This window comes from Manis pentadactyla, chromosome 4 (genome assembly GCF_030020395.1).
Source record: "Manis pentadactyla isolate mManPen7 chromosome 4, mManPen7.hap1, whole genome shotgun sequence".
NCBI classification, from domain to species: domain Eukaryota; kingdom Metazoa; phylum Chordata; class Mammalia; order Pholidota; family Manidae; genus Manis; species Manis pentadactyla.
Window position 1 is genome coordinate 111,597,413 of NC_080022.1, and position 144,179 is coordinate 111,741,591.

General features: G+C 37.9%; 2 protein-coding genes across 7 annotated transcripts; both read right to left on the bottom strand.

The window, feature by feature from the left end:
• Positions 1–33,173: 33,173 nt before the first annotated feature.
• Positions 33,174–100,299, bottom strand: GOLPH3L (golgi phosphoprotein 3 like). The gene is made up of 5 exons (XM_057500708.1): positions 100,139–100,299; positions 98,508–98,702; positions 64,609–64,740; positions 55,405–55,519; positions 33,174–35,307 (listed from the first exon to the last, which is right to left on the bottom strand). Exons 2-5 carry the CDS (start codon positions 98,688–98,690, stop codon positions 34,880–34,882), a joined length of 858 nt encoding a protein of 285 aa, XP_057356691.1. The 5' UTR covers positions 98,691–98,702; positions 100,139–100,299; the 3' UTR covers positions 33,174–34,879.
• Positions 100,300–101,239: 940 nt separating this feature from the next.
• On the bottom strand, positions 101,240–117,030 carry HORMAD1 (HORMA domain containing 1). Of its 6 annotated transcripts, XM_036905066.2 has the most exons (15): positions 116,943–117,017; positions 116,149–116,212; positions 115,294–115,438; positions 113,609–113,672; positions 113,109–113,145; positions 111,305–111,325; positions 111,034–111,060; positions 109,463–109,530; positions 108,806–108,957; positions 107,155–107,414; positions 105,740–105,806; positions 105,575–105,651; positions 104,761–104,844; positions 103,190–103,261; positions 101,240–101,851 (listed from the first exon to the last, which is right to left on the bottom strand). In XM_036905066.2, exons 2-15 carry the CDS (start codon positions 116,179–116,181, stop codon positions 101,771–101,773), a joined length of 1,188 nt encoding a protein of 395 aa, XP_036760961.2. In that variant the 5' UTR covers positions 116,182–116,212; positions 116,943–117,017; the 3' UTR covers positions 101,240–101,770. The 6 variants fall into 6 exon arrangements, with proteins under 6 accessions (XP_036760961.2, XP_057356686.1, XP_057356687.1 ...); XM_057500703.1 differs by lacking the exon at positions 115,294–115,438 and having other exon boundaries at positions 116,943–117,030; XM_057500704.1 differs by lacking the exon at positions 103,190–103,261 and having other exon boundaries at positions 116,943–117,019.
• Between the last annotated feature and the right edge of the window lie 27,149 nt (positions 117,031–144,179).

Here is a 144,179-nt window from a genome sequence, read left to right on the forward strand (position 1 = left end):
GTTCCCTGGCAGGCGTTGCCGAGTTTCAAACGGGAGTTAAAGGATGTACGCATTTTATTTCAAGGTGGAGAGGATTAAGCCTTGGGCATTGTTAGCAGAAAATGGTCGATCTTAAATAATTTGGAAGTGAGAATGGACTTTAAAGTGATACTCAACGACATTCCAATGTGTCATTTGGTTTGCGGAAAGGAGAGACTTGAGTCCTCAATCCGAGTCATTTCGCAGAACACAAATAGCATACGTTCTATGATTTAACTTAATCTTAAAGACACTGTTATACTTACTTGTTAGGGGTCATACCATGAAGACAAAGCTCCTTGAAACAGCACAGTTCTAAGTATATGGTAAACATTTAGTAAATTGTTAACACTAGTTAACCAATCTGGAGTCACAGTACAATATTTCCATAAGGGTCTGTTTGTAGATGGTACTGTATTAATTTTACAGGGGATATTTGGATAGTAAGGCAGTCTCTGCCTTTCGGAAGCTTATTAGTGGGCGTTGGAGCTGAGGTTGGAGGGGGTCATTCATAGTGTGCCAGGAGTACCCCGAATCCCCAAAATTAAATCGACACATTGTCCTGGAGTGGTAGCCATGGCATTTTTCATATTTAAAAAGTCTACTAGTAATAACAGTGCAAAATTCATATTAAATTTTAATTTTCCAGGCAATGTGTTGTAACAAATAACCTTGGGGCTATCTGTTCTTTTTTCTGTGTAATTAGAAATTTTCTGTATAATCCTTTTCTAATAGAGAAATTTGACAAACACTGGGATACACAGATTATTATCATAAAAGGAAAAATCTGATTAGCATTGAAATAAAAGTGTTAATAAAGGGCTACACGGGTTCAAATGAAGGCTCATATTCAGTATGGGGTCCAAAAGAAGACTTTGTGTCAGAGGTGGTTGTAAGTCCGCAGAGAGGAAATCCTGGGGCAAAATACCTCTGAAAATGGAAATCAGTCAAAGGGAGAAATAAAGTTTAAAATTCAATTATTGTTTACAAACTGCAGTCTGGGCCCCTCTCTCTTTCCTGCTCCAGAAGAAGTACCCTCTCAGGTACAGATAAGCCCTCCATGCCCAGGTAATTACCCATTGATATGGAGATGAACTTCTCTCCACCCCTGAGGAATGATGCAAATGTACTAAAGCCATACTTCTTTCCACATCTGAATGCCTATTGATATGCAGATGTACTAAAGCCAGGCGAGATATTCTGGAAACACTACAATTTTACCCACAGGCCACCCCTCTAGAAATCTCGCCTTATAATTTACTCATTCTCCCTCTTCCAACCAATCTAATAACATATAATAGCAACAGCAATAAAATCATAATAATCCTCAAGCCAGAGGATTCAGCCTATGCAGATTAAGTAAATGTACTTTACAGCACAATCTTTCACTAAGCACAAAATGTTTCTACACTTGTTCATTCATTCCTAACAACTATGCTAGATTACTCACAAACTTTTGCCAGACATTAGACAAAGTCAAGCCTCTCTTTAAGCACTTTTTTCTTGACAAGAGCAACACAATCATGATAACTCTCAAACCAGAGGATTCAGCTAGGTTCAAAGTCCCATGCAGATTAAGTCCAAAGCTCATCCATTCCAGCTGTCACATGTCAGCTGCAGCCAGGGGGCACATCCAGGACACAAGGACTGTAGAAGAAAATAACTCTGATTGTAGGGGGTCACTTTGCTGTTCTTCTAGGAATACACAGGAGGCCAGCTTCCAGGCCTTTTACCCAAGGTGCCAGGAGGGCCAGCCATCGCTGGCCAATGTGTTGAAATATCCAGGGCCATGTCCATTTTATTCCTAATTGCTGCACACATCCTTGCAATGCATGTCCAATAAAGTGGGTGCCTTGATCACTCTCAATCACTGGCGACCGGCCATAGGCTGCAAAGAGATGCACTAAGCCCCTCGCGGTGGTTTGCTGATCTGCACAATGTGCAGTGCACTCCTTCTGGGCTCGGCTGACTTCTTCAAAGGTCAATGGCAAGCCCCACTGACAGGCTACAGTTCCCATTGCCTTTTGCCCAGCATGCAACAAACGCTGATGTAGCCATTGGGACACATCAGAGGCAGGCTTTCCTTCTAGCCAGCACACCTAGGACAATGTGTCTGCTTCATCATTCCCTGGAGGTGCCAAAGGCAAATGGCCGGTCACATGATATATGGTAGGTGTCTGTGCTACACCACTCTGTGGCCTTTGGGTCCAGTCTCGCACCCACCTTGCGATGGGATAGGTGGTTATTACTTTGGTCAGAGCTGTTCTGGCGGTGGGCTCCATAGCCAGTGTTAGAAAAAGCATAAAACCTAAATGTGATTTATTCCCACCAGGAGGTTTAAACATTTTAACAGGAAGGTATTAACAAAGGGCCATGTGGTGGAAAATATGCCAGGAAGCTGCTCAGGCTGAGAGTCGGGGTGTGAGGGGGGAATTGGTAAAGGCCTGGCTATACCTGTTTGAGTTTTTTTAAACCTACCAGTGAAATTAAGACAAATGTGAGAGAAGGCCCAATGTGGATATAATTGGCTTAGGCGACATCCAGGAAAGAATGTGAACCCTGTAGTTCTCAGCCAATGAGGAACCAAGGGAGGGACTTGCGTACTAGGGAATAAATTACTTGGTGCCAGCGGCCTCAGGTGTGCCTGACCACCAGACACCCGATCTTGCAAGATCGTCATTAAAGCCTCACTCCGCTGTTCTCTTTGTCTCCATGTGCACTTATTGAGTTTGGACCAGTGAGTGTGTTTCTCACAGTCAGCAAGGCATGGTACACAGCAGCCAGTTGCTTCTCTATCAAGGTGACCTGGACCTCTGCTCCTTTCCATAGTTGTGGCCAGGCTCCAGCTGGCAGCAGGAGCAGCAGCAGTGGCAGAAGCAGTAGCCTTAGGCTCAGGACACAGGCTGGGGTCGGCGTGGCCAACGGTGGTGGTGGCACCTCCACGACCACACGAGTGTAGACAGATGTCCCTTGGCTCGAGCGCCACTTCTCCCCATCATTTCTTAGGGCAGCCCTCCCAAAGGTTGCACTCATTATGACAGATTTCGGATTCAGAGGAATCCTGTTGACTACTGCCAGAAGTAATTCTGGGGAAAGGAAATACCAGGGCAAAATACCTCTAAAAACCTAAATCAGTCAAAGGTAGAAATAAAGTTTAAAATCCATTTATTGCTTACAAACCGCGGTCTAGGCTCTTCTCTCTTTCCTGCTCCAGCAGAAGCAAAACCGGCCCTCCCCTTACCTCTTGGGTACAGATAAGCCCTCCAAGCCCAGGTAATTACCTATTGATATTTAGATGAACTTCTCTCCACCCCTGAGGAATGATGAAAATGCACTAAAGCCATACTTCTTTCCACCTCTGAACGCCTATTGATATGCAGATATACTAAAGCCAGGCGAGATATTCTGAAAATACTACAATTTTACTCATAGTGGTGTTTGAAATAAGCTTTAAAGAATTTAGAAGTTTCCCAGGTAAAGAAGTAAGGAAGGGTATTCCAGGCAATGGGCATAGCATGAAGGGTAGAGGAAAAGAATTGAATCCAGAACATGGAGGGCTTTGAATGCTGGAATAAGGAATTTGTGAATACTTGAGTAATCCATGAGAAAGATTTAAAGTTTTTAGTCTAGAGAGTGGAAGATTAGAAATATTCGCCAGGAAGATTAATCTAGTGGTAATGAATAAAAATAATTCCGAATTCCAAGCCAAGAGATACTAGAGGTGGGCAGTTTGGCTAGGAGTCTACAGCAATAATCTAGGTGGGAGATAATTTGGATTTAAACTACAAATGTGTTTAAATGTAGTTTAGCATAGAAACAGTGAACCAAATTGAGTCTTTGGCAATAGAATCCATTAGCAGATGATTGAATACAGAGAAAGAAGACTCCAGGTACCTCAGGGTGAGTGTATAAACAATACATTTAAGAAGAGGAGTCCATTTAGGAATGGAACTGGAAGCATACAGAAAATGACATGTTCAGTTTTGAGTAACTCACTTTAAAAGCCAACGAGCTATTTTGTGGGGATATCCAGACAATTAAGACTTAGGATATATCATTTCTGTGATCTCAATATCTGAAATTTTAGATTTCTAGGAAACACAGATCTGGAGTTTGGAAGAAAAGTAGAAGCTTGTGGGTAAAATTGTAATATTTCTGGAATTTCTCACCTGGCTTTAGTACATCTGCATATCAATAGGCGTTCAGAGGTGGAAAGAAGTATGGCTTTAGTGCATTTTCATCATTCCTCAGGGGTAGAGAGAAGTTGATCTCCATATCACTGGGTAATTACCTGGGCATGGAGGACTTATCTGTACCTGAGAGGTGAGGGAGGTGCTGGTTTTGCTTCTGCTGGAGCAGAGGAGATGGCTTGGGACTGCAGTTTGTAAGCAATAAATGGGTTTTAAGCTTTATTTCTCCCTTTGATTGATTTCGGTTTTAGAGGTATTTTGCCCAGGGATTTCCTTTCCCCAGACTTATATCTGGTGCAGTTGACAGGGTCTCTGAATTCAAAATCTGTCATAATGGGTGTGACTTTTGGGAGGGCCACCCCTAGAAATGATGGGGAGAAGTGGTGCTCATGCTGAGGGATGTGTGCCTGCATTCATGTGGTCATGGAGGCACCACCACCGGTGCTGGTTGTGCTGACCCCGGCCTGTGGCCTGAGCCTAAGGCTGCTGCTGCTGTCACTGCTGCTGTTCCTGCTGCCACCTGGAGCCTGGTCACAACTATGGAAAGGAGCAGAGGTCACCTTGATAGCGAAGCAACTGGCTGCTGTGTACCATGCCTTGCTGGCTATGGAGTCAGTTGCCAGAACAGCTCTGACCAAGGTAATAACCACCTATCCAATTGCGGGGTGGGTGTAAGACTGGACTCAAAGGCCACGGAGTGGCATGGCACAGACACCTACTGTATATTATGTGACTGGCCCTTTGCCTTTGGCATCCCCAGGGAAAGATGAAACAGACACATTGGCCCAGGTGCACTGGCAAGAAGGAAAGCCTGCCTCTGATGTGGCCCAATGGCTACATCAGCATTTGTTGCATGTGGGGCAAAAGACAATGTAGGCTGTAGCCCATCAGTGGGGCTTGCCATTGACCTTTGAAGAAGTCAACCGAGCCCAGAAGGAGTGCACTGGCAGATCAGCAAACCACCAAGAGAGGCCTAGAGCATCTCTTTTCAGTGTATGACTGGCCACAGGTGATTAAGAGTGATTGAAGCATCCACTTTATTGGACATGCATTGCAAGGATGTGTGCAGCAATTAGGAATAAAATGGACATGGCCCTGGACATTTCAACACATGGACCCGTGATGTCTGTCCCTCCTGGCACCATTGGTAAAAGGCCTGGAAGCTGGCCTCCTGTGTATTCCTGGAGGAACAGCAGGGTGGCCCCCAAAGATCACGGTTATTTGTTTCTACAGTCCTTGTGTCCTGGATGCGCCCCCTGGCTGCAGCTGCCATGTTATGGTTGAAATGGATGAGGTTTGGACTTAATCTGCATGGGACTTTGAACCTAGCTGAACCCTCTGGCTTGAGAATTATCATGATTGTGTTGCTGTTGTCAAGAAAAAATGCTTAAAGAGAGGCTTGACTTTGTCTAATGTTCGGTAAAAGTTTTTTTGAGTAATCTAGCATGGTTTTAGGAATGAGTAAACAAGTGTAGCAAGTAATAATAATATTGTGTTAGTGTATTAAACATTTTATGCTCAGTGAGAGATTGTGCTGTAAAGTACATTTACTTAATCTGCATAGGCTGAATCCTCTGGCTTGAGGATTATTATGATTTTATTGCTGTTGCTATTGTATGTCATTAGTTTGGTCGGAAGAGGGGGAAAGAGTAAATTATAAGGCAAGAGCTCTGGAGGGGTGGCCTGTGGGTAAAATTGTAGTATTTCCAGAATATTTCCTGGCTTTAGTACATTTGCATATCAATAGGCATTCAGAGGTGGAGAGAAGTATGGCTTTAGTGCATTTGCATCATTTCTCAGGGCTGGAGAGAAGTTCATCTCCATATCAATGGGTAATTACCTGGCCAAGGAGGGCTTATCTGTACCTGACAGGTGAGGGGGCTTGCTGGTTTTGCTTCTGCTGGAGCAGGAGATATGGCTCAGGACTGCAGTTTGTAATCAATAAATGGGTTTTAAACTTTATTTCTCCCTTTGACTAATTCCATTTTTAGAGGTATTTTGCCCCAGGATTTCCTCTCCCTGGATTTACAAAGCTAAATATGAATAAAATTTGTACTTCTTCACAGAAATATGAGTTGTGGAAGTAGATGGGGTCACCAAAGGATAAAGTAGAAAAAAGAGTCCCCAAGCAGAAACCTGGTGAAAAGTTGGCAAGGGACACAGAAAAAATGACCAGAGTGGTAAGAGGAAGAACCAGGATAGAAGTGACAGAGAAGTTGAAAATAGAGGGGATGAAAGCTAGTTGCAAGTGGTTAAAGAGTGAAGAGGTGGTAGCAATATTAACAGGAAAGCAGAGAAAAGAATTAGGGCAATGAATTAAGAAGCAGCAGAGGATTTTCTTTTTTGGAAGGTAAGCAAGACTATCTAGCATGTTTTCATGGAAGGGGAAGGGACTAATTGAGAAAGAAAAACCAAAAATGTAATTGCTTTAAAGAGGAGATAAGGAAATAATTAGATCATAAGATCATTAGATCAAAATGTGGAGAGGCAGACAGGTTATCTCTGTCAGCTGTAAAGGAGAGTGGGAATGGAAATTTGCAGAGAGATTTTGAGGTGGCTAAACATTTAGGGAAATAATGGCCTTGCTTTTCTGAGGTCAGTCTTTTGAGAATAAAAAAATGATTGGTGGGTTAGAAGATCTTGGTAAAATGAGGGTAGAAATAGCACTACAGAAGATAGCAATGATTCAAAACAGCATGAAAGACCTAGCTGAGATTAGATAAGTATGAATTTGGAGTAGTCCCAACCAGCAGGGCTTTGTAACTGATCAGTTAATTATTGGTTACCTTGGGGTGGAGAAAGTAGCCTGAGTTAACCAGAACAAAGTACTAGTAAAGAAGGAACAATGGAGGGAGGACAATGAGGAAGTCTGGACTGGTTTGCTTGATTGTTAAAATAGATGACTACGGCAGTAGGCTCTTTGGAAATACAATGAAATTCATGAACTGGTAGAAGAACTTGTGAGACAAATGATGTTCAGATTTGGTGGGAATGACTGAGAGAGGCAGAAGAGTAGAAGGCTGCATTGAAAGGGAAATTTCAGTTTGTATCTAGGAAGGTGGGAAATTATAGTTTATGATGTGCTGTAGTTGATAGTTGGTGGCAGATATGTCATAGCTATAAAAAGTCATTGACGTTGCTGTGATAGAGTAAATGTGAAGTCACAAATGTTGAAGTCCAAGAGCATAATGATAGGGAAGGAGGTTAGGAGAGAGGGTGACTGTGACCTATATACTGGGAATGAACTCTAGGTCTCCAACATATATGTATTTAAGTATGTAAGGCACCATATTGTATGACTTACATTGTGTAGAAACAACTGCAATATTAAATAATGTATAACACTTACCAAATAAGTTGTATTTATAAGTGTTTAAAAGATCATTTCTGGCTGAGCTGAGTAGGGAATGTTTCAGATGAGGTAGAATCTAAGCTGGGAGGACAATGAGGATGAATAGGAAAGTTGGAGATTGGTAAAGGGAGAGAGGAAAGGAAGACAATTCAGAGGACTATTCTGTCTTATAAAAGCTTAGAGGGTGACTGATCCCTGACTGAGAGTGTGGAAAAAGCAGATAGAAACTATGTCAAGAGTAACAACTTCTTAGAGGGAGTAAGATCCTACTAGCCCACTAAGACTCCTTTTTCATCCAACAAATTTATCAAGCACTCATTATGTACTTGGTATATACTGTGCTAGGCACCATGAATGCAAAGATAAAGGAAAGTCTCTTCAAGACGTTTACAGATGAATGAGGAGATAAGAGAGAAAGACAATTTACACTGGAGAAGAGTATCCAAGGCAGCTTCCTGGAGGAGATGACATTTGAAGGAAGTATAGGAATACTCAAAGGAAAAAGGTGAGGATGGAGAAATCCTTTTCAGGCAGAATCATAAAAAGACAAAGAATCATAAAAAATTCCATGTACTAATTGTCAATCTTAGTTGATAAGTTCCCAGGGAACTCCATAAAACACAAATTTTGTTAGTCCTCTTTCACCCTTAATGAATCAGCATCTCTGGGCTAGAGCTGGAAAATCTGTGTTTTTGAAAAGCTCCCTAAGGACAGTGTGCAAATAAGGCTGATCTGGAAACCTGTATGAAGCAGGAAGACATGAAACTGTCTCTTGGATCCCAAGGAGACTTGTAAGTCATGCTAACATGTTGGGGTTTTGTGAAGACAAAGGGGTGCCTCTGATTTCAAGTGGGGGTAGTGGTATTGTTAGATTTGGGATTTTGAAAGATTTAACTGTGGTAGCCATTGGGAGATTGGTCTGGAGGGGAGGAGACCACCTAGATCTCTGATTGTGGTAATCCACAAGATTTAAGTGTTCTGATAAAAGGCAGAGGCCATGTGAATTGGGAGAACCTGCAGAGACAAATGATAGTGGATGTGGGGAATAAAGAAGAGGAGAGAACCAAGAATGAGTTCCAAATTCCTGAGTGAAGGGTGGTACCATTTACAGAAAAGCAAATACAGAGAGAATAGCAGATTGGAGGGGGGAAAGTAAGAAGAGAAGAGATCCAAACTTCTTACCTTTTGGTCCTTTTTCTTGCTTATGTCTGAATTTTTCAGGGCAGCACCTTGAATCTTTTCAGAGTACAAAGGGGGATATCTGGGAATAACTGTAAAATTTGTCAGTGCTTAAGTAACTTTCTACAGAAGAATGGCCATGAAGACTGCAAAATATCTGGGTTTAATGCCAGTAGCACCCTCTGATGGGCCAGATTGGGAATACCAGGAAGTTAACCAAGCTTCAGCCTGGCCTTGCCTCCTTTACACATTTGTATACTCTTAGGGCTGGTCTTAAGTGTAGCCTGAAGAAAGTAGCTGTCTAAGTGATCAGAATAATACAGTGTTAAAGTAATTTTAAAAAATGTAAAATCATAACTCACACAAATGAGGGAATTAGTAAGATGTTAAAGTGGTTCAAAGAGAATCTGAAAGATACAGGCAATTAAGAATGCTGAAATGAATTTGCTAATAGATATAAAATTGGTCAATAGCTACAGGGCATAAAATATAATGTTTAGAATTATCTTTTTCATAGGATGTAAATCAGTTGTGATTTGTCTCTTTACGTTTAAGAACCATTTGTATTTCCATCAGCTTTCTCATGTTACAAACTGTAGAACAGTTCAAAGAGGCATGGATCAGATAACTCTGAAGACTCTTCTAGACAATATACAATACTGTTTTTGCCCATTTCAAAGTCTTTTATAATTTTTCTCCTGAGAACAGAAAAGCCTCTCTTCTCATAAACCTCTCACCTATGGCTTCCATTGCATTGAAGTTCCTGGTTAAAGTGCAAATATGTTACCCAGAAGATACCAAATCAACATTGTCAGTTGCCATTTCAAATATGGATGAAGTAGTCAGATCAACTTTAATTAACAGCCATACTGTGAAATATTGGCCCAGAGACGGCCTTAGAGAAAATCACTGAAAGAGAAAGGAAGAAAAGTCACAAATCACTTACTGCAAATCAGCCACTGATAGCAGCTTACTCTTTGTTGTGGTATTTATCTTAAAAAGTATTCAGTCAAAAGGGGACAGTTTTAACCCAGAAGAATGGATCACTAATGAAATTGAATTGCTATCTGAAGATGGGAGGAAGAGTTGGAGCAGAGGGCAACTTTAAAAATCTTAAAATCATGTCAGTGGGGGTGGGAGTGGGCGTGGGGGTAGAGGGCGAGTGGGAGGCTGGCATAGGAGGAAAGGAGAAGGCAAGTTTAAGAAGAGTATAGATCCAAGTTGGGTTTCTTGGTTGGGTAAAATTGTAACATTTCCAGAGTATCTCGCCTGGCTTTAGTGCATTTGCATATCCTCAGGGGTGGAGAGAAGTTCATCTCCAAGTCAATGGGTAATTACCTGGGCAACTGAGGGCATGTCTGAACCTGAGAGTTTGAGGAGAGGGGCTGGCTGGCTTGCTTGCTTGGTTACTGACAGAGCAGGGAGAGAGATGGTGAAGGACTGCAGTTTGTAAGCAATAATCGGGTTTAAAACTTTATTTCTCCCTTTGACTGATTTTGGGTTTTAGAGGTTGTAAGATAAATTTAAGCCAAAATTAGCAGGCGAAGAGAGGCAACAAAGGGCCAGGTAGTTTATTTGAGTGCAACTCCTGGGTGATGTTCCACGGTCTGGGTATTACAGGCCGGGGAAGTCACACCCAGTCAGGGAGGTGAGGGCTTATAAGGGATTAGGAGGGGGAGGAGTGGGCAAGCTATCCTAGGGGGCATGGAGAGGTATTATTGGCTAAAGGTGACATAATAGACAACTAGAAACCTTTTTTCCTTCCAAGAGGGAGGAGGCTGACATCCAGGTCTTAGTTGGCACATCAGAAGGATGGATTTCATGAGGAGCTGTCCCCTTTCCATATAAGGCATGGACCTTGGGGTCTGGTCTGTTCTCCCCCTATGGCATCTCTCTGCTCTGTTTGCATGTCCTTGTTTTTCCTTCCTCCAGCCTAACAGATGTATTCTGCCCCAGGATTTCCTCTTCCTAGATTACACCTGGCAGAAATCAGCAGGGTTCCTCTTAACCCAAAATCTGTCCTAATGGGTGAGACCTTTGGGAGGGCTGCTCCTGTGGATGGTGGGGAGACCCCAGTGGATGCAGCGGCAGAGGGTGCCGCTTCACCTGTTATTATCCCCCCAGCTGTGGGGCTTCCAACTTGGGAACGCCTAGTGGGGAATTGGTCTAGGGTAAAGTACTTCCTAGAGGGGTGGGGCCTTCCCAACTAGGGAAGGGTAGAAACACCAGAAGCTGCAGAATTAGCCCTCTGTGAGTTGGAAGACTGCTTGGAGACCTTAGGGGGCTGTGTAGCGGCTGGCATTGTAGGGTCTCTTTTCATCCAGATAGTGGAAAATGTTATACAGGAGAAAGAGAAGATTATCGAGAGGTTTATCAGGGAGAGAGAGGGACTTAGGCAGGAAAGAGATACACTTCAGCATCACTTGGAGGAGCTGGCTGATAACCTATGGGATGCTGTTAAAGAAGAGAGACAGTTATTGAAAAGGCAGGTCACGCTTCTAGAAGATTCCTTAGCAGCAAGAGGGGAGGCAGCAGGAAAAGGTGCATTGCAGGAGGCCATGGGGGAGGGGCAAAAAGAGTAGTGCCTTTAGCCCTGGAAATGGTGGAGGAGGAGCCGTTGGTGGAGAAGCCTGAGGGAGAAGAGAAGGAGGCGGGGTCACTGGCAGATCTGCTACCCAGGCCACCAGCGGAGGTACCATCTTCTCCTGTTTTAAAGGCCTGCACAGCTGTAATTAAGAAAATAAAAATGAAACAACCGCAGGTTCTTCCGGAGGAGGAGCAGCCCCCTCCCCAGGTTGTGGAGCACTCCATGCTCCTCCCTTATACCCAAGATTAGCCAGTGGACATGAGTGTCTGGTATAGGCAGAGGCCATCAGAATCTCTGCCTACATGGCTTTTATGTTTCTGGGATATAGGAGTGGAAAACATTGTTATGTCAGGTACTGAAATGAGTAGAATGGCTTCCCTGACAACTCACCCTTCTCTCCAACAGCGGTTGCAAAATGCCTGTCATCCCTCAGGGAATCAGACACTCCTGGAATGGCTGACAGCTGCCATCAGGGTAGTTTGGCCTAATCAGGGTGATTTACCATATTTTCCCAGTAGTTGGAAAACATATGCAGAGCTCCAACAGGTACTGCGGGAATTGGGTATGAAAAATATAATCTCTAATATGTACCCCCAGGGCCCTGATGAGGAGGTATTCACTACAGGAATGAGAAACCTGGTGCTTTCTCATTCCTGTCTTCGGGTCCCTAGTGAATACTCTTGCCCCCAACCGAGGGCAACCCATAAGTGAGGCTACTCATACTTTAGCAGATCTAGGGGAGGTTGAAACAATAAGGGTACTGAGGGAAGTATGTGCCATGACTGAAAGGAGAGGTGCAAAAGGCCCTGTGAAAGTAGACCTTGCTAATGCTTTCTTCTCTATTGACATAGCACAGGAAAGCCAGGAACAGTTTGCCTTCACATGGGAAGGCCAGCAGTGGACATTCACTGTCCTTCCACAGGGATATCTCCACAGTCCCACCATCTGTCATGGACTCGTAGTCCAGGACTTGGCCACATGGAAGAAACCTCAAACAGTGCAGATGTATCACTACATTGATGATATTATGCTCACATCTGATTCTCTTTCAGATTTAGAAGGGGCAGTTCCTAGACTGCTGCAACATCTACAGGAAAAAGAAAGGGCTGTGAACAGAACCAAGGTTCAGAGACCTGGTTTGTCTGTGAAATTTTTGGGGGTTGTCTGGTAGAATTAAAGTTATTCCTGAAGCAGTTATAGACAAGGTCCAGGCTTTCCCCACCCCTACCACTGTGGCAGTATTACAAGAGTTTTTGGATCTTTTGGGCTACTGGGGGGTGTTTATCCCGCACTTCACACAAATTCTGAAGCCTTATACTGGTTGGTATGAAAGGGCATCAGGTGGGACTGGAATGAGACATGTGCAGATGCTTTTAGTGCTGCCAAGCGGGCAGTCAAGGCCATATAGGTCTTGAATGTAGTGGACTCATCGAGGCCCTGTGAACTAGATGTTCATGTAACCAAAGATGGTTATGGATGGAATCTTTGGCAGCGGCTTGAATGGACACACCAACCTATTGGATTCTAGTTACAACTATGGAAAGGAGCAGAGGTCCAGTACACCTTGATATAGAGAAGCAACTGGCTGCTGTGTACCATGCCTGCTGGCTATGGAGCCTGCTGCTGGAACAGCTCCGTCCAAGGTAATAACCACCTGTCTCATCGCAGGGTGGGTGCAAGACTGGACCCAAAGGCCATGGAGTGGCATGGCACAGATGCCTACGCTGGCCAAATGGGGTGCATATTTACAGCAGCACAGTGCCCTCTCTACTAGCCTCTTAAGTGGAGAACCCCAAGGCTTATTGGGGCCAGTGACCTATACCAGTGGAAAGCAGGAAGAACTTGCTTTTCAGCTCTTGATAGCTGAGATTCCTTATCAGGAGGGAAAAGTCCCTATACCCGAAGATGCTTGGTACACAGATGGTTCCAGTCATGGGCAGTCCTCGAAGTGGAGGCTGTGGCTTTCCATCCTAAGACTGAGACAATATGAATGGAGGATGGAAAGGGGAAGAGCAGTCAATGGGCTGAGTTGTGGGCAGTATGGCCCGTAATCACCCAGGAGCCTTCCCCCATAGTTGTCTGCACTGACAACTGGGCTGTCTATTGGGGCTTGACCCTGTCACTACTGACATGGTACCATGCCAACTGGATGGTTGATCACTGGCCCCTTTGGGGGCAAGAGTTGTGGCAAGACCTATGGGCCTCTGGTCAGATTAAGACTGTTACCGTATATCATGTGACTGGCCATTTGCCTTTAGCATCCCCAGGGAATGATGAAGCAGACACATTGGCCCAGGTGTGCTGGCTAGAAGGAAAGCCTGCCTCTGATGTGGCCCAAAGGATGCACCAGAATTTGTTGCACGTGGGGCAAAAGACAATGTGGATGATAACTCATCAGTGGGGCTTGCCATTGACCTTTGAAGAAGTCAGCAAAGTCTGGAAGGAGTGCCTTGTGTGCTCTCAGAGGGACTTACACCAAGTCCCATAGCAACATGGGACAATAGTAAGGGCCCTTGTCAGGTGGCAAATAGACTATATTGGGCCTCTGCCCATATCAGAAGGATATCAGTATGCTATTACTTGTGTGGACACAGCTTCTGCACTATTGGTTGCTTTTCCTGTACATCGTGCAGATCAGCAAACCACCAAGAGGAGCCTGAAGCATCTTTTTGCAGCCTATGGCCAGCCGCAGGTGATTGAGAGCGATCCAGGCACCCACTTTACTGGTCATGCATTACAAGAATGGGTGTAGCAATTAGGAATAAAGTGGAAATTTCATGTACCATATAATCCTACCATGGTAGGCATGATAGAGAGGTACAATGGCTTGTTGAAATCTGGTCTGAAGTCAGACACCAATAGTCTATGAGGTTGGTCAGCTTGCCTATGGACGTTGCTGCAGTGTTTGAATGCGAAGCCATGTAAAGGAGCTTTGAGCCCTGTGGATATGCACACACACCTTGCTGCCTTTCCTATACAATTGTATGACTGAACCAAAGAAGAGTTATTGAAGCCAGGATATGGCCAGTTGAGCAATATCCTGCAGCCAGCCCCTACTGCATTAGGCCCTGGAAACACTGTTGAATGGACCTGGCCCTGAACATTTTGACACATGGACCAGTGATGGCTGGCCCTTCTTGCACCTTGGGGGAAAGGCCTGGAAGCTGGCCTCCTGTGTATTCCTGGAATAACAGTGGAATGGCCCCCAAAGGTCACAGTAGTGTACCCAAAACGTCCAGGAGGTAAGAGCATCTTGCAGGGAAGTCTTGTTTTATCTTTATGGCCAGTGCATGTATCTCCCATAGCCCTATATATTGACCCATCTGTAACTCCCATAGGGAGAAGGGTGAAAGTCTGGTATACTAGACCAGGATGAGATCCCATTCCTGCCACTGTTTTAGCACAAGACCAATCTCTTGCATGCATCCTACCTGATGGACAGGATTTGCTTATGCTGGTGTCATTAAAACATGTATCTTATTGCCCTTAAGGTTATTTTCTCCTACAGTCCTTGTGGCCTGAATGCACCCCCTGGCTGCAGCTGCCGCATGATGATGACTGCTCTGAACCCTCAGATATTGCCTGCCTATGGAATGGAGGAGCTATGGCCTTAATCTGCATGGGACTTTGAACCTCGCTGAATCCTCCAGCTTGAGAACTGTCATGATTTTATTGCTGTTGCTATTGTTATGTCATTAGTCTGGTCACAATGCTCCAGTTTTCTTGCCCAGGGACCATTGTGGAAGAAAGGGAATGAGTAGATTGTAAGGTGAGATTTCTGGAGGGGTGGCCTGTGAGTAAAATTGTAACATTTCCAGAGTATCTCGCTTGGCTTTAGTGCATTAGCATAGCCTCAGGGGTGGAGAGAAGTTCATCTCCTCATCAATGGGCAACCGAGGGTGTGTCTGAACCTGTGAATTTAAGGGGAGGGGCTTGCTTGCTTGCTTCTTCAGGAGCAGAGGAGAGAGATGGTACTGGACTGCCGTTTGTAAGCAATAAATGGATTTTCAACTTTATTTCTCCCTTTGACTGAATTAGGGTTTTAGAGTTATTTTGCTATGGGATTTCCTCTCCCCAGACTTACACTTGGGCAGCCATCCAGGTAGCATGATTCTCTCTCCTCAAACTTAAAATTTCTCTTCCTCTCCTCATTCCCTCTCCCTTCCTCTTTTCCTCCTCACTTCTCACTTCTCTTCCTTTTTCTTATTTTTAAATTGTCTAGACCTCTCCTTCCCAACTTCTTTTCCTTTCATTTCAGGCCCATAAGATGTGCTTTTCCTCAAATATTCCCCCATCTAAGCCTTTTCCATTTATCTGGAAAACCCTGTTAATGTAAAACTGATCAATGTTGTTAGAAATCAGGAGATGTAGTGCCTAGAATGGAGGGCGAGGCAAGTCTCTGAAGTCTCGCAATGTTCGTTTCCTAATCTTGGTGCTGGTTACATGGGTGTTTTCAGTCTGTGAGAACAACACTTAATTTTCTACTTACGTGCACTTTTTAAAATGTAACATTTGAATAAAATGCTTAAGCTAAAACAAACAAAAATACAACCCTCTCCCCATTGTTTAAATTTCACCAGTTTCAGGGAGGTGAGTGGATAATAAAATGGGATATAAAGGAGTGTATGAAACAATCTTCATATTTTTGCCCAGAACCATCAATCATTGCTAATTTTCCAAAGTCTAATGACTCCAGTTTTGGCTTAACAAGGGGCAGTGGCAGTTGGAATGGAAGGGCACAGAAGAATGAGACACATTAAGAAGTTAGACTGAATATACTTGGTGACCAGTTGAATATATGGCTCAACCTGATACAGAAACAGTATAAAAGAAGGCAGGTTAAATTTAAGCTAGGTAGTGTGGGGAAAGAAAATGGAAACTATTGGTTGAATCAGGTTTGGTCAGTTATGGTGAAAATATATTATGAATGTGTTGAAGAGATTAGTTTAAATATCTAAAAGATGAATAATTTAAATATCTAAAAGATGAAAACACTTTCTAATACAAGCTAAGATATATCTAATTCCAAGCTCTGCTTACAAGTAGTGTATAAAAACTATGATTGTTCAGGGAATAATTAAATTACACATTTACCTTTGAAAGGGCTAACTTGCTGAACATTAGGAAGGGTGGAACTTAAAATGAGAGTAAAGCAAAAAAGAGTGGGGTTTCACTAAAACTAGTACAATGGGGTATAAGATGTGTTCGGTCATTATTCTACTTGTGACTTGGTGGGAGGAAGTAATACTTTAGATCAAGTGATTAAGGAGGATCTGAGATATTTAAGCAGAGATCTGAATGTGGTGGGGAATGGGCTAAGCAGCTCTCTGGAGGAACACTAGTCCAGGCAGAGGGAATAGCAAATGCGAAGCTCATAAAGCAGGGACATGTTTTTAGTGTATTAGAAAGAGCAAGAAGGTCGATGAAGCTAGATGAGATATAGGCTTAGACCACTTTTGGCTTTTTGGGCCATGGTAAAGACTTGGGATTTTATTTTTTGTGTGATCCGCAGCCACTACTTGGTGTTGAGCAGGGGATTAACAGTTGATTTAAACATTAAACCAACACTAGCTGCTCTGTGGAGGCCAAGAGTAGAAGCAGAAGCAGGAAACCAGTTAGACTTTTATAACAGTTCAGGGGAGAGAAGACAGTGGTTTGGACTAGGGGGTAGTAGCTACAGAGAAGGTTGAAAATGGTTGGATATGGCATCTATTTTGAAGGTACAAACAACAGAATTTGCTGTTGTGAGAATCATGGATAACTTCAAAATTTCTGGCCTGAAATGACTGATGGCACCATTTACCAATATGGGGACATCTGAAGTAGGTTTTAGGAGAGAACATATAGAGTTTGTTTTGGGCACATTATATTCTTTACAGACATCATTTAAATTAATTACCAAGACCATCAACTGGTGGATAAATAAAACATGGTATATCCATCAGTGGACTATTATTTGGCAATAAAAATATCAATCATTGATGCATACTACAACATGGATGAACCTTGAAAACATTATGCCACGTGAAAAAAGCAGTCACAAAGGACATGTGTATGATTCCACTTATAGGAAATGTCCAGAAAAGGCAAATCCATAGAGACAGAAAGTATGTTACTGTTTGCTTAGGTCTGGAGAATGTGGGGAATGTCTACTAATGGGTATGGGTTTTTTTACTCAGGATGACAAAATGTTCTAAAATTGATTGTGGTGATAGCACAATGTTGTGAATATACTAAAACCATTGAATTACTGACTTAAAATAGATATCCAGTATGTGAATTATTCTCAATAAAGCTTTTATACAAATATGTAGTTCTCAAAACACTATCAAGCTATTTTAATAAAGGATTTTAGCTTACTTAAAAACAAAACAAAAAAGAAGTCAACGGTGCTAGTCCTTCTCTGTTAACCACAGGAAACCTGGTTATCAGACTGTCTATGTCAATACACCACTACAAACCTAAGGCAGTGTTTGCTAATAGCAACTGAAATTTTCCATCCTGATTGCTGGACTCCCATAAAGCAGTCATTCTTGACTTTCAGGTGTGTGTCAAGGATTGGATTATGTTTAGTTTTAGTATTTATTGCCACCAATTTTCTGAAGTATGGAAATATGATCTTTTTGAGAATCTGATGCAAGCTATGCTTCTTCTCTCCCCAAAATGTATGTATGCACACATGCAAAAATATAGTACATATTTTCAGAGACCTTTAGAAGCCCACTCAAGAAGTCCAGTTTCTATAAATTAAAGCACTTATCACAGCAATTAGTAATGGCCTTCATTTATTCAGATTTATGCTCATCACAATCACATGCCCATAAATTTATGACTTGACAAGATCTAGAGTATGGCTGGTGAGAGTGTAAGTTGATACAACCATACTTTGGAAAACTGGTGACACTGTGTGCTAAAGCTGACTATAATCCAAACCCCATGACCCAGCAATCCCACTCTTAGGTATATATACCCAACTGAAATACATTCTTATGTTCGCCATAATACATATTTATAGCAGCTCCATTTATAATTGCCCCAAACTATAATAACCCAAATGTTCAAAGTAAAATAATCAATAACCACAAAAATGCATATTGTATTATTTTATTTATGTAATATTCAAAGGCAAAACAAAACTATTACATTAAAAGTCAGGATTGTGGTAACTTTTAAGGAGGGAGATAGTGACTGAGAGAGGACACGAAGGGGACTTTTGGGCAGCTGGTAACGTTCTGTTTCTTGACCTGGGTGCTGGTTGCATGGGAATATTTATTATTCATTATGGAATTGTACATTTTAATTATTTTATGAACTTTTCTCTAGTCATGTATATTTCCAAAAAATTTTAAAAAGAAAAGATATCTAATGTAAAGAGTAACATGGGGCAGAGAAGTGAAAGACTGCGGTGAAAGAAGTCATCTGATTTTTAAAACATGTGTATTACCTGGAACACTTTCAAGTAAGTTTTGTTCATTCGGTCTTTTAAATGTTCATAATGTTCTTCAGAATTATTTTAAAAACAGCTGTTCTGTTACCTTCTCAAGTCCTCCCCTCTTTGATCATAACCATCTCTTCCTCTCTGCTCCAAAGAAACCTGATTTAGTTTTAATATAACTCAATTTACCTAAATTTTCTAAGAACTTTTTGCCTCTACTTGAGAGTTCAAGGAAAGCTGAGGTGACAGCACTGGGGGAAAGAACTTTTATTTTTATTATTAAGGCTAACTCACAAGTTTTTTCAGGTATTATGGCTTTAAATGATCAGATGTCTTTGAAGAAGTCATCTTTAGATTGGGGGTGGGGAGGGGGAGAATTTTAACTGAAATGCAAGAAAGATGTTGGCTTTGAAATTTTTCCCCAAAATTCAGGAAAATGAAGAATATCTATTGGACTTACTTTTGTGGCAGAAACATGTCGATTTGGTTAAGAAGCCGTCCTGAAAGGGCAGAAGGTCTTAGACTCCTAGCTGAGTTTCTAAAATAAGATTCAGATAAAATATGCTGTTATATTTAGGGAAGTTTAATTTGGTTGAGAAAAATAAAGTGATGGACAGATCAATATTCAGGGGGAAAATTTGCATAAAAGTTCTTGAAAAGCTCTTAGGGAGTATTTTTATCACCACATCCCCCAGTTGAATCTAGTTTTTTACAATCTGGAATGTAAAGTAAAACTAACAGCAGCTAGTTGGGCTGCTAGAAGATTTCTGCCAGGAAGTGACCCTAACTTTCATTTTGGTTGTGTGAGAATCTTACTGCTTTTTTTGAAGAGATGGCTCCATTTTTCACTTATCAGTAAGAGATCATGTCTGGTCTATCTTATTCTATATTATTTAGAACCTGGAAGTCACTGAGGAGAAAAGGAAGACAGACTAAGGCCTTGAAAAGAACTGGAGACACAGGAACAAAGATTCATGCACACGTTTATTAGATGACAGGAAAAATTTTAAATAACTTTTACCTAACTTATTTCAGCACTAAAACAATTATTTTTATTCTTTAGGGAATAAAACACAGTTTTAGAAAGCATATGAATATATATCTGTGGACATTTTAGCTGTGTAGAAAAGGGGAAGAACAAGCTTTTTATCTTTTAACTAGAATCCTCTATCGTTTTGTTAAAATTTGATATCAGAAAATATGCATGCAAGAAGAGAGTAGAGTGAAATATTTAAAGTGTTGTAAAAATAACCCATCAACCTAGAATTATATATCCAGTGAAATTATCTATCCTTCAAAGGGAAGAAAGTACTTTTTCAGACAAAAACTGAGGGAATTTATGTCTAGCAGATTTGCCCTGTAAGAAATGTTGTTATTAAGGGGAAAGGAAAACGATATTAGAAACAGGTTTGAATAAAGAAAACCATCAGAGAAGCAATAAAATAGGTAAACAAAAATAATTCCCGGTTTCAAAACCTTACTTTAGTCTACAACTTGAATATATACTTTTAGAACGTTATCTTTTGGAAACATGGAGATAGGTGAAAAGCACACACACATTAAAGAAATTCTAGCACACAATAAGTTATTTTGTACATATTGTTTCCCCAGCCTGGAGTAGCTGGGCTCTTCCTTCTCAACCTGAAAAGATTCTTCAAAACTGAGTTAAAATGGAGTCAGGAGAAAGTAGTGGTCCAAAGCGTATGTTTGAACTTGAGCTCTGTACTATGTCCCTACACAACCTTCACTACTTGAGTTTTCTTTAAAATAACCCCGTAGGACTTTTAAGTGCTGTGAGGAATAAGTGAGATAATATATTAGGTAGTTAGGATAGTACATCAGAGAGAACCTGCTCAATGCATGAAAGTTACTATAAATAAATGTAACTCCTCTAAGTCTTTCCTAATGTTCCCAGGAAGAATGTTACTTACTTCTTCCTTTATGCTCCCAAATACTAAGTTTACACTTCCATTTGAGCATTTATCACAAAGTATATTATTTGTCCACTTAAATGTGAGTTCTTGGGATTTGAAATTGTATACTATATGACTTCATCTTTAAATTAAGGTACAATTGATATAAAATCAAGTGAGCAACACTGTGGTTACTAGATTCCTCCCATTATCAAGTCTCCACCACATACCCCATTACAGTCACTATCCATCCATATAGTAAGATGCTATAGAGTCACTACTTGTCTTTTCTGTACTATACTGCGTTCTCCATCCCCACAACTCCCTCATTATGTGTGCTAATTTTAATGCAGCTTTTTACCCCTTATCCTTCCCTTCCCACCCATCATCCCCAGTCCCTTTGGTAACTGTTAGTCCATTCTTGGGTTCTGTGATTCTGCTGCTGTTTTGTTCCTTCAGTTTTCCTTTGTTCTTATACTCCACAGATGAGTGAAATCATTTGGTACTTGTCTTTCTCCGCCTGGCTTATTTCACTGAGCATAATACCCTCTAGCTCCATCCATGTTGTTGCAAATGGTAGGATCTGGTTTTTTCTTATGGCTGAGTAATATTCCATTGTGTTTATGTACCACATATTCTTTATCCATTCATCTACTGATGGACATTTAGGTTGCTTCCATATCTTGGCTATTGTAAATAGTGCAGCGATAAACATAGGGGTGCATCTGTCTTTTTCAAACGGGAGTGCTGCATTCTTAGGATAAATTCCTAGAAGTGGAATTCCTGGGTCAAATGGTATTTCTATTTTGAGCATTCTGAGGAACCTGCATACTGCTTTCCACAGTGGTTGAACTAATTTACATTCCCACCAGCAGTGTAGGAGGGTTCCCCTTTCTCCACAACCTTGCCAACATTTGTTGTTGTTTGTCTTTTCAATGATGGTGATCCTTACTGGTGTGAGGTGATATCTCATTGTGGTTCTAATTTGCATTTCTCTGATGACAAGAGATGTGGAGCATCTTTTTATGTGTCTGTTGGCCATCTGAATTTCTTCTTTAGAGAACTGTCTATTCAGCTCATCTGCCCATTTTCTAATTGGATTATTTGCTTTTTGTTTGTTGAGGTGTGTGAGCTCTTCATATATTTTGGATGTCAACCCTTTATCGGATCTGTCATTCATGAATATATTCTCCCATACTGTAGGATACCTTTTTGTTCTATTGATGGTGTCCTTTGCTGTACAGAAGCTTTTCAGCTTGATATAATCCCACCTGCTCATTTTTGCTTCTGTTTCCCTTGCCCGGGGAGATATGTTCATGAAGAAGACACTCATGTTTATGTCTAAGAGATTTTTGCCTATGTTTTTTTCTAAGAGTTTTATGGGTTCATGACTTACATTCAGGTCTTTGATCATTTCGAATTTACTTTTGTGTATGGGGTTAGACAGTGATCCAATTTCATTCTCTTACATATAGCTGTCCAGTTTTGCCAGCACCAAGTGTTGAAGAGGCTGTCATTTCCCCATTGTATGTCCATGGCTCCTTTATCGTATATTAATTGACCATATATGTTTGGGTTAATGTTTGGAGTCTCTATTCTGTTCCACTGGTCTGTGGCTCTGTTCTTGTGCCAGTACCAAACTGTCTTGATTACAGTGGCTTTGTAGTAGAGCTTGAAGTTGGGGAGTGAGATCTCCCCCACTTTATTCTTCCTTCTCAGGATTGCTTTGGCTCTTTGGGGTCTTTTGTGGTTCCATATGAATTTTTGAAGTATTTGTTCCAGTTCATTGAAGAATGCTGTTGGTAATTTGATAGGGATTGCATCGAATCTGTATATTGCTTTGGGCAGGATAGCCATTTTGACGATATTAATTCTTCCTAGCCAGGAGCATGGGGTGAGTTTCCATTTGTTAGTGTCCTCTTTAATTTCCCTTAAGAGTGTCTTGTAGTTTTCAGGGCATAGGTCTTTCACTTCCTTGGTTAGGTTTATTTCTAGGTATTTTATTCTTTTTGATGCTATTGTGAATGGAATTATTTTCCTGATTGCTCTATCAGTTCATTGTTAGTGTATAGGAAAGCCACAGATTTCTGTGTGTTAATTTTGTATCCTGCAACTTTGCTGAATTCCGATGTTAGTTCTAGTAGTTTTGGAGTGGAGTCTTCAGGGTTTTTTTATGTACAATATTATGTCATCTGCAAATAGTGACAGTTTGACTTGTTCTTTACCAATCTGGATTCCTTGTGTTTCTTTGTTTTGCCTAATTGCTGTGGCTAGGACCTCCAGAACTATGTTGAATAACAGTGGGGAGAGTGGGCATTGTTCCCGATCTCAGAGGTAAAGCTTTCAGCCTCTCGCTGTTCAGTATGACGTTAGCTGTGGGTTTATCATATGGCCTTTATTATGTTGAGGTACTTGCCCTCTATGCCCATTTTCTTGAGAGTTTTTATCACGAATGGATGTTAAATTTTGTTGAATGCTTTTTCAGCATCTATGGAGATGATCATGTGGTTTTGGTCCTTTTTGTTGATGTGGTGGATGATGTTGATGGATTTTCTAATGTTGTACCATCCTTACATCTCTGGGATGAATCTCACTTGGTCATGGTGTACGATCCTTTTGATGTATTTTTGAATTCAGTTTGCTAATATTTTGTTGAGTATTTTTGCATCTATGTTCATCAGGGATATTGGTCTGTAGTTTTCTTTTTTGGTGGGGTCTTTGCCCGGTTTTGGTAGTAGGGTGATGTTGGCTTCATAGAATGAGTTTGGGAGTATTCCCTCCTCTTCTATTTTTTGGAAAACTTTAAGGAGAATGGGTATTGTTTTCTCTGTATGTCTGATAAAATTCCAAGGTAAATCCATCTCTCCCGGGGGTTTTGTTCTTGGGTAGTTTTTTGATTACTGCTTCAATTTTGTTGCTGGTAATTGGTCTGTTTAGATTTTCTGTTTCTTTTTGGGGCAGTCTTGGAATGTTGTATTTTTCTAGGAAGTTGTTCATTTCTCCTGGGTTTTCCAGGTTGTTAGCATATAGGTTTTCATAGTATTCTCTAATAATTCTTTGTATTTCTGTGGGGTCTGTCATGATTTTTCCTTTCTCATTTCTGATTCTGTTGATGTGTGTTGATTCTCTTTTTCTCTTAATAAGTCTGGCTAGAGGCTTATCTATTTTGTTTATTCTCTCGAAGAACCAGCTCTTGGTTTCACTGATTTTTTTCTATTGTTTTATTCTTCTCAATTTTATTTATTTCTTCTCTGATCTTTATTATGTCTGTCCATCTGCTTACCTTAGGCCTCATTTGTTCTTCTTTTTCCAATTTCGATAATTGTGACATTAGACTATTCACTTGGGATTGTTCTTCTTTCTTTAAGTATGCCTGAATTGCTGTATACTTTCCTCTTAAGATTGCTTTCACTGCGTCCCACAGAAGTTGGGGCTTTGTGTTGTTGTTGTCATTTGTTTCCATATATTGTTGGATCTCTATATTGTTTTGGTCATTGATCCATTGATTATTTAGGAGCATGTTGTTAAGCCTCCATGTGTTTGTGAGCCTTTTTGCTTTCTTTGTACAATTTATTTCTAGTTTTATACCTTTGTGGTCTGAAAAGTTGGTTGTTAGGATTTCAATCTTTTGGAATTTACTTAGGCTCTTTTTGTGGTCTAGTATGTGGTCTGTTCTAGAGAATGTCCCATGTGCACTTGAGAAGAATGTGTATCCTGTTGCTTTTGGATGTAAAGTTCTATAGATGTCTATTAGGTCCATCTGTTCTAATGTGTTGTGCATGAACTATCTTTTTACATCTCTTTCAGTCTGCGTATGTCTTTAGGTTTGAAGTGAGTCTCTTGTATGCAGCATATAGATGGGTCTTGTTTTCTTTTTTCCATTCAGCGACTCTATGTCTTTTGATTGGTGCATTCAGACCATTTACTTTTAGGGTGATTATCAATAGGTATGTACTTATTGCCATTGCAGGCTTTGGATTCGTGGTTACCAAAGGTTGAAGGGTAATTCCTTTACTATCTAACAGTCTAATTTAACTCACTTCATATGCTTTTACAAATACAACCTAAGGGTTTTGTTTTTTTCCTCCTTTTTCTTTTTCTTCCTCCTCCATTCTTTGTATGTTATGAATTATATTCTGTTCTCTTTGTCCCTTGGGTGCCATCTATTTAACCTTATGAATACTTACATCTATAGGCATCCCTCCAAAATGCACGTAGAGGTGGTTTGTAGGAGGTAAATTCTCTCAGCTTCTGTTTCTCTGAAAATTGTTTAATCCCTCCTTCAAATTTAAATGATAACCTTGCTGGGTAGAATATTCTTGGTTCACTGCCCTTCTGCTTTTTTGCATTAAATACATCATGCCACTCCCTTCTGGCCTCTAAGGTTTCTGTTGAATCTGATGATAGCCTGATGGGTTTTCCTTTGTATGTGATCTTTTTTCTCTCTCTAGCTGCTTTTAAAATCTGTCTTTATCCTTGTTCTTTGACATTTTAATTGTAAGTCTTGATGTTGTCTTCCTTGGATACCTTGTTGGCAGATCTGTGCACCTCCATGGCTTGTGAGACTATCTCCTTCCCCAGATTGGGTAAGTTTTCAGCAATTACCTCCTCAATGACACTTTCTATCCCTTTTTCTCTCTCTTCTTCTTCTGGTACCCCCATAATGAGAAAAATATTCCGTTTCCATTGGTCACACAGTTCTCTCAATATTCTTTCATCTTAGAAATTCTTTTTTCTCTCTGTGCCTCAGCTTCTTTGTATTAATTTTCTCTAATTTCTATTCCACTTACTGTCTCTTCTACCACATCTAATCTGCTTTTAAATGCCTCCACTGTATGTTTCATTTCAGATATGGAATTTCTTCATGATTGAATCTTTGACTTAAATACGTTCCTGAGTTCTTAAATATTTTTGTGTTCCTCCATAAGCATGTTTGTAATTTTTATTTTGCACCCTCTTTCAGGATGATTGGTGAGTTCAGTTTCATTTGGCCCTTTTTCTGGGGGTTGTGAGATTTCGGTCTGAACCATTGTCTTTTGACATTTCATATTTCTGTGTGGTGCCCACTAGTGCACAGAAGCTCCAGTCTGTGGAGCTGCTCAGCCCACAGAGTGAGGTTGGTGTTTGTAGGGGAGTGGAGCTGGTGCCTGGGGCGAGGGAAGATCTGTTTCCTGATTTCCATCTGCAGTGCCTGTCTCCAGTGTCAGAGCCAGTGGGCCGAGCACACAGGAGTAAGCCTCTGTGCTCAGTGTCGCCAGCTGTAGTAGGCATGGCCTTCCTCTGGCTGGCCTGATGCCAGTGCAGTGACCTCTGGTTTGCAATCCGATGTTGTCAGGCCAGGAGGAAGGCTCTTCAGGCTGCGTGTCACAGTGGGGGGCCTGGGAGCTGATCAGCCAGCCGGGGCAATGGAGTGCCTGTAGTTCCCCAACGTTCGGAACCAGGTGTGCAGAGCGGGCTCAAACAACCTTGTCCAGCTCTCTGTTCTCCCATGTAGCAAGTTCTGTGCAAACCCTGCCCCTTCAAGCAGCCCTCTCAGTGATAGGAAGACTCGCAGACTGCCTGCCTTCCCTCTGACACAGAGCGGCAGGATGTGGATCCCCTCCTCCACAAACGTCTGGAATCTCAGTCTCTCAAGCACTGCACCTGTCTGAGCTCTGCAACGTTCAGAGCACCACACACTGTAGGTTTCTGCTCACAAAGTGAATCTCCCGGCCTGGGTGTTCAGCAGTCCCAGGCTTCCACCCCCTCCCCGCTCCGTTTCTCTTCCTCCCGCTGGTGAGCTGGGGTGGGGGAAGGGCCTGGCTCATGCCGGATTAAGGCTTTGTACGTTATTACCCTGTTTCGTGAGGTCTTCTCTGTTTGTGAGGTCTGTGTGGTTTAGCCTTCTTTCCTGTTGTTTTAGGGTTAGTTGTATTAACTATATTTCTGTACTATTTGTGGTTTTGGGAGGAGTTCTCTGTCTCACCTCTCACACTGCCACCTTGAATCTCCCTCTTGGGTAGTTTTTTGATTACCATTTCAATTTTGTTGTTGGTATTTGGTCTGTTTAGATTTTTTGTTTCTTCCTGGGTCAGTGTTGGAAGGTTGTTTTTTCCTAGAACGTTGTCCATTCCTTCTTCATTATTCAGTTTGTCAGCATATAGATTTTTATAGTATTCTCTAATAATTCTTTGTATTTCTATGGGGTCTGTTGTGATTTTTCCTTTCTCATTTCTGATTCTGTTTATGTGTGTAGATTCTTTTTTTCTTAATAATTCTGACTAGGGGTTTATCTATTTTGTTTATTTTCTCAAAGAACCACCTCTTGGTTTCATTCATTTTTTCTGTTGTAGTCTTCTCAATTTTATTTATTTACTTCTCTTATCTTTATTATGTCCCTCCTTCCTCTGACTTTAGGCCTCATTTGTTCTTCTTTTTCCAGTTTCAATAATTGCAAATTTAGACTATTCATTTGGGATTGTTCTTCCTTCTTTAAATAGGTCTGGATTGGTATATATTTCCCTCTTAGAACTGCCTTCGTTGCATCCCACAGAAGGTGGTGTGTTGTCCTGTTGTTTTCATTTGTCTCCATATATTGTTTGACCTCTGTTTTAATTTGGTCATTGATCCATTGATTATTTAGGAGCATGTTGTTAAGCCTCCATGTGTTTGTGAGCATTGTTGTTTTTTCTTTGTACAATTTGTTTCTAGTTTTATACTTTTGTGATCTGAGAAGTTGGTTGGTACAATTTCAATGTTTTTGAATTTACTGAGGTTCTTTTTGTGGCACAGTACTGGTCTGTTCTGGAAAATGTTCCATGTGCACTTGAGAAGAATGTGTATCCTGCTGCTTTTGGGTGTAGAGTTCTGTAGATGTCTGTTAGGTCTACCCGTTCTAATATGTTGTTTAGTGCTTCTGTGTCCTTATTTTTCTGCCTGGTTGATCTGTCCTTTGGAGTGAGTGGTGTGTTGAAGTCTCCTGAAATGAATGCATTGCATTCTATTTCCTCTTTTAATTCTGTTAGTATTTGTTTCACATATGTAGGTACTCCTATGCTAGGTGCATACATATTTATAATGGTTATATCCTCTTGTTGGACTGACCCCTTTATCATTATGTAATGTCCTTCTTTATCTCGTTACTTTGTTTTGAAATCTATTTTGTGTGATACAAGTACTACTACACCTGATTTTATCTCCCTATTGTTTGCATGAAATATCTTTTTCCATCTCTTCACTTTTAGTCTGTGTATGTCTTTGAGTTTGAGATGAGTCTCTTGTAAACAGCATATAGATGGGTCTTGATTTTTTATCCATTCTATTACTGTGTCTTTTGGTTGGTGCATTCAGTCCATTTACTTTTAGGGTGATTATCAATAGATATGTACTTATTGCCACTGCAGGCTTTGGATTCGTGGTTTCCAAAGGTTCAAGGGTAGCTTCTTTACTATCTAACCATCTAACTTTACCTCAGTTATTATGTTGTCATAAACACAGTCTCTTGATAGTTTATTTCTCTCTCTTCTTTTTCTTTCTTCTCCACTCTTTATATGTTAGGTATTTTATTCTGTACTCTTTTGTGTTTCCTTTGACTGTTTTTTTTAATAGCTCATTTTATTTTGTCTTTAGTTAGTATTTGGCTGGTCTGCTTTCTTTGCTGTGATTTTATTTTCTCTGGTGATATCTATTTAGCCTTAGGAGTACTTCCATGTAGAGAAGTCCCTTTGAAATGCACTGTAGCATTGGATTGTGGGAGGTAAATTCCGTCAACCTTTGCTCATCTGGGAATTGTTTAATCCCCCCTTCAAATTTAAATGATAATCATGCTGGATGCAGTATTCTTGGTTCAAGGCCCTTCTGTTTTCATTGCATTAAATATATCATGCCATTCTCTTCTGGCCTGTAAGGTTTCTGTTGAGAAGTCTGATGATAGCCTGATGGGTTTTCCTTTGTAGGTTATCTTTTTTCTCTCTGTAGCTGATTTTAATACCCTGTCCTTGTATTTGATCTTTGCCATTTTAATTATTATATGTCTTGGTGTTGTCCTCCTTGGGTCCCTTGTGTTGGGAGATCTGTGGACTTCCATGTTCTGAGAGACTATTTACTTCCTCACATTGGGGAAGTTTTCAGGAATTATTTCTTCAAAGCCACTTTCTACCCCTTTTTCTGTCTCGTCGTCTTCTGCTACCTGTATAATGCGAATACAGTTCTCTTAATATTCTTTTATTCCTAGAGATCCTTTTATATCTCTCTGCCTAATCTTCTCTGCATTTCTGTTCTCTGATTTCTATTTCATTAACACTCTCTTCCACTTCATCCAGTCTGCTCTTAAATCCTTCCATTGTTTCTTTCATTTCTGTTATCTCCCTCTGGAATTCATCCCTTACCTCTTGTATATTTCTCTGCAGGTCCATCAGCTTGGTTATGACTTTTATTTTGAATTCTTTTTCAGGAAGATTGGTTATTTCAGTCTCATCATGCTCTCTCTCTGGTGTTTGAGTGATTTTGGACTGAACCAGTTTATTCTGCCTTTGCATGGCGATAGAAGTGATCACCGGCGAGTGGCTCATTCGTCAACTGGGAGAACAAAGTCCGTTCCTGCTTGCTGGTTGCCTTGCCCTTCTATGCTGCCTGTGCTGGTTAACTGCACACAGGGTGTAGTCTCTGGGTTAATCCCCTGAGCTGCCATGGGCAGGGCTGCCGTCGGGATGGCCTAGAGCACTGGTGGGAGTCACAGGCAAGTGGCATGTATTCTTCTGTGAGAACAGTGCCCCTTTGTGCCTTCCAGAGTTTGCGTCGGCTTCTTCTGCCTGTGCTGGTCAACTGGGTGCAGGGAGCAGCCTCTGGGTTGATCCTCTGAGCTGCCATTGGTGGGTTGGCTCTCAGGATGGCCATGGGCCATAGCTGGAGTTGCTGGCATGCAGCGTGTGCTCGCCGCAAGAATAAAGCCCCTTTGTGCCTTCTGGGCTCTACACCATCTCTCCACTGTCTGTGCTGGGCAGCTGCACACAGGGGGCAGCCTCTGGGTCTGGCATTGTTTGCTGGGCATTGGGAGAAGACTCTGGTTGCTGTTGGCAGGACTGCTCCCCAACTGGTCCGCAGCAATGGTGGGTCAGCTGGTTTGCTTACAGTGCCTGAGGGAGGGAATAAACAACAGGCTGCTTATCACCATGAGGGGCTTCAGAGCTGTGTTGCCACCCAGAGGGTTAGGGCACCTGAAATTTCTTAAAGTTCCCAGCCTGCTCGGTTGAGTATGCCAGAATGATTTTGTCAACCTTTTAAACCCTTGTCCCTTTTAGACTTTCAAAGTGCCCACTTTTCTTTTGTCCCAGGGCTGCCAGCTGTGGGGAGCTGTTCACAGTCTTAGTCTTGGATTTTACTTTTCTGTTTCTCTAATATCCAGTACACCATGCAGTATATGTCTGTGTTCCTGGTGCAGATTACTAGGGCTGGTTATTTAGCAGTCCTGTGCTTCCACTCCCTCCCCACTCTGATTCTTTTCCTCCTGCAGGTAAGCTGGGGTAGGGGGAATGCTTGGGTCCCACTGGGTCACAGCTTTGTATTTTACCCTTTTCATGAGTTGCTGAGTTCTCAGAGATGTAGATGTAGCCTGGTTGTTGTACTGCATATTTTGGTCTCCTTCTTAGGAATAGTTGTATTTGCTGTATTTTCAAAATATATATTGTTTTGGGAGGAGGTTTCCGCCACCCTACTCATGCTGCCATCTTAAGAATCTCCCAGATACTGTGTTTTTGTTTCTCTTTTTTGAAGTCCTCCCTGAGGTCTTGAATATTTTTCTGTAGCTCCACAAGCATGTTTATGATTTTAATTTGAAGTCTTTATCATGAATATTGGTGATTTTAATTTCACTTAGCCCTCTCTTTGGTGTTTGAGGGATTTTTATTTGTACAAGGTTCTTTTGCCATTTCATATTTCTAATGATTCCTATGGAATAGTAACTTTGTGTAGGCGGTGCCCTCCAGTGCCCAGAAGCTCTGCTCTCTGGGGCTGCTCAGTACTGGGAATGATGGTGGGCGTTTGCAGGCACATAGCGCCAGTGCGTGCTGGGAGAAAAGACCTCCTTCCTGCTTCCTAGCCACAGTGCCTACCTCCATGCCAGGGCCAGTGGACCGAGCATGCAGGGAGAAGTCTCAAGGAAGTTATTAATCACTCATTTAATTACTTCTGATCAGGAAGATTTGGTATCAGGGCTGGGTCATCTTTATTAGACTTCTGACAGCCTCTTTCTCTGTAATGGTCCAGAGGCAAGATCCATTAAAATTATCAGCATAATAAATGCTTGAAATTAGCACAATGTGGTGCCTGTCCTCTTTATATTTCCAAATACTGGACTTTGTATCATCATGCTTTTGACACTAAATTGCCCCTCTAAATAGGATTTTTCTTTCTAGTTGAACAATTCAGGGCTGCCAGAGGAGGGGCTGCCCTCTGGTTTGCCTGGAGTGATGGCAGGGGCAGCAGGTTTGCAAACTGGTGCTTGCTGGGAAGGAATGGTAGGCTGTGTATTGCAGTGGGGGGGGGGGGGCTTGGCATTGCATTGCCAGCCAGGGGGATAAAGTGTAAGAAGCTCCTCCAAGTTCCCACCCTGTTGGGCTGAGTTTGCTGGAAAATTTTTGTCCACCTGTCCTGTCTACTGAGCAGCAAGCTCTGTGTAATCCTTGCCCCTTTAGCAGCCCACTCACTGTTGGGAAGTATTTCAAAGTGCCCATCTTTCTTTTGTCCTGGAGCAGCTGGTTGTGGGCCTGTTCTCTGTAAGCGGCTGGAATCTCAGAATATTCTGCCTCTGTTTGATTTCCAACCCCTCTAATCTCCAGAGCACCACGTAATGTGGGTTTATACTCCTGAAGCAGATCTCCAGGGGTGGGTATTTTTCAGTCCTGGGCTTCTACTCCCTCCCTGCTCCATTTCTCTTCCTTCTGCTGGTGAGCTGGGGTGGCAGGAGGGCTCGGGTTTTCCTGGATTGTGGGTTTTCTACTTTCTCCTTTTCTGTGAGGTCTTCTCTTTTCCCCAGATATAGGCCATCTGTTGCAGTCTTCTCTCTGGTCACTCTTTCAGGATTGGTAGTATTTGCTGTATTTTCATGTTATATGTAGTTTTATTAGGAGCTTTCTGCCTGACTTCTCATGCTGCCATCTTGTTTAATCCCCTATAACTTTTTATTGTCAGCACCCAGAAAGTGGCAATTAACTGGTAAATGCTCAGTATTTTTTGGATGAATTATAGGCAGTAAAATATAAATCAGGCTTCTCAAATTCCAAAGTGCAAGCTTTTAGAGACTAGTTTTTTTTTTTGTTTTTTTTTTGTGTGTGTGTGTGTTACTTACTTTATTAAAGGGTTTTCAATTTTACAAAGGAAAAGGGGTTAGTGATTACCCATAAGCCAAGCAGTATTGGCAGTCACCTCTGACTCTAACCACGATTCACATGCTGTGGACCCATGCACCTCCTGGGTACTCCCATTCCAAAGATACCTCCAGCCATGGATGGGTAACAGCATATTTGAAATGCATCTTTCAGGTAGAAAGCAAACTCAGACCACAAAAGAAAGAGGAAAAAAGGTAGCAAAGTAATTAAACACTCCAAGAGATACAAGTCATTTCCTCTAATCCACAGCAAGTGGGGAAAAAAAATGTTTACAAAGTAGTAGCCAGAAGTCTGAATATTATGTGGAAGATCATGTTTGTTACCTAATCTATGAAACAGTAGAGACTGTTTTTAAAATGCAGCTTCCTAAGCCCCCAACCCCAGAAACTGATTTACTAGGAACCTATATTTTAGCAAGGTACCTCTCCTCCTCAGGTTATTTTGGTACAGTAGTCTTTCGACCACATTTTGAGAAAGATTGTATAAAGCATGACTTATGGGAACAATGCTTTGTCTGAAAGAAAAATAATAGGGAAGTATGAACAATCCTAGTAACCACCTTTCTTATTGACCCTTGTGTTGTAGACATTATAAAGAAGGGAAGAATAAGCTAATCACAAGCACAATGATCTTTTCACATGTTATTAACTCTCTTAGAGTCAGTTATGTTACCTATGTTTGGAACTTAAGACTTTCATCTGAGATAAATTTAGATTTCACCTGCACGTAGATATTAATAGGACAGGTCATACTTATTCTATTCATGGTAATAATGGCAAAATTGGGTAACTTATTTTGATTGAGATGGAGAGGCTATTCAGACTTTATAATATTAGCTGATGTTCAGAGTAGCCTTGATGTGCCCTGCCCCACCGCCTATATATGTTACAGTTATATTTGTGTATCCCTAATTTTCTATACAGGATGAAATCCGAGGCTGGTATCCTAGTGAAAACGGGTACTGTTACTGGCCTTGTATGGAAAAAAGTTATTATTTCCAGTTAAAATACATAGCTGAAGTTGTAAAACTTCACAAAGAGACCAGAGAGCCAACAACTGATCTTTAGTATACAGAAATGTAAAGGCCATATGCATTAAATAAGAAAGTATTTTATGGTGAACATGATGTGGACCCCTGAAGACATCCTCATTTTATTGAGATATAATATGAAAATAAACACTGACCAAGAATTGCAAGAAAGAACTCAACCAAACCCCCAACCTAGCTGCAACTTTCCATGGGAAAACCTGGTTTCAATTCATGCTGAATTGTTCAACTGGAAAGGAAAATTAATTCACGTAGAGACAACACATGGACTGGTTTTTGTACTTTTAGAAAGCCAGACTGAAGTTCTACTGAGCCTCACATTCAGAACTTAATTCATGTTAAAATTTATATCTCTTGTCACCTAAGTGATACCTGTAATCAATAATGAAAAAAAAAAGAGTAGGGGAATTTTGTAAGGCTAGACCTAAGGTTTGAGGGAAGAGGTGAAAGTTATTAATCACTCATTTAATTACTTCTGATCAGGAAGATTTGGTATCAGGGCTGGGTCATCTTTATTAAACTTCTGACAGCCTCTTTCTCTGTAATGGTCCAGAGGCAAGATCCATTAAAAATATCAGCATAATAAATGCTTGAAATTAGCACAACTTGGTGCCTGTCCTTTTTATATTTCCAAATACTGGACTTTGTATCATCATGCTTTTGACACTAAATTGCCCCTCTAAATAGGATTTTTCTTAACAAGCTTCTTTTTACACTCACTACTGAACTGAAAAACATTTTAGAGATTCGGCTAGAAAGGCATAGTTATGTTGAAACAAGACCAATGATAGGAGAGTATCTGTGGTTTCAATATGGACAAAACTACTTCTAGAACCCTTAAACATAGAATGTACCAATTTTATATAGGAAGCCAAAAACAGGGAACAAGAAGATCTGGAATTTACATACACTGTCTGGACTCGGCTGCTATTCAGCAATTGAAATCTCTAACTCCCTCAATTCAATCACAGCAGAGACATACAATCTGGAGGAACCAGACAGTTATGTGCTAAGGGGCGGAAATTCTCATGCCACTTCTTTCCCTTTATAAATTGCAATGCTGATTGTAAGAAGGATGTAGTTGAGAGAGATTTCTTTAAAACTTAGACTTTTGTCCTAATGAATGAAGGAACAGGATAATGCTGAGAGAAACTATAGAATATGTTTTTGGTTCTAGGAGTCTAAGAACCAGGTTGATTATATCTGGAATATTTTTATCAGGTTAGAAAAGGAAAGATGAGAAAATCATTAGCAGGACATTAAAATTCCAGAACCATCTGCTCAAAAAATTAATTTTGTTTCTCTTGCTCCTTTTTCAAAGAAACAATTATTTCAATAAGCTACACTACTTAGCAGAGCCTGACAAAGATTGTGAAAACATGTACTTAAGATAGAAAAACAAACTATGAAGAAAGTAATAAATGTTTTGTTGTGTATCTCATTCGTATCCAATAGCTGGAGAACTCCAAATTCCACTTAACTATTCCTAATTATCCATAAGCACATGAGATGGAAGTAAACCAAGAAATGAGAGAAAGTGTTTATAGGGTGTGTGTGAGTTCACCCAGTTTATTCACCTCTGGAGCGTAAGTATAGGGAGAAACAAAGTCTGCTTATTACGGTCAAGGTCTATGGAGAAGCCCTGAAGTTGCTCTCCCCAGATCACAAGTCTGATTCAAGAGAAGGAAAAAAAATAAAGAAGGAAAAAAATCTCTCATCACAAAAATCTCAGTGATGGTATCTTTCACAGTTATCAAGCCAGCAAGGGAACAAGGAGGAATCCACTTGCTGACTTTAGGATTTATTGAAGGCTGCCAGCACAGCCCAGATCATCTCTGTGGCAATGTGCTTTGTCCCCTCTACTTCAGGGTCCAGTTCTATGAGGTCCTTGGCTCGATTCATTGCCATATCATACTTATCATCTGTCAGAGAGGAGAAGACATTCTCTAGCACATCTGAGGAGTGCGCTAACACCAGGAGTGCTAATATTCGCTTGTCCATACGCTGAGGGTCATTTACCCACCTCTCTAGGACACTATCTTGAAGTTTTTTCACTAGTCGCTGTTTTTCTGTTGTATTGGTCACTGGATGCGTAGTCATGTCAAATAGGAGGAAATTCTGCTTCTCAGTGGTTAGAATACCCTTCTCTACTAGGTTCTTTGCAATTCGCTCTCTTACATTTCTCAGCTGGTACTGTAATTTGAAGGGGTTCCAGGTCTCACCTGGGGAAAAGAAACAGAAGACTTGAACAACGCTATAAATCAACTAGACTTAACAAAACATCTATAGAACATTTTACCCTGTAACAGCAGAATACATGTTGTTCTCAAGTGCACACATGGAACATTCTCCAGGATAGACCATCAGCTAGGTCATAAAACAAACCTTAATAAAGACTTGAAAATATACAAAGTGTGTGTGTTATCCAACCACAGTGGAATTAAATCCAACTCTCAGAAGAAAATACAGGAATAAGTTTTTATTATGGTGGGTTAGCCCATAGTTTCTTGGATATTACACCAAAAACACAAGCAAAAAAAGAGAGAAAATTGGAATGTATCAAAATGGAAAACTTGCATACTTCAAGGGACACCATCAAAAGTGAAAAAACTCACAGAATGGAAGAAAATTTTGTAAATAATGTATCTGATGAGAAGTTTATATTTAGAATATATAAAAAACTGTAATTCAATAAAGGTACATTTAAAAATGGGTAAAGGTGTGTATAGGCAATTCTTTAAAGATATACAAATAAGCACATAAAAAGAAGATAAGTTCTACATCATTAGTCATTAGGGAAATGCAAATAAAAATCACAATGAGATACTATTATATAGTAACATTACTAAAGTAAAATTGAAAAGAGAGAATCAAGCGTTTATAAGGAACTGAAACTCTTACACACTGGTGGTGGGAATGTAAAATGGTATAGCTACTTTGAACAACAGTCCCTTATCCCTGTTTTCAAGAAGTTTAAAATTTAGCATGGGGTAATAGTGGGAAGACAAAAATAACATTTGAGTGAGCCCCAATGACAAACTAGATATAGATGACAAATTTCTTTAAAATGTTAATTCTTGATGTATGACATCAGGGGTCATGGCTGAATAGGAAGCACCAGAAATCCATCTCTCCATCTAGACAACAACTGTATTAGCAGACTTTATCTTTTTATTCATTTATTTATTTTTTGCTGTGGCTATTAAAAAAATTTTTTTTATTAAGGTATGATTGATATACACTCTTATGAAGGTTTCATATGAAAAAACAATGTCGTTACCACATTTACCCATATTATCAAGTCCCCACCCATACCCCAGTGCAGTCACTGTCCATCAGTGCTGCAAGATGCCACAGATCCACTATGTGCCTTCTCTATGCTACACTGTTCTCCCCGTGATCCCCCACACCATGTGTACTAATCATAATCCCCTTCAATCCCCTTCTCCCTCTCTCCCCACCTGCCCTCCCACACCCTTCCCCTTTGGTAACCACTAGTCCCTTCTTGGAGTCTCTGAGTCTGCTGCTATTTTGTTCCTTCAGTTTTGCTTCATTGTTATACTCCACAAATGAGGGAAATCATTTGATATTTGTCTTTCTCTGCCTGGCTTATTTCACTGAGCATAATGTCCTCCAGCGCCATCCATGTTGTTGCAAATGGTAGGATTTGTTTCTTTCCTCTGGCTGAATAGTATTCCATTGTGTATATGTACCACATCTTCTTTATCCATTCATCACTGATGGACACTTAGGGAGCTTCTGTATCTTGGCTACTAGCAGACTTTATCTTACTAACTATTTTTGGGACTTGAGTCCATTTGAATGCTTGTGGATTCCAGGGCAAGTCTTGACTGGCAAACTGATTAATATTGGTCAATTTCAGAATTCAATGTAGTAGTTCCTTGTCAGCCAGCCCCCAACTCCACAGGCAGCTGTGAGGATAGCATCCTGTGATTTTGGTGTGGCTTGCTGGAGTTAGGCTGGGCAACAGAGACTTTGTCCTTGAAATATTGGGATCTATGTTTTGATTATGAGTTGCAGATTCTGATGGCTGACATTTAGGGAGAGGGTGGCAACTGAAGAAGCTTACAGGAGATTTAAAGTATAAGTGTTGTGTGTGTGTTCGTTTTGTCATTCAAAAGCCACCATATATATATTGTATATTAGAAAGCCAGGAAAAATGTAACTTCAGGAAAGACCTGGGTGTGAAGCTTTCACCTCAGTCTGAGCCATGGCACAGACACTCTACAAAAAACAAAAAAAAGAGCAAACCCTGGGAACTAGGGAGAATGTGATTTCCAGAGTTACCACATTGTAAGTTTCAAATGTCCTGTTTTCAATAGCAACAAAAAATATCACAAATTGCACAAATAGGACAGAATGGTCTAGTCAAAGGAACAGAAGAAATGGACATATGGGCAAAGCAGAGATGTCAGACTTCTAGGCAAAAACTTGAAAACAACTGTCTTAAAGATGCTTGAAGAGCTAAAAGATGACATGGGCAAAGACAGTAAAATGATGTGTGAACCAAATAAAATTAATAGAGTTGAAAATATGAGAAGCCAAAAAGAAAGTCTGGAGCTTAAATACAATAAATGAAATGAAAAAATACACTATACAGGTTCATAAGCAGATTTAAGAGGGCAGAAGAATGAATTAGCAACAATGAAGATAGGACAATTAGAATTATATAGTCTGGGGAACAGAAAGAAAACAAATGGGGAAAAAAGTGAATAGAGCCCATGGGACCCCAGGGATACCTTCAAACAAGCCAGTATTTGTATTGTGGGAATCCCAGGAGGAGAGAAAGGGGAAGAAGAGTATCTGCAGAAATAATGGCTGAAAACTTTCCATATCTGATGAAGGAATAAACCTGCAAATCCAAGTTTAACAAATTCAATGTTGAATAAAGCACCCATACTGAGACACATTATAATCAAACTATCAAAAGCCAAAGATAAGAATCTTGAAAAAAGGAAGAAAGAAGTGAGTTGTCACATACAAGGTATCTTCAATAAGATTATCCTCAGATTTCTCATAAAAACTTTGGAGGCCAGAAGGCAGTGGGCTGATATATTCAAAGAGATGAAAGGACAAAAACTTGTCAACTGAGAATTCTATATCCAGAAAAACTGTCCAAAAATGAAGGATAAATTAAGACTTTCCCAGATAAACAAAAACTGAGGAAGCTTGTTACCGCTAAATTTGCATAACCAGGAATGCTAAAGAGGAGTCCTGCAGGTTGAAAATGAAGAGAATGTAGACAGTAACTTGAAGCAGTATGAAGAAGTTTGGATATCCAACAAAACTAACATAAGGACAAGTATAAAAGCCAGTATTTTTAGGTTTTATTTTCTGTGTGTTTTAAAGGATAAGTACATTTAAAACAATTATTAATCTATGTATTGGGCACACAATATATAAAGATATAATCTGTGACATCAAAACAGAAAGAGTGGATCAGAGTTCCATAAGGGCAGAATTTTTGTATGTTATTGAGGTTAAGCTGGTATAAATTCAAATCAGGTTGTTATAACCTTAGGATGTTAAATATCTATGGAATATACACAAAATATATCTATGGAATATATACAAAAGAAAATGAAAATCGAAATGTTTCACTCCAAAAAAATCACCTGAACATAAAAGACAAAGTAAGGCAGAAAAAGAGGGACCAAAAAGCTACAGGACATTTAGAAAGCAAAGAACAAAATGGCAGAAATATGTGTCTCCTTATCAGTAATCACTTTAAATTTAAGTGGTTCAAAAGATACAAACTTACAGTTATAATGAACACATGGAACTACATGAAGCTACAAACCTTCTGTACAGCAAAGGACACCATCAGCAGAACAAAAAGGCATCCTACAGTATGGGAGAATATAGTTGTAAATGACATATCCAACAAGGAGTTAACATCTAAAATATATAAAGAACTCATATGCCTCAACACCTAAAAAGCAAATAACCCTATTAAAAAATGGGCAGAGGATCTGAACAGACACTTCTCCAAAGAAGAAATTCAGATGGCCAACAGGCACATGAAAAGATGCTCCACATCACTAATTATCAGGGAAATGCAAATTAAAACCACAATGAGATATCACCTCACACCAGTTAGGATTGCCACCACCCAAAAGACTGAGAACAACAAATGCTGGTGAGGATGCGGAGAAGGGGGAATCCTCCTACACTGGTGGTGGGAATGTAAACTACTTCAACCATGTGGAAAGCAATATGGAGGTTTCTCAAAAACTAAAAATCTAAATACCATTTGACCCAGGAATTCCACTCCTAGGAATTTGCCCAAAGAATAGAAGTTCTCAGATTCAAAAAGACATATGCAATGCTATGTTTATAGCAGCACTATTTATAATAGCCAAGATATGGAAGCAACCTAAGTATCCGTTAGTAGATGAATGGATAAAGAAGAAGTGGTACATATACACAATGGAATACTATTCAGCCATAAGAAACAAACAAATCCTACCATTTGCAACAACATTGATGGAGCTGGAGGGTATTATGCTCAGTGAAATAAGCCAGGCAGAGAAAGAAAAGTACCAAATGATTTCACTCATTTGTGGAGTATAACAACGAAGCAAAAATGAAGGAACAAAACAGCAGCAGACTCACAGACTCCAAGAAGGGACTAGTGGTTACCAAAGGGGAGGGGTTGTGGAGGGCAGGTGGGGGTTGTGGAGAAGGGGATTGAGGAGTATTATGATTAGTACACATGGTGTATGTGGGGGTGGTCATGGGGAAGACAGGGTAGCACAGAGAAGACAAGTAGTGACTCTGTGACATATTACTACACTGGTGGACAGTGACTACAATGGGGTATGGGGGGACTCGATAATATGGGTGATTGTAGTAACCATGTTGTTTTTCATGTGAAATCTTCATAAGAGTGTATATCAATAATATCTTAATTAAAGAATTATATATATATATAAAAGAAATTCAATGTGTATGTTTCCTCACTAGCTCAGGTCAGTTGGGATAAGATACATAAAAAATAAATAAATAAAAAGATACAAACTTACAGTTATAAAATAAGTGGGTTAAGCTATTCAATCCCAAGACAAAGGCTGGAATAATGGGTTAAAAAACATGATCCAACTATATGCTGTCTACAAGAGACTCATTTTAGATCAAATTATAGACTGATAACCTTTATGACTATAGATGCAAAAATTCTTAATAAAATATTAGCAAACTGAATCCAATAGCATATTGAATTGAAACTTATCCTAGGAATGTAACTTAAGAAAATCAAACAGGCAAAGGATCTGAATAGACGTTTTTCCAAAGACATACAGAGGGCCAAAAAGGTACATGAAAAACTGCTCAAATGCACTAATAATGAGGGAAATGCAAATGAAAAACCACAATGAGATTTCATCTCACACCTGTGAGAATGGTTATTATAAAAAAGACAAGAAATAACAAGTGCTGGAGAGGATGTGGAGAAAAGGAAACCCTTGTGATTTGTTGGTAGGTATGTAAACTGGTGCAGACACTATGAAAAACAGTATGGAGATTCCTCAAAAAATTAAAAATAGGAGGAGCCAAGATTGTGGCATGAGTAGGGCGTTGGAAATCTCCCAAAACCATATATAGTTTTGAAAATACAACAAATACAACTATTCCTAAAAGAGACCAGAAGATACAGTACAACAGCCAGGCTACATCTACATCTGCGAGAACTCAGCACCTCACGAAGAGGAAAAGGTACAAGCCTCAGCCCAGCGAGACCCAAGCGCTCCCCACCCCAGCTCACCAGTGGGAGGAGAGGAATCAGAGCGGGGAGGGAGTGGGAGCCCAGGACTGCTAAATACCCAGCCCTAGTCATCCACACCAGGAGGGCAGACACACAGTGTGTGTGGTGCTGGATATTAGGGAAACAGAACAGTTAAATCTGCGAGCAGGTTCACGCAGCCGGTACCCCAGGGACAAAAGAAAAGTGAGTGCTTTTTGAAAGTCTTAAAGGGACAGGGGCCTCACAGCTGGACGGCAGCATCCCAGCACACTCAGCTCAGCAGCTGGGAATCCCAGGGAACTCTGGGTGCCCTAATTCTCTGGGAGGCAGTGCAGCTCTGAGGTGCCTCATGGCAATAAACAGCCTCCCATCCATTCCCTCTCTGGCATGGCCCCGCCATAGCATAGGAGTAGCCTGAGAGTAGCCGTGCCCACAGCAGCTGCCTGGGCCAGACTCAGAGGCCCTGTTGGCACAGAGCTGCCCAGCACAAGCCGCTAGGGGTCGCTGTTCTCGCAGGAGAGGAAGGTGAGCAGCAAGCGGGAAGGGACTTTGTTCTGCCAGCTGACACATGCGCCAACTGCCTACAACTACCTCTATCGCCATGAAAAGGCAGAAAAATTTGATCCAGACCAAAATCAGACAACCCCCAAGAAGAGCCTGGGAAGATAGATTTAACCAATCTTCCTGAAAAAGAATTCAAAATAAAGGTCATAACCATGCTGACGGAGCTGCAGAGAAATATGCAAGAGCTAACAGACAAAGTTGGGAGAATACAGAAATAAAACAATCTCTGAAAGGACTTAAGAGCAGACTGGATGAGGTGCAAGAGGCCATTAATGGAATAGAAATCAGAGAACTGGAATACAGGGAAGTTGAGGCAGAGAGAGATGAAAGGATCTCCAGGAATGAAAGAATATTAACAGAGCTGTATGAACAATCCAAAAGGAGCAATATCTGCATTATATGGGTACCAGAAGAAGAAGAAGAGAGAAAAAAGGATAGAAAGTGTATTTGAAGAAATAATTGCTGAAAACTTCCCCAACTGGGGGAGTAAATACTCTCTCAGACCATGTAAGCCTACAGAACTCCCAACATAAGGGACCCAAGGAGGACAACAGCAAGACATACAATAATTACAATGGCAAAGATCAAGGACAAGGACAGAGTATTAAAGGCAGCCAGAGAGAGAAAAAAGGTCACCTACAAAGGAAAACCGATCAGGCTATCATCAGACTTCTCAACAGAAACCTTACAGGCCAGAAAAGAATGGCATCATATATTTAATGCAATGCAACAGAAGGGCTTTGAACCAAGAATACTGTATCCAGCATGATTATCATTTAAATATGAAGGAGGGATTAAACAATTACCAGACAAGCAAAAGTTGAGGGAATTTGCCTCCCACAAACCACCTCTACAGGGTATTTTAGAGGGACTGCTCTAGATGGAAGCAGTCCTAAGGCTAAATAGATGCCACCAGAGAAAATAAAATCACAACAAAGAGAGCAGACCAACTAAATACTAACTAAAGGCAAAAAATAAAATCAACTACTCACAAAAGCACTCAAAGGAAACACAAAAGAGCACAGAATAAAACACCTAACATGTAAAGAATGGAGGAGGAGGAATAAGGGAGAGAAATAAAGAATCATCAGACTGTGCTTATAATAGCTTAATAAGTGAGTTAAGTTAGACAGTTAGATAGTAAAGAAGCTAACCTTCAACATTTGGTAACCACGAATCTAAAGCCTGCAATGGCAATAAGTACATATCTTTCAATAATCACCCTAATTGTAATGGACTGAATGCACCAATCAAAAGACACAGAGTAACAGAATGGATAAAAAAGCAAGACCCATCTATATGCTGCTTACAAGAGACCAACCTCAAACCCAAAGACATACACAGACTAAAAGTCAAGGGATAGAAAACGATATTTCATGCAAACAAGAGGGAGAAAAAAGCAGGAGTTGCAGTACTAGTATCAGACAAAATAGACTTCAAAATAAAGAAAGTAACAAGAGATAAAGAAGGACATTACATAATGATAAAGGGGTCAGTCCAACAAGAGGATATAACCATTATAAATATCTATGCACCCAATACAGGAGCACCAACATATGTGAAACAAATACTAACAGAATTAAAGGAGGAAATAGAATGCAATGCATTCATTTTAGGAGACTTCAACACACCACTCACTCCAAAGTACAGATCCACCTGACAGAAAATAAAGACAAAGAGGCACTGAACAACACACTAGAACAGATGGACCTAACAGACATCTACAGAACTCTACACTCAAAAGCAGCAGGATACACATTCTTCTCAAGTGCAACTGGAACATTTTCCAGAATAGACCACATACTATGCCACAAAAAGAGCCTCAGTAAATTAAAAAAGAGTGAAATTCTACCAACCAACTTCTCGGACCACAAAGGGATAAAACTAGAAATAAATTGTATAAAGTAAGCAAAAAGGCTCACAAACACATGGAGGCTTAACAACATGCTCCTAAATAATCAATGGATCAATGACCAAATTAAAATAGAGATCAGGCAATATATGCAGACAAATGATAACAACAACAGAAAGCCCCACTTTCTGTGGGATGCAGTGAAGGCAGTTCTAAGAGGAAAGTATATAGCAATTCAGGCATATTTAAAGAAGGAAGAACAATCCCAAATGAATAGTCTAAAGTCACAATTATCAAAATTGGGAAAAGAAGAACAAATGAGGCCAAAAGTCAGCAGGAGGAGGGACATAATAAAGATCAGAGAAGAAATAAATAAAATTGAGAAGAATAAAACAATACAAAAAAATCAATGAAACCAAGAACTGGTTCTTTGAGAAAATAAACAAAATAGATAAGCCCCTAGCCAGACTTATTAAGAGAAAAAGAGAATCAACACACATCAACAGAATCAGAAATGAGAAAGGAAAAATCACGACCGACCCCACAGAAATACAAAGAACTATTAGAGACTACCATGAAAACCTATATGCTAACTGTTAGGCTGGAGGAAGGAAAAACAAGGACATGCAAACAGAACAGAGAGATGCCATAGGGCGAGAACAGACCAGACCCCAAGGTCCGTGCCTTATATGGAAAGGGGACAGCTCTTCCTGAATTCCATCCTTCTGATGTGCCAACTAAGACCCGGATGTCAGCCTCCTCCCTCTTGGAAGGAAAAAAGTTTCTAGTTGTCTATTATGTCACCTTTAGCCAATCGTTCTTCTCCATGCTCCTTAAGATAGCTTGCCTACTCCTCCCCCTCCTAATCCCTAATAAGCCCCCACCTCCCTGACTGGGTGTGACTTCCCTGGCCTGTGATAGCCAGACCATGGAACATCACCCAGGAATTTGCGTTCAAATAAACTACCTGGTCCTTTGTTGCCTCTCTTCGCCTGCTTATTTCGGCTAGAATTTATCTTACATTTGGTGCCAAAACCCAGGAAGGAGCATGAGCATGGGGCCCTGACCGGCCACCAGTGGCCCCGCCCCCTCCTTTCCCGACCCGGGACCTCAGCTTGCTCTCCGCTGCATGGACTATTTTCCGGTGAGTCCCTCAGTTTCCCTGGTCTGCTTCCCTTCCTAACTCCATTTCGCCTGGTCCATTAGAAATCGTACGTACGTCCAGATGGGGTCATCTGGCCCCTTGGGCATCCAGCCCACCCTCTGCAGGCATCCAGCCTGCCCCTGGCCCTGTGGTATGGGAGATGTCCCTACCCCAGGCCCAAGGACGTCTGCGGACATCTGGCCTGCCCCTGGCCCTGAGGTGTGGGAGATGTCCCTCACCCAGGCTCCCAGGACGTCTCCCCTGACTTGGCAGGCTTAGGATGCTGGGTGCTCCCCTCAGCGGGATTAGTTGGGATGTGGCGTAGACATGGGGAACGAGCCCTCAAAAGTGGAAGCTCAGACCCCACTGCAGTGTCTCATTTCTAATTTGGCTACTCTATGTTTGTCCCAGGAAGTTCGCAAACGGAAGCTAGTCTTTCTTTGCTCTGAGGCCGGGCCTCAGTATCCCTTGGACAATCAATCTCGCTGGCCCCCTGAGGGAACTTTCAATTTTGGCCTCCTCACCAACTTGATTAATTATTGCTACTGGAACGGAGAGTAGAGTGAAATCCCATATGTGCAGGCTTTTTGGACTTCACACTCCCACCCAGACCTTTATGTTAAGTGTTCAATCACTCAGGTTCTCCTGGCCTGATCTCCAGTTAAAGATTGTCAGCCTCTTACTCTGCCCAGTCCTTCTTCCTTTTCATATCCGCCAGAAGACCACAGTTGCCCGCCTCCCTCAGCTCGCAATCCCCTCCCCCTCTCTACCACCATCTTTAAGTACTTTGTCTTCACACGTGTCGCCGCCATCTTAAAGTCCTACATTCTCAACCATGTCACTGTCCTGCTCTCCTCTTACAGTGGCTGCACCACCCCACTCCCCCTCTCCTTCCGCCTTCACCGCCCTCTTCCCCAACCAGAACACGCTCCTCCCGCCCTCTGGTTCCAGAAGCCACAGACAGAAAGCTGAAGAGAGGGAAGGCAATTGGATAACAGTGACTCAAGTCTTTATATCGGTTTGTCTGTCTGTGTATATGTTTTTGTGTAGAGAGTGTTGCTGACTGTAGTCATTGTGTCTCAGTTTGTATGTTTGTGTGTCTAGGTGTGTAAATGAAAAATATTTTCCTACCTCTGGATGGTATTAATAAAAACTGATTTAAAAACAAGTGCTTGTGAAAATTGGGCATTCTAAAACTTCCAGAAAATCTGATAAAAAGTGTTAAGCATTAATGCTAATTTGAGTTTGGCTGAGGCGGGCATGCCCTTGTAGTTATCAGCTGCCTAAGTTTACCTAAAGTCATTTAAGTTGATGTTATCTGCTAAATCTTTAAAGAATAAAATGCTTAAAGGCTTAGCTTTGTCTAATATTCCGTAAAGGTCTTGTAAGTAATTTAGCATAGTTGTTATGAATGAGTGAACTAAATAAGTGTGGCAAGTGAACACTTTTTCAGTTGTGTGTTACAGTGTGTATACCTATCTACAGCCTAGAAATCTTTGTGGTAACCTGAAACCTTAAAATATTGCTAAGTTAAAGGATATACTTTGTGCTTAGTGAGAGATTGTGTTGTAAAGCTCATAGTTAACAGAAATTATAAAATGTTCTTAAATTTGTCAATCCAAACAATGCTAGTGTAACAGTTTACAATAGCCTGCCTCTCAGTGTTCACTAAAAGTTAAGGTACCTAATAGTTTTAAGTTCTAATCAAAACTACTTAAAGTAATAAGGAAAACATTTCTGCATACTAAAGAATGTGTCTTGATAAAAGAAAGTAACTTTGTTGTAAAGTACAGCTGTTTATTTAGAGAGAGAATTCTAAGTATAAAAAGAAAGTTATAGGAAGTCTGTAGAAGAATTTAATATGGTCATGCTATATAAAATTAAAGCAAATGAGTCTTGGTATCAAGTACACAGCAAAATTAGAATTTTGTTTTCAGTTAAAAAAGATAAAGTTTTCTTACCTGTTAGTCTGCTCTTAATATTGAAAGACTGCAATGAGTTCTCTAATTGTTTAATCAAAGCAGTTTCTCATGCTTAAAGTCTCAGTGAGTTGTCAGAGTATTTAAGAAAATGAGATCTTAATATTAAAAAGACTAAAAGCTAAACTTTGCTAACAATTGTGTAAACTTCTTTATTTGCCTTTGAAGTACTTTGTTGTCATTCTAGTTAAATGGATAAGTATTGCTTCATAGTAACCTATAATCCTTTTTAAGCAAGTGCCAAAGAAACTTTCTTCTGATAACTTCCCAAAATCAAATTCAAAAAGGTACTTTTACCTCTAGTTAACTCTGATATTTTCCAGAGGGCCCCTGGAACATGTCAGAGGAACTTTTTCTCAGTAGAGAAAATATTTAGCTAATTTGGCTTATTTAGCTGACATATATTTACCTAAAAAGCACTGTCAAAAAAAAAATGATGCTAAACTTTGTTACTGAATGTTTTGTTACAGAAATACCCAAATTTCCTTATGACAACTGTCTTACAGTAAGCTCTCATCAGATCTTTAACCATTGTCATTTGTAAGTCTTTTGTCATTTACAGCCACTGTTTTATTAATACTATGCTAGTAAAGAACCAGATTTTGGCAGAACAGGTATTGGTTACATAAGATTAAGTAAACTAAGGAAGATGATTTTGTAGCTTTTTGTTTCAAATGTTGCTGATAAAGTGTTTTAAGCTTTTTATCTTAAGCTGATGAGTTTATTAAATGACTAATCTTTATAAGCAGAATTGAAACTTTATCTTTCTCTCTACCTGATCCCTCCAGAATTTAAAAACTTTCAGTGACTATTTTTATATTTCATGGCAGTATGTTTATTTGCATAAGTTCAATAAGAAATTGCTTTCCTTGTAAGAGGACCAATTAAAAACACAGGTTATACTACCAAGGCTTTAAGTGGAATGTCATACCTGAGAGACACGTGCATAAATTCAGATATGAACAGCTTTAAGGAACTAAGGCTGACTTTATGAAGCCAACAAAGCCCCTTAGAAGAACTGGCCTGGTACCTGGCTTACAGGGTTCCTAGCAGCCTTACCAAGTGAGTAAAGAAGGTCACTTCCTGGCAGGTGCAGGAACCTCAGGATGTCTTGGGGACCTAGAGAAGAGAGGAATTCACCCAAATCTACAGGTACTGCAGGCAAAATCTGATGGCAAGTCTGGCTTGGCTATCTGGCCTCAAGAGGACTTTAAAAGTTCAATCTGAAATTCCTTACGAAAAGTTCCAGCAAAGCACATTTAAAAGAGCTTATGTAATAAAGTGCTCTTCTTGCTGAACTTACGCAAATAATAGAGCCAAGTGTTAATTATTTTCTTCATCTGGCTACTTCTTATAAAAATGAAGGTGATTTTAGAGAAAAGTATTGTTTCAATAATGCAGTCTTATCTATACTAAATCCTAATACTAGTCATTGAGATGTAAACTTGATCCAGAATTCCAGTCCCCCCATAATAGCCTAGCGAATGCCCCTACTGAGCCCCTTAACAACAGTTTGTAATATACTCTTAGTTGCCCCCTATGTCCTCAAGTTCCTCCAACAGCAGCTAATCCAAATGACCTGGGTTGCCACCAACCAGATGTTACTTCACTGTTACGCACCTCTTCCCACTGAACCCCCTCCTTCAGCCTAATACCAGCCTCAAATCCCCACGACGCCCCTTGTCAGCTGGAAGTAGCCAGATCGAGTCGTCGCCCATTATGACAAAAAGGCTGGAGGAAGGAAAAACAAGGACATGCAAACACAACAGAGAGATGCCATAGGGGGAGAACAGACCAGACCCCAAGGTCCGTGCCTTATATGGAAAGGGGACAGCTCTTCCTGAATTCCATCCTTCTGATGTGCCAACTAAGACCCGGATGTCAGCCTCCTCCCTCTTGGAAGGAAAAAAGTTTCTAGTTGTCTTTTATGTCACCTTTAGCCAATCGTTCTTCTCCATGCTCCTTAAGATAGCTTGCTTACTCCTCCCCCTCCTAATCCCTAATAAGCCCCCACCTCCCTGACTGGGTGTGACTTCCCTGGCCTGTGATAGCCAGACCGTGGAACATCACCCAGGAATTTGCGTTCAAATAAACTACCTGGTCCTTTGTTGCCTCTCTTCGCCTGCTTATTTCGGCTAGAATTTATCTTACACTAACAAGCTGGAAAACCTCGAAGAAATGGACAACTTCCTAGAAAAATACAACCTTCCAAGACTGACCAAGGAAGAAACAGAAAATCTAAACAGACAAATTACCAGCAACAAAATTGAAGCAGTAATCAAAAATCTACCCAAGAGCAAAACCCCCAGGCCAAACAGATTTACCTCGGAATTTTGTCAGACATACAGAGAAGTCATAATACCCATTCTCCTTAACGTTTTCCAAAAAATAGAAGAGGAGGGAATACTCCCAAACTCATTCTATGAAGCCAGGATCACCCTAACACCAAAACCAGGCAAAGACCCCACCAAAAAAGAAAATTACAGACCAATATCCCTGATGAACATAGATGCAAAAATATTCAACAAAATATTAGCAAACTGAATTCAAAAATACATCAAGAGAATCATACACCATAATCAAGTAGGATTCATCCCAGGGATGCAAGGATGGTACAACATTCGAAAATCCATCAACATCATCCATCACATCAACAAAAAGGACAAAAACCACATAATCATCTCCATAGCGCTGAAAAAGCATTTGACAAAATTCAACATCCATTCATGACAAAAACTCTAAACAAAATGGGTACAGAGGGAAAGTACCTCAACACAATAAAGGCCATATATTATAAACCCACAGCCAACATCATACTGAACAGCAAGAAGCTGAAAGCTTTTCCTCTGAGATAGGGAACAAGACAGGGATGCCCACTCTCCCCACTGTTATTCAACATAGTACTGGAGGTCCTAGCCACATCAATTAGACAAAACAAAGAAATACAAGGAATCCAGATAGGTAAAGAAGAAGTCAGACTGTCACTATTTGCAGATGACATGATATTGTACATAAAAAACCCTAAAGACTCCACTCCAAAACTACTAGAAGTAATATCTGAATTCAGCAAAGTTGCAGGATACAAAATTAATAGACAGAAATCTGTTGCTTTACTATACACTAACAATGAACTAGCAGAAAGAGAAATCAGGAAAACAATTCCATTCACAATGGCATCAAAAAGAATAAAATACCTAGGAATAAACTTAACCAAGGAAGTGAAAGACCTATATCCTGAAAACTACAAGACACTCTTAAGAGAAATTAAAGAGGACACTAGCAAATGGAAACTCATCCCATGCTCTTGGCTAGGAAGAATTAATATTGTCAAAATAGCCATCCTGCCTGAGACAATCTACATATTCAATTCAATCCCTATCAAATTACCAATAGCATTCTTCAGTGAACTGGAAAAAATAGTTTAAAAATTCATATGGAACCACCAAAGACACCAAATAGCCAAAGCAATTCTGAGAAGGAAGAATAAAGTAGGGGGGATCTCACTCCCCAACTTCAAGCTCTACTACAAGCCACAGTAATCAAGACCATTTGGTACTGGCATAAGAACAGACCCACAGACCAGTGGAACAGAATAGAGACTCCAGACATTAACCCAAACATATATGGTCAATTTATATATGATAATGAAGCCATGGACATACAATAGGGAAATGACAGCCTCTTCAACAGCTGGTATTGGCAAAACTGGACAGCTACATGTAAGAGAATGAACCTGGATCATTGTCTAACCCCATACACAAAAGTAAATTCAAAATGGATCAAAGACCTGAATGTAAGTCATGAAACCATAAAACTCTTAAAAAAAAACATAGGCAAAAATCTCTTGGACATAAACATGAGCTATTTCTTCATGAACATTTCTCCCCAGGCAAGGGAAACAAAAGCAAAAATGAATAAGTGGGACTATATCAAGTCAAAAAGCTTCTGTACAGCAAAGGACAGCATCAATAGAACAAAAAGGCATCCTACAGTATGGGAGAATATATTCATAAATGACAGATCCGATACAGGGTTGACATCCAAAATATATAAAGAGCTCACGCACCTCAACAAACAAAAAGCAAATAATCCAATTAATAAACGGACAGAGGAGCTGAACAGACAGTTCTCCAAAGAAGAAATTCAAATGGCCAACAGACACATGAAAAGATGCTCCACATTGCTAGTCATCAGAGAAATCCAAATTAAAACCACAATGAGATATCACCTCACACCAGTAAGGATCACCACCATCCAAAAGACAAACAACAACAAATGTTGGCGAGGTTGTGGAGAAAGGGGAACCCTCCTACACTGCTGGTGGGAATGTAAATTAGTTCAACCATTGTGGAAAGCAGTATGGAGGTTCCTCAAAAAGCTCAAAATAGAAATACCATTTGACCCAGGAATTCCACTTCTAGGAATTTACCCTAAGATTACAGCAGCCCAGTTTGAAAAAGACAGATGCACCCTTTCGTTTATCGCATAGCCAAGAAATGAAAGCAACCTAAGTGTCCATCAGTAGATGAATGGATAAAGAAGATGTGGTAAATATACACAATGGAGTATTATTCAGCCATAAGAAGAAAACAAATCCTACCATTTGCACTAACATGGATGGAGCTAGAGGGTATTATGCTCAGTAAAATAAGCCAGGCAGAGAACAACAAGTACGAAATGATTTCACTTATATGTGGAGTATAAGAACAAAGAAAAAGTGAAGGAACGAAACAGCAGCAGAATCACAGAACCCAAGAGTGGACTAACAGTTACCAAAGGGAAAGGGACTGGGGAGGATGGGTGGGAAGGGTGGGATAAGGGGGGAGTGGGTAAGAAAGGGGCCATTAAGATTAGTATGTATAATGTGGAGGGAGGCAAAGGGGAGGGCTGTGCAACTCAGAGAAGACAAGTAGTGACTCTATATCATCTTACTACGCTGATAGACAGTGACTGTAATGGGGTTTGTGGAGGGGACTTGGTGAAGGGGGGTGTCTAGTAAACACAATGTTCCTCAGGTAATTGTAGATTAATGATACCAAAAAACAAAATTGAAAATGGAACTATCATATGATCGAGCAATTCCAACTTCTGGGTATTTATTTAAAGGAAATGAAAATATTAACTTGAAAAGGTACATGCATCCTGATGTTCACTGTAGCATTATTTACAATTCCATCTAAGATATGGCAGTAAACTGTCTACTGATGGAGGAGTGGATAAAGATAATGTGGCATATATACATAATGGAATATTATTCAGTCATTAAAAGAAGGAAATCTTTCCATTTGAGACAATATGGAGGACCATGAGGCTAAGTCAAATAAGTCAGACAAAGACACATACCATATAATCTCACTTATATATTGACTCTGAAGAAAAAAAACAAAAAAACCCCAAAATCACAGATACAGAGAAAGATTGGTGGTTGTCAGAGATGGGGTGGTCAAAAGATACTAACTTACAAAAGATACTAATTGGTGGTTATAATAAGTAAGTCCTGATGTAATATAGAACAGAGTTAATATAGTTGATTGTACTGTATTGTATACTTGAAAGTTGCTGAGAGTAGATCTTAATAAATTCTCATCACAAGATAATAAAATAGTAAGTATGTATAGTGATGAATGTTGACTAACTGTGGTGATCATTTCACAATATATGCAAATACCAAATCAATACATTGTATACCTGAAACTAGTGTTAATGCATGTCAATTATATCTCAATTTAAAAAAAGTCTAACAATGTAATACATCACATTCATAGAAGGAAGGAGGAAAACAAATTATTATCTCACTTGACTCAGAAAACACATTTGACAAAAATGAACACCCTTTCATGAAAAAAACTCTCCGAAAACAAGGAATAAAGAGAAAATTCTTCAACATCATAAAGGGTATTTTTGAAAAATCCACAGCTAATATTGTACTCAATGGTAAAAGACTGAAAGCTTTCCCTCAAAGAAAAAACATAAGAATGCCTTCTTTCCTCATTGCTACTCAATAATGTACTGGAAGTTCTAGGCAGAACTTTTAGAGAAGAAAAGGCAAAAATTAAAGACATCCAAATTGGAAAGGAAAAGCTAAAACTATCATATTTGCAGATGACATGATCCTATAAATAGGAAATCTCAAAGAAGACACAAAAAAGCTACCAGAGCTAATAAACAAAGTCAGCTAAGTTGCAGGTACAATATCAACATTGTAGAATCAGTTATTTCTACACCAGTAATGAACAGTCTGAAAAGGAAATTATAAAAGTAATTCCACTTAAATAGCATCTAAAAGAATTAAATACTTAGGACTAAGTCTAACAAAGTGCATGAAAGATTTATATGCTGAAAAAACATAAAACACTGCTGAAAGAAATTAAAGGTGACCAAAATAATGGAAAGACATCCCAAGTTAATGGACAGGAGGACTTAATATATTGTTAAGATGTCAATACCACTCAAAGAGATCTACAGTTTCAACACAATTTCTATCAAAATCCAATAGCCTTTTCCACAGAAATGGAAAAGCTGATCTTCAAATTCATATGGAATTCCAAGGGACCCAAAACAGCTAAAACAATCTTAAGAAGAAATAGAGTTACAGGACTCACACTTCTCAACTTCAAACTAACTACAAAGCTATAGTAGGTTAGACAGTATGGTACTGACCTAAGGAGATACACATAAATCAATGCAACAGAATAGAGAGCCTTATAAAGAAATAAATCCTCACATATATGGTCAACTGATTTTCAACAAGGCCACCAGAACCATTCAATAGGGAAAGGTCAATCTTTTTCATGGATGTAACATAAAAAATGCAGGCAACAAAAGTAAAAATAGATAAATTGGATTCCATCAAAATTAAGAACTTTTATGCATCAAGGGTTACCATCAAGAAAGTGAAAAGACAACCTACAGAACAGGAGAAAATATCTGCAAATCATATATAATACATTAATATCTAGAATATAAAAAAATTTCTAAAAATCAACAACAGAATATAATTCAGAAAGAGGCAAGGGACTTGAATGAAGAAATACAAGTGCCAATAAACCTGTGAAAGATGTTCAGCATCATTAGTCATTAGGTAAATACAAATCAAAACCACAATGAGATCTTACTTCACAACTACCAGGATGGCTATAATTAAACACAAAACACAAGAAAATACAGAAAATAACAAGTGTTGATGAGGATGTGAAATGCTTATGCATGGCTGGTGAGAATGTAAAAGGGTGCAGTGTCTGTGGAGAACAGTTTGGTAGTTTCTTAAAACACAGAACTATAGTATGACCCAGCTATTCTATTCCTAGGTAAGAGAACAGAAAGCAGAAACTTGAACAGATATTTGTATATCAATGTTCATAGCAGTATTATCCACAGCAGCCAAAAGGTGGTAACAACCCAAAAATGAATCAATAGATGAAAGGAACAAAATGTGGCATATACATACAATGGAATATTATTCAGCCATAAAAAGGAATGGAATGAAATCTTGATATATGCTATATCATGAATGGACCTTGAAAACATTTTGCTTAGTGAAATGAGTCAGATACAGAAGGACAAATATTGTATGATTCCACTTACATGAGTTACTTGATGTAGGCAAATTCACAGTGATACAGAGTAGAAGAAAGGTTGAGGGAATGAGGGGAGAAGAGGGATGTTTAGGATGAGGAGGAAGCATTGGTTATAGAAGAGCTGATAGTCTACAACACTGTAAATGTATTTGTGTCCTGAATTATACACTTTTGAATAGTTAAAATAATAAATATTAAGTTAGGCATATTTTACCACAATAAAAAAGTCAACTATTAAGCAAAAGAAATTAAAACATACCCACACAAAAACTTGTCCATGAACGTTCACAGCAGCATTACTCATCATATCCAAAAAGTGAAATAACCCCAATGTCCATCAACTGATGAATGGATAAATGAATGTGGTAAATCCATACAATGACATATTATTTGGCAATAAAAAGGAGTCAAGTTAAAACTGGGGAAATTCTAATAAGATTGGCAGATTGTATCACTGACAGTATCCCGGTTATCACATTCTACTATAGTTTTGTAAAATGTTACCAGTGGAGGATAATGGGCAAAGCATAGAAGTGGATCTCTGTATTATTTCTTATAATTGCATGGGAAATCTAAAATATCACAATAAAAATTTCAATTAAAAAAATTGTTCTAGAAGGTGACACTGGCTGTGACCTCAAAGTGTCCTGTGTAAGATTCTTCTAAAATTTTATGTCATATATCTAGTTACTCATATTAAAGTTTTTGAACTTGTTCTTAAAAAAGAAGAAAGGAAAGAAGTACTGATACATGCTAAAACATGAATGAACCTTGAAAATATTAATCTTAAGCCACCAGTCACAAAAAATCATAAGTTGTATGATTCCATTGATATGAAACATCCAGAATAAGCAAATCTATAGAGATAGAACATGGATTAGTGGTTGCCTTGAGCTGGACAGGAGGGTTGGGGATAATGTGGTAAAAACCACTAATGAGTATGGGGTTTATTTTTGGGGTGATGAAAATGCTCTAAACGTATATTGTGACGATGGTTGTGCAATTGTGTGAATATACTAAAATCCATTTAATTGTACATTTTAAATGGGCTAATTTTATGGTGTGTGAATTATGTATCAGTAAAGACGTTAAAAATTTTTCTTGTGAAGAGTACTGTTAAAGAGCTTATGGGGTGGGCAGAGAGTAAGGTGAAGCTTTGGAAACCTTTATGTATTGATTAACATTGCCCTTTCTGGCCCTTGTAAGTATGGTTAAACAGTGAGCCATATATATCTTACCCAGCACCTTGAATTTCTGGACTTCCTCTGAACTTAAAAGTGGGATAAGGGGCTCTCTTGTCCCCTCCTGGCGTGAGCCAGAAGCTCTGTCCTCTCACTTTATCTCTACATAAAAGCCTCTGCCTTGATCTCCTAAAAAAAAAAAAAAGTGGGATAAAGATGACCAATAGTGGGATTTAAAAAATCATTTTGAGGCACTTTACCAGTGAGTAGTTCGATCCACGTCTGTACGGTTTCTGTGGGTTCAGTTGCTTTGATGTGTCTGAGAGTTTCATCCAGCAAAGCATCACCTGTCGGGCCATCTGACTTGAGCAGCACCTTTCAGGAAAGGAAAAACAAGGGGCCCTGTTCCATTGATTTTATTCAAATTAAAAAATGTCAATATACCACATATGCATTACTGGGTAAGTGCTGTAGGAAATGCAAAGCAGCATAATATACTGTTCCCTGTCCTAGTATTTGGTGATAGTGAGGAGACAAAAATAACATTTGAAGGGGACCCTCATGACGAACTAGATATAAATGATAATGCAAAAAAGATTCAATAATAAATTTTTTGGTTTGGAAAATCAACTTGTGAAACAACTTGTAAAGGTAGTCAGGAAAGTAAAATTAGGAAAGGAAGCCAGTTTGGGGGAAAAGTTGGTAAGTTTGGTTTTAATGATATGGGACAGCCAGGTTTAAATGTCTAGCTAGTAGTTAAATATGTTCCTGGGGTGGGAAAAGAAGACAGGCCTGGGATTTGGGAGCTAATATCATGATGGTGATAGATGAAACTGTTAAGGTAAATGATTATCTTCAAAAGGATAGAAAGCTATGCACAAGGATACCAACTGAAACTTAGATGTTAAGAAATGGAGAAGTAAAGGAAATAGGGTACATACAGAGAAGCAAGAGAATATGTTAGAACAAAGGCCAAGAATGAAGGTTTCAAGTAGGAGGTAGTCAGAAGTGTCAAACACCACATACAAGTTAAAACAGAAAAATAGACTGAAGATTGAAGAAGCTAATGGTACCTAAGAATGTAGTTTCAGTAGAGTGCTGAGTATGACAGGGAAGTTGTGAGTGGAAAAAATAAATAATAAGAAAATGGAGAGAGGCATATAGCTCATATGCTGGAGAAGACTTGTAACAAATGGAAGGAGAGAAACTGTTGACCTGAGGATAACCAGTTAAGCAAAGTATGCACCTGACCCATGTGTTCACCTCCTTCTGTATAAAACTCTATTTCATAATGTTATAGTGATACAGAGGCAGAAATAATCAAAAGCATCCTAAATGTGCCTTTTCTGTATAAAAAGGAAGACTAAGAGGCGGAGCCAACATGGCAGCGTGAGTAGGACAGTGGGAATCTCCTCCCAAAAACATATATACTTTTGAAAATACAACAAACACAACTAGCCCTAAAAGAGAGACCAGAAGACGCAGGACAGTGGCCAGACTGCAGCTACACCAGCGAGAACCCAGCGACTGGTGAAAGGGGTAAGATACAAGCCCCGGCCCGGCGGGACCCGAGCGCCCCTCCCCCCAGCTCCCGGCGGGAGAAGAATAGGCAGAGCGGGAGGGAGACGGAGCCCAGGACTGCCGAACACCCAGCCCCAGCCATCCGGGCCAGAGCGCAGACACAGTATATTCCCAGGGGGCCCTGGATACTGGGGGAACAGGGAGTAAGAACTCTGAGCGGGTGCTGAAGCTGATGCCCCTGTGACAAAGAAAAGCGGGGGCTTTTTGAAAGTCTTAAAGGGACAGGGACTTAACAGCTTGACGGAAACAACCCAGGTCACAGTACAGCAGCTGGAAATTACAGGGAAAACCGGGTGCACTAACCCCCTGGGCAACAGCTCTGAGACCCCTCACGGAGGCAAACAGTCAAGCAGCCCCCCCATCCATCACCCCACCGGGCGCTGCGAAAGCAGAGAAGCAGCCTGAGACAAATTCCGCCCACAGAAAGGGAAATTTCTCCCTTCGGGCCAGGCAAGACACAAAGACCCACTCTACACGCAATTACCCAACACAAGCCACTAGGGGTCGCAGTTGCCCCAGTAAAGAAAGGCCAGTAGCAAGTGAAAATTTTGGCTCTCCCAGCTGACAGTCAATAGCACCTGCCAACATGAAAAGGCAAAAAAATATGATCCAGACAAGACTAACCCAGACAGCTTCAGCATCTGCTACATCTTCCCCTGAGAAGGAATCTGGGGAGATAGATTTAGCCAGTCTACCTGAAAAAGAATTCAAAACAAAAGTCATAACCATGCTGATGGACTTGCAGAGAAATATGCAAGAACTAAGGAAGGAGAATTCAGAAATAAAACAAGCTCTGGAAGGACTTCAAAACAGAATGGACGAGATGCAAGAGACCATTAATGGACTAGAAAACAGAGAACAGGAACGCAGAGAAGCTGATGCAGAGAGAGATAAAAGGATCTCCAGGAATGAAAGAATTTTAAGAGAGCTGAGTGATCAATCTAAAAGGAATAATATAAGAATCATAGGCATTCCAGAAGAAGTAGAGAGAGAAAAGGGGATAGAAAATGTCTTTGAAGAAATAATTGCTGAAAATTTCCCCAAACTAGGGGAAGAAATGGCCTCTCAGACCACAGAGGTACACAGAACTCTCATGACAAGGGATCCAAGGAGGGCAAAACCAAGACACATAATAATTAAAATGGCAAAGATCAAAGACAAGGACAAAGTATTACAAGCAGCCAGAGAGAAAAAAAAGGTTACCTACAAAGGAAAACCCATCAGGCTATCATCAGACTTCTCAACAGAAACCCTACAGGCCAGAAGAGAATGGCATGATATACTTAATGCAATGAAACAGAAGGGCCTCGAACCAAGACTACTGTATCCAGCACGAATATCATTTAAATATGAAGGAGGGATTAAACATTTCCCAGACAAGCAAAAGTTGAGGGAATTTGCCTCCCACAAACCACCTCTACAGGGCATCCTACAGGGACTGCTCTAGATGGGAGCACTCCTAAAAAGAGCACACAACAAAACACCCAACATATGAAGAAGGGAGGAGGAGGAATAAGAAGGGAGAGAAATAAAGAATCATCAGATTGTGTTTATAATAGCTCAACAAGCGAGTTAAGTTAGACAGTAAGACAGTAAAGAAGCTAACCCTAAACCTTTGGTAACTACAAACTTAAAGCCTGCAATGGCAATAAATTCATACCTTTCAATAATCACCCTAAATGTAAATGGACTGAATGCACCAATCAAAAGACACAGAGTAATAGAATGGATAAAAAAGCAAGATCCATCCATATGCTGCTTACAAGAGACTCACCTCAAACCCAAAGACGCGCACAGACTTAAAGTCAAGGGATGGAAAAAGATATTTCAAGCAAACAACAGAGAGAAGAAAGCAGGTGTTGCAATTCTGGTATAAGACAAAACAGACTTCAAAATAAAGAAAGTAACAAAAGACAAAGAAGGACATTACATAATGATAAAGGGCTCAGTCCATCAAGAGGATATAACCATTATAAATATATATGCACCCAATACAGGAGCACCAACATACCTGAAACAAATATTAACAGAACTAAAGGAGGAAATAGAATGCAATGCATTCATTCTAGGAGACTTCAACACACCACTCACTCCAAAGGACAGATCCACCACACAGAAAATAAGTAAGGACACAGAGGCACTGAACAACACACTAGAACAGATGGACCTAATAGACATCTACAGAACTCTACATCCAAAAGCAACAGGATACACGTTCTTCTCAAGTGCACATGGAACATTCTCCAGAATAGACCACATACTAGGACACAAAAAGAGTCTCAGTAAATTCCAAAAGACTGAAATCCTACCAACCAACTTTTCAGACCACAAAGGCATTAAACTAGAAATAAACTGTTCAAAAAAAGCAAAAAGGCTCACAAACACATGGAGGCTAAACAACACGCTCCTAAATAATCAATGGATCAATGACCAAATCAAAATGGAGATCCAGCAATATATGGAAACAAATGACAACAACAACACTAAGCCCCAACTTCTGTGGGACGCAGCAAAAGCAGTCTTAAGAGGAAAGTATATAGCACTCCAAGCATATTTAAAAAAGGAAGAGCAATCCCAAATGAACAGTCTAATGTCACAACTATCAAAATTGGAAAAAGAAGAACAAATGAGGCCTAAGGTCAGCAGAAGGAGGGACATAATAAAGATCAGAGAAGAAATAAATAAAATTGAGAAGAATAAAACAATAGCAAAAATCAATGAAACCAAGAGCTGGTTCTTCGAGAAAATAAAATAGATAAGCCTCTAGCCAGACTTATTAAGAGGAAAAGAGAGTCAACACAAATCAACAGTATCAGAAATGAGAAAGGAAAAATCACAACAGATCCCGCAGAAATACAAAGAATTATTAGAGACTACTATGAAAACCTATATGTTAACAAGCTGGGAAACCTAGGAGAAATGGACAACTTCCTAGAAAAATACAACCTTCCAAGACTGACCCAAAAAGAAACAGAAAATCTAAACAGACCAATTACCAGCAACGAAATTGAAGCGGTAATCAAAAAACTACCAAAGAACAAAACCCCCGGGCCAGATGGATTTACCTCGGAATTTTATCAGACATACAGGGAAGACATAATACCCATTCTCCTTAAAGTTTTCCAAGAAATAGAAGAGGAGGGGATACTCCCAAACTCATTCTATGAAGCTAACGTCACCCTAATACCAAAACCAGGCAAAGACACCACCAAAAAAGAAAACTACAGACCAATATCCCTGATGAACGTAGACGCAAAAATACTCAACAAAATTTTAGCAAACCGAATTCAAAAATACATCAAAACCATCGTACACCATGACCAAGTGGGATTCATCCCAGGGATGCAAGGATGGCACAACATTCGAAAGTCCATCAATATCATCCACCACATCAACAAAAAGAAAGACAAAAACCACATGATCATCTCCATAGATGCTGAAAAAGCATTTGACACAGTTCAACATCCATTCATGATAAAAACTCTCAGCAAAATGGGAATAGAGGGCAAGTACCTCAACATAATAAAGGCCATCTATGAAAAACCCACAGCCAACATTATATTGAATAGCGAGAAGCTGAAAGCATTTCCGCTGAGATCGGGAACTAGACAGGGATGCCCACTCTCCCCACTGTTATTTAACATAGTACTGGAGGTCCTAGCCACGGCAATCAGACAAAACAAAAAAATACAAGGAATCCAGATTGGCAAAGAAGAAGTCAAACTGTCACTATTTGCAGATGACATGATACTGTACATAAAAAACCCTAAAGACTCCACCCCAAAACTACTAGAACTGATATCGGAATACAGCAAAGTTGCAGGATACAAAATCAACACACAGAAATCTGTGGCTTTCCTATATACCAACAATGAACCAACAGAAAGAGAAATCAGGAAAACAACTCCATTCACAATTGCATCAAAAAAAATAAAATACCTAGGAATAAACCTAACCAAAGAAGTGAAAGACTTATATTCTGAAAACTACAAGTCACTCTTAAAAGAAATTAAAGGGGACACTAACAGATGGAAACGCATCCCATGCTCATGGCTAGGAAGAATTAATATCGTCAAAATGGCCATCCTGCCCAAAGCAATATACAGATTTGATGCAATCCCTATGAAACTACCAGCAACATTCTTCAATGAACTGGAACAAATAATTCAAAAATTCATATGGAAACACCAAAGACCCCGAATAACCAAAGCAATCCTGAGAAAGAAGAATAAAGTAGGGGGGATCTCACTCCCCAACTTTAAGCTCTATTATAAAGCCATAGTAATCAAGACAATTTGGTACTGGCACAAGAACAGAGCCACAGACCAATGGAACAGACTAGACAATCCAGACATTAACTCAGACATATATGGTCAATTAATATTTGATAAAGGAGCCATGGACATACAATGGCGAAATGACAGTCTCTTCAACAGATGGTGCTGGCAAAACTGGACAGCTACATGTAGGAGAATGAAACTGGACCATCGTCTAACCCCATATACAAAAGTAAACTCAAAATGGATCAAAGACCTGAATGTAAGTCATGAAACCATTAAACTTTTGGAAGAAAACATAGGCACAAACCTCTTAGACATAAACATGAGTGACCTCTTCTTGAACATATCTCCCCGGGCAAGGAAAACAACAGCAAAAATGAACAAGTGGGACTATATTAAGCTGAAAAGCTTCTGTACAGCAAAAGACACCATCAATAGAACAAAAAGGAACCCTACAGTATGGGAGAATATCTTTGAAAATGACACATCCGATAAAGGCTTGACGTCCAGAATATATAAAGAGCTCACACGCCTCAACAAACAAAAAACAAATAACCCAATTAAAAAATGGGCAAAGGAACTGAACAGACGGTTCTCCAAAAAAGAAATACAGATGGCCAACAGACACATGAAAAGATGCTCCACATCGCTAATTATCAGAGAAATGCAAATTAAAACTACAATGAGGTATCACCTCACACCAGTAAGGATGGCTGCCATCCAAAAGATAAACAACAACAAATGTTGGCGAGGCTGTGGAGAAAGGGGAACCCTCCTACACTGCTGGTGGGAATGTAAACTTGTTCAACCATTGTGGAAAGCAGTATGGAGGTACATCAAAATGCTCAAAACAGACTTACCATTTGACCCAGGAATTGCACTCCTAGGAATTTACCCTAAGAATGCAGCAATCAAGTATGAGAAAGATCAGTGCACCCCTATGTTTATAGCAGCACTATTTACAATAGCCAAGAATTGGAAGCAACCTAAATGTCCATCGATAGATGAATGGATAAAGAAGATGTGGTACATATACACAATGGAATACTACTCAGCCATAAGAAAAGGGCAAATCCAACCATTTGCAGCAACATGGATGGAGCTGGAGGGTATTTTGCTCAGTGAAACAAGCCAAGCAGAGAAAGAGAAATACCAAATGATTACACTCATCTGTGGAATATAAGAACAAAGGAAAAACTGAAGGAACAAAACAGCAGCAGAATCACAGAACTCAAGAATGGACTAACAGGTACCAAAGGGAAAGGGACTGGGGAGGATGGGTGGGTAGGGAGGGATAAGGGGGGGAGAAGTAGGGGGGTATTAAGATTAGCATCCATAGCGGGGTGGGAGAAAGGGGAGGGCTGTACAACACAGAGAAGACAAGTAGTGATTCTACAACAGGTTGCTACGCTGATGGACAGTGACTGTAAAGGAGTATATAGGGGGGACCTGGTATAGGGGAGAGCCTAGTAAACAAAGTATTCGTCATGTAAGTGTAGATTAATGATTAAAAAAAAAAATGCAGTTCCTATGTGGTGACCTCTAATGAGTTCTACACAATGATATAAAGGACATATAAAAGTGTAGGCAAAGGGTCTGTTTGTGTTTATACAGAGGATCAAAGCCTAATTTGGCTACCCCGAAAATGAACTAAGATACGATATGAAAAAGAACTTCCAACATCAGCACTCTCGGGAAGACTCATGACAGAAGATGATCAGAAAAAAAAAAAAAAAAAAACTTCAACAAAGATCCACACACTGTCACAGGTGTAGATGCACTCATCCCACCAGTTCCTGGACTTGCCATGGGAAAGATGAAGGAGATATCTAAGCTGGCCTGTGCATGCAGTAAAACAAAAATTGGACTGGATCTATACTGTTGGAACTCAACCAAGAATTAGGAGAAGTGCAAATTGTAGCACTCCAAAATCTTACAACCACAGACTATTTATCGTTAAAAGAACATATGGGATATGAACAGTCCCCAGGAATGGGGTGTTCTAGTTTATCTGAATTCTCTCAGACTGTTTAAGTTCAGTCGCACAATATCCACCATATCATAGATAAGTTTTCACAAATGCCTAAGGTGCCTAACTGGTTTTCTTGGTTTCACTGGAGATGGCTGGTAATTACAGGTATGCTTTGGTTAGGTAACTATATTCCTATTATGTTAATGTGTGTGCACAATTTAATTAGTCGTTTAAAACCTATCCATGCTGAAGTTACTCTACAAGAAGATATGTCAAAGAAATAATCAATCTTCCCAGGTTTTCTTCTGCCTGCTACTTCTGTAGCTTTTCTTCTTCCTACCTAATCACAACCTTTAAATAGAACTCGTGCCACATGTCGAATTTACCGAGTATCATAATTCTTCCAAGTGGTAAAGACACCTCAAGACAAATGCTGGGCATAGAAGCCACAGGGCATAAATATGCAAAGAAGTAAAAAGCTAACCTTTTCAAACGATAAGGCTTCTCTCTCACTTACCAACTTAACATTTCCCTGTATGGCCCCGGAAGATGACTGGTTAGCCAGAGACGGGTAAGATTCCTCAAGGGAGGAACAACCTAAGACAGGCACAGTCGCAGGGGGCCATCTGGTGAGAAAATGGGGAGCAGCAGAGGTGAGGCTTAGAACCTCCCCCCTCATGTTCTGAGAGAAATCTTCTGCATACATGGATGTTTATTGCCCTCGTCTAGCGCGGATTAATGCATAGTCTACAGGCACACACCTGATCATCTACATTTGCTCTCTTACAACACTAAACTCTGTTTCCTACCTTTATCTCGTATCTACCTACCACTTCAGCATTTTATTAAAAATAATAATAGAGAAATGTGGTATCCACATATAAATCAGGTTTAAAAATCAAATGAGTATTCATATTTGAACTGACTGTTTATAGTTCATAATGCATTAACAAAACCGAAAGCTTCTGTGATGACTGCCCTTGCACTGTTCACCATGTAACTTATTCACTATGTAAGAATTTGTATTCCATGTAAGAATTTGTTCGTTATGCATCAGAAGATTGGAGACTGACGAAAATTGGGCTTGGGGTGGATTAATGATTGTGCATTGAGTATTGACCCCCCTATACAGAGATTTGTTGTGGTTAACAACTATTTGATCAATAAATATGAGAGATGCCCTCACAATATATATATATATATAAACACACTTCCAATTGTAAAATAAATAAGTAACCGGGATGTAATGTATAGCATAAGGAATATAGTCAAAATATTGTAACAACTTGGTATGGTGATACCTGGTACCTAGAAATATCATGTATATAAATGTTGAGTCGCTGTGTTGTACACCTGAAACTAATGTAAGGCAATGCTGTTGTCAACTACCCTTCAATAAAAAAAAAAAAAAAAAAAAAAAAGGAAGACTAAACCATGAACTTCTTATAGTTCTTTAGCCTATGGATACTTAGATTATTCTGTGTTACTGAATAATTAAACGTCTCAGATAATGGGACAGCTTAGTCAGTGATACTTATATTGTCTCACCACTCAAAGCTTCCTATCCCTCTGAAAGTACTGCTGGCATCTGCCTTTTCATAAACTGAGAGGATGTTCAGAGGATGCTATACCTTTCTGTCTAGTAGTCGCTTCTTACGCATGGTGGGGGGTTCCAGATAAATTCGACCCCGCATGGCCAGCTCTATCAGGATGCCCCCTCGCAGGCCAGATGATATACAGTCATTCCAGAAAGATGTGTAACCCTAGAAAATGGAAAAAGAAAGAATTTTCTGAAAGGGATACAGACTTGCGGCAAGCAGGCTAAGAATGTCCTACTTTGTTGTGATTTATTTCATGTCACATTACATGAACTCAAAGCATAAAGTAACAGAATAGAACCTCTTTAATTCCCTTAACCTAAACCCCCAAATTATGATTTTTATGTCTCACTTCAAGTTCTTCATGAATTTCTGTGGTTTAGCTGTTAGTTAATAATCAGCATGTCAAATTTTAATTTTGAGAAAGAATTTTTGGCTTCCTTGAAATCTGTTTCCTTTACACTCTAAATTTCAGACTGGGATACAAGTAAGTAGAAAAATGTATAAACCTGGGTAGAGAAAGGCAAACATGGTATGATTTCACTTATATGTGGAAGTTTAAAACAAAACAAAATGAACAAAACAGCAATAGACTCACGGACACTGAGAAGTGACTGGTGGTTATCATGGGGGAGGGGTTGGAGTGGGTGGGTGGAGTGGATAAAGGGGTATAAAAATCTCAGTCATGATATAAGTTGGCCACGGGGATGGAATGTAATATGGAGAATATAATCAATGGTTCTGTAACATCTATGTTGACAGATAGTAACTGCACTATTGAGGTGAGGATTTAATAATGTATGTAACTGTCAAATCACTGTGTCCTATACTTGAAACCAACGTAATATTGTCTATTAACTATGCTTCAATTTAAAAAATGTATAAAACACATGAGCCTTTTACTCCTCCAAGATATGTATTATTTGCAAGCTATTTAAATGCACAGTGTAGTAGAAACCCAGCTCTGCCACGGACTAAAGTGCCTTGGATATGTTACTTAACCTTTCTCAAGTGCAATGTCCTTATCTGTAAAATGGATATAGATAATATCTTTATATGTTTTCTATGAGGAACAAATGAGATGTTATATACATATAAGAAAACATTTACCATATAGTAAGCACTTACATGCTAGTTTCCCTGAGGAGCTACAGGGGATACAAAGACATGTAAGAAATACCTACTGTGCTCAGGGAGCTAGAAATCTAGCTGGAAAGATCATACAAACTTAAGGAAAGTTCTGTGATAATTTAAAATTTAAATAAAAGCTCAATTGAAAAAGCAGAAGAGATAGGCATAAATGACTACTGGAAGTTTGGGTTAGATGATAATTTTTCAAATTATAAATCACTTTTGGACTAGTCAGGAACTCATGGGATTTGAAGAGTAGTTTGAATTTAGCAGAGAGGAAGGGTTTTCGAGATGTAGGAGGAAACCCAATTTTACCTACTCTTCACAAGGATATTCTAAGCAAAAGTGTCAAGGAAGATTTCAAATATGCTTAGAGATCTAACTCCAGGATTTACAGAAATCATAATATCAAGTTGGTTGGGGCCAGGCTGTGGAAAGCTTTGATGCTTTGAACTTTTTACTGAAAGGCAATATTGAATCCTGAAGGTTCTGAGCAAGGACTTAGGATTTACACAGGAAAGACCCATCAGAACTGTTTAACACTCTTTAGCTATCTTTAGGGGTAGCATATTCCCTCTCACTGGAATGAAGCTAGGTGAGAGCTTGGCATGGAAGTTTTAGCATGGCTTTAAAGCATTACCAAAACTAAATCACTATTAATAGCTGTAATGTCTAACATTTATTGAATACTCATTGTGTTGCACATGCATTATCTGATCACATCTTCACAACAACCCTATAAGGGAGGTATTACTATTATTCACATTCTAAAGGTAAGGAAACTAAAGGCTTATGAAGGTTATGTAATATGACGGAGGTCACAAAGTTAAATTGTGGCAAATAATTTTTCATTAAAATTTAAATTCCATTTTTTATTGGTTTTGTAAGTCACATATCTGATGTTTTAAATGAATCAATATTTTAGCTATTCTCCCAGTTGACCAATATTTTATCTTTTCTTAACCTCAAAAATCAGACATTATTGAGGAGAGGGGCGGAAGATGGCGGCGTGAGTAGAGCAGCGGAAATCTCCTCCCAAAACAACATATATCTATGAAAATATAACAAAGACAACCCTTCCTAGAATAAAGACCAGAGGACACAGGACAATATCCAGACATCTGCACCTGAGAGAACCCAGCGCCTCACGAAGGGGGTAAGATACAAGCCCCGGCCCGGCGGGAGCCGAGCGTCCCTCCCCCCAGCTCCCAGCCGGAGAAGAATAGGCAGGCAGAGCAGGAGGGAGACGGAGCACAGGGCTGCAGAACACCCAGCCCCTGCCATCCGGGCCAGAGTGCAGGACCCTCGATACTAGGAAAACAGGGCACCAAGAACAGTGAGCGGGCACTGGAGGCCAGGTGCCGGAGGACATAAGAAAAGCGCGTGACCATTTTTTTTTTTTTTTTTGCTTTTTTGCTGTTTTGTTTTGGCGAGCGCTTTTTGGAAGTCTTAAAGGGATTAGGGAGCCCAATACTAGGGAAACAGGGCAGCAAGACCGGTGAGCAAAGGCCTGAGGCTGGCGCCGGAGAATAAAGAAAAACGAGCGGCCACTTTTTTCTTTTTTTGATTTAAATTTTTTTCTTTTTTTTTGTGGTAGTTGTTTTGTTTTGGTGGGTGCTTTTTGTAAGTCTTAAAGGGGCAGGGTGGGACACATTATCCAGAGGTAGGGAAACCGGGGATCTCTGGGCACCCTAACCCCTGGGCTGCAGGGAGCATGGAGGCCCCTTATGGAGATAAATAGCCTCCAAGCCACTCCTGCTCCAACGCGACTCCACCACTTTGGAGTAGCTGCCCGAGCCAGGCCACGCCCACATCAACAGCAGAGATTAACTCCATAGCAGCCGGGCAGGAAGCAGAAACCCTGTCTGCACACAGCTGCGCAGCACAAGCCACTAGAGGTCGCTGTTCTCCCAGGAGAGGAGGGCCACAAACCAACAAGAAAGGAAGTCCTTCCAGCCGTCACTCGTCCCAGTTCTGCAGACTATTCCTATCACCATGAAAAGGCAAAGCTACAGGCAGACAAAGATCACAGAGACAACACCAGAGAAGGAGACAGACCTAACCAGTCTTCCTGAAAAAGAATTCAAAATAAGAATCATAAACATGCTGACAGAGATGCAGAGAAATACGCAAGAGAAATGGGATGAAGTCTGGAGGGAGATCACAGATGCCAGAAAGGAGATCGCAGAAATGAAACAAACTCTGGAAGGGTTTATAAGCAGAATGGATAGAATGCAAGAGGCCATTGATGGAATTGAAATCAGAGAACAGGAACGCATAGAAGCTGACATAGAGAGAGACAAAAGGATCTCCAGGAATGAAACAATATTAAGAGAACTGTGTGACCAATCCAAAAGGAACAATATCCGTATTATAGGGGTCCCAGAAGAAGAAGAGAGAGGAAAAGAGATGGAAAGTATCTTAGAAGAAATAATTGCTGAAAACTTCCCCAAACTGGGGGAGGAAATAATCGAACAGACCACGGAAATACACAGAACCCCCAACAGAAAGGATCCAAGGAGGACAACACCAAGACACATAATAATTAAAATGGCAAAGATCAAGGACAAGGAAAGAGTGTTAAAGGCAATTAGAGAGAAAAAGGTCACCTATAAAGGGAAACCCATCAGGCTAACATCAGATTTCTCAACAGAAACCCTACAGGCCAGAAGAGAATGGCATGATATATTTAATACAATGAAACAGAAGGGCCTTGAACCAAGGATACTGTATCCAGCACGACTATCATTCAAATATGACGGTGGGATTAAACAATTCCCAGACAAACAAAAGCTGAGGGAATTTGCTTTCCACAAACCACCTCTACAGAACATCTTACAGGGACTGCTCTAGATGGGAGCACTCCTAGAAAGAGCACAGCACAAAACACCCAACATATGAAGAATCGAGGAGGAGGAATAAGAAGGGAGAGAAGAAAAGAATCTCCAGACAGTGTATATGACAGCTCAATGAGCAAGCTAAGTTGGGCAGTGAGATGCTGAAGAGGCTAACCTTGAACCTTTGGTAACCACGAATTTAAAGCCTGCAATGGCAATAAGTACATATCTTTCAATAGTCACCCTAAATGTTAATGGGTTGAATGCACCAATCAAAAGACACAGAGGAACAGAATGGATAAAAAAGCAAGACCCATCTATATGCTGCTTACAAGAAACTCACCTCAAACCCAAAGACATGTACAGACTAAAAGTCAAGGGATGGAAAAACATATTTCAAGCAAACAACAGTGAGAAGAAAGCAGGGGTTGCAGTACTAATATCAGACAAAATAGACTTCAAAACAAAGAAAGTAACAAGAGATAAAGAAGGACACTACATAATTATAAAGGGCTCAGTCAAACAGGATATAACCATTCTAAATATATATGCACCCAAAACAGGAGCACCAGCATATGTGAAACAAATACTAACAGAACTAAAGGGGGATATAGACTGCAATGCATTCATTCTAGGAGACTTCAACACACCACTCACCCCAAAGGATACATCCACTGGGCAGAAAATAAGTAAGGACATGGAAGCACTGAACAACACAGTAGAGCAGATGGACCTAATAGACATCTATAGAACTCTACATCCAAAAGCAACAGGATATACATTCTTCTCAAGTGCACATGGAACATTCTCCAGAATAGACCACATACTAGGCCACAAAAAGAGCCTCAGAAAATTCTAAAAGATTGAAATCCTACCAACAAACTTTTCAGACCACAAAGGCATAAAACTAGAAATAAACTGTACAAAGAAAGCAAAGAGGCTCACAAACACATGGAGGCTTAACAATAGGCTCCTAAATAATCAATGGATCAATGACCAAATCAAAATGGAGATACAGCAATATATGGTAACAAATGACAACAACAACACTAAGCCCCAACTTCTGTGGGACACAGCAAAAGCAGTCTTAAGAGGAAAGTATATAGCAATCAAAGCATATTTAAAAAAGGAAGAGCAATCCCAAATGAATGGTCTAATGTCACAATTATCGAAATTGGAAAAAGAAGAACAGATGAGGCCTAAGGTCAGCAGAAGGAGGGACATAATAAAGATCAGAGAAGAAATAAATAAAATTGAGAAGAATAAAACAATAGCAAAAATCAATGAAACCAAGAGCTGGTTCTTCAACAAAATAAACAAAATATATAAGCCTCTAGCCAGACTTATTAAGAAGAAAAGAGAGTCAACACAAATCAACAGTATCAGAAACGAGAAAGGAAAGATCACGACGGACCCCACGGAAATGCAAAGAATTATTGGAGAATACTACGAAAACCTATATGCTAACAAGCTGGGAAACCTAGGAGAAATGGACAACTTCCTAGAAAAATAGAACCTTCCAAGATTGACCCAGGAAGAAACAGAAAATCTAAACAGACCAATTACCAGCAACGAAATTGAAGCGTTAATCAAAAAACTACCAAAGAACAAAACCCCCGGGCCAGATGGATTTACCTCAGAATTTTATCAGACATACAGGGAAGACATAATACCCATTCGCCTTAGAGTTTTCCAAAAAATAGAGGAGGAGGGGATACTCCCAAACTCATTCTATGAAGCTAACATCACCCTAATACCAAAAACAGGCAAAGACCCGACCAAAAAAGAAAACTACAGACCAATATCCCTGATGAACGTAGATGCAAAAATACTCAACAAAATATTAGCAAACCGAATTCAAAAATACATCAAAACCATCGTACACCATGACCAAGTGGGATTCATCCCAGGGATGCAAGCATGGTACAACATTCGAAAGTCCATCAACATCATCCACCACATCAACAAAAAGAAGGACAAAAACCACATGATCATCTCCATAGATGCTGAAAAAGCATTTGACAAAGTTCAACATCCATTCATGATAAAAACTCTCAGCAAAATGGGAATAGAGGGCAAGTACCTCAACATAATAAAGGCCATCTATGATAAACCCACAGCCAACATTATATTGAACAGCGAGAAGCTGAAAGCATTTCCTCTGAGATCGGGAACTAGACAGGGATGCCCACTCTCCCCACTGTTATTTAACATAGTACTGGAGGTCCTAGCCACGGCAATCAGACAAAACAAAGAAATACAAGGAATCCAGATTGGTAAAGAAGAAGTTAAACAGTCACTATTTGCAGATGACATGATACTGTACATAAAAAACCCTAAAGACTCCACCCCAAAACTACTAGAACTGATATCAGAATACAGCAAAGTTGCAGGATACAAAATGAACACACAGAAATCTGTGGCTTTCCTATACACTAACAATGAACCAACAGAAAGAGAAATCAGTAAAACAACTCCATTCACAATTGCATCAAAAAAAATAAAATACCTAGGAATAAACCTAACCAAAGAAGTGAAAGACTTATACTCTGAAAACTACAAGTCACTCTTAAGAGAAATTAAAGGGGACACTAACAGATGGAAACTCATCCCATGCTCGTGGTTAGGAAGAATTTATATCGTCAAAATGGCCATCCTGCCCAAAGCAATATACAGATTTGATGCAATCCCTATGAAACTACCAGCAACATTCTTCAATGAACTGGAACAAATAATTCAAAAATTCATATGGAAACACCAAAGACCCCGAATAGCCAAAGCAATCCTGAGAAAGAAGAATAAAGTAGGGGGGATCTCACTCCTCAACTTCAAGCTCTACTATAAAGCCATAGTAATCAAGACAATTTGGTACTGGCACAAGAGCAGAGCCACAGACCAATGGAACAGACTAGAGAATCCAGACATTAACCCAGACATATATGGTCAATTAATATTTGATAAAGGAGCCATGGACATACAATGGGGAAATGACAGTCTCTTCAACAGGTGGTGCTGGCAAAACTGGACAGCTACATGTAGGAGAATGAAACTGGACCATTGCCTAACCCCATATACAAAAGTAAACTCAAAGTGGATCAAAGACCTGAATGTAAATCATGAAACCATTAAACTCTTGGAAGAAAACATAGGCAAAAACCTCTTAGACATAAACATGAGTGACCTCTTCTTGAACATATCTCCCCGGGCAAGGAAAACAACAGCAAAAATGAGTAAGTGGGACTATATTAAGCTGAAAAGCTTCTGTACAGCAAAAGACACCATCAATAGAACAAAAAGGATCCCTACAGTATGGGAGAATATATTTGAAAATGACACATCCGATAAAGGCTTGACGTCCAGAATATATAAAGAGCTCACACGCCTCAACAAACAAAAAACAAATAACCCAATTAAAAAATGGGCAGAGGAACTGAACAGACAGTTCTCCAAAAAAGAAATACAGATGGCCAACAGACACATGAAAAGATGCTCCACATCGCTAATTATCAGAGAAATGCAAATTAAAGTTACAATGAGGTACCACCTCACACCAGTAAGGATGGCTGCCATCCAAAAGATAAACAACAACAAATGTTGGCGAGGCTGTGGAGAAAGGGGAACCCTCCTACACTGCTGGAGGGAATGTAAGTTAGTTCAACCATTGTGGAAAGCAGTATGGAGGTACATCAAAATGCTCAAAACAGACTTACCATTTGACCCAGGAATTGCACTCCTAGGAATTTACCCTAAGAATGCAGCAATCAAGTATGAGAAAGATCAGTGCACCCCTATGTTTATAGCCGCACTATTTACAATATCCAAGAATTGGAAGTAACCTAAATGTCCATCGATAGATGAATGGATAAAGAAGATGTGGTACATATACACAATGGAATACTACTCAGCCATAAGAAAAGGGCAAATCCTACCATTTGCAGCAACATGGAGGAGCTGGAGGGTATTATGCTCAGTGAAACAAGCCAAACAGAGAAAGAGAAATACTAAATGATTTCACTCATCTGTGGAATATAAGAACAAAGGAAAAACGGAAGGAACAAAACAGCAGCAGAATCACAGAACTCAAGAATGGACTAACAGGTACCAAAGGGAAAGGGACTCGGGAGGATGGGTGGGTAGGGAGGGATAAGGGGGGGAGAAGTAGCGGGGTATTAAGATTAACATGCATAGGGGGGTAGGAGAAAAGGGAGGGCTTACAACACAGAGAAGGCAAGTAGTGATTCTACAGCATTTTGCTATGCTGATGGACAGTGACTGTAAAGGGGTTGATAGGGGAGACCTGGTATAGGGGAGAGCCTAGTAAACATAATATTCGTCATGTAAGTGTAGATTAGTGATACCAAAAACAAAACAAAACAAAACAAAACAAAACAAAACAAAACAAAAAGGGCAGTTCCTGTGTGGTAACCTCCAATGAGTTCTACACAAGGGTATAAAGGGCACTTAAAAGTGTAGGCAAAGGGTCTGTTTGCGTTTATACAGAAGATCAAAGCCTAATTGGGCTACCCTGAAAATGAACTAAGATACGATATGAAAGAGAACTTCCAACATCAGCACTCTCTGGAAGACTCATGCCAGAAGATGATCATCAAAAAACCCCAACAAAGATCCATGCACTGCTGCAGCTGTAGATGCACTCATCCCACCAGCTCCTGGACTTGCCGTGGGAATGAAGAAGGAGATATCTAAGCTGGCCTGTGCATACAGTAAAACAACAAATTTGACTGGATCTATACTGTTGGAACTCAACCAAGAATTAGGAGAAGTGCAAATTGTAGCGCTCCAAAATCTTACAACTACAGACTATTTACTGTTAAAAGAACATAAGGGATGTGAACATTCCCCAGGAATGGGTTGTTTTAATTTGTCTGATTTCTCTCAGACTGTTCAAGTTCAGTTGGACAATATCCACCATATCATAGATAAGTTTTCACAAATGCCTAAGGTGCCTAACTGGTTTTCTTGGTTTCACTGGAGATGGCTGGTAATTACAGATATGCTTTGGTTATGTAACTATACTCCTATTATGTTAATGTGTGTGCGCAATTTAAGTAGTAGCTTAAAACCTATACATGCTGAAGTTACTCTACAAGAAGATATGTCAAAGAAATAATCAATCTTCCCATGTTTTCTTCCGCCTGCTACTTCTATAGCTTTTCTTCTTCCTTCCTAATTACAACCCTTAAATAGAATTCGTGCCTCATATCAAATTTACCGAGTATCATAATTCTTCCAAGTGGTAAAGATACCTCAAGACAAATGCTGGGCATAGAAGCTACAGGGCATAAATATGCAAGGAAATAAAAAGCTAACCATTTCAAACAATAAAGCTTCTCTCTCACTTACCAACTTCACATTTCCCTGTATGGCCCCGGAAGATGACTGGTTAGCCAGAGACGGGTAAGATTCCTCAAGGGAGGAACAACCTAAGACAGGCACAGTCGCAGGGGGGTCATCAGGTGAGAAATTGGGGATCAACAGATTTGAAGCTTAGAACCTCACCCCCCCTGTTCTGAGAGAAATCTTCTGCATACGTGGATGTTTTATTGCCCTTGTCTAGCTTAGATTAACACATAGTCTACAGGCACACACCTGATCATCTACATTTGCTCTCTTACAACACTAAACTATGTTTTCTACCTTTATCTTGTATCTACCTACCACTTCAGCATTTTATTAAAAATAATAATAATAAAGAGAGAAATGTGGTATCCACATATAAATCAAGTATAAAAACCAAATGAGTATTCATATTTGAACTGTTTATAGTTCATAATGAGCAAAACCAAAAGTTTCTGTGATGACTGCCCTTGTACTGTTCACTATGTAACTTATTCATTATGTAAGAATTTGTTCTCCATGTTAAGAACTTGTTTGTTATGCCTCAGAAGATTGGAGACTGACGAAAATTAGGCTTGGGGTGGATTAATGATTGTGCATTGAGCATTGACTCCCCTATACAGAATTTTATTGTCGTTAACAACCATTTGATCAATAAATATGAGACATGCCCTCACAAAAAAAAAAAAAAAAAAAAAAAGGACAGACTTCCAATGGTAAAATAAATAAGTAACCGGGATGCAATGTATAGCATAAGGAATATAGTCAAGATATTGTAACAGCTTGGTAGGGTGATAGCTGGAACCTAGAATTATGTATATAAATGTTTTATCACTGTGTTGTACACTTGAAACTAATGTAATGTAATACTGTGCGTCAACTACCCTTCAATAAAAAAAATAATTATCTTAAAAAAAATCAGACATTATTATTAGCACTATTTTATATAAGCAGCATTTTTTTAGGTTTACTTAGATGCTTGCCAATTTCTTTACTCACCATTCCATCTTGCATTTCAGACCTCCTTTCTGGTACCATTTTCCTTCTTCCTAAAGTAGAATTTCCTTAAGTGAAAGTCTGTTGGGAGGCAAAATTTATTCTGTTTGCTGGAAATGTCTTTATCATCATTCTTGAGATTCTCTGGACATAAAATCCTAGGTTGATGGTTTTCTCTTATCACATTGAAGATATAATAACTTCCTCTTCTAGTTTCCATTGTTGCAGTGAGAAATCTATCATTGTTCTTGACTGTGGTTTCTTTGCAGGTGTTTTTTTCCCTTTTGGTCCTTTATGGTCTTCTCTCTGGTGTTTGCAGTTTGACTACAACACGACTGTGTGCTAATTTACTTACCCTGTTTGGTATTTGCTTCCTGTATTGGTAGGTTCATTTCTTAGTTCTCAAAAATTCTGTTCTTTTAAGAATTTTGGCTTTCCTCCATTTTCTTTATTCTTTCCTTCTGGGAATCTTCAAACTTTCTTATTCTAATCCCCATGTCTGTTAACTTCTCTTTTATATTTTCCATTTCCTTTGTCTCTAAATTGCTTTCTTAACAGTTACTTCATATGTGGCTTCAATTTACTTCCTCCATCTGTGTATAATATGTTAAACTAACCCTGAGATTTTGATTTCAACTCTATTTCATTTTAAAACTTGTATATAGTCATTTTTCACATTTTCTTGGTCATTTGTGATTTTTTTGTTAATTTTGTGATTATTTTAAAATGTCATATTTTATATTGTCATAGGTATTTTATATTGTCTGATCATTTTAATATCTGAGGTCTTCGAATGACCTATTTGTTATTTCTGAATGATTTTTTTCTCATAGGTGTGTCTTTATATGTTTGATGGTATTTGATTAAGAGATTCTTTTTCAATTTATTTTTCATTCAATTTTTTTTGTGTAAATCTAAGATTCTGGAGGCCTAATTTAAAGATGTCTTCCTCCAGACAGGAAGATCTACATTTGCTTCTGCTGAGAATCAGACATTATGTGTGTGTGGGGGTGTTGGGGAGCAGCGGGAGGACTGCCACAGAACTGGGATCACATTTAAACCTAGCTTCCCCTTTTTATTTCAACCCCAATGTTTATTCCTGACCACCCACTACCTGCATCTCAGAACTGATTTGGTAATGTGCCCCAGGGAAATTGGTTTTCATGTTTGTTTATTGGTCACCTTAGGATTTTAATTTTGGCATTTGTTTGGGGATCCTGAAGATTTCTTTTAATTTTCCAAAGGATCAACAATACATTAAAAATTAAGTGTACTCAAGACTTATTATTATACTGCCAGAGGTGGAGGGCTTCCCGTTCCTTTTTTCACATTATAGCCAGGATTGTCTTTAAGCTCAAATTTAATTATATAACTCCCTTACCCTCTGCTTAAAAATCTTTCAAATGTTCCCAGTCAAATCCAAATTCCTTAGAATAATACTCAGACTGGGAGGGTACTTACTAATCTATCTCTGGCTTCTTTCTCCTACAGCACTATGTTCCAGCTTTCCAGAACTATTTAAGTACTTTAACGCATTATTTTGCCTATTGGCCTTTGCATACACTGATCTCTCTGTATAGTATAACTAATATTCTTCTTTCCCCAGACTCCTCCTTGTTCTTAAGGATTAACTAGAAGGGTCTCATCTTCCATATAACCTCTAATACAGTCTTTCTCTCCATTCCACCCTTTAAGTGAGGTTTCTTACCTGGGTGTGCCTATACATACTTCCTCCCTTATCATTTATTATATCACATTGCAATCAACTGTTTGTCCTCAGTAGACTATAAATTCCTTAAGGCCAAAGAATCTGACGGATACATAGTATTTCTCAAATGTTTCTTGAAGGCATAAATTTATGACTGAAAGTGAATATGGTAACCTGGCAAAAGCTCACCTTGAGCTATAAACATCCCTAGACATACCCAAATTTCCTGAGGGCCTCATCTTAGACCCAAAGCAGAGATTAGTTACCTCTACTGCCTGTTTTATGGCTACTTCAAAAGGCATACTTGTAACTCGTATTTAAGAAGCGAACAGGCTGTTTTTTAAAAGAGTAATCTTGGTTTTATATAACTAAGCAGCCTAATTCAGGTTAAATTTACTTCAGAATACATTATTTAGGGCAAAGTTTTCCTATTTATTCCTGGCCATATAACTTTTTTCAGTGACAGTGATACCAGACTGTCAAACAGAACTACAAATTAGAAACACTGTAAATAAACAATGGATACCACAGTGTAGAAACTGTTATGATTTTGAATATCACCCTTTATCATCAGAGTATATTATAATATATAAAACTCTTCAAATGAGTTTTTTAAACTTTTTTATTGAGTCATATGCCATAATAGAAAAAAAGTGTAAAATTAAACACGTAAAGTTTTAAAATATAAAATGTTACAAGGTACATTTTCTCCTCTAAATATACCTGGCTGCTTTGGTGAATTATCAAACCATCTGTAATAAAGATTCTGTGTTAAAGAGCCAATGCTTTAGTATACAGAGTGATCTAGTACATACATACTAAATCAATCATTCAATTCATTGACCATTCAGTCATTAAATTTAATAACCAAAGGCTATATACATGAAGAGAAAGAGAAAAGTTTTAGTATCTACTAAAACCGATGGAATTATTCTCATGACCTCATGACCAACAGAGAATCTTAGAGGATTGGCAGAATGAGCTCTTTGGAAAATGGATTTTGTTTTGTCTTAATTATAAAAGTAATATATGATCATAAAGAAAAAAGAGAAGAAAAAAGATCACATTATGAAATGTATAATTAGAAAGTGAAAGTATCTGGCAGGGACAATTTAATGGGTATTTTTCTAGATTATATTTTATTACATATTTATTAGTATTATTACAGAAATGAGATCATATTGAGTGGCAACTTTATCATTTTCCCATTATTTTGGATACCTTTTACATCACTAAATATAGATCTACCTCATTTATTGTAATGGTTGCACAATACTGCATTTTAGATGCACTGTAATTTATCCATCCAAGCCCTTACTGGTATATGTTTGGGTTGCTTAGTTTTTTGTCAGTACCAAAAAATGCTATGAAGAAATATTTGTTTGTGTGTATATTTCTGTTGAAAAAATTCCTACAAGAAATTTTGGGGTCAAAAATTACACATATTTAAATTCTTAACGATGTTATTTTGTTCTTGTAAAAGGTGGGGGCAATTTAAGTTCAATAAATTCAGACAGTCAGCACTTTATGCTGAATTTCCACCCAACCAAGTATTTTTATTCAAACTTCCTTGAAGACACACCTTAAAACAACTCCAAAGGTTAAAGATTTTAAAGTTGCCTACTTGGAATAAAAAGAGGAAAGAAAATAAAGAAACTTAGAGTAACATTAAAAACTATCCTTGTAAGAAGCTTTTAAAAACATTAGAAAACCCTTATAAAATTGAATGAAAAATAGTCAAAAATATAATTGTATATCCAAGATTATCAGTTATGTAAAATACTCTCTACTTCAAAAAGTGGTTTTCTAATTTTTTCCAAATTATCTACACTAAGAAAATACAATTTCATTAGGAAAAATATCAGAAAAAAATAATCCTTTGCTCCTTGCAAATCTGAAGATTCAACACTAAAATTGCTTCACCGTCCATGAGAGAAGGAATCTTATTGTGTGTTCTTGAAGCCTTTCCTATATGCCCAATTCTAAAGCCCAAGTCTGTATAATGATCTCCAAGAGTTATCAAAAATTACACAAGAAGCAAAACGAATTTTGTTTTTTTTTCCTCTAAAAAATTATTTAAGAAGAGTTAATGTACCATTTTGCTTTAAAGTCCTGTATTATTGAAAGAGTGGCTTCCAGGATTTGACCTAAATTCCTTTTATAAATTACTATGATTCATTCTAACTCCATTTAATATTTCTATGTCCACACAGCCAATAGAGACATTTCATAAAAAACATTAAGCATCAAAAGCTCACTCTGCTTAATCATAATGGGGAATGAGGAACAGTGGCCTGGATGTTATTCTGGCTAAAAGATGATTTCAGCATGACTGGGAAAGATGGCTTACAAACCTAGATAAATGGACAAAATTTCTCAATAAACTACATGAATCCTTTCAATCTTATTCAGGAAGCTGGGTGGAAAGATGCAAAGCTAGTTAAAATGGTCAGTTTATTAGTTTTCTCAGGGCCTCCATTTGAGTTTTTTTCCCTTAAAATAAAGCCATTATCAAAAGTTCAGAAAATAACAACAACATAGTAGTGTCTTGTCAGGGAAAAAGAAATCCAGTATAAAGGAAAGTGAATGTTAATCTTTGAATATTCCTACTTAAGCTTTAAATCTCATTTTGGCCAGTAAACATAACCTAAGTTTTTTACTCTAATTTTTTTTTAATGATTGTAGCACAAAAACAGTAACTTACATGTCTTTCTTTTCCCACAATCTGACTTATAAGAAACAGGAATCTTCAATGCTATACACTCTCCAAAGAGAACAGAAAAAAAAGAGGTAGTTGAGAAAGGGGAGTAAAATTTGAAAACAGGACTAAATCTATTCACCCACAACTCTCAAAAGACTTAAAATATATTTACATACACTTAAAAGCAGTTATAGTATGTTTAAACCTCAGAAAAGCAAAACTAGGTAGATGCAGATACATCTTTTATTTTCAAATAGCTTTTTTTCTCGCCGATGAAAAAGTAGTATACATATACTTTAGAAAAATTTGGAAAGAAAAAAGAATAAAAAATAAAAATTACTCATAAATGCTATCATCCTATTATCAGCTGGGTGTATGTAAAGTCAGATTTTTCTTTACACATACAATACACATATCTTCTACCCACCAATTTTCCCGTATTTTTCTTCCCAGTCTCTATTTTGGGGCTTTCTTTCATGTGAATAATGGCAGAATGTTTATGTTATAAACTTCCATAAAATATTGGGGAAGAGAGGTAGAAGAAACTCTGAGAGTGGTAATTTCACTATCTTTCATAATGGAGTCAATAGGATATGTCTAAAATGGCATCATGTGGTTAAGAAAACATGACCCCAACACCTCTTTTTTTTTTTTAAACATTTTTGGTTTAACATTTCCAAATACAAAGCAGAGAGATTATGAGCCTCTATGTATCTATCATCTAGCTTCAACACCTACCAATCTTTTTTCCTCTATATCTCTCACCATCCCCAGATTATTTCAGCACAAATCCCACTCATAATAACATATCACCCATGAAATAAAATACTACAATGCTCTTCCCAAGAGATGAAGTTTTTAAAAACCTGCAAGACTAATACCACACCTAAAAAATTAACAAGAATTCCTCAGTATTATCAAATATTCAGTATGCCTTCAAACTTCATCAGTTGTCTAATACATATTTTTTTACAGTTGGTTTGTTTGAATTAGGAGCCAAACAAGGTCCACACATAGCCTTGTTTTCCATAAGCTCTTTTTTTAACCTCAGTGGGGCCTTTTGTTAAATAGTACACATATGGTTATTACTTCTTTAAAATTCAGATTTAATTGACATGCAACTTTAGTTTTAGGTGTACTACGTGATTCAATATTTGTGTATATTGTGAAATCACAGTAAGTCTAGTTAACATCCACCACTGCACATAGTTACAAATATTTTTTCTTGTGATGAGAAATGTTAAGATCTACTCTCTCAGCAACTTTCAAATATTCAACATAGTATTAACTATAGTCACCATACTGAACATTACATAGAAAAAAAGTCTATAAGGATATATATCAGAATTTTTATAGTAGTTATTTTTTGGTGGTGAGATTATGGGTGATTTTAATTTTCTTCTTTAAACATTTTTTGAAAAAACTGAGGTATAATTTATATAGAGTGAAATGCACAGATTATTAAGTTCGATTAGTTCTGACAAATGCATATACCCATGTATCTCACACCTTTATCAAGACAGATATTTCTGTCACCCCAGTAAGTTTTTTCATGTACATGTTTTTCTGAATTTCTTAGTATAAACATATTTTACTTTAAAAATAATAAAAAGTAATAAAACTATGTTTATATCTTAGACAAATTTTAAAAAAAGTAATACCAAGAAAAAGGGGTGAGCACAATCTACAAATGAACACATCGAAACCCCAAAACCCTTGATTCAGTACTTTTTTCTATTTGCCATTCCCACCTTAAAACTTCTGGACAACTGCTAATAGATGAGGGCAAAGAAGGTAAGTAAAGAAACCTCTAAGGAATTTCCTCTTTTCCCATGTTCTTATAGCACTTTTTGTACCTTTGTCGTGGCACTTACATATTGTGTCTAGTAGTATGGCTACTGGATAACATCTTTTCTCCCATATCAGATTCATTATGCTTCTTGAGGGAAGATAAACAAATCTTAATTACCTCTGTATTTACCTTATTTTTCTCAGTGCCTTACACAGAGCAGGTGCTCAATAAATGTTGGCTGACTTGAACTGAAGGAAAAATCATATCATTATACAATTTTTTTTTCATTATACAATTTTAATGGCACTTCCTTAAGTTGAACTGCACTCCAGGTGGACATAAGTAAATTATTGCATAATTATCTCCAAAACTTTATATTTCTCCTAAAATCTTTCTAAGTCATTGTTATGGGCTGAATTTTATCTTCCCATCCAAATTCGTACGTTGAGCTCTAACCCCAGAACCTCAGAATATGACTATATTTGGAGATAGTGCCTTTAAAGAGGTGATTGAGTTAAATTAAGGTGAGCTCTAATCCAATCTGACTGGTGTCTTTAAGAAATCTGGACATAAACAGAGATACCAAGGATGCATGCACACAGAGGAAAAAACATACAAGGACACAGTGAGAAGATGGCCATCTGCAAACCAAGGAGAGAAGCCTCAGAAGAAACCAAGTCTTGGACATGAAGCCTCCAGAACTATGGGAAAATAAATTTCTATTGTTTAAGCCACCCAGTCTATGGCATCCCTTGCAAACATCATACAATCATACTCCTACAGAAAAATCTAGAAGAGACCTGTCTATTCATTTGGTCTTAAGCTTTACAATTCAAGGAAAAAGAATACTACCTACCTATAGAATACTACCCCTTTTTAAGTATTTAGTCTCCTTCTCCTTCCATATAGAAGATATGTGGATATGTGACATGGGATCTAATCTATGGATAGCAGAGTGAACTGAGGAGAAAAATATGCCTATTTATTTATATACCAGATTCTTTGAAGATATGCTTCTAATAAATTAAATATTATTTACTGCCGTTTAAAATAGTTTTCATTTTGCAAATTGGGCTATTGGACTTACATGACCAATACATCTTATCTGAGGGAAGAAAGAGAGGAGAAAAAAAAATGTACAAAACTTTCACATTTCCTCCTTAAAACTTGAGGTAATGGGTTGAAAAATAAAACTAGTAAAATTACATCATTCAGAATTGCTTATAGTGGCACTTTCCCTTATTCTGAACATAATTGATGTCAGTTAAATATTTTTATGGGATCCCAAAATCTTTTTTTTTTTTTTTAAATAATTATTTTTTATTGAAGGGTAGTTGACGCACAGTATTACATTACATTAGTTTCAAGTGTACAACACAGTGGTAGAACATTTATATACATAATTCTAGGTTCCAGCTATCACCCTACCAAGCTGTTACAATATCTTGACTATATTCCGTATGCTATACATTACATCCCGGTTACTTATTTATTTTACCATTGGAAGTCTGTCCTTTTTTTTTTTTTTTTTTTTTTTGTGAGGGCATCTCTCATATTTATTGATCAAATGGTTGTTAACGACAATAAAATTCTGTATAGGGGAGTCAATGCTCAATGCACAATCATTAATCCACCCCAAGCCTAATTTTCGTCAGTCTCCAATCTTCTGAGGCATAACAAACAAGTTCTTACATGGAGAACAAACTCTTACATAATGAATAAGTTACATAGTGAACAGTACAAGGGCAGTCAGCACAGAAACTTTCGGTTTTTTTCATGCATTATGAACTATAAACAGTCAGTTCAAATATGAATACTCATTTGGTTTTTATACTTGATTTATATGTGGATACCACATTTCTCTCTTTATTATTATTATTTTTAATAAAATGCTGAAGTGGTAGGTAGATACAAGATAAAGGTAGAAAACATAGTTTAGTGTTGTAAGAGAGCAAATGTAGATGATCAGGTGTGTGCCTGTAGACTATGTGTTAATCTAAGCTAGACAAGGGCAATAAAACATCCACGTATGCAGAAGATTTCTCTCAGAACAGGGGGGGTGAGGTTCTAAGCTTCAAATCTGTTGATCCCCAATTTCTCACCTGATGGCCCCCCTGCGACTGTGCCTGTCTTAGGTTGTTCCTCCCTTGAGGAATCTTACCCGTCTCTGGCTAACCAGTCATCTTCCGGGGCCATACAGGGAAATGTGAAGTTGGTAAGTGAGAGGGAAGCCTTATTGTTTGAAAAGGTTAGCTTTTTACTTCTTTGCATATTTATGCCCTGTGGCTTCTATGCCCAGCATTTGTCTTGAGGTATCTTTACCACTTGGAAGAATTATGATACTCGGTAAATTTGATATGAGGCACGAATTCTATTTAAGGGTTGTAATTAGGAAGGAAGAAGAAAAGCTATAGAAGTAGCAGGCGGAAGAAAACATGGGAAGATTGATTATTTCTTTGACATATCTTCTTGTGGAGTAACTTCAGCATATATAGGTTTTAAGCTACTACTTAAATTGCGCACACACATTAACATAATAGGAGTATAGTTACATAACCAAAGCATATCTGTAATTACCAGCCATCTCCAGTGAAACCAAGAAAACCAGTTAGGCACCTTAGGCATTTGTGAAAACTTATCTATGATATGGTGGATATTGTCCAACTGAACTTGAACAGTCTGAGAGAAATCAGACAAATTAAAACAACCCATTCCTGGGGACTGTTCAGATGCCATATGTTCTTTTAACAGTAAATAGTCTGTAGTTGTAAGACTTTGGAGCGCTACAATTTGCACTTCTCCAAATTCTTGGTTGAGTTCCAACAGTATAGATCCAGTCAAATTTGTTGTTTTACTGTATGCACAGGCCAGCTTAGATATCTCCTTCCTCATTCCCATGGCAAGTCCAGGAACTGGTGGGATGAGTGCATCTACAGCTGCAGCAGTGCATGGATCTTTGTTGGGGTTTTTGGATCATCATCTTCTGGCATGAGTCTTCCAGAGAGTGCTGATGTTGGAAGTTCTTTTTCATATCGTATCTTAGTTCATTTTCGGGGTAGCCAAATTAGGCTTTGATCCTCTGTATAAACACAAACAGACCCTTTGCCTACACTTTTATATGCCCTTTATACCCTTGTGTAGAACTCGTTGGAGGTTACCACACAGGAACTACCCTTTTTTTTTTTTTTTGCTTTGTTTTTGGTATCACTAATCTACACTTACATGACGAATATTATGTTTACTAGGCTCTCCCCTATACCAGGTCTCCCCTATAAACCCCTTTACAGTCACTGTCCATCAGCATAGCAAAATGTTGTAGAATCACTACTTGCCTTCTCTGTGTTGTACAGCCCTCCCTTTTCTCCTACCCCCCCATGCATGTTAATCTTAATACCCCCTTACTTCTCCCCCCCTTATCCCTCCCTACCCACCCATCCTCCCCAGTCCCTTTCCCTTTGGTACCTGTTAGTCCATTCTTGAGTTCTGTGATTCTGCTGCTGTTTTGTTCCTTCAGTTTTTCCTTTGTTCTTATATTCCACAGATGAGTGAAATCATTTGGTATTTCTCTTTCTCCGCTTGGCTTGTTTCACTGAGCATAATACCCTCCAGATCCATCCATGTTGCTGCAAATGATTGGCTTTGCCCTTTTCTTATGGCTGAGTAGTATTCCATTGTGTATATGTACCACATCTTCTTTATCCATTCATCTATCGATGGACATTTAGGTTGCTTCCAATTCTTGGCTATTGTAAATAGTGCTGCAATAAACATAGGGGTGCATCTGTCTTTCTCAAACTTGATTGCTGCGTTCTTAGGGTAAATTCCTAGGAGTGGAATTCCTGGGTCAAATGGTAAGTCTGTTTTGAGCATTTTGATGTACCTCCATACTGCTTTCCACAATGGTTGAACTAACTTACATTCCCACCAGCAGTGTAGGAGGGTTCCCCTTTCTCCACAGCCTCGCCAACATTTGTTGTTGTTTGTCTTTTGGATGGCAGCCATCCTTACTGGTGTGAGGTGATACCTCATTGTAGTTTTAATTTGCATTTCTCTGATAATTAGCGATGTGGAGCATCTTTTCATGTGTCTGTTGGCCATCTGTATTTCTTTTTTGGAGAACTGTCTGTTCAGTTCCTCTGCCCATTTTTTAATTGGGTTATTTGTTTTTTGTTTGTTGAGGCGTGTGAGCTCCTTATATATTCTGGACGTCAAGCCTTTATCGGATGTGTCATTTTCAAATATATTCTCCCATACTGTAGGGATCCTTCTTGTTCTATTGATGGTGTCTTTTGCTGTACAGAAGCTTTTCAGCTTAATATAGTCCCACTTACTCATTTTTGCTGTTGTTTTCCTTGCCCGGGGAGATCTGTTCAAGAAGAGGTCACTCATGTTTATGTCTAAGAGGTTTTTGCCTATGTTTTCTTCCAAGAGTTTAATGGTTTCATGGCTTACATTCAGGTCTTTGATCCATTTTGAGTTTACTTTTGTATATGGGGTTAGACAATGGTCCAGTTTCATTCTCCTACATGTAGCTGTCCAGTTTTGCCAGCACCACCTGTTGAAGAGACTGTCATTTCCCCATTGTATGACCATGGCTCCTTTATCAAATATTAATTGACCATATATGTCTGGGTTAATGTCTGGATTCTCTAGTCTGTTCCATTGGTCTGTGGCTCTGCTCTTGTGCCAGTACCAGATTGTCTTGATTACTATGGCTTTATAGTAGAGCTTGAAGTTGGGGAGTGAGATCCCCCCTACTTTATTCTTCTTTCTCAGGATTGCTTTGGCTATTCGGGGTCTTTGGTGTTTCCATATGAATTTTTGAATTATTTGTTCCAGTTCATTGAAGAATGTTGCTGGTAGTTTCATAGGGATTGCATCAAATCTGTATATTGCTTTGGGCAGGATGGCCATTTTGACGATATAAATTCTTCCTAGCCACGAGCATGGGATGAGTTTCCATCTGTTAGTGTCCCCTTTAATTTCTCTTAAGAGTGACTTGTAGTTTTCAGAGTATAAGTCTTTCACTTCTTTGGTTAGGTTTATTCCTAGGTATTTTATTTTTTTTGATGCAATTGTGAATGGAGTTGTTTTCCTGATTTCTCTTTCTGTTGGTTCATTGTTAGTATATAGGAAAGCCACAGATTTCTGTGTGTTCATTTTGTATCCTGCAACTTTGCTGTATTCCGATATCAGTTCTAGTAGTTTTGGGGTGGAGTCTTTAGGGTTTTTTATGTACAGTATCATGTCATCTGCAAATAGTGACAGTTTAACTTCTTCTTTACCAATCTGGATTCCTTGTATTTCTTTATTTTGTCTGATTGCCGTGGCTAGGACCTCCAGTACTATGTTAAATAACAGTGGAGAGAGTGGGCATCCCTGTCTAGTTCCCGATCTCAGCGGAAATGCTTTCAGCTTCTCGCTGTTCAATATAATGTTGGCTGTGGGTTTATCATAGATGGCCTTTATTATGTTGTGGTACTTGCCCTCTATTCCCATTTTCCTGAGAGTTTTTAACATGAATGGATGTTGAACTTTGTCAAATGCTTTTTCAGCATCTATGGAGATGATCATGTGGTTTTTGTCCTTCTTTTTGTTGATGTGGTGGATGATGTTGATGGACTTTCGAATGTTGTACCATGCTTGCATCCCTGGGATGAATCCCACTTGGTCATGGTGTACGATGGTTTTGATGTATTTTTGAATTCGGTTTGCTAATATTTTGTTAAGTATTTTTGCATCTACGTTCATCAGGGATATTGGTCTGTAGTTTTCTTTTTTGGTGGGGTCTTTGCCTGGTTTTGGTATTAGGGTGATGTTAGCTTCATAGAATGAGTTTGGGAGTATCCCCTCCTCCTCTATTTTTTGGAAAACTTTAAGGAGAATGGGTATTATGTCTTCCCTGTATGTCTGATAAAATTCCGAGGTAAATCCATCTGGCCCGGGGGTTTTGTTCTTTGGTAGTTTTTTGATTAACGCTTCAATTTCGTTGCTGGTAATTGGTCTGTTTAGATTTTCTGTTTCTTCCTGGGTCAATCTTGGAAGGTTGTATTTTTCTAGGAAGTTGTCCATTTCTCCTAGGTTTCCCAGCTTGTTAGCATATAGGTTTTCATAGTATTCTCCAATAATTCTTTGCATTTCCGTGGGGTCCGTCGTGATCTTTCCTTTCTCGTTTCTGATACTGTTGATTTGTGTTGACTCTCTTTTCTTCTTAATTAGTCTGGCTAGAGGCTTATCGATTTTGTTTATTTTCTCGAAGAACCAGCTCTTGGTTTCATTGATTTTTGCTATTGTTTTATTCTTCTCAATTTTATTTATTTCTTCTCTGATCTTTATTATGTCCCTCCTTCTGCTGACCTTAGGCCTCATCTGTTCTTCTTTTTCCAATTTCGATAATTGTGACATTAGACCATTCATTTGGGATTGCTCTTCCTTTTTTAAATATGCTTGGATTGCTATATACTTTCCTCTTAAGACTGCTTTTGCTGTGTCCCACAGAAGTTGGGGCTTAGTGTTGTTGTTGTCATTTGTTTCCATATATTGCTGGATCTCCATTTTGATTTGGTCATTGATCCATTGATTATTTAGGAGTGTGTTGTTAAGCCTCCATGTGTTTGTGAGCCTCTTTGCTTTCTTTGTACAGTTTATTTCTAGTTTTATGCCTTTGTGGTCTGAAAAGTTTGTTTGTAGGATTTAAATCTTTTGGAATTTTCTGAGGCTCTTTTTGTGGCCTAGTATGTGGTCTATTCTGGAGAATGTTCCATGTGCACTTGAGAAGAATGTATATCCCGCTGCTTTTGGATGTAGAGTTCTATAGATGTCTATTAGGTCCATCTGCTCTACTGTGTTGTTCAGTGCTTCCGTGTCCTTACTTATTTTCTGCCCAGTGGATCTATCCTTTGGAGTGAGTGGTGTGTTGAAGTCTCCTAGAATGAATGCACTGCAGTCTATATCCCCCTTTAGTTCTGTTAGTATTTTTTTCACATATGCTGGTGCTCCTGTGTTGGGTGCATATATATTTAGAATAGTTATATCCTCTTGTTTGACTGAGCCCTTTATCATTATGTAGTGTCCTTCTTTATCTCTTGTTACTTTCTTTGTTTTGAAGTCTATTTTGTCTGATATTAGTACTGCAACCCCTGCTTTCTTCTCACTGTTGTTTGCTTGAAATATGTTTTTCCATCCCTTGACTTTTAGTCTGTACATGTCTTTGGGTTTGAGGTGAGTTTCTTGGAAGAAGCATATAGATGGGTCTTTTTTATCCATTCTGTTACTCTGTGTCTTTTGATTGGTGCATTCAACCCATTAACATTTAGGGTGACTATTGAAAGATATGTACTTATTGCCATTGCAGGCTTTAAATTCATGGTTACCAAAGGTTCAAGGTTAGCCTCTTTAGTATCTTACTGCCTAACTTAGCTCACTTATTAAGCTTTTATATACACTGTCTGGAGATTCTTTTCTTCTCTCCCTTCTTGTTCCTCCTCCTCGATTCTTCATATGTTGGGTGTTTTGTGCTGTGCTCTTTCTAGGAGTGCTCCCATCTAGAGCAGTCCCTGTAAGATGTTCTGTAGAGGTGGTTTGTGGAAAGCAAATTCCCTCAGCTTTTGTTTGTCTGGGAATTGTTTAATCCCACCGTCATATTTGAATGATAGTCGTGCTGGATACAGTATCCTTGGTTCAAGGCCCTTCTGTTTCATTGTATTAAATATATCATGCCATTCTCTTCTGGCCTGTAGGGTTTCTGTTGAGAAATCTGACGTTAGCCTGATGGGTTTCCCTTTATAGGTGACGTTTTTCTCTCTAGCTGCCTTTAACACTCTTTCCTTGTCCTTGATCTTTGCCATTTTAATTATTATGTGTCTTGGTGTTGCCCTTCTTGGATCCTTTCTGTTGGGGGTTCTGTGTATTTCCGTGGTCTGTTCGATTACTTCCTCCCCCAGTGTGGGGAAGTTTTCAGCAATTATTTCTTCTAAGATACTTTCCATCTCTTTTCCTCTCTCTTCTTCTTCTGGGACCCCTATAATACGGATATTGTTCCTTTTTAATTGGTCACACAGTTCTCTTAATATTGTTTCATTCCTGGAGATCCTTTTGTCTCTCTCTATGTCAGCTTCTATGCGTTCCTGTTCTCTGATTTCAATTCCATCAATGGCCTCTTGCATTCTATCCATTCTGCTTATAAACCCTTCCAGAGTTTGTTTCATTTCTGCGATCTCCTTTCTGGCATCTGTGATCTCCTTCCGGACTTCATCCCATATCTCTTGCGTATTTCTCTGCATCTCTGTCAGCATGTTTATGATTCTTATTTTGAATTCTTTTTCAGGGAGACTGGTTAGGTCTGTCTCCTTCTCTGGTGTTGTCTCTGTGATCTTTGTCTGCCTGTAGCTTTGCCTTTTCATGGTGATAGGAATAGTCTGCAGAACTGGGACGAGTGACAGCTGGAAGGACTTCCTTTGTTGTTGGTTTGTGGCCCTCCTCTCCTGGGAGAACAGCGACCTCTAGTGGCTTGTGGTGCGCAGCTGCGCGCAGACAGGGTTTCTGCTTCCTGCCCGGCTGTTATGGAGTTAATCTCCGCTGTTGCTGTGGGCGTGGACTGGCTCGGGCAGCTACTCCAAAATGGTGGAGTCGCGTTGGAGCAGGAGCTGCTGGGAGGCTATTTATCTCCGTAAGGGGCCTCCCTGCTCCCTGCAGCCCAGGGGTTAGGGTGCCCAGAGATCCCGGATTCCCTACCTCTGGATTAAGTGACCCGCCCTGCCCCTTTAAGACTTCCAAAAAGCACCCGCCAGAACGAAACAACGCCCACCAAAAAAAAAAAAAAAAATTTTTTTTAATTAAAAAAAAAAAAGTTTTTAATTAAAAAAAAAAAAAAAGGGTGGTCGTTCGTTTGTCTTTATTCTCCAGTGCCAGCCTCAGGCCTCTGCTCACCGGTCTTTCTGCCCTGTTTCCCTAGTATTGGGGTCCCTATCCCTTTAAGACTTCCAAAAAGCGCTCGCCAAAACAAAACAGCAAAAAAGCAAAAAAAAAATGGTCGCGCGCTTTTCTTATGTCCTCTGTCGCCCAGCCTGCAGTGCCTGCTCACTGTTCTTGCTGCCCTGTTTTCCTAGTATCGAGGGCCCTGCACTCTGGCCCGGATGGCTGGGGCTGGGTGTTCGGCAGTCCTGTGCTCCGTCTCCCTCCCGCTCCGCCTGCTCTTCTCCCGCCGGGAGCTGGGGGGAGGGGCGCTCGGCTCCCGCGGGGCCGGGGCTTGTATCTTACCCCCTTCGCGAGGCGCTGGGTTCTCTCAGGTGCGGATGTGGTCTGGATATTGTCCTGTGTCCTCTGGTCTTTATTCTAGGAAGGGTTGTCTTTGTTATATTTTCATAGATATATGTTGTTTTGGGAGGAGATTTCCGCTGCTCTACTCACGCCGCCATCTTCCGCCCCCCCCCCCCCAAAATCTTTAAGAGTGAGTTTTGCTAAGGTATTATACATTAGAATAAGAAAGTCATGGCTAATTATTGAAAAATAACTTGTGTCAAATACCACTGGAGTAGATAATAATCTTTTATCTTATTAGGAGGGACACATTAAAACTCCTTATGTAGCTATCCTATGAGATGAAATTCATCTCCTTGGAGTCACACTAAGCAATTAACAATCCTAAACAATTTTCATCATTCAGCAAAAATACAGAAAAACGTGATACTTTACAAGCATGTAAAGTATTTTTAACCTCAGAGTCAAGCATTTTTAACCTCAGAGTCAGTTTTAACATAAATTCTACAACTTACTTGCCAATTAACCATTTAACTTTGACTCGCATAAAGAGAGGCTAGTATTTGCCTGGCAGGATTAAGCAAGAGAGTGCAAAATGTTTTAAAAACTCTTAAGTTATACAAACATAAAATATAAAGGAAACAAAATACATGAAATGGCTCCTATCAAATAGGCTCAGTGGTTACAGCCAAAAGTTCAAATTTAAGGGGGTCATTTTTATCTTAATATGAATACCAGATAGTTTAGAACAGTGTGCATTTGGTCTCCTGCTTTTTTCCTTTTTGTACCAGAAATGGATAATTATTTGGGGTTATAAGGCTGGATATAATAAAAAAACAAAAGTTTTTTTTTTTAACAGCTTATGTTAATAAAAGCCACAAAACCTGACAAACAAGTCCTTCTGATACACTTGCCCTGTTCACAATGGCAATAACTACTGACAAGAGATTTATTGTTCATTTTATGCAATCAGAAACTAAAAGACTAGGTCCCGACCTAAATTAAATTAGAGTTTTCATCTTCTGATTTCAATAAAATGTTTTAGGACTGGGCAACTTTCAAAGAGGAACAGTTGTCTCCATTGATAGCCATTCATTGACAAGTTGTGTACTAACTTATTAGGACTGAATTTTTTTAACTTACTGATTAGTTTACTGAAATTTTTTAACCATATATAAAAAGGCTTGCACTTCCAATCATTATTAATAAATTATGAGTGAATTAGAACGGATGGAGGGTCATTAATAGCTTGAAAAAGCTTACCATTAACATTCTTTATATTTATAATTTAAAATAAAAGTTTTATCCAGTCTGATTTATTATTTTCTATGTGTATGAATAGTGGCACTGTTTAAAAGAACATAACCGGGTAAGTAAAAGAATATTCTTAGGAGTACTGTTCATAATGGACTCCAGAATATTCACTAACCAGTAGAATGAATGTATAGTGACATGTTTCATATAATTAAATATTACACTGCAATGAACTAAAATTATAAGCAATATGGATGAATCTCAAATACATTGAATAAAAGAATACAAAACAGCGTTAACCCAATAACATAAAGTGTAAAAACAGGCAAAACCATAATATATTGTTTGGTGGCACATACACATGTTAAAACTACAGGGAGGTGAGGCAGCATGTGATTAGGGAAGGGCACAAGAGGACTCCTCTAAGATGCAGATAATATTCTGTTGTTGGTGGTTGGTTACATGAGCATTTACATTAAAATTATCTGTTAAATTGTACACGTTTTATATACTTTCTGAAAATGTTTCACAACTTTAGAAAAGTTAAAACACTTAACTGGATGTCCAGCTCTGTTAGATACTTAAGTTTCAAAAAACATCTGAGTTCATTTCAAGTTGATAGGATGCTTTTAAATATCTGTGGTTATTCCGTTGCAAATTACAGAAATTATCACATTCAGCTGATGTTTTTTCCTAGAACCTATCCCTCTTCACAGACTAACTCTTGCTCATCTTTAGAATTCAAGTTAAGAGTCACCAGTTCCCAGAAGTCTTTCCCAGTATCTCTTCTCGTTACCTCTCCCACTAGAACTTTCCACCACTCATCTGAGTCAGGTGTCTTTCTTCTTTGCTCCTTCATTACCCAGAACATAGTTATGTATATACCACACTGCATATATCACACTGTACTGCAATGGTCTGCTGACTTTTCCCAGCCTCCTCCCAACCTCTCCAGCCACTCCCAGGCCACTAGACTATAAATGATCTTAAAGTAGGTCTGCTGTCTTTGTTCTCTTTCAATATCTGGCAATTGACATATATGAGACATTCAGTAAGTTTTTGGTGCCCAAACAAATGAGTGAAAATATATCTCCATAATTCCAATGAACAATACTTCTATCATTTTTACTACAATGACATGGGAAATATGTGAAAAGCTTTTCTGTTAAGTGCATAATAAATATTCAATAGATGGCATTACTAGGAGGAAACTTTGCAAGATAGAGAGCTAAAAAACATTATACACAAACTAAAATGATTATCACCAAAAGTGAAAAACTTTAATAGGCTCACTCCTCTTACAGGTAACTTAATAATAAAGATTCTCAAAAAGAAGAAGTTTTAAATACACTAACAATTTAGTTAATGCACTAACTGTCCATGAGTCAATAATATCCACACCAAAACTCTTACCAAAGGCAATAATGCTAAACAGGATCTTGACTTCCAACAGGAAATAAATCTGTTTTATTTTGGTCAGGCACCAGCACTGAGATAACATCTAATTTAAATGTACTTGGAAGGTTAGACTCTCCAACATATATTTAGATTTCTTGATATTTTTCATAAGATAATGAAGCTTAATATTTTAAAGCCAATCTGTGGCAGCTATTCCTCAAAAGAATCTTAAGAAAAGGATGACAGTAATATTTCAAAAGTGACCTGACTCTAAGGACTTACTGTCATGCTTTTCTAGGCCTATAATTCCTGAAACTTTTGCCTCTTTATATTAATTTCTACTTATATAAGTTTTCTGAAACAGATACAATTTAAAAAAATACATATAGTAATGGGTTCCAAACAGAGAATCTTATGGAAATCTTCAGCAAAAGTTAACTTTAATACTTGGGGATGCAAAGTTTAACATTTATGATTTTTTTTTGACATGGCACAAACCTCAAATCATGTAAAACAAGAAATATATATATCAAAACATATTCATGAAGAACATAGGACAAAAATATCATTAAATCCTTAATTTGGAAACAAAAATGAAAAGGGCTTTGCTGTTTTCATTAGGCTGATCTTCTCAGAAGAGTCTAAAAGTTTCTCTGGTACTCAAAATCCTCCATACTATGGTCTGAATCTAACTGATCAATTCTGAATCTCATTGTTTTCCAAGACCACCACCTACTTCAATTGTACTGGTTACTTAATTATCTCCCACATTCATCAAGTTCATGATACCACTGCTCACTCTGGTTCCCTCATCCAGAATGTATTCTCTTCTCTCCATTTATGTTAAAGACCAGCTTGTTTTAAGACCCAGTTTGTTTTACAGCCTTCTATTCTCCAGATTATTCTAACCCATGATGATCTTTCCTCACTCTAACTCCCTCAGCTCTTGTTGTTCTAACATGGAAAAACTTTTTTTTTAAATTTATTTTAATCGTGAAACATAATGCACACACAGAAGAGTGCACAGAAGTGAAAAGCTCAGTGAATTATCCCTAAATATCCACAAACCTTCCCCCAAGTACAGAAAGAGAACTGTTAGAAAGACCCATCATGCTCTTTAATTTCTAATCACTAGCAACACCCCCTTTCCGGCTCCTCACAGAAAGGCAACCCCTACCCTAACAACTATAGTAATCTCTTTCTTGCTTTTCTTTATAGTTTTGCCACCTAAATATGCAACCTAAAAACTACAGGTTTTAAAAATTTATGTACATGGAATCATACAATATGTATTCTTTTGTGCCTGGCTTTCTTTACTGAACATTATATGAGAATCATACATATTTTGTAACAATGTTCATTCTCATTTTGTATAGAAAATATATTTATATTCATTTAAATAAGTGAATGATTCATTTTTATCCATTCTGCTGATGGAACTTTAGGTCATTTAGCTTTTTCTTTTTTTGGCGGTGGGGTGAAAGGGTTTTTTTACCTGGCTTGTTCTCCCGGTGGTAGGTCAACCACTAGCGTGTCTGCCTCCGCCCAGAGCACTGGGCCGAGCTCTCTATATAATGCACAATAACAGCTTATTGCCTAAAGGTGTGGAAGTGGTAGCCTAGTAACAGGTCAGTTACATCATCAGGTGGTTTAAGTTCAGTGAGGATCCTGGCCATAGGAACCCCAACTTCCCCACACTCCACCCCTCCAGGATTCCACCTTACAGTCTACACAATTTCAGTCTTAGGCAGTGGTCCCTGGGCGAGAAAGCTGGAGTACTGTAACCAAATTCCACAATAGCAACAGAGGATACCAATAACTTAGAGATAATAACAATTAAGATACAACAAGATTTTGATACAGGTAACAAAAATTATAATAATCCTCAAGCCAGAGGAGGTTCCTAATAACAAAAAATTATAATAATCCTCGAGCCAGAGGAAGTTCCCAATCCACAAAGACTTTAGGGACAATAAGACACATGTTTTAATGCCACCAACATAGGCAAATCTTGTCCATCAGGTAGGATGCATGCAAGAGAGTGGTCCTGTGATAGGACTGTAGCAGGAAGGGGGTCCCTTCCAGGTCTAGTCTACCATACTTTCCCATTCCCATGGGGGTTACTGAAGGGTGTATATGCAATGCTACTGGAGGTGCATGCACTGGCCATAATGATAAAACTCCCTGGTAAGATGCTCCTACCTTCTGGCTGTTCAGGATATACCACTGTGTAGGTCATTTGACTTTTAAACAGTACGTATATCTTGTCTCCTCAGCTATAATGCAAATTTCTTGAGAACAGGAACCACATATTTTACTATTTTACATATACATTGGTATTTGCAGAGTGCTAAGCACATAATGGGTGTTCCCAATAACACTAAATGATGATTAAATAAATCTATGAGTAGCATAGGCAATAAGAAGAAAATAAGTAGTGCTGGAAATCAGTGTAACATTTTTAGAGATAGATATGTAACTGGTATTTTGTAACAATAATTAATCAGAAGCCTTGACCTCTCCTATTTGTTTACATCTAAGGATTTATCATTTCTTATTCTTCCTGAGCCAACTGAAAGCTAAAAATTTATCACCTTCAAAAATAAAATCAGAACAATTCAAAGGTGGTCAATTATTAACCACCCAACTTCAAACAGTATCTTACCAATATGTTGAGTACCCACTATATGATCATAGCTCTAAATGAGCTCCTTTGTTTTATTCTATTTCCTTAAGTTTATATTAACTATTATAAACTTGCAAAAAATCTAGTACCTAGGGTTACCAGGAAGTTTAATCATTCCTATTCAAAACCAAAACAAACCAAATAGCTATTTAGTTCTAAAAAGTTCTTCTATAGTCAATGTTTCCTAGACACAATGGAAAAACCTCAGAATAGTATTTATGCCGTTTAAGTTTTAGACCTATTCTGACATTCCCTTAGAAAGTCAGTTTTGTGTTTTTATTTTTTTGACTTTCATAAAACTAGAGCCTTATCAACCTTCTTGGCAAACAGGAAGTATACTTCTGGCTAAGATTTTCTGATGTATCTGCATCTGTGTATCAGCCAAGTGCATATGGGCATGTCTTTAATATTAGTTTTAACAGTACACAGGTTATAGGACAAGTCTTCTAAGTTTTCTTTAAATTGGTACTTTGACATGACAAAAATCAGAGAAGGGAAAAGTGGTAAAGAAAATATAATGTAGAGTCTTAAGAAATAAGGGTATTCCCAGGGTGAGGAATCTATGTAGAAAAGATGTGCTAGATGTATGTAGCCAATTCATTTCTAGCTAAGGACAATTACTAAAGTCAAATTTAGTAGTTTTAAAAATATAAAGTAGCACTTTAACTTGATACATTTTCAAAATTGAGGCCAATATGTCTCTATTTTTATTATTTGTATTTATTAAAGACTTTCTTGGAAGTAAGTAAATTGTTTAAAATACTACATTTATATATCTTCATAACCTCTTCATGAGGGAAAAAATTGATTGGAAAACAAAACAAAAAGTTAAATTACAAATGAAGGATAATGTATACTATTGGTAGAAAAGCCAAGAGAATATTTGGTTATATTGCAACACTTGCTCTCTCAAGACTAATTTTACTATGAAACAACTGTTCTGTTGATAAGGGAAAATTTTGAAAGGGAAAGCTGCAATTGACTTAAAAACATTTTCTGAAATAAAATAACCTAATCAACTATTGATGTTTAACTTCTACAGATTCACAGAACAGAGAAGTTATTTCTATTGTATCATAAAAAAACTACTTTTTCTTTCCTTTTTTAAAAATTGAAGTATCATTGATATACAGTCTTATACTGGTTTCAAGTACACAACACAGTTCAACAGTTTCCATATTATTAAATCCTCACCCCCACTAGTGCAGTTACTGTCTTTCAACATAGGAAGATGTTACAGAATCATTGGCTATATTCTCTATGCTGTACTACCATCCCCATGATCAATTTATACAATGATTGAGAATTTTGTGCCCATCCTCACCCACCCGAACCACTCCCCATGATAACCACCAGTCACTTCTCAGTGTCTATGAGTCTACTGTTATTTTGTTTGTTGTTTTGTTTTGTTTTTATATTCCACAAATAAGTGAAATTATATGGTGTTTGTCTTTCTCTGCCTGGCTTATTTCACTTAGCATAATACCCCCTAGGTCCATCCATGTTGTGAACAGCAGGATTTCTTTCTTTTTAATGGCTGAATAATATTCCATTGTGTGCAGATTAAAATGTACTATGAAAAACTGAAACATCTCTAATAAAAATAAAAATAATCATATAATGTAGCTAACATTTATCGTATGCTTACTAAGTACCTGGTGTCACAGTAAGGACGTTTACACACACTTTCAGGTTAAATAACTTCCTGTAAATCCAGATTCAACAAGTTGTGTATTTGGAACTTTTTCCCTCTGATTCTGATTCTAGAACCTGTACCAGGAACCCATATCTCTCCCTGCCTAATATTAAAAAGTCATTTTTAAACCTGGTTCTAAATAAAGATCAACCTTGAGGCTGCTTAAAAAATCATCTTGCTCATTTTCTATCCTCAGAATATGAAATCTGAATCCTCAGGGATAAGTAGGAGTCTTTTAAACAAACAAGTAACAAAAGTTTCCAAGTGGAACTGATACGTACCCAGCACTAAGAACCATAATTAAAGGGCATCAAAAAATTATTCAGCCAGAAAATAAACCATCTAGAAATATATTTTATTCATTGGACAGTGCAGAAACTAAAGGAAATAGGAAACAAACAAAAAAATATTCCATTGTGTGTATGTACCACATCTTCTTTATCCATTCATCTATTGATGGACACTTAGGTTGCTTCCATAACGTAGCTATTGTAAATACTGTGGCTCTAGTGGTTCTACTATTTCTTTTTATAAGGCTAATCATACCTGTTCCTTGTCTTTTTATTTAAGATACTTTTTCTCCCCAAAGCTCAAGAAGACATATGTGTGGGCCCTCTTTTTTTTTTTTTACAGTTTTTAAATCATTTATTATATATATATATATATTTTTTTTTTTTTATTAAGGTATCATTGATATATACTTTTATGAAGGTTTCACAAGAAAAACAATGTGGTTATTACATTCACCCTTATTATCAAGTCCCCCCCACCCCACTGAAGTAATTGTCCATCAGTGTAGTAAGCTTGGGCCCCATTTTCTTAATAAGAGATTATTTCACCATTAATCTCACTTGGCAAACTGTAAGTACAAAAACTTCACAGTGTTTATATCCTCTAAAATTTTAGAGTAGTTTTTTAATTTAATTACACTCAAGTCAATTAAACTTTTGGATTTTACCACCCAAGTATCAGCCACCCTCCCAAACTCCCCCATCCCCTAGATGGCTAGAGCACAATTATAAGGCCAAATTTAGCATTAATGAAAATATTCTATTGGATTATTTCCTTAAAAACAATCTAGAATTTAAGAGTCTTTGCAAACCAGCTATATTATTACCTCTTTATCTTTTAGTCCCAGGAGCAATACTTCTTCCATAAGTGTGAGGCGGATATCCTTAGAGTCTCCAGAGTCTTCATTGTCTGGATGCGTGTCTTGGTTAGCGTCTTTCTCACTTTCCACCTTCTTTTCAGAGTTCTTGCTTACTTCAGTGCGACGGGCCCGGTGAGTTAAAGTGGTCATTCTTACCTGTTTCTAACAGGGGTGATGAAAAAATAGGAATATGTGTGTTTATATAAATAAACACATAGATGTTCATACATGCATATTAAAAATGTATGCAGATAATATTTACAAACTTAAATAGTTAAAGAATGGGGGAGTAATTACCAGAAAAATTAGGTGGGTAACACAATATCTTTTCCAAAGTACAATAGTTTGAATTCCACAGAAAGCACTGATCAGAAATCAAATTGGTAGTAGTTAAGAAAGGGGAAGGGTCGGGGGGAGGTAGGGAGAAGGGTATTGTGGGGTATCATGATTGGTGCACCTGGTATGTGAGGTCAACGGGAAGACAGTGTAGTTCAGAGAACACAAATAGGGACTCTGTGGCATCTTACTTTCTCAATTTCAAAAAAATCAAAGCACACACACTTTTACACCATCAACTAGTTGTTTTAAAAATGTAGTCATGAAAACCTGCACTGAATTATCTGGGATAAAGTTAAAGTTAGCATACTTTAGATAAATCTAAATGCCAGTTTTCAAGGTGATAGATATATAATGAAAATACTCAAATTAGCAATTACTCAATATTTTAAAAATAATCAGTAATTTAAATAATTCTTTTCAGGATCAAAAGAATGCATTCAAGAGCCTCTGTAACTGACTACCTTCTAACTGTAACTACTTCCCATCACTCCCAATTTTGTACTGTTCACAAACCAGTTCTCAAGCATGTCCCATGCCTTCCACCTCTGCTCCTGTGTACATACTGGAGTTCTCTTTTCCCTTCCTCTCTAAATTCTACACATTCTTCAAAGGCCATTGAGGACCCATTATAAAGCCTTAATTGAATCTCCGTCCCAGAATTGATCTATCCCTCAGCTGTACTTTCACAGAACCTTATTTATACTTACTTCCTTTAAAGCATTTATTACAGTCTGTCTTTTGGTACGGCTCTCTCAACTGTACACTTCTTGAGGGCAGGGAGATTGTCTTCTTGGGTTTTTATATTCTCCATAGCAACTAGCACAATGTCTTTAACGTAACTGCTCAGTAAATACATACTGATTAAAATGAATACTCAGAATGCATGTGACCATTTAAAATAGAAATACAAATGAAATGAAAGATTATTTGTGCAAGGCTATATTTCAAATATAATTCTTGAAGAAGAGTGAAGTTGGAAAAGAACCGTGAAATAAATGCTGATGGGCACTAACTCTATCTGGCACTGTGAGTGGGCTTATTTCGTAACACAATCCAAGAAACTACATCTTCGGGAGAAAAAAATAAAGGGAAATTTTCTTTGAGCAACTAATTCCCCCTGGACATTTACTAGTTAAAAATCCAATTGGAACAAAAACAAATGGCCAAAAAAATTAAATAAAAACCTCCTCCTCCCCATCAAATAAACATTTGTAGGCTTTTTTTGGACGTTAGGAAATATATTTTCCCCCGTTGCTTACCTGACTTTACTCCTGGGTTACCGCCGGACGTAGGCTGCCGCTTGCGCTCTATTTTTTTGTGCACTATTAGGGGCACACCTGTTCCACCCTATCCCCAACCCCCAGCCCCCTCCCTAGTAAGTGAAAAACTTCTCAGCCACGCAGAGAGCAAAAACTTCCTGATCCTTCGACGCAGAAAAGGAGTAACACATCAGCTTCCTCGCAATCACTAGGCAACCTACCTTGGTGTTTCATTGGACCAATCAGAGACCGCCAAGTTTGAGCCCAACCAATCGGAGCTTACAAGAGGAGGCTCTCCCGCAGCTATTGTGCTGCAACCCCGACAAACACGATCAAAAGTGGGCGGGTTTGGGTTCAACTTGACAGCTGGTCAATCCAATGAAGGAACCTTGGTTGAAGTGAGGAAAGAGGACTGCTCTCCACCCACATCAAACCGGCCAATCAAGCAGTTCATTTAGCAAGCACCAGCTGCCGAAATCGCTACGAAGGTTTCTGTTGGTCAACTTCAGTGTAGCAGGTGTGTTACCGTAGCAGTGTATACTGAGACAATTAGGTGAGATGTGTTGGGATCCAGTAAAGCTAGGAATAAATTTGCATTTTTAAATTGGTTGTTTTCGGCAATTACCTTATCTGTAGCTTTCCTTTCCAGAAAAACCCGATCTGGTTCACTTTGCGGACGTTTATTTGGTTTACATTAAACAGGATAGGCATATTTCTACCATCCTATACATACCAACATTCTCGATTAGTGCATGTTACTGGCAAACCCATGGATAATGTATGATTTTAGAATGTGGCTGTTGAAACTGCAAGAGTCAAAAAGACCATGTCTTTCTTTTCAAAAGTAAAGGAAAAGGTCAAGGCTGGAACCAGGTCCCAAGTTTCTCACTAGAAGCACAGTATCTTTCACACTATCACTTAAAAGTTCTAGGAACTGTGCTCAACTCTTGCAAAATAACATCTATTAAAACGATTTCAAAATTAGTGCCTAAACATTTTCTGCTAATTAAATAAAAACTAGAAGCCATGAAAGTCTAGATGCTGAACATTTTATTTATTCTGCCAAAAATGCCAGACTTTAAAAAATCAGTCATCATTTTGTCTTGTAGTAAAAAATATTTTTTAAAAAAAGATAAAGCTCCAATATTTAATTGTATATTATAATTATGTGAATACACTATCAAAGCACTGAAGAACATTGTTTTAATAACTCAATGACAAATATAGTTAAATAAATGGTATAGTTTTAACATTAGTAAAAAGTGAATTCTTATCAAAATTTCACACCAAAATAAACATTGTTTCAAAAAATGGCTTCAGAGGGCCTTAGAAGTTAATATATGTTTAGAGGAAGTGCCCAACAAAATGGAAGATAGAGCAATATTGAGTAGTTAATGAACAGAAACAATTATGACACTGGTACTTTTGGTTTTACTCAAAAGTTCTCTTGGATTTATCTTAGATAAGGTTAGGTTTACATTATGATTGGTAAGAATTCATTTTAGTGTATTAAGTGCTTAAGACTACATAAAAGTTTTCAGAGGTAGGACAAAGACACCTAAAATAGTATTATAGTGTCCTTTAGTTTAAACATTGAGAACTTTGCAAATATGCAGAAGACGAAAGTAAGTTTTATATATGTTCCTTTGGTTCACTAAACTTTCTTCTCTTTGGCACTGACTCTTGACTAGAAGAATCAAAGTGATGAAGGACCTGTCAAAAGAAAAAAACTACTAAGGGTAGATACTTTCCAGTTTAAATGTCTTTAATTTTAAGTCTTTTGCATGTCTCTGAGGTTTATTTATTTATTTTAAAAAATTATACCTAGCATAACTATTTCCTACTAAATTAGGACACCTGGGTTCTTTAAAAGTAGGGTAAATTTTATTATTAACATTTTTATACCCTCTGATGGCTGTTCAAAGTATATACTTGCAAAATATAAGGTCTTTGTTAAGGTTGCTGAAATAGTTACAAAGATAGGTTTAACATTATCTTCTCAAAATAGTAAAATATTTTGGAGGGATGAGAGGGGAAAAAACATTTAAAAATTAGCTGCAAATAAATAAACATTCTACCTTGGGAACGTGTAAGGTAAATGTTTTGTTTTTGTATCCCTGGTACTTAGCAGGGCCTAATAGATATTAGACATTTAATCACACATTTGAATGAATGGGGAAGATGAAGTAAATTCCTAACAAGATTACCTGAGTAACTGAACTTCTGATTTTTCTGGAGGAAAACTCACAAATGATACAAACTGGATTGTAACTTTGCAAAAAAAAAAATCAAGGCTTACTACATTGGGAAAAATTAAAGAACCTTAATATATTAATGAAATGCCAGGTTATTCCATTTGCTTAAGATATGTAAATTGAAAATGGTATTAACCAACTATACTTTGGGGATTTCACCTTTAATATTTGATTTTTAAAAATAGTTTTAAAATTTCAGTTGTCTAATTTTAACCTACTAACAATACTAAAAATTTTAGTTGGAAAAAATACTAATATTTATCTCAGAAATGACAAATTATCTGATTTGGTAAAATAAAGTTCCAAATATAAAAAAACTTACAGGAAATTTAGGTCAGGAAAATTTTCTCTTTCTTAAGGTACTAGGAGGAGATGCTGTGTTTTTAGGGAACATGTTGATTTGGTAGCTTGTTTCTACTTTAGTTTTGATCTCTAGAAAGTTCAGGTCAAATTTGTGGCCCAATTTTAGCTCTACATAAGTAAAACGGCCTGAATATACTCACACTCTCATTTTCTCATTCTATTCATATTTTTCTGGACACTGATTTTTATTTATTTTGTAAGTACCTCCAACTACTTCAAATCATTCACGGAATCAGACAGTATATATTTATATGCAAAACATAAACCAACATGGTACATCTTATTTTAAAATCATCTCAGTTTTTAGAGCCAATTATACTTAAACAAAATATGTATATCAGAGTTCTGAGCCAGAGATATTATCATATTTATTGTTTTAAATTTAATCTACAGTAATGATATTCTGATACTTGTCATTTTACTTAAGACTTACTGTTTTCTCAGATTCTAGTTGACTTCTCTTGCGATTTTCTTTAGAAGATTTTACTGGTTGATTTCCATTAGCCTCATAAAGAGAATAATTGCTAATCTGTTATTTCTCAAAGAACAACCAACACTTGATTTTTCAATCATAGGCAATTATATGCAGCTTTTTTTAAAAAACAGCCATTTCCCTATTTTATCAGCATACCAGTTTGAACGCTGCCTTCTGCCAGTTCTAACTTCCCATTGAGAATATGAGAAAAAAGGACAACTAAAAGTGGTACTATAAGTGGTACTGTGCTGTTTAATATTAAACGACCTGTTCTCTGGGAGAAACAAATCCTAAGTCAAGACATCTGATGATTTCCATATGCTGTCAGTACTCTTATCATGTTCAATTTCAAGTTATCAACATGATGTCACTGAATGAGTTGGGAAGAAATGCTCAGGCATACTGTTAGAGTATGTTATTTGGTTCCATAATTTTGGATGTAATGTTTTATTCATTTACAGAATTCTTTTTCTTCATTTCTAACCCTTTGAGAGTAACTTAAAGGTCCAAAAAAAAAAGAATTTCTATTTAGTACAATTCACACCAAAAATGAAAAGCAGTGTTTTGTTTTATAGTTTTTTTTTTTGCTTAAAAACATGGGATTCATTTTATGCAAGATACATACAAAACATTCATTTTTAATTAACAAGATGATCCATTTACAAGATAGGACATGGGAACATTTTGGTGTTCTAGGAAATTTCCTTGTAAGTCTGGCCGATAGTGTCACTTCTCAAAGCTTTTCCTGGATTTCCTTCTCTAATATACTTAAAAAAAATTGGAATGAAGTTGATTTACAATATTATATTGGTTTAAAATGTACAACATAGTGACTCAATAATTATATACATTACTAGAAGCTTGCCATGGTTAAGTCGACTTCCCCGTTATCATACCAAAATGTTAAATATTATTGATTATATTCTGTATGTTGTACTTCCATTCCTATGATTAACTTATTTTAAAATTTACAGTTTGTACCTCTTTATCCCCTTCACCTTTTTTACCCATTCCCCTACCCCCTTCCCATGGTAACCAACAGTCTGTTGTCCATATTTATGGGTCTATTTATTTTTTGTTTGTTTTGTTTTTTAGATTCAACATATAAATCATATGGTTTTTATCTTTCGCTGCCTGGCTTATTTCACTTAGCATGATACACTCTAGGTCCATCCATGTTGTCACAAATGGCAAGATTTCCTTCTTTGTTATGGCTAAGTAATAGTCCATCTAATATACCTTCAATAAAATTAACCATTTTCTCCTTTGTGCCTCTATATAGCCTATTCAGACTGTTTTCATGGCCTTGTATCACTGTACTGGTTGACCTCCAATTACTAAATGTTTAGCCAAGAGCAGGAACTATGTGTTATTTATGTTATATCTGTAGCACCTAGTAAAGGACCTGACACATAATAGGCACGTACTAAATATTGGTTCAATAGATGAAGTATTTTAAAAATCAAAATAAACTCACACATGGGGAAAAATTACAAGATAATGGAAAACAAATCTAAAGAGACACTTACCATTTTATTTTGAAAGATTTTTCCACTTCTTGTTTTGCTTTCAGACACATCAAGTTCAGATGTTTTACTGACTAACTGCTCAACCTAGAAAAGAAAATAATTACACAAAACCACATAATATGATTAAAGCTTTCACAACACAATAATGGGGTCCAAAAATTCAATCACATAAAACTTAGGGTCTTGTTATACTGAGTTAATGGACACCAATAATTTTGAGTTGGTTCTTACTGTCACAAAAAGCACAAAGGTAAAGATAGTGAAACTGTCAGTGTATACAGTCAACCATTCACTGAACTGAGAAAAATCCCAAATGGTCAGTAGGTACTTCCAGAAAATAAGAACTTTAGCCTGCTCTCATTGGAGAAAGGGACAGTGCAAAGGAAAGCAGTCATCAATTCCATTAATTTTGTATTCATTTTATTTAAATGTTATTTCACAATTTTGCTATATATGGAAAACAAAATTAAACATGTCTGTTCCAAGGCAATAAAAATATATTATGTACCCAACTGTAAATACAAAGGGTGATGGCATAAATAACTGCTTAAGATTTTATTTAGCTCTGAAAGCCTGATACTTTATGAACAGAATTTAGGTTTAGAACTAAACAAATCCACCAGTAATAAACTCAAAACTTCAAAATATAATCCCCAGATTTTGTTAACAAACATTCTTAATACTCCATTTTCTTCTAAAATGCCTAGACTATAATAATATAGTAAGAAAATCAGAGAAATAACTAAATAAGCATGTAAACAGTCTTCTGGAAAAAAAACAAGTTAAAAGTGAGATGAAACTATTAAGTTTATACCTGAGAGTGAGAAATTGAAAGATCTGGGCTTTCTTTAGACCTCATCATTTCATCTTTCTCACAAACTATATTTGGTTCTGTTTAAAAAAAAATTTTTTTTAAGAGTTAAAATGGTATAAACTTGAATTGGAAGTAGATTGATCTACATTTTCAGTAACTTCTTACCCCCAAATTCAGAAGATCTAGGTTTTTTTTTCTGTTCTTCCATTTTAGTTTCAATGTCAAAATCATCCTACATAATTACACAAAGGAAAAAAAAGGACACATTTCAAAAAGAAGTTAAATAACTGGGTAGAAATGTTTATGAACAAATTTGTGTTGTTTTATGTGAAGGTTAATTAAAACAACACTACACCTTGTACTGCTAGAAATAAAGTGGTCCTATAATTACTATAACAAGGCAACTTATTTATCCAGACAAAGTATAAGATATTACATTACTCTGTGGGGTTGCTTTAAGGACAAATGACAAAAATATACAATTTTCTTAAAAATGTATGATGGTTCTGAGGACCCTTAGATCTTACTATTACTTGTGGGCACTGAATTGGACATGTTTGCACAATAAGCTACAACTTGTATAGCTCTGGTATATTAGATGTTAGCATACACTCTGAATTATGCCTCAACCCTCTTCAGTTAGTGAAGGATAAGCTCAGTCATGGTATGGTAGAAATAACAGGTTTAATATCTACTTTATGATTCCCTTTGTGACATATGTCAAAGAGTTTTAAATATTTTGAAGAATACTACATAAATCCCAGCTGTATTTGTTTATAAAACAAGATTGACTGGGATTTAGGTTTTGTGAAAATTTTTTTGACTGAATTGCTTGAAAATTTGAGTTTTCAAATTGTAAGGATGTACCACAGAGCCTAAATTAGAATAGTCAGTCTCTATACATAAGTACTGTGGTCATAATTTAGAATAAAATAAAACAACAAAGATGAGATTAAAAATAATCATGTTAATGATGAAATCAGGCAACAACAATAAAAGATTTTTTTATACTCCTATTCATCCATCTGTCCAACCAATACTGAGAATACACACTGCAAATCTAAGTGCTAGACACAGGAGATTACAAAGATTAATGACACTTTTCCTGCCTTCCAGGAACTTCCAGGCTGCTTCAGGGCAGTGACTTTCCAGGCCCTGAAGAAATTCAAGCACAGGCTTACATGGACACCTAATAAAGGTGTTTGTAGAAAGGATTCCAGTGTTAGCTGGAGGATTGGAGTAGTTCAGTCATTTTCAAATTATGCTCCAGACCAAGGAGTTTCTTCAGAGTACACTATGAGGATAGGTGAAATGGTAGGTGGCTGGGCCTGCAGGACTATTCCCTGTTTGGAATTACAATCCAGAATAGTTGTGATTTTAAATTTTTAAGAGTAATCTTATTTGCACCAAGGTAAAAAATTGTAAAACCACAAGCCTATATCTTCTTTAAAGTCCTTTCCAAGTTTGAGTTTATGATTATAATACATTATTTATACAAATCTTAATGAGAGCTATTAAAGTCCTCAGAATTGAGTCAAACATTTATTACTATTGTACTTCATCTCTTTAAATATGCTTACATTTACATAATGCTCCTGTTCATCTTCTAGATCATCTTTGTCCATAAGAATTTTTTGAAGTGGTGTTTTCAATTGTTTTGGTGATAATATAGTTGAATCAATATTTTCCATTCGTTCTTTCTCAGTGGTTACTTTTACTTTGAAAGTGTGAAAAGGTGTTGGTACCTCTCCCACATTTAAGTACATAGGCTCCCCTTCAAATATCACTCCTTCACAATCACCATCCTTAAAACCAGGAGGCTGGTAATCTGGGGGTGTAACTGCAAAAAAAGTATAAATTTGTTCTGTTCATGAAATTGAAGAAAATATTATTATATTAAAATTATGATATATATCTTATAAAATATATGTAGATTGGAGAAATTTCAAATAGTATAGAAGAGCATGAAATAAAAAATAAAATCACTCTCCTACTGTTTCCAAGTTCCTATTTTATTACCTACAAGTAACCTTTTTTTTTTCACTTGAATAGCCATGTGACCTTGAAGAAATCATTTCTCATCCTTGATTCAGTTTTCTCATCTATTAAATGGGGAAAATCATTGTATCTACATCATAGGAGCATAATAGTTATTAAATGAATTAAACTGCTCAGAGCAGAACTGGCTCACAGTAGGTATTCAATAAGCTGTTATTATTGCTTTATGTTCTTCTAGATGATATTATGCATGTAAAATAAATTTCATACATATAAATCCTTAAAAAAACACAAATGAGATCATAGTGTTCTATAGCTAGCTGTTTTTTTAAATTTAATTTAATTTTTATTTTATGTTATTTTATTTTGGTATCATTAATGTACAATTACTTGAACAACATTATGGTTACTAGACTCCCCCTATTATCAAGTTCCCCCCACATACCCCATTACAGTCACTGTCCATCAGTGCGGTAAGATGCTATAGAATCATTACTTGTCTTCTCTGTATATACTGCCTTTCCTGTGTCCCCCTCTGCTACATATGTTATAGCTAACTGTTTTTAATGTCTCTTTTTAATCTGCTTTAATATTTCTTGGATAACATATCAGCACACTCTTTTTAATAGCTTGCACAGTATTCTTTTATGTAGATGCACTCTAATTTGTTTACTTAATCCTCCAATGAAGGATGCTCAAAATTATTTCCATTTTATTCCTATTTTAACCAATGCTACAATGAAAATCCTTACAAACATATAACCTTGCATATTTGTGTAAATATATTCCCAAGATACTTTTCTAGCTGTAGAATTTCTGAATTAAAGAGGCTGCATTTAAAATTTTGATGCTACCAAATTGTCCTCTAAAAATGTTGCACCTATACATATTCCCTCAAGAGTGTATAAAAGTGCCTGCTTCTGCCAAGCCCTCACCAACAGTGAGTTTACAAGTTTTACTGATCTGGTAAGTAAAAAACAGTATCTCATTGTTTCATTTCTTTAATTATGAGTGAGGTTGTACCTCATATATGTTCATATCACTGGAGTAGTTTGTGTATATTTTAAAGCCTATTTTTCATATCTTTTTCAAATACTGATATTAAATATAATTTTATAATTTCAAAAAAATAAATAACAATTTAATTGCTTAAAAACATTTGGGATGGAAACCAATTGTTTCAATAAAAAACATACGAGGACCAACTGAAACCGGATGTACTGCACATAGTACCTTCATCGTAGTAAAAAAGTTTCATGGTCAAACAAACATCATTAGGTAAAGGTCCCAAATTTTGCATTAGGATATAAATCTTGCGAATGAGGAGAATGCTTGCTTTCTTGATGTCAGCAGATGACATATTAGATTCACTGCTTTGGTTTTTACTAGAAGAGAATCACGCATTAATTTTTGTGACACCCATGGTCTCTAGAAACATAGCCTCACATTTTATTATTTGAGATTCTTATTCCGATTATCGCATTAAGTTGAAAGTTACCATAAAATGTGTTTTACTGTTATAAAATATTTAATATCACTAATATCACTTAATATCATTATTATAAACAAATACTTTTATATAAATTAAATTAATATTCATTTTATATAAGATGTTTAAAGGAAACAAATGATGAGTTTTAAGTATATTTCTAATCACTCAAATATGCAATAGCTTTCCTACTCCTTGATTCTGTTTCACAATTAAAATAGTATATAGCCACAGAATTCCAGCTTGCAAATACTTCAAGGGTATTTTTGTGCAGTCACACTTTGATGGATAATTGGGGATGACTGAGAAGTTTCAGAATTAATCCTGAAATCTGGCTTTATAGTATTAATATGAGTAGGTAGTAATCTGTAATACAAAAAGAAAACTATAGAAAAAAATACCTTATGAAGTCCATGATTGGTCCATTAGTGGTGTACTTGAATTTAAATTGGTAACATTCTGAAATTGTCTTAAATAGAAAACACTGCAGTTATGTATGTGATGAATAGAGTATTGGCAACCAAGTAGCTATACACAGCTTTTGTTATGACTCAACATTTATTTAATTTTTTTTTTCTGCCATGTTAACGCCTATTGGTCCTTTGAAACTTTAGAGTTCTAATAGTCAGTTCCCATGGTTTGGGATTGGAGCTTCATTCTTGGAGAGATATTTATTCCCCAATCACTGCAATGTATGTTATATATACTACAGGGAAATAACTCCTTAGCTGGTAGGTAAGGGAGGCAGCATATCTTTTACTCAAGCAAAATGGCTTAAGCAATGGGGTTAAATGATTGCTATATGTACTGTAACCACAAGAAAGTCATTTAAGCCTTCTATGCCTCAGTTTCCCCAGCCAATAAAAGGAGTTGAAAATAGTACCTATCTCATTGGTGGCTGTGAATACTTATCAAACGAAGTAATTTATACAGAGCTGTTAATAAAGTGCCTGGCACACCAAGCACTCAATAAATGTTAGAGCATCAGCAAGGTTGCTCTTTTACTGAAAGAAAAAAATGTGTAACTATTAAATATCTGAAAGTAAATGAACATTTTCCAATCAATCAACTAATTCATAGCCTGATTTTTTTGTCATCATGGATATATGTTATGCATTAATTGCAGGCATGAGTAACAAAGATATATTCCCAGCCCTAATGAAGCTCTAATACTTTAATTGCCTTCTTTATATTTAAGTGCTCCTAAAGAGGTGGGGATCAGCTAGCTCTTTCTTTTTCAAAAATCTCCTTCTTCATGACTGAATGAAACACTGTAATGTAACAGCTACAGTGTAATGATAAGCACCCAGATCATGAACTAGCCTTTTCAGGTCCAAATTCTGGTTCTACCTCTGGTTACCTTAGGCAAGAAACCTTGTATCTAGGTTTCCTTATCTATAAAGTAGAATAATAATGGTAGTTACCTCGTGAAGGTTGTCATGAACAAATAAGATAACACATACAAAGCCCCAAAGAACAGAGCCTAAAAGAACAGTAAGCATTCAATACATTTTCCCCCTTTGTTTCTTGTGTTATGGTTTTCCCTTTCATATCCTGTCATGCCTTCTTTTCTTTATCAGAGGAATGGGTGGATGTGACAGGACTGGGATGAATACTCAAAGTTTAAGGATGAGTATTTTATTTTTCTCAAACTCAGCCTCTTTCATAATTCTGTAAAAATAATATAGTAAAGAACCAGAATCAGAAGAATCATATTATTTCTAACAAATTGTGGCTTTGTGGGCTGGGATCAGTGGTCACATCATCTCTCTTGGAGTAAGTATATTAATCTGTTTAAAGTTAATACAAGCCCTGTCTTACTTCATAATAGTCTTTATGAGGTGCAAATGTGAAAATATATGTGAACGTGCATTGATTAAAGCACAATTAAAAGCATAAGATATTATACCATAATTTTATGTTATTTTTAGATATTAGAAACATGTTTCTTTACTAACTTAAGCATACTTACTTGAGGATCTTCTGGATTGGTGTATACCTATTTAAAAATAATTTACAATTGAGTTATATAAGGCTAAGTGTTCAAGGAGAACTAAATTGGATGTTTAGACTAAACTATTAAATGAACTCAGAAAAACAAAATAGAAAATGTTGCTTTTTTTCCTTTGAATAAATCAGTTGTTTGAATTAAGTGACATAATTGATGGTTTTAGTGTTATTTAATTAAGCTAGGCTGAATTTCACTGTCTTTAAAAAAGAATATAAAATTTAAAAATACTCACAGCCAGAACAACCATCCTTAGCTGAAATATAATAAAGAACAAAAATCTTACTTTTTTATACTATAAAGTATTTTTTCATGATGGATCATAAAAATTCTTTGTCCTATTTCAACATTTATTCCTAATAAGAAATAATCTTGCAGAAAATAGATTTTATATGATGCATATAAAGCAATGCCTTAGATATCCTTCTCTATTCCCCAAAATATCTTTTTCTAGTTGACTTACTGAATGAAAGTTGAAATTCATGTCATTGACTTAAGGAAAACAGGGCATTACTGCCAGTTACAAGGAAAATATACATTGTGAAATAGCACATTAAATCTTAACAATGTGAGAACAAATTTTGAAAAAAGAAAAAGTAGACAGTTCAGGGTACTTCTCACTTAAAGGAAGAGGCTTTAGAGACTGTAAGGAATAGAAAATCACTGAAGTCATTCACTCAAGTTATCTGCGAACAATCTGGATCATCCCCCTTGATTTGGATCTTTTCCTTATTCTCCACAACCAATGCATCAACAAATATGGTTCAGTTCTACTGCCAAATATGTCCTGAATCTTTTCTTCAGTTTTTTCTTCCTCTGCCACCCTGGTCTAAACCACCATTATTTTTACTCATTCTGCAGTAATGGATTACTATTCTCCTTAATTCCAATTTTATTCTTCTTCTATAGTATATTCTCTAAATAGCAGCCAGAGTGATTTTTAAAAATTTAAAATATAAATCAAATGATGTTACATTTCTATTCAGAACCTTCAGATGGCTTTTATTTGCACCTAAAATAAATTTAAACTCCTTGTCTGCACAGCCCTGAATGTTCTGGCCCTGCCCATCTCCCTAGCCTTATCTCATTCCACTGTCCCACACTGATCATCACACTCCAAACATACTGAGATTCTTTTTTTCCTTGAACTCTTCCAAACTCCCCTCCAACTCTTTGCATTTATTGTGGTGCAAAGTCAATGCCTGGCTGGTTTCTTAATATTTGAGTCTTAACTTCTTCAGAGAAGCTCCTCTGCCCACCCTATCTAAAGTTACCCCACCTCTTCATTTAGCACATTCTTTCTCTAAAAATTTTAATGGTACTTAGCACTATTGGAAACAATCTGATTTACTTGTTTTATTTCCCACTATAAAGGGATCATCTTTGTCTTGTTGACCACTGTTGGCCTACCCAGCTTCTACCTAGAATATGTGCCTAACACATAGCAGGCACTCAATATTTTATTAAATACCGTACTGAGGGAAGTTAGTAACCATGGATAAAACTTTATCTTTTGCACAATTTTGTTTAGGGCTAGACTTATATATATGTTGATATAAACATATTTTATACATGCTGACATAAACATGCTAAGTATACAAAAAGGGTTATAGTCTATAGTAAAATCTTAATTGAAATTACACTGATTCAGATTTGTGACAATTTAACCTAGACTACATGGAAATTTATTTTTTAACTTCTAGTATAAACAAGATTGTAGAAGGAATGTGAAACTAACAAATGAACTAATTTAAGACTTTTTAATTCATTAAGTTTTTGTAAGTTAACATGTATTGTTAGTATAAATAAGTGTTAACGATTAACCAAAAGTGGTTTAGCAAAATTTGTTACGTGTTGGTTCTATTAGCTTAAATGAGTTGAATGCTAGTTTTTAAAATATTCACATGTTCAGACATTTCAGCAACTTGGACTGACCTATGCCCAAGTTAGTTTAAATTAATGTTTTACTGCATGATAACTGCTGTTACATTTGTAGAATATAAACTGTAGAAGAAAAGGATAAATAGATATTGACTTACATATTTTTTCTGTAAAGCATCATAGCATCCTAGCATCCTAAAAACAATCAAGGATTCATTTTTAGACTGAATGCACATCCAGAAAATAGTTATTTTAATAAGTCTCTATTTCTCATTAGTAAACAATATAAAGTTTTATTAAAGCTCCCTTATTAACTAGCTTAAAATAATAAAACAATGTGGCAGAAATATAAAACATTCTGATATAATAAAACGAACAAGGTGGTAGAAATATAAAACATGCTGGTGGGAACAGAAGGGAAGATATAAAATATCTGACAGCGATTTCTAGGGAACAATAATAGGAAAATGAAGGCTGCTCACCTGGAGCATGCAATAAAAGAAAATTTTAACACAAAAATCCAAAGATTGCAAAAATGGTATCCATTGTTAAAGGGGGAATCACAAAATTGGGTTAAACACTGAAAGGTTTCCAAAGTACAAAAAAATGTGATTTAAGAAAGAAATTATTTTCTGTCATTAGGTATTCTTTTACTTACCACTTCACCAACTGTGTAGACCCTGGACAATTTTTATCTTCCCTCAGAATTTTGACACAAAGATCTAAACACAAAAATGATGATATACTTAATATTGGTAAAGAACTAGATATCTGAATGAAGATTATTTTCTTCAATTGTGTATTACAAGTATATGATTAATGGCAATGAACTTCCAGATGATTGTTATTAACATAATGAAAGGAAGAAAGGCTATGTGGAAATTGATAATCTTTTCACCTTTATTATAAAATGGCATTATAATGATTAGGATGCATGTTGATGGGTAGAAAAAATTACATTTTTTAAAGCTATGGAATATTTAGAGTTAGATATTATGTTTTCATGCCATCGTCTTAGAATATTTGCTATGGACCTTTATTCCAGCAAAATACTTATAAAAGGCCAAGAAGTTACCTGGCTATCAGGGAGAGAGCCCTGCAAGGAAGCAACGTGTAAAAAAGGACTAAGATCTCTCAGTCTCAGGTTCCTTATCTGATAATATCTAACTCATAGGCCTATAATATGAATGAATAAGATATCATATATTACAGTGCTTAACATACTCCCCAGCACATAGTTGGTGCACAATATTTGGCACATATTATATGCTGGGCAATAAGTTATTACAGTATAAACAGGCTGTCTTATTTTTACTCCCTTAAAATAACACAAAAACATACACTACCAATGTACAAAGCTATAAATAACACACTTATTATCTATTTACTTCATCAGTATAAGAGCACTGTCAGGTAAAAGTATACTTGAGAAACTGAGGAAAAATTTTATGGTTAAGTGCTTTCAAAGGTACTGAATATATATATATGTATTTTTTATTTTGGTATCATTAATATATAATTACATGAGCAACATTATGGTTACTAGACTCCCCCTATTATCTAGTCCTCACCATATACCCCATTATAGTCACTGTCCATCAGCACAGTAAGATGCTATAGAATCACTACTTGTCTTCTCTGTGTTATACTGCCTTCCCTGTGCCCCACCCTCTACATTATGTGTGCTAATCATAATGCCCCTTTTCCCCCCTTATCCCTCCCTTCCCACTACTGAATATATTTTCAAAAACCACTTAAGAGTCCACTCAAAAGCTTGTACATGCATGTGGCATTATTTATAACAGCCAAAAAGTGGAAATAATTCAAATGTTTATCAACTGATGAATGGATAAAATAAAATGTGGTATATACATATAATGGAATATTATTCAGCAATAAAAGAGAATGAAGAATTAATTCATGCTACAATATGGATGAAATTTGAAAACATTATGCTAAGTGAAAGAAGCCAATAACAATGGACCACAAATTATATGATTCCATTTATATGAAATGTCTAGTATAGCAAATCCATAGAGATAGAAAGTTGATTGGTGGTTGCCTAGCAATGGGGTGACTGGGGAAGTGGAGAGGGACTTGATATGGGGTTTTCTTTTGGAGTGATGAAATGTTCTAAAATTGTCATGATGGTTACACAACTCTTTGAATATATAAAAATCACTGAATTGTGTACTTTAAATGAGTGGATTGTCAGTATATGAATTATGTATCTCAATAAAGTTATTAAAAAACAAAATCTCTAAATCAAAAATTACAGTTTTAGTGCAATCCTAAATAAAAATAACATGTTTAAAGGAAAAAGTTTTAAAATAAACATATTACCATCTAGATATCTTGTTCCATAAGCACATTCTGGAAATATTCCTCTCAAATACGTGATGCAGGATACTGAAACTGCTAGGAGCCTCTTCACTAATACTAAAGACTGCTGCTCAGTTGATATCTTATTGGGAAATATCAACGCACTCTAAACTCAAGGGAAATCAAAACATTTCATTTAGATTTATTAAAAATACCAATGCACTGCAAATTCAAAGGAAATTTAAACATTTTATCTAAATTTATTTTTTTTAAGTCTTCCTGAGCTTAAAATAGATCTAATTTTGCATAAATATGGTATGTTCCCAAAGAATTTCTAACCATTATGGTTAGTAATACCCAGAAAGTTAGTGTGGCTTCTAAGATATGAGGGTAATTCCAATGTAGCAACCTAAAAGTAACATGCAAAAAGTGATTAAGAAACATGTTAAAAATTCCCTTGAAGGTTGTCTGTAAATACACAATCCATGGACAGATAAACACTAATTTTCTCTTTAGTCACTGACTAGGTTTAATACAGGCTACTGTAATGCAAGATCTGTGGAAAGATGACAATTTTATCTGTGTCTGTGGGGCATGGACATTCATCTTCTAGTACTAAATTAATTAAATCATAATTAATTAATACCTAATGTAAATTGAACTTAAACCAGTGATTTAATGCAGTGCATCAAACATCCAATACAATTCTCTTTGAATTTGAAAGTTTACCAAGTATCTTCACTTTTTAAAATATGGCGTTCACTGATATCATTGAATCCTCAAACAGCTTCTAATTTTCAAATATAAAAATAGTTGAGATTTCAAGAAACAATAAGATAAGCTAATTAAAATATATTAAAATACAAGAAATCATACCGTGGAAGTTCTTTGCAGTTGTGCAGTGGCCATCCTCTGGTAAAGTTATTTTCTTTAATTCAACCTATGACACAAATACAAGCTTTAACTTCAGATCTAATATAATATTCCAGTTTATTATATGTAAAGTCAAGAAGGGCTTTACATGAATAAGTAAAATAAATTTTATGTGAATATTTTTATGTAAATAAATTTTATGTAAGTAAATTACTTCACAGCATTCAAGTCCTGGCAACATCGTGCAGGTGTTAGGTGATGAAAAGCACTCCCTACCAATCCCTTTAAAATAATTTTTGTTTTAAATTTGTGGTTTCAAAATATCGGATCAGGCAACTTTCCTTCACTGAACTTTAGCATGACTCTGGATATAACATTTTCGTACTCTGTTGAACAACCATAGAAGGGTAACCAAAAATATTCTAGGATTTTTTTGGACTGATCCTAATTTCTCAATTATAACTTGCTATTTTGACGTAAGTTTCAATTTTTTTGGTACCAGTTTCATTTTTCTTAATCAGACAATTGAATTAAAATTATTCACAGAAAAGTCTATTTACTGTAAATGTTCAACTTTAGCCTTATAAGGCCTGGACTAGACACCACAGTTAACCTAATCTCGAGACCGTTTGTGACAAGTTAAGCAGGTATACATCTATTTCCCCGAATATTTCACCATTAAGACTTTAAGAAACTTAAAAGTAGGCAGGAGGTGACAGAAAAAGAGATCAAAGAGTAAAAAAATAAAAACGAAAGAAACAGAAAAGAAAAAAGAATTGTATATTTATATATATTACGCAACGTCTGAGGGCCGGCGCCAGCAACCAGCAGAACCGCGAGACGTAACGCTTTCTTTGGCTGATGCGCATGCGCCTTCCTTCAGCGGTTGCGGGCAGAAGCGCGACCGTAGTCTTTTGACTCCGGTCCAGGTCACCTTTCCCGCCTGGAGCAGTGCAAGGCACGCTGGGAACCCCAAGAGCTTGAAGGCCAGGTCCCGGCCAGAAAAGCCGGATGTCAGCAAGGGAAGATGGCATAATTACATGCGCAAAGCCTTTCCGATATAAATTCCAATGTACAGCGACAAAGAGGGTTCTCAACTGTCATTTAATCAATCATATTGATTTTTTATTATTTTCTAATTTGTGGATTTTCTTATTGGATCTACTACATATTGCATTCCCACTTTATAGTCTCCTGTATCTTCAGGAAACCAGTGGCTGCAGCAGTCTCCTACTTAGGCATTTCTACTGTGCTATGTCTGGGGGACTGTAGACAGCTGAATGTAAGCAGTGGCTGATTTAGAAACAAAATAATACAATCAGCTGGTAGCTAGTTGGAGATTGTCTAGTAGTACAAGCTTCTTAGTTTATAGACTGTTATGAACCCAAATAAGTTGTGTTAATAGTGGAAACATAACAATTATCCATAAACTTGGATATGACTACATTCTGTTGGAAAACACCACCCACCAGATATGAAAAGATTTGCCCAGAGGTAATTAGAGAAGACTAGAACACTGTTTTCAGGGTCAGAAATAGTTTTTTGATTATTTAATTAAGGTATTATTGATATACACTCTTATGAAGGTTTCACATGAAAAAACAATGTTGTTACTACATTTACCCATATTACCAAGTCCCCACCCATACCCAATGCAGTCAGTGTCCATCAGTGTAGTAAGATGGCACAGATCCACTGTGTGCCTTCTCTGTACTACACTGTTCTCCCCATGATCCCCCACACCATGTGTACTAAACGTAATACCCCTCAGTCCCCTCCTCCCTCCCTCCCTCCCCACCCAACCTCCCACACCCCTCCCCTTTGGTAACCACCAGGCCCTTCTTGGAGTCTGTGAGTCTGCTGTTATTTTGTTCTTTCAGTTTTGCTTAATTATTATACTCCACAAATGAGGGAAATCATTTGGCACTTGTCTTTCTCCACCTGGCTTATTTCACTGAGCATAATATCCTCCAGCTCACCCACGTTGTTGCAAATGGTAGGATTTGTTTCTTTCTTATGGCTGAATAGTATTCCACTGTGTATATGTATCACTTCTTTATCCATTCATCTATTGCCAGACACTTAGGTTGCTTCCATTTCTTGGCTATTGTAAAAAGTGCTGCAATAAACATAGGGGTGCATATGTCTTTTTGAATCTGACAAGTTGTATTCTTTGGGTAAATTCCAAGGAGTGGGATTCCCGGGTCAAATGGTATTTCTATTTCTAGTTTTTTGAGGAACCTCCATATCTCTTTCCACAATGGTTGAACTAGCTTACATTCCCACCAGCAGTGTAGGAGGGTTCCCCTTTCTTTGCATCCTGGCCAGCATTTGTTGTTCTTAGTCTTTTCAATGCTGGCCATCCTTACTCGTTTGAGGTGATATCTCATTGCAGTTTTAATTAGCATTTCCCTGATAATTAATGATGTGGAGCATCTTTCCATATGTCTGTTGGCCATCTGAATTTCTTCTTTGGAGAACTGTCTCTTCATATCCTCTGCTCATTTTTTTTATTAAGGTATAATTGATATACACTCTTATAAAGGTTTCACATGAAAAGACAATGTGGTTACCACATTTACCTATATGATCAAGTCCCCACCCATACCGCAATGCAGTCACAGTCCATCAGTGCAGCATGATGCCACAGATCTAGTATGTGACTTCTCTGTGCCACACAGTTCTCCCTGTGATCCCCACATCATGGGTACTAAACATAATACCCCTCAATCCCCTTCTCCCTCCCTCCCAACCTGCCCTCCCACACCCCTCCCCTTTGGTAACCACTAGTTCATTCTTGGAGTCTCTGAGTCTGCTGCTATTTTGTTCCTTCAGTTTTGCTTCATTGTTATACTCCACAAATGAGGGAAACCATTTGGCATTTGTCTTTCTCTGTGTGGCTTATTTCACTGTGCATAATGTCCTCCAGCTCCATCCATGTTGTTGCGAATGGTAGAATTTGTTTCTTTCTTATGACCAAGTAGTATTCCATTGTGTATATGTACCACTTCTTTATCCATTCATATACTGATGGGGACTTAGGTTGATTACATATCTTGGCTATTGTAAAAAGTGCTGTGATAAACATAGGGTTGCATATGTCTTTTTGAATCTGAGAACTTGTATTCTTTGGCTAAATTCCAAGGAGTGGGATTCCCGGGTCAAATGGTATTTCTATTTTTAGTTTTTTGAGGAATCTCCATGTTGTTTTCCACAATGGTTGAACTAGCTTACATTCCCACCAGCAGTGTAGGAGGGCTCCCCTTTCTCCGCATCCTCGCCAGCATTTGTTGTTCTTAGTTTTTTCAATGCTAGCCATCCTTACTCTTGTGAGGTGATATCTTATTGTGGTTTTAATTTGCATTTCCCTGATGATTAGTGATGATGAGCATCTTTCCATATGTCTGTTGGCCATCTGAATTTCTTCTTTGGGGAACTGTTTCTTCATATCCTCTGCCCATTTAAAAAAAATTTTTGGTATCATTAATCTACAATTACATGAGGAACATTACGTTTACTAGACACTCCCCTTCACCAAGTCCCCCCCCACAAACCCCATTACAGTCGCTGTCCATCAGCCTAGTAAGATGCTGTAGAATCACTACTTGTCTTCTCTGTGTTGTACAGCCCTTCCTATGCCTCCCCCCACATTATACATGCTAATCTTAATGGCCCCTTTCTCCCCCCTTTACCCCTCCCTTCCCACCCATCTTCCCCAGTCCCTTTCCCTTTGGTACCTGTTAGTCCATTCTTGGGTTCTGTGATTCTGCTGTTGTTTTCTTCCTTCAGTTTTGTCTTTGTTCTTATACTCCACAGATGAGTGAAATTGTTTGATACTTGTCTTTCTCTGCCCTGGCTTATTTCACTGAGCATAATACCCTCTAGCTCCATCCATGTTGTTGCAAATGATAGGATTTGTTTTCTTCTTGTGGATGAATAATATTCCATTGTGCATATGTATCACATCTTCTTTATCCATTCATCAACCGATGGACACTTAGGTGGCTTCCATTTCTTGGCGATTGTAAACAGTGCTGCGATAAACAAAGGGATGCATCTATCTTTTTCAAACTGGGCTGCTGTATTCTTAGGGAAAATTCCTAGAAGTGGAATTCCTGGGTCAAATGGTATTTCTATTTTGAGCTTTTTGAGGAACCTCCATACTGCTTTCCACAATGGTTGAACTAATTTACATCCCCACCAGCAGTGTAGGATGGTTCCCCTTTCTCCACATCCTCACCAACATTTGCCATTGTTTGTTTTTTGGATGGTGGCGATCCTTACTGGTGTGAGGTGATATCTCATTGTGGTTTTAATTTGGATTTCTCTGATGACTAGCAATGTGGAGCATCTTTTCATGTGTCTGTTGGCCATCTGAATTTCTTCTTTGGAGAGCTGTCTGTTCAGCTCCTCTGCCCATTTTTTAATTGGATTATTTGCTTTTTGTTTGTTGAGGCATGTGAGCTCTTTATATATTTTGGATGTTAACCCCTTGTCAGATATGTCATTTACAAATATATTCTCCCATACTGTAGGATGACTTTTTGTTCTGTTGATGGTGTCCTTTGCCATACAAAAACTTTCTAGTTTGATGTAGTCCCGCGAGTTCATTTTTGCTTTTGTTTCCCTTGCTCAAGGAGATGTGTTCAGGCAGAAGTTGCTCATGCTTATATTCAGGAGATTTTTGCCTATGTTGTCTTCTAAGACTTTTATGGTTTCATGATTTACATTCAGGATTGATCTGTTTTGAGCTTACTTTTCTATATGGGGATAGACAATCCAGTTTCATTCTCTTGCATGTAGCTGTCCAGTTTTGCAACACTAGCTGTTGAAGAGGCTTTTCCCCAGTGTATATCCATGGCTCCTTTACCATATATTAATTGACCATATATGGTTGGGTTTATATCAGGGCTCTCTAGTCTGTTCCATTGTTCTTTTGGTCTGTTCTTGTGCCAGTACCAAATTCTCTTGATTACTGTGGCTTTGTAGTAGAGCATGAAGTTGGGGAGCATAATTCATCCTGCTTTATTCTTCCTTCTCAGGATTGCTTTGGCTATTTGAGATATTTTGTGGTTTCATATGAATTTTGTAATGATTTTCTCTAGTTCATTGAAGAATGCTGTTGTTATTTTGATATGAATTCCATTGAATCTGTAGATTGCTTTAGGTAGGATGACCATTTGACAATATTACTTCTTCTCATCCATGAGCACTGGATGTGTTTCCATTTATTGGTATCTTCTTTAATTTCTCTCATGAGTGTCTTGTAGTTTTCAGAGTATAGGTCTTTCACATCCTTGGTTAGGTTTATTCCTAGGCATTTAATTCTTTTTAATGCAACTGTGAATGGAATTGTTTTCCTGATTTCTCTCTCTGCTACTTCATTGTTAGTGTAAAGGAATGCCACAGATTTCTGCATATTAATTTTGTATCCTGCAACTGTTGAATTCAGATATTAGATCTAGTAGTTTTGGAGTGAATTCTTTTGGGTTTTTTATTTTTTATTTTATTTTATTTTATTTATTTTATTTTTTTTCATTTTCTGGTACATGTGTATTTCTATAAATACGTAGAAAACATTCTGAAGGACACACGTGAAACCAATATCTGGTTACCTCCAAGCAGGGAGACCTGATTCAAAGGGAACCTCACTTTAATAAAATTTTTTTAAAAGTCTACTTTATTTTTAGTTTTAGGTTCACAGCAAAGTTGAATGGAAAGTGTAGAGGGTTCCCATAATCCCATATAAGGCAAGTTGAAGGACAGTTGCCCTATAGAGTTTTCTACATTCTAGATTCTGCTGACTGCATTCCTACATACTTCCTGTGAACTGGTAGTCAGATCTAGAATAGGGTTTTCAGATAGAATACAGGACACCAATTAAATCTGAATTTCAACTAAAAAATGAATAATCTTTTTAGTGTAAGAATGCCCCATGCAGTATGGTCATGTATTTTTGTTAGCTAAATTTAGCAACTGCAATCTAGAGGCTTGATCGCATTTCAGGATTGGTGTTTGGCAAAAATACATTCAATGCAGTGTTGGGTACTTTCATCAGGAGACACACACTAGTTGTTTCTCTTTTTTGTAATGTGAAGGATGAGCCAGGGATCCAGGTTTTTTCAGCTGGATGCATCCTTTATTAATGTAACCCCTAGCTTTTCACCTAATGATTTTGGCAGGTGACGGTCATTGCCCAGAACCATTACTTTATTGGATTTTGCAAAATAATGCTACACCAAGTCTATCATTCCTTCTGTACTCATTAGCCAATATTCTTTTTAAAAAATTTTTTTGGTAATCCATTCTCTCAATCTCTGTAACATATCACTTTCTTTTTTAATTTTTTTTATTTTTATTTTTTTGTAGATAATTATTTTTTATTGAAGGGTAGTTGACACACAGTATTACATTACATTAGTTTTAGTTGTACAACACAGTGATTCAACATCTATATACATGATAATTCTAGGTACCAGCTATCACCATACCAAGTTGTTACAATATTTTGACTATATTCCTTATGCTATACATTACATCCCGGTTACTTATTTATTTTACAATTGGAAGTGTGTATTTTTTTTGTGTGTGTGTGTGAGGGCATCTCTCATATTTATTGATCAAATGGTTGTTAACAACAATAAAATTCTGTATAGGGGAGTCAATGCTCAATGCACAATCATTACTCCACCCCAAGCCTAATTTTCGTCAGTCTCCAATCTTCTGAGGCATAACAAACAAGTTCTTACATGGAGAACAAATACTTACATAGTGAATAAGTTACATGGTGAACAGTACAAGGGCAGTCATCACAGAAACTTTTGGTTTTGCTCATGCATTATGAACTATAAACAGTCAGTTCAAATATGAATACTCATTTGGTTTTTATACTTGATTTATATGTGGATACCACATTTCTCTCTTTATTATTATTATTTTTAATAAAATGCTGAAGTAGTAGGTAGATACAAGATAAAGGTAGAAAAGATAGTTTAGTGTTGTAAGAGAGCAAATGTAGATGATCAGGTGTGTGCCTGTAGACTATGTGTTAATCCAAGCTAGACAAGGGCAATAAAACATCCACGTATGCAGAAGATTTCTCTCAGAACAGGGGGGTGAGGTTCTAAGCCTCACCTCTGTTGATCCCCAATTTCTCACCTGATGACCCCCCTGCGACTGTGCCTGTCTTAGGTTGTTCCTCCCTTGAGGAATCTTACCCATCTCTGGCTAACCAGTCATCTTCTGGGGCCATACAGGGAAATGTAAAGTTAGTAAGTGAGAGACAAGCCTTATTGTTTGAAATCTTTTGGGTTTTTTAATGTACAATATCATGTCATCTGCAAACAGGGACAGTTTAACTTCTTCCTTACAAATCTGGATGCCTTCTATTTCTTTGTGTTGTGATTGCCGTGGCTAGGACCTCCAGTACTATCTTGAATAGAAGTGGGGAGAGTGGGCATCCTTGTCTTGTTCCCAGTGTTAAAGGAGAAGCTTTCAGCTTCTCACTGTTAAGTATGATGTTAGCTGTGGGTTTGTCATATATGACCTTTATTATATTGAGGTACTCGCCCTCTATACCCATTTTGTTGAGAGTTTTTATCATGAATGGATGTTGTATTTTGTGAAATACTTTTTCAGCCTCTATGGAGATGATCATGTGGTTTTTGTCCTTTTTGTCCTTTTTTAATGTGGTGGATGATGTTGATGGTTTTTCGAATGGTGTGCCATCCTTGCATCCCTGGAATAAATCCTACTTGATCATGATGGATGATCTTTTTGATGTATTTTTGAATTCGGTTTGCTAATATTTTGTTGAGTATTTTTGCATCTATGTTCATCAGGGATATTGGCCTGTAATTTTCTTTTTTTGTGGTTTCTTTGCCTGGTTTTGGTATTAGAGTGATGCTGGCCTCATGGAATGAGTTTGGAAGTAGTCCCTCTTCTGCTCTTTGGAAAACTTAAAGGAGGATGGGTATTAGGTCTTCACTATATGTTTGATAAAATTCAGCTGTGAAGCCATCTGGTTCAGGGGTTTTTTTCTTAAGAAGTTTTTTGATTTCCAGTTCAATTTCAATGCTGGTAATTGGTCTGTTCAAATTTTCTGTGTCTTTCTGGGTCAGCCTTGGATGGTTTATTTTTCTAGAAATTTGTCCATTTCTTCTAGATTATCCAGTTTGTTAGATGTAATTTTTCATAGTATTCTCTAATAATTCTTTGTATTTCTGTGGTGTTTGTAGTGATTTTTCCTTTCTCATTTCTGATTCTGTTTATGTGAGTACACTCTTTTTTTCTTGATAAGTCTGTCTAGAGTTTTATCTATTTTGTTTATTTTATCAAAGAACCACCTCTTGCTTTCATTGGTTCTTTCTATTGTTTTATTCTTCTCGAGTTTCTTTATTTCTGCTGTCATCTTTATTATGTCCCTCCTTCTACTGACTTGGGGCCTCATTTGCTCTTCTTTTTCTAGTTTTGTTAATTGGGAGTTTAGACCACTCATATGGGATTATTATTCTTTCCTGAGGTAGGCCTGTATTGTAATATACTTTCCTCTTAGCATGGCCTTTGCTGCATCCCACAGATTTTTGTGTTGTTGAATTATTGTTGTCATTTGTCTCCATATATTGCTTGATCTCTGTTTTTATTTGATCATTGACCCATTGGTTATTTAGGAGCATGTTGTGTAGCCTCCATGTGTTTGTGGGATTTTTCATTTTATTTGTGTAATTTATTTCTTATTCCATACCTTTGTGGTCTGAGAAACTGTTTGGTAGAATTTCAGTCTTTTTGAATTTACTGAGGCTCTTTTAGTGGCCTAGTATATGATCTGTTTTTGAAAATGTTACATGTGCACTTGAGAAGAATGTGTATTCTGCTACTTTTGTGTTTAGAGTTCTGTAGATGTTTGTTAGGTCAATCTGTTCTAATGTGTTGTTCAGTGCCTCTGTGTCCTTACTTATTTTCTGTCTGGTTGATCTTTCCTTCAGAGTGAGTGGAGTGTTGAAGTCTCCTAGAATGAATGCATTGCATTCTATCTCCCTTTTAATTCTGTTAGTATTAGTTTCACATATGTAGGTGCTCCTTTATTGGGCATAAAAATATTTTTAATGGTTATATTTTCTTATTGGATTGACCCTTTTATCATTATGTAATGTCCTTCTTTGTCTCTTGTGACTTTATTTGTTTTGAAGTCTATTTTGTCTGATACAAGTACTGCAACTTCTGCTTTTTTCTCCCTGTTGGTTGCATGAAATATCTTTTCCCATCCCTTCACTTTTAGTCTGTGCATGTCTTTGGGTTTGAGGTGAGTCTCTTGTGGGGAGCATATTGATCAGTCTTGTTTTTTTATCCACTCAGTGACTCTACATCTTTTGATTGGTGAATTCAGACCATTTACATTTAGGGTGATTATCGATAGGTAGGTACTTATTGCCATTGCAGGCTTTAGATTCATGATTACCAACTGTTCAAGATTAACTTCCTTACTGTGTAAGAGTCTACCTTAACTCACTTAATATGCTATTATAAACACAATCTAAAGGTTCATTTTTTGTCCTCTTTTTTCTTCCTCCTCGATCCTTTATATATTACATGTCATATTCTGTATTCTTTGTTTATCCCTTGATTGACTTTGGGGATCGTTAATTTAATTTTGCATTTGCTTAATAATTAGCTGTTCTACTTTCCTTACTGTGGTTTTATTTCCTCTGGTGACAGCTATTAAACCTAGGAACACTTTCATCTATAGCAATCCCTCCAAAATACACTGTACAGACAGTTTGTGGGAGGTAAATTCTCTCAGGTTTTGCTTATGTAGAAATTGTTTAATCCATCCTTCAAATTTAAATGATAACCTTGCTGGGTAGAATATTCTTGGTCCAAGGCCCTTCTGCTTCATTGCATTAGATACATCATGTCAGTCCCTTCTGGCCTGTAAGGTTTCTACTGAGAAGTCTGATGATAGCCTGATGGGCTTTCCTTTCTATATGATCTTTTTTCTCTCTCTGACTGCTATTAATAGTCTGTCCTTATCCTTAATCTTTGCCATTTTAATTACTATATGTCTTGATGTTGTCTTCCTTGGGTCCCTTGTGTTGAGAGATCTCTGCACATCCATATCCTGAGAGAGTATCTCCTTCTACAGATTGGGGAAATTTTAGCAATTACCTCATCAAAGACACTTTCTATCCCTTTTTCTCTCTCTTCTTCTTCTGGTACTCCTATAATGAGAATATTTTTCCATTTGGACTGGTCACACAATTCTCTCAATATTCTTTTATTCTTAGAGATTCTTTTTTCTCTCTGTGCCTCAACTTCCTTGTATTCCTCTTCTCTAGTTTGTATTTCATTTACCATCTCCTGCACCATATCTAATCTGCTTTTAATACCCTCCGTTGTCCTCTTCAATGATTGGATCTCTGACCGGAATTCATTCCTGAGTTCTTGAATGTTTTTCTGTACCTTCATGAGCATGTTAATGATTTTTATTCTGATCTCCTTTTCAGGAAGATTCATGAAGTTGATGCCTTTTAAATCTTTCTCAGGAGTTGTATCAATAATCTTACTTTGAACCAGATTCCTTTCACCTTTCATATTTGTATATGGCACCCTCTAGTGCCAGAGACTCTTCTCTCTGGAGCTTCTCAACCTCTGAAGAAATGTTGGGGGTTGCAGGGTAGTGGTATTGGTGCCTAGGGGGAGGAAAAAACTTTTTCCTGCTTCCCAGCTACTATGCCTGTCTCCACTGCCTGAACCAGTGGGTCAAGTACACAGGTATAAGCTTCTATGCTTTGTGTTTGTAGTTGCTATAGACAGGTCTCCCCTCAGGCTTGCCTAACACCAGGGTGGGGTTTGCCAGTTTTAGAGCCAGGTCAGACTGGCCGGGAGAAAGGCACAGTAGGCTGTGTATCATGGAATGGGTCCTTGGAGCTGTGTAGCCAGCCAGGGATCTGGAGTGCCTGAAGATCGTGAAAGCTCCCAAACTGCTAGGCAGAGTGCACCCAGACAATTTTGTCTACCTGTCCTTTCTCCTGAGCAGTAAGCTCTGTGCAATCCATGCCCCTTTTAGAAGCTCTCTTGCTGTTAGGAAGTCTCTCAGACTTCCCGCCTTTCTTTTGTCCCAGAGCAGCTGGATATGGATCCCTGTTTTCCACAAGTGGTTGGAATCTCAGTCTCTCCAGGAATTCTGCCTTTATTAGCTTTCCAACTCCTAATCACAAGAGTACCATGCAAGCACCATGAAATGTAGGTTTGTGCTCCCAGAGTAGATCTCTGGAGTTAGGTATTCAGCAGTCCCAGGCCTCCACTTCCTCCCTGCTCTGTTTCCCTTCCTCCTGCCAGTGAGCTGGGGTGGGGGAGGGGCGTGGGTCCTGCAAGGCCACAGCTTTGGTACATTACCCTGTTCTGTGAGGTCTGCTCTGTTTTTCAGGTGTATGCAGTCTGGTGCAGTCCTCTTTCCTGTTGCTCTTTCAGGATTAGTTGTATTAATTATATTTTCAGATTATATGCAGTTTTAGGAGGAAGCCTCTGTCTCACGTCTCATGCTGCCATCTTTAATCTTTTTCCTTTGCTTTGTATTTCTCTTTTACTTAAAGATTACAAAGGGCTTTCACATTCACTATTTTATTCTTATTACTCTTTACTTCTTCCAGGAACCTTGTGAGGAAGATACAAAGATCACCCCTATTTTAAAGATGAGAAAACTGGTTCAGGTGAAGTTGGTTTCCCACAATCACAACTAATTTCAGCAATGGCAGTGGGGGTGCCACTATACTACCTAATGATGACATATCAAGTTTATGATATGGTGCTTCAGATTAAGTTTATTTTTGAATCAATAACAAACTATAGAAAAAACAAAAAATATATGAAAAAGTATTTATAGGTCATTTTTGAATAATAGAATCAGAACAACGCTGTAAGGGAGGAATAATTTCTCTTCTACCTTCATAGAGACTCCACTTGGGCCTATGAATTTAATTGACAGAAGATAGATTAATAGGAGAAAAGCATACAAGTTTTAATTATATATATTTTATATGTAAATGGAAATCTTCACACGAAAAATGAAGCCCAAAGAAACAGAATTGAATTATATATATATATATATAATGAATGACATAATATATATATATATGAATGACAATATATGTATGTATGTATGGCAATTTATGTATATAATGAATGACATAATATACATATGTATGTATATATGTATGGCAATTTTTCAAGTGCCATTAACTCAAAATAGTCAATATGCCAGAGTGGCACATTTTGGAGTCATGTTTTCTGAACTCCTTCAATGCAATTACTAACTGCTGATTTAACCAACTATATCATTGAATGTGTTTTGAGAATGAGAGTGGACAAATGTGGTATAAGCACAAGAGATCTAAAATATCAACTGCTATTATAGTAACCACATAGATAGCATTTTAAGTTTGTAAGTGAAAAAATAACAGCATAAATATATTAGAAATCTGAAGGTAAATACTAGAAAAACAGCTAAAAGAATTATCATTTTTGAAATCTAACAAAAAATATTTTTAAATTTCACTTACACTATAAGACACACCAAGATAGTTTTTCCCCATATTGCATCTTAAAGAAACTTTATTTATCAAGTCCTCATCAGCTCCAAGCTGCAGACCACTGCCCTGTATTTTTTTCATCTCTTTTTCCACCTTTAGTTTCCAAACCAATATAAACTTTGTCATCCACTTTCCTGTTTTGGGTGAAGTTTACCATCTGGTCATTTATATTGCTGTGTTCTCAATGTAATAGAGACATACGGCTAATGTTTCCTTAACCATGTTACTGTGTTGTCTCTGCTGCTATTGCATCTCCTGAATTTTAAAAGAATTATAATTGATTTAAAAATAGTACTGATTTTTAAAATATTGGTTAAGAGAATGGGATGTTATGATTTTATAAATACCATGAAGCAACCTTCAATTATGCATAATATTAATCATAGTAATGTGTCTGAATTGTTTAATGACAGCTACCATGTACTCTAGAGAAAGCAACATTTTTACTATCTAAAAGTTGATAAATTCCTGATTATATTATACAAGTACTGCCAACATACACATATCTTTATACTAGGGATCAATTTTTCTACAATTTACCAGTTGCTGTTTGAAATTACTGGAGAGGAAAACTTTTCTTCTACCTCTTAGGTTTAATAGTCAGGGGCCTGCAAATTCAACTAATAACAGATTAGCAAGAGGGAAAAAACATAGTTAACTACGTAGTTATGCACAGTGCGTGACTCAAAGATGTAGTTGGATTTTGGAGTTTAGATGCCTTCTTAATAGGGGATGGGGTACACATAAGAGAAAAAATGACTTTTTAAAAAGGTATCATTGATATACACTCTAATGAAGGTTTCACATGAAAAACTTTTTGGTTACTACATTCACCCATATTATCGAGTCCCCCCCCTTACCCCATTTAAGTCACTGTCGATCAGTATAATAAGGTGCCACAGAGTCACTACTTGTCTTCTCTGTGCTACGCTGTCTTTTCCATGACCACCCTACACCATGTGTACTAATGATAATACCCTTGAACCCCCTTCCCCTCTCTCCCAAACTACCATTCCCTACCGATCCCTCTGGTAACTGCTAGTCCCTTCTTGGAGGATATGAATCTGTTGCTGTTTTGTTCCTTCAGTTTTGCTTCGTTGCTATACTCCAAAAATGAGGGAAATCATTTGGCACTTGTCTTTCTCTGCCTGGCATATTTGATTGAGCATAATATCCTCCAGCTCCATTCACATTGTTGCTAATTTCTTTCTTATGGTTCAATAGTATTCAATTGTGTATATGTACCACGTCTTCTTAATCCATTCATCTACTGCTGGACACTTAGGTTGCTTCCATATCTTGGCTACTGTAAATGGTGCAGCAATAAACATAGGGATGCATGTGTCTTTTTGAATCTGAGAACTTCTTTTCTTTGGGTAAATTTCTACGAGTGAAATTCCTGGGTAAACTGGTATTTCTATTTTTAGTTTTTTGAGGAACCCCCATATTGCTTTCCACAATGGTTGAACTAATATACGTTCAGACCAACAGTGTAGGAGTGTTCCCCTTTTTCTGCATACTCATCAGCATTTGTTGTTCCTAGTCTTTTCGATGTTGGCCATCCTAACTGATGTGAGGTGATATCTCATTGTGGTTTTAATTTGCATTTCCCTGATAATTAGTGATGTGGAGCACGTTTTCATGTGCCTGTTGGCCATCTGAATTTCTTCTTTGGAGAAGTGTCTGTTCAGGCCCGCTGCCCATTTTTTAACTGGGTTATTTGCTTTTTGTGTGTTGAGGTGTGTGAGTTCTTTATGTATTTTGGGTGTTAACCCCATGTTGGATATGTCATTTGCAAATATATTCTCCCATACTGTAGGATGCCTTTTTGTTCCACTGATGGTATCCTTTGCTGTACAGAAGCTTTTTTTTTTTTTTGGTATCATTAATCTACAATTACAGAAAGAACATTATGTTTACTAGGTTCCCCTCTTCACCAAGTCCCCCCCACATACCCCTTCACAGTCACTGTCCATCTGCGTAGTAAGATGCTGTACAGAAGCTTTTTAGCTCGATATATTCCCATTTGTTCATTTTTGGTTTTGTTTCCCTTGCCCGACGAGAAGCGTTCAGGAAAAAGTTGCTCATGTTTATACTCAAGAGATTTTCTTCTAAGAGTTTTATGGTTTCATGACTTACATTAAGGTCTTTGATCCATTTAGAGTTTACTTTTGTGTATAGACTTAGACAATAACCCAGTTTCCTTCTCTTGCATGTAGCTGTCTAGTTTTGCCAACACGAGCTGTTGAAGAGGTTGTCATTTCCCCATTGTATATCCATGGCCCCTTTATTATATATTAATTGACCATATATGTTTGGGTTTATATCAGGGCTCTTTATTCTTCTGGATTGATCTATGGGTCTGTTCTTGTGACAGTACCAAATTATCTTGATTACTGTGGCTTTGTAGTAGAGCTTGAAGTCAGAGAATGTAATCTCCCCTGCTTTACTCTTCTCAGGATTGCTTTGGCTATTCGGGGTCTTTGGTGGTTCCATATGAATTTTAGAACTATTTGCTCTAGTTCATTGAAGAATGCCTTGGTATTTTCATAGGGATTGCACTGAATCTGTAGATTTCTTTAGGGAGGATGGCCATTTTGACAATATTAATTCTCCCTATCAATGAGCATGGGAAGTATTTCCATTTATTCATATCTTCATTAATTTCTCTCATGAGTGTCTTGTAGTTTTCAGTGTATAGATCTTTCACTTCCTTCATTAGATTTAATTATAGGTATTTTATTCTTTTTGATGCAACTGAATGGAATTGTTTTCTTGATTTCTCTTTCTGCTAGTTCATTGTTAGTGTGCAGGAATGTAACAGATTTCTGTGAATTAATTTTGCATACTGTGACTTTGCTGAATTCAGTTGTTAGTTCTGGTAGTTATGGAGTGGATTCTTTAAGGTTTTCTATGTACAATATCATGTCATCTGCAAACAGGAACATTTTAACTTTTCCTTACCAATCTGGATGTCTTCTATTTCTTTCTTTCTTTTTTAAAATCTTGGTATCATTAATCTACAATTACACGAGGAATATTATGTTTACTACACTCTCTCCATCACCAGGCACCCCCCCCCTGCACATACCCCATCACAGTCACTGTTCATCAGCATAGTAAGATGCTGTAGAATCACTACTTGTCTTCTCTGTGTTGTACAGCCCTCCCTGTGCCACCCCCCCATTATACATGCTAATCATAACGCCCCCTTTCTTATCCCCCCCCTTCCCACCCATCCTCACCAGTCATTTTCCTTTTGGTAACTGTTAGTCCATTCTTGGGTTCTGTGAGTCTGTTGCTGTTTTGCTCCTTCAGTTTTTTCCTTTGTTCTTATACTCCACAAATGAGTGAAATCATTTGATACTTCTCTTTCTCCACCTGCCTTATTTCACTGAGCATAATACCCTCTACCTCCATCCATGTTGTTGCAAATGGTAGGATTTGTTTTCTTCTTATGGCTGAATAATATTCCATTGTTTATATGTACCACATCTTCTTTATCCATTCATTTACTGATGGACACTTAGGTTTCTTCCATTTCTTGGTGATTGTAAATAGTGCTGCAATAAACATAGGGGTGCATATGTCTTTCTCAAACTGGGATGCTGCATTCTTCAGGTAAATTCCTAGAAGTGGAATTCCTGGGTCAAATGGTATTTTTATTTTGAGTTTTTTGAGGAACCTCCATACTGCTTTCCACAATGATTGAACTAATTTACATTCCCACCAGCAGTGTAGGAGGGTTTCCCTTTTTCTACAACCTCACCAATATTTGTTGTTTTTTTTCTTTTGGATGGTAGCAATCCTTACTGGTGTGAGGTGATATCTCATTGTGGTTTTAATTTGGATTTCTCTGATGACTAGCAATGTGGAGCATCTTTTCATGTGTCTGTTGGCCATCTGAATTTCTTCTTTAGAGAACTGTCTATACAGCTCCTCTGCCCATTTTTAAATTGGATTATTTGCTTTTTGTTAGTTGAGGTGTGTGAGCTCTTAGTATATTTTGGGTGTCAACCCTTTATCGGATCTGTCATTTCTAAATATATTCTCCCATACTGTAGGATGTATTTTTGCTCTGTTGGTGGTGTCTATTGCTGTACAGAAGGTTTTCAGCTTGTTATAGTCGCACTTGTTCATTTTTGCTTTTGTTTCCATTGCCCAGGGAGATACATTCATGAAGAATTTGCACGTGTTTATGTCCAAGAGATTTTTGCCTATGTTTTCTTCTAAGATTTTTATGGTTTCATGACTTACATTCAGGTCTTTGATCCATTCTGAATTTACTTTTGTGTATGGGATTAGACAATGATCCAGTTTCATTCTCTTACTTGTAGCTGACCAGTTTTGCCAGCACCAGCTGCTGAAGGGACTGTCATTTCCCCATTGTATGTCCATGGCTCCTCTATCATATATTAATTACCATATATGTTTTGGTTAATATCTGGACTCTCTATTCTGTTCCACTGGTCTGTGGCTCTGCTCTTGTGCCAGTACCAAATTGCCTTAGTTACCATATCTTTTTAGTAGAGCTTGAAGTTGGGAAGCGAAATCCCCCCTGCTTTATTCCTCCTTCTCAGGATTGCTTTGGCTATTTGGGGTCTTTTGTGGTTCCATATGAATTTTAGAACTATTTGTTCCAGTTCATTGAAGAATGCTGTTGGTATTTTGATAGGCATTGCATTGAATCTGCAGATTGCTTTAGGCAGGATGACCATTTTGACAATATTAATTCTTCCCAGTGAAGAGCATGGAATGAGTTTCCATTTGTTTGTGTCCTCTTTAATTTCTCTTAGGGTTGTCTTGTAGTTTCCAGGGTAATAGGTCTTTAACTTCCTTGGTTAGGTTTATTCCTTGGTATTTTATTCATTTTGATGCAATTATGAATGTAATTGTTTTCCTGATTTCTCTTTCTGCTAGTTCATCATTAGTGTATAGGAAAGCAACAGATTTCTGTATATTAATTTTGTATCCTACAACTTTGGTGAATTCAGATATTAGTTCTAATAGTTTTGGCGTGGAGTCTTTAGGGTTTTTTATGTACAATATCATGTCATCTGTAAATAGTGACAGTTTGACTTCTTCTTTACTAATCTGGATGCCTTGTATTTCTTTGTTTTGTCTGATTGCCATAGCTTGGACCTCCAGTACTATGTTGAATAACAGTGTGGAGAGTGGGCATCCCTGTCTTGTTCCCAATCTTGGAGGAAAAGCTTTCAGCTTCTCATTATTAAGTATGATGTTGGCTGTCGGTTTGTCATATACAGCCTTTATTATTTTGAGGTACTTGCCCTCTACATCCATTTTGTTGAGAGTTTTTTTTATCATGAATGTATGTTGAATTTTGTCAAATGCTTTTTCAGCTTCTATGGAGGTGATCATGTCTTTTTTCTCCTCCTTTTTTTTGAAGTGGTGTATGATGTTGATGGTTTTTAAAAAAATATTGTACCATCCTTGCATCCCTGGAATAAATGCACTTGATCATGATGTATTTGATGTATTTTTAAAATTCAGTTTGCTAATATTTTGTTGGGTATTTTTGTATCTATATTTATCAGGGATATTCATCTTTAATTTTAATTTTTGTGGTGTCTTTTCTTGGTTTTGATATTAGAGTAATGCTGGCCTCATAGAATGAGTTTGGAAGTATTCCCTCCTCTTGTACTTTTTGGAAAACTTTAAGAAGATAAGTATTAGGTCTTTCAATGTTTGATAAAACTCAGCAGTGAAGCAATCTGGTATAGGACTTTAATTCATAGCTAGTGTTTTGATTACCAATTCAATTTCATTGATGATACTTGGTCTCTTCAGATTTTCTTTCTATTCTTGAGTGAGCCTAGGAAGGTAGTATTTTTCTAGAATGTTGTCCATTTCTTCTAGGTTATCCATTTTGTTACCATATAATTTTTCATAGTATTCTCTAATAATTCTTTGTATTTCTCTGGTGTCCATACATATTTCCTTTTTCATTTCTGATTCTGTTTATGGGTGGACTTTCTTTCTTGATAAGTCTTGCTACAGACTTATCTATTTCATTTATTTTCTTAAAGAATCAGCTCCTGTTTTCATTGATTTTTTTCTATTGTTTTATTCTCAATTTCATTTAATTCTGCTCTAATATTTATCATGTCTCTCCTTCTACTGAATTTGGGCCTCATTTGTTCTTTTTCTGAGTTCATTAATTGTGAGTTTAGACTGTTCATATGGGACTGTTCTTTTCTGATGTAGGCCTGTACTGTAATATACTTGCCGCTTGGCACAGCCTTTGCTGCGTCCCACAGATTTTGTGGTGTTGAATTATTGTTGTCATTTGTTTCCATATACTGTTTTATCTCTGTTTTTTATTTGGTCATTGATTCGTTGATTATTTAGGAGCATGTTATTAAGCCTCTATGTGTTTGTGGGCTTTTTCATTTTCCTTGTGTAATTTATCTGTAGTTTCATACCTTTGTGGTATGAGAAGCAGGTTGTACAATTTCAGTTTTCTTGAATATACTGAGGCACTTTTTGTGGCCTAGTATATGATCGATTTATTTTATTTTATTTCATTTTTAATTTTGGTGTCATTAATCTACAATTACACAAGGAATATTATGTTTACTACACTCCCCCCATGACCAAGTGCCCCCACAAACCCCATTACAGTCACTGTCCATCAGCATAATAGGATGCTGTAGAATCACTACTTGTCTTCTCTGTGTTGCACAGCCCTCCCCATGCCCCCCCACATTATACATGCTAATCGTATTCTTTTTACCACCCCTTATCCCTCCCTTCCCACCCATCCTCCCCAGTCCCTTTCCCTTTGGTAACTGATAGTCCATTCTTGGGTTCTGTGTTTCTGCTGCTGTTTTGTTCCTTCAGTTGTTTCTTTGTTCTTATGCTACACAGATAAGTGAAATCATTTGATACTTGTCTTTCTCCTCCTGGCTTATTTCACTGAGCATAATATCCTCTAGCTCCATCCATGTTGTTGCAAGTGGTAGGGTTTGTTTTCTTCTTATGGCTGAATAATATTCCATTGTGTATATGTACCACATCTTCTTTATCCATTTATCTACTGATGGACACTTAGGTTGCTTCCATTTTTTGGCTATTGTAAATACTGCTGCAATAAACATAGGAGTGCATCTGTCTTTTTCAATTGGATTATTTGCTTTTTGTTTGTTGAGGTGCGTGAGCTCTTTATATATTTATATATGATCTTTTCTTGAAAATGTTCCACATGCACTTGAGAAGAATGTGTACCCTGGTGCTTTTGGATGGAATGTTCTATAGATGTCCGTTATGTCCAAGCGTTCTAATACGTTGTTCAGTGCCTATGTGTCCTTACTTATTTTCTATCTGGTTGATCTGTTCTTTGGAGTGAGTGGTGTGTTGAAGTCTCCTAAAATGAATGCTCTGCATTCTATTTCCCCCTTTAATTCGTTAGTACTGGTTTCACATATGTCAGTGATCCTGTGTTTTGTGCACAGATATTTATAGTAGTTATATTGTCTTGTCACACTCACCTTTTTATCATTATGTAATGTCCTTCTTTGTCTCATTACTTTCTTTGTTTTGATATCCATGTTGTCTGATACAAGTACTGAAATTCCTGCTTTTTGTCCCTATTATTTGCATGAAATATCTTTTTCCATCCCTTTACATTCAGTTTGTGTGTCTTTGGGTTTGAAGTGCATCTCTTGTAGGCAGCATATAGACGGATCTTGTTTTTTTTATCCATTCAGTGACTCTATGTCTTTTGGTTGGTGCATTAAGACCTGTTACATTTAGTGTGCTTGTTGGTATGTATGTACTTATTGTCATTGCAGGCTTTAGATTTGTGGTTACCAATTGTTCAAGGATATTACCCTTCCTATCTAACAGTCTAATTTAACTCACTTAGTATGCTATTACAAGCACAGCCCAAAGGTCCTTTTTATTGCCTCCTTTTTCTTCCTTCTCCATTCTTTTTATATTAGGTATCATGTTCTGTATTTTTTGTCTATTCCTTGATTGACTTTGGGGGTTAGTTGATTTCATTTTGCATTTGTTTAGTAATTAATTATTCTACTTTCTTTACTGTGGTTTTATTTCCCCTGGTGACAGCTATTTAGCCTTAGGAACACTTCTATCTATAGCAGTCCCTCCAAAATGTACTGTAGAGGTGGTTTGTGGGATGTAAATTCTCCCAGCTTTCCCTTATCCCAATATTGTTTGATCAGTGTTTCAAATTCAAATGATTGTCTTGCCAGATAAAGTAATCTTGATTTGAGGACCTTCTGCTTCATTGCATTAAATACATCATGCCAGTCCCTTCTGGCCTGTAAGGTTTCTGCTGAGAAGTCTGATGATAGCCTGATGGGCTTTCCTTTCTATGTGATCATTTTTCTCTCTCTAGCTTATTTTTAAAGTCTGTCTTTATCCTTGATCTTTGCCATTTTAATTATTATATATCTTGGTGTTGTCTTCCTTGGGTCCCTTGTGTTGGGAGATCTGTGTACCTCCATGGCTTGAGAGACTATCTCCTTCCCCAGATTGGGGAAACTTTCAGCAATTACCTCCTCAAAGACACTTTCTTTCCCTTTTTCTCTCTTCTTCTTCTTCTGGTACCCTTATAATGTGAATATTGCTCCTTTTGGATTGGTCACACAGTTCTCAATATTCTTTCATTCTTAGAGATCCTTTCTTCTCTCTGTGCCTCAGCTTCTTTTTATTCCTTTTCTCTAATTTCTATTCCATTTACCATCTTTTCTACTATATCTAATCTGCTTTTAAATCTCTCCATTGTATATTTCATTTCAGGTATGGAATTTCTTAATAATTGAATCTCCATCCTAATCTGTCCCTGAGTTCTTGAATATTTTTATGTGCCTCCATGAGCATGTTCATGATGTTTATTTTGAACCTTCTTTCAGGAAGATTTGTGAGTTCAGTTTCATTTGGCCCTTTTTCTGGTGTTTGTGAGATTTTGGTTTGCACTAGGTTCCTTTGACATTTCATATTTGTCTGTGGCGCCCTCTACTGCCCAGGTGCTCTAGTCTCTGGAGCTGCTCAGGCCCTGGAGTGATGTGGGGGTCATAGGGGAGTGGCGCTCATGTCTTGGGGGAGGTAAGAGCTTTTTCCTGCTTCCCAGCTGCAGTGTCTGTCTCCACTGTCATAACCAGTGGTCCGAGCATGCAGGTGTAAGCTTCTGTGCTTTGCATGTGTAGCTGCCTGACACCAGGGTAGGGTCTCCCTATTTGTGAGCTTGTGCCTATAGGCTAGGATTAAAGTGCAACAGGGAGCATATCACAGTGTGTAGCCTCGGAGCTGAGTTTCCATACAGGGGTATGGAACACCGGAAGCTTCTGAAAGTTACCAACCTGCTGGGTAGAGCATGCCCAGACAACATTGTTGACCTATCCCTTCTCCCGCTCAGGAAGCTCCATGCAAACTCCACCCCTTCAGCAGCCCTCTCACTACTAGGAAGCCTCTCAGACTGGTCCACCTTTCCTTTGTCCCACAGCTGCTGGCTGTTGATCCCTCTCCTCCATTAATGGCTGGAAACTCAGTCTCTTCAAGTATTCTGTATTGTCCTAGCTTTCCAACCCAACTAATCTCCAGAGCACCATGCAATGTATGTTTGTGCTCCCAAAGCAGATGTCCAGGGCTGGGTGTTCCACACTCCTAGGCTTCTACTCCCCTCCCTGCTCCATTTCTCTTCCTCCTGCTGGTGAGCTGAGGTGGGGGAAGGTCTTGTACCCCACCAGATAAAGGTTTTATTACGTTACCCTGTTTCTTGAGGTCTGCTCTGTTTTCCAGGTGTATGCAATCTGGCACAGCCTTCTTTCCTGTTGCTCTTTTAAGATTAGTTTTATTAACTGAATTTTCATACTATATGTGGTTTTCAGAGGAGTTCTCTGTCTCACCTCTCACAGTGCCATTTGAATCCCCAGATACTGTATTCTTTTTGGGGGAGGGTATGATTAATCTACAGTTACATGAGAAACATAATGGTTACTAGACTCCCCCCATATTCAAGTCCCCACCACAAACCCCATTACAGTCACTGTCCATCAGTGCAGTAAGATGCTATAGAATCACTATTTGTCTTCCCTGTGTTGTACATCCTTCCCTCTGTCTACCCCCTGCATTATGTCTGCTGATCATAATGCCTGTTTTCCCCCTTGTCCCTCCCTTCCCACCCATCCTCCCCAGTCCATTTTCCTTTGGTAACTGTTAATCCAGTCTTGGCTTCTGTGAATCAGCTTCTGTTTTGTGCCTTCAGTTTTTTCTTTGTTCTTATACTACACAGATGAGTGAAATCATTTCATACTTTTCTTTTTCCACCTGACTCATTTTACTGAGCTTAATACCCTCTAGCTCCATCCATGTTGTTGCAAATGGTAGGATGGTTTTCTTCTTATGGCTGAATAATATTCTATTGTGTATATGTACCACATTTTCTTTATCCATTCATCTACTGATGGACACTTACGTTGCTACCATTTCCTGGCTATTGCAAATAGTGGGGCAATGAACATAGGGATGCATATGTCTTTTTCCAAGTGGGCTGCTGCATTCTTCAGGTAAATTCCTAGAAGGGGAATTCCTGGGTCAAATGGTATTTCTATTTTGAGTTTTTTGAGGAACCTCCATACTGCTTTCCACAATGGTTGAAATAATTTACATTCCCACCAGCGTGTAGGAGGGTTCCCCTTTCTCCACATCCTCGCTAACATTTGTTGTTGTTTGTCTTTTTGATGGTGGCCATCCTAACTAGTGTGAGGTCATATCTCATTGTGGTTTTGATTTACATTTCTCTGATGATTAGTGATGTGGAGCATCTTTTCATGTGCCATCTGAATTTCTTCTTTGGAGGAGTTGTCTGTTCAGATCCTCTGCCCATTTTTTAATTGGATTATTTGCTTTTCGCTTGTTGAGGTGTGGGAGCTCTTTATATAATTTGGATGTCAACCCCTTATCGGGTATGTCATTTATTAATATATATTATGAATACACTGTAGGATCTCTTTTTGTTCTATTGATGGTGTCCTTTGCTGTACAATAGCTTTCCAGCTTGGTACAGTCCCACTTGATCATTTTTACTTGTTTCCCTTACCCAGGGAGATATGTTCATGAAGTAGTTGCTCGTGTTTATGTCCAAGAGATTTTTGCCTATGTTTTCTTCTAAGTTTTATGGTTTCATGATTTATATTCACGTCTTTTATTCATTTGAATTTACTATTGTGTATGGGGTTAGACAATAATCGTTTTATTCTCTTACAAATAGCTGTCCAGGTTTGCCAACACCAGCTGTTGAAGAGGCTGTCATTTCCCTATTGTATATCCATTGCTCCTTTATCATAAATTAATTGACCATATATGTTTGGGTTAATATCTGGACTCTTTTCTGTTCCACTGGTCTGTGGGTCTATTCTTGTGCCAGTACAAAATTGTCTTGATTACTGTAGCTTTCTAGTAAGGGTAGAAGTTGGGAAGCAAGTTCCCACCTGCCTTATTCTTCCTTCTCAGGATTGATTTGGTATTTGGGGTCTTTTGTGGTTCCATATGAATTTTAGAACTATTTTTTCCAGTTTGTTGAAGAACACTGCTGGTATTTTGATAAAGATTGCATTGAATCTGTAGATTGCTTTATGCAGAATGGCCATTTTGACAATACTAATTCTTCCCAGTGAAGAGCATGGGATGAGTTTCCATTTGTCAGTGTCCTCTTTAATTTCTCTTAAGAGTGTCTTGTACTTTTCAGGGTATAGGTCTTTAACTTCCTTGGTTAGGTTTATTCCCAGATATTTTATTCTTTTTGATGCAATTATGAATGGAATTGTTTACCTGATTTCTCTTTCTGCTAGTTCATCGTTAGTGTATAAGAATGCAACAGGGAGGGAGCCAAGATGGCGGCGTGAGTAGAGCAGTGGAAATCTACTCCCAAAACCACATATATCTATGAAAATATAACAAAGACAACTCTTCCTAGAATAAAGACCAGAGGACACAGGACAATATCCAGACCACATCCACACCTGAGAGAACCCAGCGCCTCACGAAGGGGGTAAGATACAAGCCCCGGCCAGGCGGGAGCCAAGCGCACCTCCCCCCATTACCCGGCGGGAGAAGAATAGGCAGAGCGGAAGGGAGACGGAGCCCAGGACTGATGAACACCCAGCCCCAGCCATCTGGGCCAGAGTGCAGCCACAGTGCATGCGCAGGGGGGCCCTGGATACTAGGGAAACAGGGCAGCAAGAACAGTGAGGGGGCACCGGAGGCCTGGCGCCTGAGGACACCAGAAAAGCGTGCGACCATTTTTTTTTTTTGTGGTCGTTGTTTTGTTTTGGCGGGTGCTTTTTGGAAGTCTTAAAGGGGCAGGGTGGGACACTTAATCCAGAGGTAGGGAATCCGGGGATCTCTGGGCACCCTAACCCCTGGGCTGCAGAGAGCAGGGAGGCCCCTTATGGAGATAAATAGCCTCCCAGCCACTCCCCCTCCAACGCAACTCCACCACTTTGGAGCAGTAGCCTGAACCAGGCCACACCCACAGCAACAGCGGAGATAAACTCCATAGCAGCTGGGCAGGAAGCAGAAGCCCTGTCTGCACGCAGCTGCCCAGCACAAGCTACTAGAGGTCGCTGTTCTCCCAGGAGAGGAGGGCCACAAACCAACAAGAAGGGAAGTTCTTCCAGCCATCACTCATCCCAGCTCTGCAAACTATTCCTATCACCATGAAAAGGCAAAACTACAGGCAGACAAAGATCACAGAGACAACACCAGAGAAGGAGACAGACCTAACCAGTCTTCCTGAAAAAGAATTCAAAATAAGAATCATAATCATGCTGACAGAGATGCAGAGAAATACGCAAGAGATATGGGATGAAGTCTGGAGGGAGATCACAGATGCCAGAAAGGAGATCGCAGAAATGAAACAAACTCTGGAAGGGTTTATAAGCAGAATGGATAGGATGCAAGAGGCCATTGATGGAATTGAAACCAGAGAACAGGAACGCATAGAAGCTGACATAGAGAGAGATAAAAGGATCTCTAGGAATGAAACAATATTAAGAGAACTGTGTGACCAATCCAAAAGGAACAATATCCGTATCATAGGGGTACCAGAAGAAGAAGAGAGAGGAAAAGGGATGGAAAGTATCTTGGAAGAAATAATTGCTGAAAACTTCCCCAAACTTGGGGAGGAAATAATCGAACAGACCACAGAAATACACAGAACCCCCAACAGAAAGGATCCGAGGAGGACAACACCAAGACACATAATAATTAAAATGGCAAAGATCAAGGATAAGGAAAGAGTTTTAAAGGCAGCTAGAGAGAAAAAGGTCACCTATAAAGGAAAACCCATCAGGCTAACATCAGACTTCTCGACAGAAACCCTACAGGCCAGAAGAGAATGGCATGATATATTTAATACAATGAAACAGAAGGGCCTTGAACCAAGGATACTGTATCCAGCACGACTATCATTCAAATATGATGGTGGGATTAAACAATTCCCAGACAAACAAAAGCTGAGGGAATTTGCTTCCCACAAACTACCTCTACAGAACATCTTACAGGGACTGCTCTAGATGGGAGCACTCCTAGAAAGAGCACAGCACAAAACACCCAACATATGAAGAATCGAGGAGTAGGAATAAGAAGGGAGAGAAGAAAAGAATCTCCAGACAGTGTATATAACAGCTCAATAATTGAGCTAAGTTAGGCAGTAAGATACTAAAGAGGCTAACCTTGAACCTTTGGTAACCACGAATTTAAAGCCTGCAATGGCAATAAGTACATATCTTTCAATAGTCACCCTAAATGTTAATGGGCTGAATGCACCAATCAAAAGAGACAGAGTAATAGAATGGATAAAAAAGCAAGACCCATCTATATGCTGCTTACAAGAAACTCACCTCAAACCCAAAGACATGTACAAACTAAAAGTCAAGGGATGGAAAAACATATTTCAGGCAAACAACAGCGAGAAGAAAGCAGGGGTTGCAGTACTAATATCAGACAAAATAGACTTCAAAAAAAGAAAGTAACAAGAGATAAAGAAGGACATTACATAATGATAAAGGTCTCAGTCCAACAAGTGGATATAACCATTATAAACATAAACGCACCCAATAAAGGAGCCCCAATATATGTGAAGCAAATACTAACAGAATTAAAGGAGGAAATAAAATGCAATGCATTCATTTTGGGAGACCTTAACACACCACTCACTCCAAAGGACAGATCCACCAGACAGAAAATAAGTAAGGACACAGAGGCACTGAAAAACAGACTAGAACAGATGGACATAATAGACATCTATAGAACTCTACATCCAAAAGCATCAGGATATATAGATTCTTTCTCAAGTGCACATGGAACATTCTCCAGAATAGACCATATACTAGGCCACAAAAAGAGCCTCAGAAAATTCCAAAAGATTGAAATCCTACCAACCAACTTTTCAGATCACAAAGGCATAAAACTAGAAATAAACTGTACAAAGAAAGCAAAGAGGCTCACAAACACATGGAGGGTTAACAACACGCTCCTAAATAATCAATGGATCAATGACCAAATCAAAATGGAGATACAGCAATATATGGAAACAAATGACAACAACAACACTAAGCCCCAACTTCTGTGGGACACAGCAAAAGCAGTCTTAAGAGGAAAGTATATAGCAATCCAAGCATATTTAAAAAAGGAAGAACAATCCCAAATGAATGGTCTAATGTCACAATTATCGAAATTGGAAAAAGAAGAACAAATGAGGCCTAAGGTCAGCAGAAGGAGGGACATAATAAAGATCAGAGAAGAAATAAATAAAATTGAGAATACTAAAACAATAGCAAAAATCAATGAAACCAAGAGCTGGTTCTTCGAGAAAATAAACAAAATATATAAGCCTCTAGCCAGACTTATTAAGAAGAAAAGAGAGTCAACACAAATCAACAGTCAGAAACGAGAAAGGAAAAATCACGACGGACCCCACAGAAATACAAAGAATTATTAGAGAATACTATGAAAACCTATACGCTAACAAGCTGGGAAACCTAGGAGAAATGGACAACTTCCTAGAAAAACACAACCTTCCAAGACTGACCCAGAAAGAAACAGAAAATCTAAACAGACCAATTACCAGCAACGAAATTGAAGCGGTAATCAAAAAACTACCAAAGAACAAAACCCCCGGGCCAGATGTATTTACCTCAGAATTTTATCAGACTTACAGGAAAGACATAATACCCATTCTCCTTAAAGTTTTCCAAAAATAGAGGAGGGGGGATACTCCCAAACTCATTCTATGAAGCTAACATCACCATAATACCAAAATCAGGCAAAGACCCCACCAAAAAAGAAAACTACAGACCAATATCCCTGATGAATGTAGATGCAAAAATACTCAACAAAATATTAGCAAACCGAATTCAAAAATACATCAAAAGGATCATACACCATGACCAAGTGGGA

Coding starts and splice junctions, on each gene's coding strand:
- GOLPH3L (XM_057500708.1), bottom strand. CDS start 98,690: ATGACCACTTTAACTCACCGGGCCCGTCGCACTGAAGTAAGCAAGAAC. Junction 64,741..98,507: donor TGGGACTAAAAGATAAAGAG/GTAATAATATAG, acceptor TCCATTTTCTAG/GGTTACACATCTTTCTGGAA. Junction 55,520..64,608: donor AGCGACTACTAGACAGAAAG/GTATAGCATCCT, acceptor CTTTCCTGAAAG/GTGCTGCTCAAGTCAGATGG.
- HORMAD1 (XM_036905066.2), bottom strand. CDS start 116,181: ATGGCCACTGCACAACTGCAAAGAACTTCCACG. Junction 113,673..115,293: donor TGGAACAAGATATCTAGATG/GTAATATGTTTA, acceptor TTTTGTGTTTAG/ATCTTTGTGTCAAAATTCTG. Junction 103,262..104,760: donor AAATCTTTCAAAATAAAATG/GTAAGTGTCTCT, acceptor TCTCTTTATGAG/GCTAATGGAAATCAACCAGT.